General features: G+C 36.7%; 7 protein-coding genes and 1 pseudogene across 9 annotated transcripts; 2 read left to right on the top strand and 6 right to left on the bottom strand.

Moving 5' to 3' along the window:
• Positions 1-10,866: 10,866 nt before the first annotated feature.
• Positions 10,867-46,893, bottom strand: LOC104120611 (TMV resistance protein N-like; annotated as a pseudogene).
• On the bottom strand, positions 41,273-44,669 carry LOC104088612 (peptidyl-prolyl cis-trans isomerase PASTICCINO1-like). Its single transcript, XM_070175410.1, has 6 exons — positions 44,325-44,669; positions 44,097-44,208; positions 43,219-43,303; positions 43,012-43,081; positions 42,285-42,382; positions 41,273-41,629 (listed from the first exon to the last, which is right to left on the bottom strand). Exons 2-6 carry the CDS (start codon positions 44,168-44,170, stop codon positions 41,528-41,530), a joined length of 429 nt encoding a protein of 142 aa, XP_070031511.1. The 5' UTR covers positions 44,171-44,208; positions 44,325-44,669; the 3' UTR covers positions 41,273-41,527.
• Positions 46,894-48,956: 2,063 nt separating the features above from the next.
• On the bottom strand, positions 48,957-49,588 carry LOC138893198 (uncharacterized). Its single transcript, XM_070176975.1, has 2 exons — positions 49,108-49,588; positions 48,957-48,994 (listed from the first exon to the last, which is right to left on the bottom strand). The coding sequence occupies exons 1-2, from the start codon at positions 49,586-49,588 to the stop codon at positions 48,957-48,959; spliced, it is 519 nt and encodes a 172-aa protein (XP_070033076.1).
• Positions 49,589-53,159: 3,571 nt separating this feature from the next.
• LOC104088613 (TMV resistance protein N-like) lies at positions 53,160-59,231 on the bottom strand. 2 transcript variants are annotated; one of them, XM_070175409.1, is made up of 5 exons: positions 58,638-59,231; positions 56,825-57,911; positions 53,993-55,681; positions 53,784-53,853; positions 53,160-53,470 (listed from the first exon to the last, which is right to left on the bottom strand). In XM_070175409.1, exons 1-3 carry the CDS (start codon positions 59,138-59,140, stop codon positions 54,161-54,163), a joined length of 3,111 nt encoding a protein of 1,036 aa, XP_070031510.1. In that variant the 5' UTR covers positions 59,141-59,231; the 3' UTR covers positions 53,160-53,470; positions 53,784-53,853; positions 53,993-54,160. The 2 variants fall into 2 exon arrangements, with proteins under 2 accessions (XP_070031510.1, XP_070031509.1); XM_070175408.1 differs by having other exon boundaries at positions 53,784-53,857.
• A 10,268-nt stretch (positions 59,232-69,499) lies between these two features.
• LOC138893199 (uncharacterized) lies at positions 69,500-72,649 on the bottom strand. Its single transcript, XM_070176976.1, has 3 exons — positions 72,143-72,649; positions 70,963-71,884; positions 69,500-69,903 (listed from the first exon to the last, which is right to left on the bottom strand). The coding sequence occupies exons 1-3, from the start codon at positions 72,647-72,649 to the stop codon at positions 69,500-69,502; spliced, it is 1,833 nt and encodes a 610-aa protein (XP_070033077.1).
• Positions 72,650-129,090: 56,441 nt separating this feature from the next.
• Positions 129,091-132,810, top strand: LOC138893200 (uncharacterized). The gene is made up of 12 exons (XM_070176977.1): positions 129,091-129,819; positions 129,932-130,135; positions 130,625-130,690; positions 130,773-130,937; positions 131,334-131,408; positions 131,510-131,655; positions 131,928-132,063; positions 132,157-132,226; positions 132,305-132,435; positions 132,514-132,570; positions 132,682-132,748; positions 132,800-132,810. Exons 1-12 carry the CDS (start codon positions 129,091-129,093, stop codon positions 132,808-132,810), a joined length of 1,857 nt encoding a protein of 618 aa, XP_070033078.1.
• Positions 132,811-132,833: 23 nt separating this feature from the next.
• On the top strand, positions 132,834-133,940 carry LOC138891683 (uncharacterized). The gene is made up of 4 exons (XM_070175413.1): positions 132,834-132,966; positions 133,160-133,251; positions 133,343-133,409; positions 133,586-133,940. Exons 1-4 carry the CDS (start codon positions 132,856-132,858, stop codon positions 133,751-133,753), a joined length of 438 nt encoding a protein of 145 aa, XP_070031514.1. The 5' UTR covers positions 132,834-132,855; the 3' UTR covers positions 133,754-133,940.
• Positions 133,941-134,845: 905 nt separating this feature from the next.
• On the bottom strand, positions 134,846-137,367 carry LOC104091827 (uncharacterized). Of its 2 annotated transcripts, none has more exons than XM_070175412.1 (3): positions 137,245-137,367; positions 135,339-136,725; positions 134,846-135,307 (listed from the first exon to the last, which is right to left on the bottom strand). In XM_070175412.1, exons 2-3 carry the CDS (start codon positions 136,722-136,724, stop codon positions 135,158-135,160), a joined length of 1,536 nt encoding a protein of 511 aa, XP_070031513.1. In that variant the 5' UTR covers position 136,725; positions 137,245-137,367; the 3' UTR covers positions 134,846-135,157. The 2 variants fall into 2 exon arrangements, with proteins under 2 accessions (XP_070031513.1, XP_070031512.1); XM_070175411.1 differs by having other exon boundaries at positions 134,846-135,276; positions 135,308-136,725.
• Positions 137,368-144,179: the final 6,812 nt, after the last annotated feature.

Raw genomic sequence — 144,179 nt, forward strand, 5'->3', positions numbered from 1 at the left:
AACAGTACACAATGCGCAACAGGAAGGGGATAAGAAGGAACAGTCAGGAAAGAATTTATTCAAAGATAGACTGGTTTTTTGTTAATAGGAGTTGGCTGGAAAACATGCCATCTTATATAGCTAATTTCTTACCAGAAGGTATCGGTGATCACATTCCAGTGAGTATTTCTTTGTTAAATTTGAGGAACAATAGACAAAAGGCATTTAAATACTGTAATACTTGGTCACAACATCCACAATTTCTGGTCAAAGTAGAGGAGGTGTGGAAGTAGCTAGTGGAAGGGCATATGACATACCAAATAATAAGCAAAATGAGGAGTTTAAATAAAGAGACATAAAGATTTGAATAAGCAATATTTAAGGAATATAGTTACATATGCTAATGAAGACAGGGATGCACTAAAACAAGTACATGAAGCATTACAGCAGCACCCAGGGGATAAGAAACTATAACAACTTGAAAAGGAGAAGTATCAGCAATTTAGAAAGAGTTCATATCTTGCTGAAATTTTCCTACAACAAAGAAGTAAGGCAACGTGTATTAGTCTAGGTGATGATAACACGAGATATTTTTTCCCGGTGATAAAGCATAAGAAATTGCAACAAGCAATCACACAACTATAAGACAAGAATGGAATTATATGCGCTGATTCAGAGGATATTGCACAGATATTGGTGGATTTCTATCAAGCTTTACTTGGTAAAAAGTCTTTGAAAAGGGTAAGAGCTTTCAAGAGTTTCTTACACAATGGTCCTAAATTAACACTTGGGCAACAAGTTGCCTTAGTTCAGCCCTATAGAAGTGAAGGTGTGAAAAAGGCTATATTCAACATTGACAAGAACAAGAGTCCAGGTCCCGATGGGTATGGAAGTGACTTTTTCAAAGCATCCTGGGGGGGTTATAGGTAATGATATAACTCAAGCAGTGCTGGAATTGTTTAGCAATGGGAACCTGTTGAAGCAACTGAATGCAACAATTATCTCATTAATTCCTAAAGTTTCAGTATCTCAAAATGCAGAGCAGTTCCGACCTATATCATGTTGCAATGTCTTGTATAAGGTTATATCAAAGATGATGTGTGGGAGACTTAGAGAGGCAGTTGGATGTATAGTTGCGGAGAATCAAGCAGTCTTTGTCAAGGGAAGAACCTTAGTGCATAATGTGTTGATATGCCATGATATCCTTAGGCACTACAATAGGAAAACATCGCCTAGGTGTATGATGAAGATAGATCTAAAGAAGGCATATGACATGGTTAGTTATGAATTTCTTAAGGAGGTTAAACATCGCCTGGGTATGGCTTTCCAGAAGCATTTACTAATCTGGTCATGGTATGTGTTACTTCCACAAAATTTTCAATCAAGGTTAATGGAGAATGATATGGATACTTTGAAGGGAAAAGAGGGTTGAGGCAAGGAGATCCAATGTTACCAATGTTATTTGTGATAGGCATGGAGTATTTGTCAAGGATTTTGAAAAAGATGGGGGAACTGCGTGACTTTAAGTTCCATCCAATGTTTAAGAATACTAAGCTGACTCACTTAGTGTTTGGTAATGATTTAATGTTATTCTGTAAGGGAGACCTAAAGTCTATTGCGAGGATGATAGAGGCATTAAATCATTTCAGTAATATAACAGGATTGGAAGCTAACATGGACAAATCTAGTATCTTTATAGCAGGGGTTGAGAATAACCTAAGAGATCAAATGGTAGAGATGATTGGGTTCTCACTTGGTACTTTGCCAATAAGATACCTGGGTTTTCCTCTCCCTCTTCAAAAAAATGGAGCAAAGTGGAGTGTTATCAGCTAGTAGAGAGAATAACTCCAAAATAACAAGTGCATACTCTAAAATCTTATCCTATGTAGGAAATCTGGATTCACACTCCACCTGTTGACAGCAGCTGGTACTGGAGGAAGCTTAATTCCATTAAAGCAGCTATGACAAATTGGCACAATAATGGCACCTACTATTTAACAATAAATGGTGCATATTCTGTCAGTAAAAGCTATATTAGCTTACTTGGAAGCATGAAGAAAATGTTAGAAGCTGATTTAGTATGGAACAACATTATGCTACCTAGACATAGGTTTATAGTATGGTTGGCTAATCAAGAGAAGTTGTTAACAAAAGAGAGGTTGATCCGACTCCATATACAAGTAGATGATAGAATGTGCTGCTTATGTGATGAAAACATGGCTGAAAGCCAGTTACACCTCTTTACTGAGTGTAGTTGGACAGTGAAATTGCAAGATGAACTGGAAATGTGGTCGGGTATCAGAATACAGAGGAAAGGGATAACTCAATTCATGAAATGGATCAAAACCAGACATTGGAAGCAGTTCAAGAAGGAATTAGCAACAGCAATATGGGGTGCAAAGCTCTACCACAAATGGAAGGCTCAAAATTGGAAACGTTTCAGAGGGATAAATGTAAATACTGAGGTTGTATTTATGCAGATAAAGAAAGAGATTGTAGAGAGGGTAAAACACTTAAAATACTCTAGGAAAGCAAGTAGATGTAGTTATTTGAGGTAATAGCTATGTAATTAGTTGAGTGATGTTTTTCTTTGTTCGAAGCTTTTGAGATCTCTCTAAAGTGCTCATTAGGTGTAAACATTTTGTTGTCAATGGTAATACTTCACTGTTTTACCAAAAAAAGTAATAATATGGGATGAAGCGCTTTTAGCTAAGTGTCATACGATCGAAACCATCGCCAGAGTTTTAGAGATATATTGGATATCGATGAACCATTTGGTGAAAAAGTAATAGTTTATCAAGTACGATCAGTAGTTCCAAAATTGACTAAAGCAGAAACTGTAAAAGCTAGCTTGCCAAAATTATATCTATGACCTCAAATGAAAAATATTCAAATGACAAGAAAAATAAAAGTAAAAACAAATCCAACATTCAGTGATTTCTTTCTTCCTGTCGGAAACGAAGAAGAGCATCTAATAAACGATGATTTGGTTCTTCTAAAATACTTGGTTATCAACCCCAATAGTAATAGTAGTGTATTTAATAAGAAAAATATTTGTGCAAATAACATGATAGAAATTAAAGATCTATCTTAGCTAGCAGAAATGAATATGTTGATCAACTAAATAAAAGGTTGATTGCTAAGTTTTATGGTAAAAACAAAATATTTTTTCGTGTTGACTCAGCAGAAGATGATACCAACAATTATTACCAAGAAGAATATTTAAATACTTTAATATCAAATGATCTTCTACCGTAAATGTTTGTTATCAAGTTCATTATTTCTTACGTATGTTAGTGTCACTATATATATAATAGACTAAGTTAAAATTCTTTCATTGCATATATGTTGATTTTGAAGAAAACTATGCCTCGTCATGCTACTGAAAATATAGATCCGCTAAATAGCTTATGTAATACTACACATATGGTATATAGAAGTTTTTACAATAACGTCATACATGCATAACTTTTGATACCTGTCAATGTGCTTCTAAGTATGTGTTTATCACCGAATTCAACTTTCATCTTCCGAAACTAAAGAATATCCTTTCAAATTTGTGTAAAAATAATTTTCAGTATGTTTATGTTTTGTAGTTATAATAAATAAAGCACAAGGACAAACATCCTAAATATTGGACTATATTTACCACAATATGTTTTCTTACACGAATAACTATGTGTTGTACTTTCAAGGGAGATATCAATATTGACAATAAGAGTTTTGGTTACGGCAGAGTAACCAAAGCATTATAAGGAAGCATATACAAAAGTAATATCGTCTATAAAAAAGTGTTTCCTAAGATACCATCATATTAGATACCTTTAAACTACAATACATAATTATCTACTTAACATGACTAAAATTGGTAATTTATATAAGTTATGATGATATCCTTTAATTTAAATTCATGTATTATGCTAATATAATAATATTTTTCGGCATTTAGATGATTGTTGTAGTATTATATATAAATTTTCTCTCATTAATTACTACCTCCATTCACTTTTACTTTTCCACTATTGACTTTCCACATCCCTTAAGAAATAATAAATAAAGTGCATAATTTATCATGATACCCATATTAATTGGTGTATAGTCTTAATGAATTTAGAAAATGATTTGAAATGAGTAATTAATGCTAAGGGCAAAGCAGGAAAAATGAATTATTTTTCTCTCGATATGCGAAAAGTGACAAGTAAAAATGAAAATTTATTTTTAGAATATTTGACAACTAAAAGTAAACGGTGGGAGTAAATTTTATTGTTCATTCATATAAAAAAATATTTCAATCATCATGTGTCATTATTAACGTGCAACGCACATTTATAGATACTAGTAGTTTACAATTTAGTTATGTATGTTGACCGTATAAATATTTTCTTACACTAGTTTTACATATTATAGAAGATTGTTTTCCATTTTTCAAAGCTTACCCATTAATGTTTCCATAGAGCACCATATGTTGTTGCATTAAATTTTTCCTTTCACTAAGAATATTTCGACCTTCTATATATAAAAGATTGTTTTCCATTCTTTTTCCTGCAAGCCCTAATGGGGTCTTACAAGACACGAAATTAAATAGTTGGACCCAATAGGGTTCTAATTTCGAATGATTAAATTAAAAGGAAGTGCATTTGAAAAAAGAAGAAGGAAACTAGGTAAAAAAGAAGTGCCAACTTAAGGTTAATTGAGCTTCTTCGCTAATTAATGATGTTCCTTGCGATATTATTAATTAAGGAGTTTGACTTGCCCATGCGTGAACTACTAGTATTTTACAATATATTTTGACCTTTTATAGAAGATTGTTTTCCATTTTAATATTACCAATTAAAGTTTGTACGCATTAATAAGAATTTGCTTATATATAGTATCAGTAGATTTTGACCTATTAAATTAATTTTTAATTTTATAATGTTACCAATTAATGATGGTCCGTGCATAGACACTATAAATATCCCCAATGCTCTAATAGTTTCGTACCCTCAAACCTAAGATTTTTTCTTTCTTCTTATTTGCAGTTTCACTTTGAAGAATTCAACTAAATGACAATGAGGAGCATTAATGTTGAACGATGCCTTTTCATGGTTTATGTGATTTTCACCTCTCTTCTTTGGAACCATTTTTAATATCATGTTATAGTATATGTTATCTATAACGACACTTCACATACTGGAACAACCGAGACTGTTATAGAGAAACTGTATATACCCTAGCTTCTAGTAGGTTATTTTCTATAATAGCACTTCACTATATAAGCTATCTTTTTTCCCTTCTCCCTTTTATTAAAATTTTGCAACGTCCATAATATTAAAATTATGAGTTTTTTTATTAATTTTTTTATCGTCGTATTCAAATATTTGTGTACTTATACAATGTGATTGGTAATACTTAATGTTAAGCACTCACGAACCTAAAATCCTGGATCCGCTACTCAGTCTATATATACCGTAGCTTCTAGCATGATCTTCTTTTGCTTAACTTTTTATGAATTTTTCCCTTAAAAAAGGACTGACTTGAATTCCGTGTATTCAAAGTTCAAACCCCTCCAAAACCACCATTTAACGAAAAACCGAACACCAAAAACCATTACCCAACTGCTCTAATTCTCAAACTCTTCGAAATGATTCAACGTAACCCTTTATCGTTCACAGGTATTCGCTGTTATAATCTTCTTCGCGATCTTCTGCCTTCTCTTTGGCTCCGTCTTCCTCCATTTACGCGTAAAGACTTAAAATATGGCTTAAACTATCATTTATGGCTTGAAAAGGATTATGAAACGCCTAAAGCTTGTGTTTCTTGCGTATCAAGTTTAGCCGGTTTGTTATTTCCTAAAAATGAATGGGATAATCTGTTTTACTTCATGTTTCGATACTTGGGTTCGAGTTCTTTGTATAGAAAATTGGGTGCTTTGTTATAATGGAATGATTTGATTCCTATTTGTCCTGAGGTTTTTATGTCTTATATTGATTTCTTGATACTGTAATAGAACATCATCGGTGTGGTGTTGCTGCTGCTAAGGCATCTGTAAAATTGGTTTTGTATTTGGGAAACACCGCGAATTATAGCAAGTTTTATGATCTTATGGGGTATGTAATGATGACTTTGTTTATGGCATTAGGTGAGGAAGTTCTTGTGTGTAGTCTTCTTGAGGATTTGATAATTTTGGCCGGGGCAGAAACTGAGTTTTTTAAGGTTCAGATTGATGTTGTAATAGATTCTATGGTGAAAGTAGTAGAGAATTTGGAGTTAAAAGAGAGGACAAGGCAACTTGCTATAGAGTTTGTTTTAACAGTTGCTGAGGATGTTGTTTCTAAGTTGCTTAGTCAGCTAATTGTGATGTTAGTACATATTGAAGATGATCCTAATTGGGAAAATGCAATTGATCTGATTTCTGAGGGTTGCTCGAAGGTAATACTCTCTTCATTCCATTTTATGTAGCGCTTTTTCCTTTTTAGCAAGTATGTTCTGAAAAGAATGTTATATTTCTGTATTAGGAAACCCTTTAACTTCAACTTTCTGTCTTACCCTTAGTAGCATGTTCTTATTGTCGTTGAAAGGTTATACTAGCATGTTTAGACTACAAGGTCTAAGGGTATTTTTTGGTATGTGTCAAAAGTAAAATACCGTCAAATAAAATAAAACAGAGGGAGTAGTTCAACGTTAATTGTTTAGAAGGCTATTGAGAGGCGAAAAATGGGCTTAATATAGTTTTTGTATGTGATTTATGGTGTGGAAATTCCAGGCATTGTTGCAGGAGATGAGGCAGCTTGTAGAGACTATTGTGATGCTAATTCATGATACGCATCCCCGAGTGCGCTGGGCAACAATTCATGCAATTGGTCAGATTCCTATTTGTCCTGAGGTTTTTATGCCTTATATTGATTTCTTGATTGAGGGTTTTAAAGATCTTATGCCTACTGTAATAGAACATCATCGGTGTGGTGTTGCTGCTGCTAAGGCATCTGTAAAATTAGTTTTGTATTTGGGAAACACCGCGAATTATAGCAAGTTTTATGATCTTATGGGGTATGTAATGTTGACTTTGTTTATGGCATTAGGTGAGGAAGTTCTTGTGTGTAGTCTTCTTGAGGATTTGATAATTTTGGCCGGGGCAGAAACTGAGTTTTTTACGGTTCAGATTGATGTTATAATATCTTCAATGGTGAAAGTAGTAGAGAATTTGGAGTTAAAAGAGAGGACATGGCAACTTGCTATAGAGTTTGTTTTAATAGTTGCTGAGGATGTTGTTTCTAAGTTGCTTAGTCAGCTAATTGTGATGTTAGTACATATTGAAGATGATCCTAATTGGGGAAATGCAATTAGTGATGATGAAAATGCAGGGGAGTTGAGTATGTGTAGTTATGCTATGGAAAGTTTGGGTAGGTTAGCAATTGGATTGGGAGGAAATGTGATTTTGCCTAGTTGCCTTGAGTATTTGTTCAGCTTCTTGTATGATGAAAACTGGAGAATTCGTCATGCTGGTGTTACTGCAATTGGTCTGATTTTCAAGGGTTGCTCAAAGGTATTACTCTCTCCGTTTCATTTTGTGTAGCAGTCTTTCCTTTTTAGTGAGTATGTTCTGAAAAATGGGCATAATTAGTTTTTGTATGTGATTTATGGTGTGGAAATTCCAGGCATTGTTGCAGGAGATGTGGCAGCTTGTAGAGACTGTTGTGATGCTAATTCATGACACGCATCCCCGAGTGCGCTGGGCAACAATTCATGCAATTGGTCAGCTTTCAAAGTATCTGAGCCCACATTTTCAAGAGCAATATCATCAACAGATCCTCTCTGCTTTGCGAGAAGTTTTAGATGATTTTGACAATCCTAGGTTGCAGGTACTTCACATCTTTTTCTCTGTATCCTTTACCTTTTTCTTACTTCACATCTTTTTCTCTGTATCCTTTACCTTAAGTTTCATAACTACTATAAATGTTTATAATATTATATAGTTAGTAATTTTATATCTTCTAAATAAAGGGTCGCTACAAGATTAATTTGGAGGAGTACACTCAGAGCTTGCCACGGAATGAGCAAGGCGATCGCCCGCCCATTTTAGACAAAGAAGCGCAGAGGATATGGTTGGATGTTGTCGATGGTCCTAAAAAGGGGATAGCATACGGCCTTCTAGATAAATCATTTCGGCGCTACAAGGCTGGATTGCAAGGTATAGGGACTTCCGCCCAAGGCGAGGCGATTGATAGGTCGACTATATCGTCTATGGAACATAAGATCGCGAAGCTGACAGCAGAGCTTGAAGAGACAAAGGCTAGAGAAAAAACGAGAGATAAACAATTTGGTACCCTTTAAGTTCAACTAGAAAGGAGGGACGAACAATTTAATCTCCTTCAAGGTCAGCTGGCTAATCTTCTTGCTAGTGGTGCTTTTCCCATTCTCCGGTCTCGTGATCCTTCCCCATGTGCCGACGATGAAGGTTCTAGGAGTGAAGATAGAGATGATGCTAGATAAAAAAAAACTCATTGAATGGTGAGTATTGCTAAACAAAGTATTGAACTTGTCAATATTTAGTTGAGAGTAATTTTGAATGATGATTATATTGTTATTTTGTTATTGAACATTTTAGTAGTTGTTGTTGTGGTTGTTATTAGTTGTTGTTAGATAATGGTTGTTAGTGTAAGTTAATAGTTTTTGTTAGTTAATTGTTGTTGTTATTGTTGTTATTAGTATATTCATTGTTGTTGATTAATTATGGTTGAATGGCAGCAATGTAATGCTGCCATTATAGGATGGATATTAGTTGTAATTGGTAGGTGGTGTAGCTCAAAAATAGGTATTTTATGTCCAGGTTTTACCCAGATATCCGACCGAATTCGGTCGGAAATTAATTTTTTTGCCCAGAAATTCATAATTTCCGACCGAATTCGGTCGGAAATTTCAAATAAATTCTCCAGTTTATGGAAATTTCCGACCGAATTCGGTCGGAAATTATGAATATTTATTTATTTATTAAAATAAATTAATAATTTATTACAATTTACAACTAATTATTTAATTAAATAAATTATTATTTTTTAAAATTTCCGACCGAATTTGGTCGGAAAATAAAAAATTAAAAAAAAATATTAATAGTTTCCGACTGATTTCGATCGAAAATTTGAAAATAAAAAAAATAAAAAATTAATAGTTTTCGACCGATTTCGGTCGGAAATTTGAAAATTAAAAAAAAAATATTTAATTGTTTTCGACCGATTTCGGTCGGAAATTAAAGTTTGATAGTCAGTCAATGCGTTGATGTTTTCGACCGATTTCGGTCAGTACACGTTTGCGACCATCGTTTTCCCGACCAATTAAAATCTGTCGGAATTCGGTTGGAAATAGCGGACGAAATTATACTGTTTTTTAGTAGTGCCCACTGTATACAATCTAGGATGAAATTCATATGAATCTAATCTTACTATAAGAAATAATTGAATGAGTTCTTAAATTGAGCCTCTTAGTTAAAATAATGATGAGAAGATTTGGAAAAAAAAGGACATAAAAGATCGTACAATAATACTGAGAGAAACCCCAAATAAAGTAAAATACAATAATTTCTTTTGAGATGGAAATAATTTGAGCTTATTAATTAACACTTCCTCTGGATCATAATAAGTGACATTTTGGCCATTGGCACACCCCTTAAGAAAATACTAACTCCTAGAAAAAAGGTATTATGACTAAATTACCTTTAATTAAAATTAGCATATTGTTAACTTGACATATTGAGATTTGTAAACAAAGGCAAAGTTTGGAAAAACAAAATTAATTCCTTCTTGATTATGTAAAAAGTCTCTTATTTGGGACCAAAATAAAAAGGCAAAAAAGTCACTTATAATGAACCCGAGGGAGTAACTTCTGTCCATTTAAAGACATGCATCATAATTCTAGCTAAAAAGGGGAAGCACCTCGAATAATACATGACAAAAGCAATAATATTTGTTCATTATCACTAAATTAAAAGACAAAGATAGTTAGAGAGAAAAATAAATGACAATAAAATAGAACTCAACTATTGTACCTTTGTTTCCATCCATAAATAACGCAGTGAACTGCCCCGGAGTTCAAGGTGAACAAGCATGTTGGGTTCAAATGTAGATGGCAATGACTTCCAAGGATAGCCATCCAAGACAAACCAACACAAGTTGTTGGGCAGATACTCAATGGAAACATCACAGTTCCACAACGTCTTTATGTTAAATATCCTAAGCCGTTTCCTATTTAATTTCATGGTCTTTTTGCTAAAGTGTAATGTACCAGAATTGAAATCAGAAAGAAAGTATGTTTCCATTACCATGTCCATGGCCGACTTTATGTTAAATATCCTAAGCCTTTTCATACTTTTCATGGCCTCCTTACTAAAGCGTAGTGTACTAGAAGAAACCCAGATTGCTTCCATTATCATGGTCCCCTGGTAAGAAGATCATTAGTCTACAAAGTATAATTTCAAATGTCCGTATAAAATTCGCTTACTAATATGGCTATTTTCTCACTCCTTACAATGCCAAAGTTTAAGATACAATATTAATTAGATGTTTTTTAAGAAATACTGATGTTACTTCAGAAAAATACTTTTTGCAATTAATTCTATAGCTTTATTTTCTATTATTACATTTTTCATAGAAGTTCATTAGAGTCAAGTCTATAAGATTTTCATGTTGTGAAAGAAAGTAATTGTAATTGAAACAATACAAATAAATTGTAACTTTTTATTAAAAAATAATGGTAAAGTGAATCAATGATTGAGTTATTATGTAATAAGATATCATAAACTTTTCAAGTTAATCCAAAGAATGACATTGGATCAAATAGATTAATTGGCTACTAGACTAATCCATCGCTAAAAAATATAAGAAAAACAAATTAGGCAACGTAAATTAAAGAGGCTACTTAACGAATTAGGCAATTAATGTCTTTTTTTACTAATTAGGCAATTAATATTACTTTTGCTGCTTCTACTAGCTAAAGTAAACAACTAAATGACGTACTGCAAGATGAACAAATAATTGGAATTGACTGCCCTATGTATTTTTGGAATATAAACATTAGAAATTAAATATTATTGCATTGTTTAGCCTACTTACTGTATTCTTGCTCATCACTTCCTCGACTTCCTCGGCGAGCCATAGTCTGCTACGTTCTCCGGGATCTTTTTGAAAATTCACTATATATTTACCCATATCTTTTATAAAGTCATGCATTTGAATCTCATCGTTTTCAGATATGGACACAAGAGATTTGTCAATTAAGACACGCAATTTGTATTCAGCTCCAGAATGACAACTTTCAAGAATTTGCATGACGTAATATGTTTTTTTTCCCTCGCAAGAAGCATGATATATCTAGAAACATCTCTTGTTGGATGGGCTCTAATCCATCATACCTGATTTTGAGCTTTTCAACAATTTCCGAACTAGAATTAATTTCCATTTGCTCTATTGCACTTTTCCATTCAGTTAAGCCTAGGTTATGCAGCAAAGAACCCCACACTTTGAGGGCTAAAGGAAGGCCTTTAGCATAATTTACTACCTTCAATGAAAGCTCCTTAAAACACTCATCTGGAACCTCTTTTTTGAAAGCATGCTGATAGAACAACTGAATGGATTCATGATCAGGTATTGCATCATTCTTCCCTATCAAATGCTTGTTTCTAGTTGTTACAACAATCCTACTGCCATTACCAAACCAACCAATATCACCTGCTAAATACTCTAAATGATCTTTGTGATCTATATCATCAAGCACAATTAGCACCTTCTTAGAGCAAAGTCTGTCCTGAATTATCCACTTCCCATCATGCTTATTATTGACGTAATCATCTTTTCTTCTTAACAATTCAGAGAGAAGGGTGTTTTGCAAAGAATGCAGTTGATGTCTTTTTTCATTTTCTTTAATATCCACAAGGAAACAAGCAGCTTCATATTGATGAGATAAAGTGTCAAAAATGGCTCTTGCTATTGTCGTCTTCCCTAGACCGCCCATGCCCCAGATCCCCAATATGATCCGAACATCATTGATTCCTACCTTAAGTATGGACTTTAATTTCTCCAAATGAGTATCTATTCCCACAATATCTCGCAAAGAAGACAAAGTAGCACTATTGCACAATTTGGAAATTTGGTCGACAATCTGCTGAATATTCTCTGCTTCAGTCCTACAAAAAGAAAAAGATTAATTGTGGATAAATGTAAAAGAGTCAAGTATTAGTAAGCATTTCATAACTAGTATTTTTTATTATATAGGGGTAGGGGAAAGGGAGAGAAGATTGCAAGGTGAGGAATCGAACTCTCATCAACTAGGTAATAAATAGCCAACAAACTTAGCTACTAAATATTGTTAATTTACATAGAGATGATTAAAAATCTATGCACATAAAACAAACGCTTGAAGGAGCAATCAAAATATTATACGTGCAAGAATGTTATTGAGGAATTGTAGTGATAGAAACTATAGTGTCTTCTGGGTAATAGCAAAACGTGAATAGTTTAAGATGTTTTTTTTATTTATTCTCTCTAATTATATTGATAGGAACAATACCTTCTTGCTGATTGAAACACATATAACAACCATCATTCCTTTTTTTCAGGAAAATAAAAACATTTTTGACGTCTAAATGACAATCTAATTTCAAGAACAAAATAAATTGATTAAGTTTCCACCTTTTAATTTTTATTTTGTAAATATGATAAATGTATTTTGTGTCTATTCTGTTTAACTCATTTTTGATGTACAGATTCTTTTTCTATAGTAAAATATGTAGTACTTCTTCACATAAGCAACCACATTTGAATGAAAATTATTCCTTTTGAGCTCCTCACTTTGCTCCTATGGTAACTCAAATACCACAAAATTATTCTTTGTTGTATTCCATTTTTTTTCATTATAAGAAATTACTATGTGTTTTAACTCACCCATCACGAATATCATATCCTTTTAGATTTGCGGCTCTAGTTAGAGCAATCCTCCATCTTTGGAGCTTCTGCATTCCTTCATCATCATCCTTATAGCTTGTTTCATGTTTGTCAAAGGCTTCAGCAAAGCTCTCCCTCTGGTACCGAACATGTGATGGATCCACTTCATAGAAGATCGGCATGACAGTCTGTCCACATTGATCCTTGCATTCCATGATCTTCACTAGCTCTTCTAAGCACCACCTCGATGTTGCATAATTCTTTGAGAAAACGACGATAGCAACTTGAGACTGTTCGATAGCTTTTAAGAGTTCATCTGATATTGATGAGCCATGCTCTAGCCTTTTATCATCTTGAAACGTGAATATTCCACTGTTTTCCAAGCCTTTGAAGAGGTGACCTGTAAATGTTCTTCGAGTATCTTCACCTCTAAAACTTAGAAAGACTTTGTATTTCCATCGAGAAAACTGTGAAGTATGCGCAGAAGCAGAAGATGATGTCATTGATTCAGTTAATTATCTGAAAAGAAAAAAACATGTATATGGATAAATTGTAGTTGTAGTAAGTGATCATGTAATGATAATAGGAGAGAATAAATAAACTACTAGCTACTGGCACTTCAAATAAAAAAAGTTTGTATGAGATGGGCTCTACTCCATAGAATTATTGGTAATGGGTTTTCTTTGAACTTTAATAGAAGGAAATTCAGTCAAAGACCACCCCCTGTATCAATACTCCACTGTGTATACACAATGGACAGCTAAAAGTACAAGTAGATGAAGCTACAAAGAAAGAGTCTACCTATCCCAATTGAATTGCTCCAAAGCACAAACATAGCTTTTTCCCTTAACAGTTCAAATAGAAGAATAAATTGTAGACTTAGTAGAAACTTCTTAGCTGTAAAAGCATATGCGTCTAAGAACAAAAAGACATTACTGTCACATACACTTGAGAAAAACTTCACAGCTGTAAAAGCACACACTTATTAAAAAGAGAAGCGTTTCCTATGAATATTTTTTCGTACTCTTGAATGCAAAATTTCTGATTAAAGACGGAGGAACCATATTCATCTCACCGTAATCTTTTATAGTTAAAAAAGAATATAATTACTATCACATCATTAAATATCTTTGTTCTTGATTCTTTAGCAACATCACTTCTCAGCTAGAAGAGGACCTTATTCTTTTCTTCTTGTTATAATTGACCAAACATTTTGAAAAAGAAATTCTTTCCTTCTTTGAGGTCGATTTTTTTTTTTTTTTTTTTTTTACTATTAGTGATCCTTTGATAAAGGAGTGTATTTTACTTTGGAAAATAGGAGAATTGAAAGTGACAAATTTTAGACGTTTGGTATCTTTTTACCGTACGTGCCAAGAAAAGTACAATCTCAATAGTTTTACTATTAACAGTTAAGACTTGAAATTTAAATAATTTGTATATATTAACCTACATGTGAACAAGGATATGAAATATTTTAACAATATTTTACCTTTTCTAATCGATCTCATGCTACTTTTATAATTTGCATGTTATTAACTACAAAACGACATTCTTATTGTGCCAAACTAAAAATGAATGATAGGAGTAATAGTTCACACTAGATTATAAAATTGTATGTAATTAGTATCTTTTATGTTTATTTTGTACTTTTTATTTTTTTTATAATAGTTGACTCTTAACCAATGTTTTGCTAGTTTACTTATTTTAGAAAGGTACTCAAAAAAGAATAGCTGGCTCCTATTAGCATACAATTAAATTAAAATAACAATCAAAACTTAGACAATCTTTTGTTATTTTGTTTTGAAAATGTCAAAAGAAATGAATAAAGCATCACGAGACTTAAATTTGGAGGAGCAAGGGATTAGCTGGTATCAAACCTAAACGATAAATGCAAACCAAATCTATTTATCTATATCTATATCTATCTATCTATACTATATTAAAAGTACGAAAATCCTTAGCTAAATGTTGTTCGCCTTTTTTACCCTTTAAACATAGAGTTTTACACCGGATAAAATAGTCATTTAATAATTTTTTCCTAATATTTAGGATATTAAAAATAACTAAAATCATAATTACTAAATCCTTCCTTATTTGAACTATGTAAAAAAAATTCCTACAATTTAGGACTTTAAAATTAATTAAAATTTTAATTTATAAATATTCTTTCCTTATTTAAAGTATGTTATTACAAACTATATTTACGAATCCTTGTATTAAGACTTTGAAGTCAATTAAGATACTTATTCAAAAGAAGCTTTATCTATCATATATTTATATTTTTCAATATTAGGAATACAATTATATTCCTTAACAAAATAATATCTTGACATACAATATTCTAGAGCAAAACTTAAGATCCAAAAAATTCATATGAAATCTAAAAGGACTAACATAATCTGAAAGTATTCCTATATCACGACCCAAAATCCCACCATAGGCGTCGTGATGGCACCTAGTCTCTAAGACTAGGTAAGCCGATTTCAATTACATTTTGAAGCCATTTTTTTTTAAAAGTAATCAAAACTAATAGCGAAAATAATTACGATATACAACCTCCCAAGACTGGTAGTACTGAGTCACGAACTCTAACTGGATACATAGAATGATCACGAGGATCGAATATATAATACTGTTTGATTACAAGTTAACAGTACAATGAAATAAAAAGACTCCAAGGGACTGCGACGACCAAGCAGCTCTACCTTGAATCCTCACGATCCCGCTTTAACTCCGCTCAAGTCTGTTATCTTCAATACCTGGCTCTGCACAAAAATTTGCAGAAGTGTAGTATGAGTACGCCATGGTCGGTACCCAATAAGTATCAAGACTAACCTCAATGGAGTAGAGACGAGGTACACTCAAGACACTCACTAGCCTAATAATCTGTGCAATATAATATACGAAATAATAGGAAACAAATAATAATAAGGGCAGGATAAAGCAACCAGTTATATGCACAACAGACAACAAGAATACCATTAATATCACTCAACAATTAATAAACACAATTACACCCAATTAAATCAAGTCTTTCAAATAAATGTCTTTCACATATAATTATTCCAGATAACTCTCTTTTAAATATATTTTTCTGAAATAATTATATTTCAAATCTAATTCTTTCAATAAATCTTTTCAAATATAATTTCCTCGAATAAATATCTTTCAAATACAATTCTTTCATATAATACTTTCTAAGTAAAATTTCTTCCGAATAAATATTTTGAATATAATACTTTCAATTAAAAAGTCACCATGTGACACCTCATTTCATAATCATAAAAATACGGGTCTCAGCCCATTTTCATATTTTTCGTAAACACGGGTCTCAGCCCATTTTCATATTTCCACGGCACCTCGTGCCCATAATTAAATCATCATATTTTCCAGGCCTCGTGCCCTCATTTCATCTCACAACTGTACGGACAATTCACGTGCCAAATATCATTACCATTTCATCACATCACCTCGTGCCCATATTTCATATCATTATTTACTCACGGCATCTCGTGCCCACATTTTAATTTATAATCCGCCTGGCAATAGCCACGGGTTCTCAATTTCAACATAAAATAGATTGTTATCATTTACTATCAACAAGACCAATTGCACAAGGCATAAAAATAAACACAAGAAAAATCACAACATCACATAAAAATCATCAACACCACAACCCCACATCATCACATATCGTCCCTGACAATAGCCACCCTTATCACTCCTATAGCCACCCTTATCGCTCTGCCCAGACAATATCAATATCCACCCTTATCGCTCCTATAGCCACCCTTATCGCTCCGCCCAGACAATATTCCAACACATACAACAACAGTGAAATGCCTCTTCTTAAGCTCATTTAATTAATTGTTTGCAGAGGAAAAAATCCAAAATTAAATTAAATTCCAATAATTATCAAACCAGGAAATTCACGAAATTTCATAAATAATCAAATAACAATCACATCACATTGTCATATAACAACAGAGTCAACAACAAGGATTTAGGCACGACAAGCAGATGATTAAATATATGCCAAGAATTATCCAATTTACTACACAATATGCTCAAGACTTTAACTCAATAAAATTTACGGCCTTTATAATTCAATACTAAATTTTCAATAACATGAACTGACAAGTAATTCATCCAGGAACAACACTTCTTTTAAATCACAACTTCAGGAAATAAATCGATTTATTCATCTTATTAACTAAATTTTCCATTTAAATTATCTATAGGTAAAATCAATAATGAAAGTAATTTTCATAAAAAATGGCAACTCAAACAAACACAGAGTTCACATAAAAGTCAAGTGGCAATCACACCAAATTATCATATAAAAATAACCCCGACAAACAAGGAACGAGACATGACAATAATGGATTTAATAAGTTACAACAATTTTCCAACTTAATACTTAAGAAGGACGTCTACAAATTTCAACCGATATAATTTTCACATATAAACCAAGTACGTACTCGTCACCTCACGTACATGGTTTTCAATTATACAATTTTCACATAAGACTCAATGCCTAAGGAATAATTCTCCCACTCAAAGTTAGGCAAGATACTTACCACGACGAAACTAAATCAATGCTTTAAATGATCTTCGCGAGTGAAGCCACCTCTAGACAGCTCAAATCTGAAATTGGCCCCTTAATAATACTATGATGGTCCACCACACTAAACAAATTTCAATCTACAACAATGAAACACAATTGCACCAATATTAATAACAAATTTCCAGATTTTTGGTTATTTAGGTATTTTATCAAACACCTAGAGTACATAGCATTTTACTACCTCTATTAATGGTGTTTCTTCATCCAACAATCACCTTCCACACGAATGATTGATCTCAAAATCATCTCTAGGTCATCCACAACTTCCCTTAGCACATACATGCCCAATAATTCACTTTCAACCCACAAATCTTGTCAATTAATTCATTTTACAATCTCTACAATACCAACACACCTAGGTTGGGAACTTATTTCTTCCAATCACCATCCCATAAGTCCTAACACATATTTCATACATAAATAATCACCATAGATTAGTTATAGATGGTACACATATCTCTTATAGTGAAACTCTTGAGAATCCCAACTTGTAGTGTTCTTGACCAATTTGGGGATTTAAATGGAAATCTATGGATCTTCAAGATTAATCCTTGTTAATACAAGTATTTAGGAGTAGTAATCAACTAAAAATTACTCCAAAAACATTACCTTGGATCATGAGAGGGAGGTGTTGGACGGATTCCCTTTGATATGCAAGCCCTAGCTTAAAGAAATGACTTACCTCTCACTCTACCCAGCCTTGGGGTATTTAAATGGGTTCGTACGTGCGCGGCCACGGATCTGGCTGTGGATTGGCCGCGGATTGGAGGCAGAAACTCTCAAATATGCGCGGCCGCGGATTTGGCCGCGCATCTGGCCGCGCATATGACACAGGTCCAGTAATATGGCCATAACGTTCTGTATACATATCCAAATGACGAACGGTTTGATGCATTGGAAACTAGACGCAAAGAGATTTAATTTGATAGGTAGATAACCACATAAGTCATTATATTGAGTGAGTTCTATTCATTTGAAGTTGGGTCTTGTGCCAATTGAAACATCCTTTCTACTTAATGTGTCCAACTTGTTCCACACAAGTTCTTGTCATTACCAAAACTCCTTAGTATGTTCCAACACACCTTAAACATACATTATCAATTCAACATGATGTGGCTCTATCCCATAGGTCTCCTTTAATACTCAAATACATTATTGCCAGATACCGTTGGCGCACTTTAAAAACTTAAATCATTAGGGAATTTTTACGGGGTCTTACATTCTCCCCCACTTAGGATCATTCGTCCTCGAATGTTTTACAAGTCATTATTAGGCACAATATTATCCTCCTTTCACCTTAACCACCATCTTTAATCGTTCTTGACTTCACATAGGTCTTAGATATTCTTCCAACATTTCAACTTCTTTAAGGCCCCAAAATTTGGCTAACTCCCAAATGTTTTAGAAATTTTGGCAGAGTGTCCTCTGCAATTGGACCTAACCACCTGCCAGAGAATCACCAAAACCAGTCCTAACAACATATACGTGAACCAGCGACGCAATATAACATTAAGACAATGCCAACCGTGACCTCACGAGCAGTATACTACCAAAAAGGAACATCTTCAACATCAGCTATACGGTTGATACATAATTCATAGAAGGTAACTTTTAGCATTTTCGTATAACACAATTTATAAATACATAACTATTCAAACAAATGAGGGTACTTCTTCTTCATTTCTTACTCGACTTCCCAAATGGTCTATTCAACCTGCTGGTTTTGCCATAACACTTTCACGGAGGAAATTTCTTTATTTCTCAACTTTCGGACTTGCCGATCAATATTAGAAATTGGAATATCTTCATAAGCCAAGTTCTCATTAACCTCAATAGTCTCAACCAGAACAATGAGTGTCAGGTCTCCAACTACTTTCTTCAACATAGACACATGAAACACCGAATACATGAAGGACAATAATAGGGAAACATCCTACTCATAGTTTGGCCTATTTCCTTCAGATTTCATAAGGCCTAATTTCCTATATTAACACACTGTGTTAGTCTCAAGTAGCAATTTTATGCCTACACACACATTATATGTATGCCCATAATCACATCTCTGGTCATAATAATTGTTCATAATTAATTCCAGCATCCTCAATTAATCTTATATTAACCAAAATCTCATTTCAAATTGTTCACAACATTGACAGCAACACGCGAGGCATGAAGACCTCATAATTATTCACCTGAATTAACGAGTCACATTTAACGCCACTTGGGCACTCATCTTGTAGGCTAAAACTTAATATTTACAGAACGAATATGGCTAAATATTCACAGAAAATACATACAAAATTATCAAATAAGCCTAACTGGCATGACTCCCTATTAATACTATAGTACAAATTTAATTTCACAAAGGGAGAATTTAAACTCATAAATATTTTTCACCACAAGGACCTCGTCCTTATATAACTTTCACCGCGGCTTGTAGCCCAATTTAAATATTTCACATCATATAAAAATGTGAGGATCTCGTCCTCAACTCCGAATCACATGTATTTTGCACATTGTGCCAACTGAGATTTTTTCCATTCTTTCTTTTCTTTAATAAATTTCGTAAACAGTTTTCATAACACATAATGAACCCTCGTCTCGGTAGGGCATATAATTCATAAAATTGAAATCAATTATTCTGAAATCACATCAAAACCCACTGTAGTGAATAATAAAATTACTTTTGGACTTATAGCCTCAATGGTGCACAAAATAAAAAAATGATAGACACGGGCTAACATCATCAAATCTCCCCAACAAGGATAACATATAAGTGTGTCACAAAGTTACGAAGCTCATCCATAAGCGGAGCATAATAGGAGGACTCGCCTCAAAATTCAGAACCGAATCAAATTAAGGAATATATCATTTTATAACAGATCAGGATCATACCTGTAGCGACACCACCTGGTGTAGTGGCTTCAGCCACACCAGAACAACTCTATCAACGAGTTGTGTCTCCCCCTCTAGGGCACCCTCTACCCGCCTGTCCTTCACCCCTAACTGGTTGTGCATGTGGGGTAGTAACTGGAATAGAACTTGTGCCTGAGTATTCTGTTGAAATCTGCCTCTCTCAAGTCTGGGACAATGTCCCATGATGTGCCTAGTATCACCACACTGATAACAAACCCTCTGCAGGTTTGGCTGCTCATACTGAGTCTATGCTAGATAACTGGAATAACCATTATAGGAACCCTGTGTCGGTGGTGCATTAAAAGAACTTACTGGAGCACTCCGAGTATTCTGAAATTATTTTCGTGACCCTACTGATACTGAAGTGTAGAATTATTAAGAACGTGGGAATACTGCAAGTCCTAAAACCATTTCATACAAATCTCAGCTCTTAATTATATACAAGTTTTGGAGACCCTTTCAATGCCACGTGTATACATCTTAGGCCAAAACTGATATAACACATGACCCCGCAATCTGATCGTTGATAATGGACTTCCCTCACTTGGCGCGAAGCCATACGACACAGTCTGATGATCCACAATACTAACCTTCATCGCTTGTTCAACACCAATCATAAGACACATCAAGCCATTTATTGGGCGCATGTCATCCTCGTGACAGATAAAATTGCTTCCTCGATTGCCTTGGCTGCTAGTATGTACCCTTCGCTAAATAGAAATCATGTACGAACTACATAGTCTCTAATACCACCAACTATCTTCAGATCTACATCTACCTCGTGAACCTACCACGATTGTGACAATTAGGCAATTAATTAAACCTTCTCAAGATCATACTTATCAACCAGATGTCAGAATCTGTTGCACCCTCATGTGCACAACTGAATGATCTCTCAATACTTCCGCATCCTCGATCTCGACGACATGTTATAACAATGGTTGAGCAACCCTGTCTCCCTTATAATCCCTATGTAATATCACGAACCGTTAGCGCATAGCTGATACCGAGTGCCCAATTTCATACACGGGTAGATGCAAAAGAACATAAGACATATGATTCAAGTTGAATAAACACCGCACAATAAGGAATGAAAGAAGCGGAGATTTTTCCTACTAGCTCTGTAGCCTCTCGAAGATAAGTACAGACGTTTCCGTACCGATCCGCAAGACTCTACTAAACTCGTTCGTGACTCGTAGTACCTATGAACCTAGAGCTCTGATACCAACTTGTCACGACCCAAAATCCCACCACAGGCGTCGTGATGGCACCTAGCCTCTAAGACTAGGTAAGTTGATTTCAATTACGTTTTGAAGCCATTATTTTTAAAAGTAATCAAAACTAACAGCGAAAAAAATTATGATATACAGCCTCCCAAGACTGGTATTACTGAGTCACGAACTCTAACTTGATGCATAGAATGATCACGAGGACTGAATATACAATACTGTTTGATTACAAGTTAACAGTACAATGAAATAAAAAGACTCCAAGGGACTCTGACGACCAAACAGCGCTACCTTAAATCCTTACGATCCCTCTTTAACTCCGCTCAAGTCTGTTATCTTCAATACCTGGCTCTGCACAATAATGTGCAGAAGTGTAGTATGAGTACACCACGGTCGGTACCCAGTAAGTATCAAGACTAACCTCAATGGAGTAGAGACGAGGTACACTCAAGACACTTACTAGCCTAATAATCTGTGCAATATAATATACGAAATAATAGGAAATAAATAATAATAAGGGCAGGATAAAGCAACCAGTTATATGCACAACAGACAACAAGAATACCATTAATATCACTCAACAATTAATAAACACAATTACACTCAATTAAATCAAGTCTTTCACATATAATTCTTCCAGATAACTCTCTTTTAAATATAATTTTCTGAAATAATTATTTTTCAAATATAATTCTTTCAGTAAAGCTTTTCAAATATAATTTCCTCGAATAAATATCTTTCAAATACAATTCTTTCATATAATACTTTCTAAGTAAAAATCCTTCCAAATAAATATTTTGAATATAATTCTTTCAATTAAAAAGTCACCATGTGACACCTCATTTCATAATCATAAAAATATGGGTCTCAGCCCATTTTCATATTTTTCGTAAACACGTGTCTCAGTCCATTTTCATATTTTCACGGCACCTCGTGCCCATAATTAAATCATCATATTTTCCCGACACCTCGTGCCCTCATTTCATATGACAACTGCGCGGACAATTCACGTGCCAAATATCATTACCATTTCATCACATCACCTTGTACCCATATTTTATATCATTATTTACTCACGGTATCTCGTGCCCACATTTTAATTTATAATCCGCATGGAAATAGCCACAGGTTCTCAATTTCAACATAAAACAGATTGTTATCAATTTACTATCAACAAGAGCAATTGCACAAGGCATAAAAATAAACACAAGAAAAATCACAACATCACATAAAAATCATCAACACCACAACCCCACATCATCACATATCGTCCCTGACAATAGCCACCCTTATCGCTCCTATTGCCACCCTTATCACTCCTATAGCTACCCTTATCGCTCCGCCCAGATAATATCAACTTCAGGAAATAAATCGATTTATTCATCTTATTAACTAAATTTTCCATTTAAATTATCTATAGATAAAATCAATAATGAAAGTAATTTCCATAAAAAATGGCAACTCAAACAAACACAGAGTTCACATAAAAGTCAAGTGGCAATCACACCAAATTATCATATAAAAACAATCCCGACAAACAAGGAACGAGACATGACAATAATAGATTTAATAAGTTACAACAATTTTCCAACTTAATACTTAAGAAGGACGTCTACAAATTTCAACCGATATAATTTGCACATATAAACCAAGTACGTAATCGTCACCTCACGTACATGGTTTTCAATTGCACAATTTCCACATAAGACTCAATGCCTAAGGAATAATTCCCCCACTCGAGGTTAGGCAAGATACTTACCACGACGAAACTAAATCAATGCTTTAAATGATCTTCGCGAGTGAAGCCACCTCCGGACAGCTCAAATCTGAAATTGGCCCCTTAATAATACTACGATGGTCCACCACACTAAACAAATTTCAATCTACAACAATGAAACACAATTGCACCAATATTAATAATAAATTTCCAGATTTTTGATTATTTAGGAATTTTATCAAACACCTAGAGTACATAGCATTTTACTACCTCTATTAATGGTGTTTCTTCATCCAACAATCACCTTCCACACAAATGATTAATCTCACAATCATCTCTAGGTCATCCACAACTTTCCTTAGCACATACATGCCCAATAATTCACTCCCAACTCACAAATCTTATCAATTAGTTCATTTTACAATCTCTACAATACCAACACACCTAGGTTGGGCACTTATTTCTTCCAATCACCATCCCATAAGTCCTAACACATATTTCGTACATAAATAATCACCATAGATTAGTTATAGATGGTAGACATACCTCTTATAGTGAAACTCTTGAGAATCCCAACTTGTAGTGTTCTTGACCAATTCGGGAATTTAAATGAAAATCTATGTATCTTCAAAATTAATCCTTGTTAATACAAGTATTTAGGAGTAGTAATCAACTCAAAATTATTCCAAAAACATTACCTTGGATCATGGGAGGGAGGTGTTGGACGGATTCCCTTTGAAATGCAAGCCCTAACTCAAAGAAATGACTTACCTCTCACTCTACCCGGCCTTGGGGTATTTAAATGGGTTCCTACGTGTGCGGCCGCGGATTGGAGGCAGAAACTCTCAAATATGCGCGGCCGTAGATTTGGCCGCGCATATGACACAGGTCAAGTAAAATGGCCATAACATTCTGTATACATATCCAAATGATGAGAGGTTTAATGCATTGGAAACTAGACGCAAAGAGCTTTAATTTGATAGGTATATCACCACCTAAGTTATTATATTGAGGGAGTTATATTCATTTGAATTTGGGTCTTCTGCCAATTAAAACATCCTTTTCACTTAATGTGTCCAACTTATTCCACACAAGTTCTTGCCATTCCCAAAACTCCTTAGTATGTTCCAACACACCTTAAACATACATTATCAATTCAACATTATGTGGCTCTATCCCATAGGTCTCCTTTAATACTCAAATACTTTATTGCCAGATACCGTTGGCGCACTTTAAAAACTTAAATCATTAGGGAATTTTTACGGGGTCTTATATCCTACTCAATTATATTCCTACTCAATTATATTCCTACTCAATCTTCTTTTAAGAACTTTTTTTGTTTTATAATTATGCAAATCCTAGATAAATTTATATATATATATATATATATATATATATATATATATATATATATATATATTTGGTACATTTTTGGTTGTGCAAAATAGTAAATACTTACAGTTTAATTTTTTCAAAATATAAAGTTGCCATATGACAAAAAATGAAAAAGAAGAAGAGAATAAGTGGAAACTCCTTCAATAACTTGTGATGACCCAAAAGGTCATCTTATGTTTTAGAACTCGAATCTACACTTTTAAGACTTAAAAATCTCATTTTTACCCTCCTCGATTTGCGTGCACAGTCCGGCAGGTTTCCGGAAAGCTTTTATGTTGAAAACTAATGAAAATAAGAAGTTTTGTCTTAAAAGTTGATTTTAGTTGATTTTGGTTAATATTTTTGGTAAACGGGCCCGGATCCATGCTTTGATGGTCCCGGTAGGTCTGTATCGAATTATGGGACTTGGGCGTATGCCTAGAATCGAATTTGGAGGTCCCTAGCTTGAGTTATGAATTTTTGATGAAAATTAAAAGTTTGAAAATTATTTGTTTTTAAGAATTGATTGATATTTGACATTGTTAGTATCGGGTCTGTATTTTAGTTCCGGAGCTCGGTACAGGTTCATTATGATATTTAAGACATGTCTGTAAAATTTGGTGAGAAATGGAGTTGATTTGACGTGATTTGGACGTCCAGTTGAGAAATTAGAAGTTTTAAAGTGTTCTTGAGAATTTTATTTGATTTGGTGCTTAAATTTAGAGTTCTAGGTATTATTTTGGCGATTTGTTCGCGCGATCAAGTTCGTATAATATTTTTAGACTTGTGTGCATGTTTGGTTTGGAACCCCGAAAATCTGGTTTTCTGTAGATTCTGGTGTCTGTCATATCCTTCTTCGCGTTCGCGAAGGTCCTCTCGCGAACGCGAAGAATAATATGATGAGGCTGAGACTTCTTCTTTGCGAACGCGAAGGCCTGGTCGCGAACGCGAAGTGATAGGGGATTTACCCTTCACGAACGCGACCGGCTCAATGCGAACGCGAAGCACGTGGGGACCTGGGGGGGCCTTGGTCGTTCCTTCATCATGAACGCGAGCAACGTCTCGCGAACACGAAGGCCAGGGGGAGTAACCATCGCGAACGCGAGCTGCGTCTTGCGAACGCGAAGGCTTGGTAGGCAGAACCGTTCGCGAACGCGACAGTGGCCCCGCGAACGCGATGCACATTGTCGCCCAACACTTAACAGAATCCAAAATGGGATTTTTTCCAAAAAACTCATTTTTCTCAAAAACCAAACGGTGAGGGATGATTTTTCAAGAGTCATTCCTTCCCCAAATTGTTTTTAAATGATTCTAAACCATTTTCTTTCAATTACCCATTACATTTCTTGAAATTTCAACCTAAAATCTAGAGTTTTCATGGTAGAATTAGGGATTTCGGAAATTTGGGGATTTAGACCTCAATTTGAGGTCGAATTCCAAAACTAATTATATATTCGGGCTCAGGGGTGAATGGGTAAAAGGATTTTGGTCTGAACCTCGGGTTTTGGCCAAGCGGACCCGGGGTCGATTTTTCGACTTTTTGGAGGAAAATTTGGAAAATTTAATTTGTGCAATATAATTGATTCCTTTAGAAAAATTTGATATTATTTAGTCATTTTTGAATAGATACGAGTGGTTTGGAGGTGAATTCGAAAGGAAAAGCTGTGATTGAGAATTAAGTGGCCTTCGGAGCGAGGTAAGTGTTGTGTCTAACCCTGACTTGAGAGAATTAGGAACCTTAGATTAAATGCTAAATAAAATTCATGTGAGCGGTGTTATATGTCAGGTGACGAGTACCTATGCGCCGCTAATTTATCTGTTTTTCCAGGTTTCTCTGTTTTTCTCATATTGTCTCATTCCTATGCCAAATTGCTACGTGTTATACTAGTGTTGTTCAAATTATCGTTCTTATCATGTTTACGGAATTTTCTGGTGATAATTGAGTTTTTATTTCAAGTTGAGATTGATATTATGGAACCAAATATTGAAGTAAGGTTTGTACTTGTTATTCTATCTCCCTGTTATTATTTATGCATTGCATTATGGTAAGGGAGAGTGTTAATGCACAAAGGGTGATGTCGTGCCATATTGTGAGTATTAATGCACAAACGGTGATGTCGTTCCATATTGTGAGTGTTAATGCACGAAGGGTGATGTCGTGCCATGATATGAGAGTAAAAGCACGAAGGGTGATGCCATGCCGTTTCTATTAATTTTATGGTTAGATCGAGAGTAAAAGCACGAAGGGTGATGTCGTACATTTTTCTTTACTGTATTCACTATTCATGTTGATTCATGGTATATTGACTGCTCCGGTGATTATTCTATTGTAGTTCTTTATCTTGTATTCCCCTCAGTATGTCTCCCCTCCCTACATTTCCTGTTTAGTTCTTCATTCCTATTATTTGCGTATACACTGTTAAATTGTACAGGTTGATTATAGGTGCCTTGCCTTAGCCTCGTCACTACTTCGTCGATGTTAGGCTCGATACTTACCAGTACATGGGGTCGGTTGTACTGATGTTGCACTCTGCACTTTCTGTGCAGATTTTGATACTGGCTTAGGTTGATCCAGATTTGCTATTGGTCCGCTGTCCGGAGACTCAAGGTAGATCTGTCGGCGTTCATACACCTTGTAGTCCCCGTTTATCTTTTTATGTCCTACTGTTTTCTTTCATTTAGACAGTTATATTTCTTTCAGATTATTACTTGTAATAAATTCTAGAATGCTCGTGAATTGTGACTCCAGATCCGGGTGGTAGTAGTTAATACAGTTTTATGATATTCCGCACTTATTATATTTTATTTTAGTTAATTATTGTTATTTACTGAATGGAAATAAGGAATTGGTTTAATGATTCTCCAACGTTGGCTTGCCTGGCAAGTGAACTATTATGCGCCATCACGGTCCCGTCGATGGGAAATTTTGGGTCGTGACAGTTGGTATCAGAGCACTAGGTTGCCTAAGTCTCACGATTCACGAGCAAGCTTAGTAGAGTCTGGAAGATCGTTACGGAGACTTCTGTGCTTATCTTCCAGAGGCTATGAAGTTTAGGAACAAGTTTCACTTTTATTCTTCTCTTTCGTGTGATTTTGCTTTCTCAATACTGATTGAACTCTTCTACTCTTATTCTCTCCCAGATGGCGAGAACACGTACCACTTTCTCAGTTGAGCAGCAGCCAGAGCCTCCAGTGCCAGCTCCTACGCGGGGCAGAGGTTGAGGTCGAGGCCATGCCGGAGGCAGAGGTAGGGGTAGGGCTCACCCTAGGGTCCGAGCAGCAGCCCTAGTAGTGGAGCCTTAGATAGAGATTGACGAGGAGGTTCCAGCCCAGACTGTTCCTGTCGGACCAGCTCAGGTTCCAGAGGGGTACATTGCTACCCTAGTACTTCAGGGCGCTTTAGTCCGTTTGGTGGGCCTTATGGAGAGTGTGGCCCAGACTAGCGCATTTCCCATGGCACCAGCAGTCTCTCAGTATGGAGGAGGAGCCCAGACTCCTACCACTCCCGCTTCGAAGCAGATAGCTCCCCAGTATCAGGCTCCAGCAGCTCAGCCAATCGAATTAGTTCAGCTGGTTATTGCGGCACAGGTCGGAGATGGGCCAGCTATGTCTTCTAAGGCTTTATGGATATTGGACAGGTTTACCAAGCTCTTTCCTGTTCACTTCAGTGGTGCTCCTTCAGAGGACCCCCAGGAGTATCTTGACAGTTGTCACGAGGTTTTACGGAACATGGGTATAGTGGAGACCAATGAGGTCGATTTTGCTTCATTTCAGATGACTGGTTCCGCCAAGAAATGGTGGAGAGATTACTTGTTGACCAGACCAGCTGGGTCGCCTACTCTTACTTGGGACCAGTTCTCTCAGCTCTTCATAGAGAAGTTTCTGCCTATCACATTGAGAGAGGAGCGTCGCCATCAGTTTGAGCATCTCCAGCAGGGCGGTATGACGGTTACTTAGTATAAGACCCGTGTTGTGGATTTGGCCCATCATGCTATTCTTATGCTTCCCATCGAGAGAGAGAGGGTGATGAGGTTTATTGATGGACTTGCTCAGCCTATCAGATTGCAGATGGCTAAGGAGACTGGGAGTGAGATTTCTTTTCAGGCAGCTACAAATGTTGCCAGACGAGTCGAGATGGTTCTTACTCAAGGAGGTCAGGGGTCTGACAAGAGGCCTCGTCATTCTGGTGAGTTCAGTGGTGCCTCATCTAGAGGCAGGAGTACTTTTAGTAGAGGCCATCCTCCTAGGCCGTTTCATTCAGCGCTCCAGGCATCCCACGGTGCCTTAGGTTGTCGTGGACCTCAGATGCATTATTTCGACTAGCTAGCCTATAGTGCACCACCAGCTCCTATTAGTGCACCTCCACTCCAGAGTTATCAGGGTGGTTATCCAGGTCGACATGGTCAGTTTCAGGGTCAGCAGTCACAGCAGCCGAGGTTATGTTATACTTGTGGTGATCCGAGGCACATTGCCAGATTTTGCCCTCGGGCAACGGGCAGCTCACAGCATCAGAGTTCTCGTGCCATGGTTTCGGCACCAGTTGCTGCACCACCTGCTCAGCCAGCCAGAGGCAGGGGTCAGGCAGCCAGAGGTAGGGGCTAGACAGTTAGAGGTGGAGGTCAGGCCGTTAGAGGTGAAGACCAGCCAGCTAGAGGTCGTCCCAGGGACGTAGTTCAGGGTGGTGGGGCCCAGCCCCGGTGTTATGCTTTCCCAGCCAGGCCTGAGGCTGAGTCATCTGACGTTGTTATCACAGGTACTATTTCAGTTTGTAGTAGAGATGCTTCAGTTCTATTTGATCCGGGATCTACTTACTCCTATGTGTTATCCTATTTTGCTTCCTATTTGGTTATGCCTCGTGATTCTTTGAGTGCTCCTGTGTATGTGTCCATACCAGTGGGAGATGCTATTATTGTAGATCGTGTTTATCGTTCGTGTGTGGTCACCATTGGAAGTCTTGAGACTCGTGTAGATCTTCTACTTCTCGACATGGTTGATTTTGATATCATACTGGGTATGGATTGGCTGTCACCTTATCATGCTATATTAGATTGTCACGCCAAGACGGTGACCTTAGCCTTGCAGGGGTTTCCTCGAATAGAGTGGAGAGGGAATCTTGGCCATTCTGCTAGCAGGTTTATCTCTTATGTGAAGGCTCAGCATATGGTCGAGAAGGGGTGTCTAGCTTATTTGGCTTATGTTTGCAATTTCAGTGCGGAGGTTCCTTCCATAGATTCGGTGCCGGTTGTTCGTGAGTTTCCAGAGGTGTTTCCTGCAGACTTACCGGGGATGCCACCCGATAGGAATATTGATTTCTACATTGATTTGGCTCCGGGAACTCAGCCTATTTCCATTCCGCCATATCGCATGACCTCGCCAGAGTTGAAAGAATTGAAGGAGCAGTTGCAAGATTTGCTGGATAAGGGCTTCATTAGACCTAGTGTCTCGCCCTGGGGTGCACATGTGTTATTACTGAAGAAGAAATATGGATCGATGAGGATGTGTATAGATTATCGACAGTTGAACAAAGTCACCATCAAGAATAAATATCCATTGTTGAGGATTGATGATTTATTTGATCAGCTTCAGGGTGCCAAGGGATTTTCAAAGATTGATTTGAGATCTGGCTACCATCAGTTGAGGATTAGGGCATCCGATGTTCCTAAGACAGCTTTTCGGACTCGATAAGGGTATTATGAGTTTCTAGTGATGTCATTTGGGCTGACAAATGCCCCAGCAGCATTCATGGATTTGATGAACCGGGTGTTCAAACCCTACTTGGATTCCTTTGTGGTTGTGTTTATTGATGATATCTTGATCTACTCCCACAGTCGAGAGGAGCATGAGCAGCACCTTCGGATCGTTCTTCAGACTCTGAAAGACAGCTAGTTATATGCTAAGTTCTCAAAATGCGAGTTTTGGTTAGTTCAGTTACTTTCTTGGGTCACATTGTATCAGTAGAGGGTATTCAGGTGGATCCTAAGAAGATTCAGGCAGTCCAGAACTGGCCTAGACCTACATCGGCTACAAAGATCCGTAGTTTTTTGGGTTTGGCGGGCTATTACCGTCGATTTGTAGAGGGGTTTTCATCCATAGCAGCCTCGTTGACCAGATTGACCAAGAAGGGTGCCCCGTTCAGGTGGTCAGACGAGTGTGAAGCGAGCTTTCAGAAGCTCAAGACAGCTTTGACTATGGCACCAGTATTGGTGTTACCCACAGTTTCAGGATCTTATACAGTATATTGTAACGCATCTCATATTGGCCTGGGTGCGGTATTGATGCAGGGTGGCAAGGTTATTGCATATGCTTCACGGCAGCTGAAGGTTCACGAGAAGAATTACCCTGTTCATGATCTAGAGCTGGCAGCCATTTTTCACGCGCTGAAAATTTGGAGGCACTATCTTTACGGCGTGCCATATGAGGTATTTACTGATCATCGGAGCTTGCAGTATTTGTTCAAGCAGAAGGAACTCAATTTGAGGAAGAGGAGGTGGCTGGAGCTATTGAAAGACTATGATATCACCATATTGTATCATCCAGGGAAGGCCAATGTGGTGGCCGATGCTTTAAGTAGAAAGTCAGTCAGTATGGGTAGCCTTGGATATATTCCAGTTGGTGAGAGACCGCTTGCATTGGATGTTCAGGCCTTGGCCAGCCAGTTCGTGAGGTTAGATGTTTCTGAGCCCAGCCGTGTTCGAGCTTGTACAGTCACTCGGTCTTCCTTGTTTGAGTGCATCAGAGATCGGAAGGATGACGATCCTCATTTATTTGTCCTAAGAGACACAGTGTGGCACGGTGGTGCCAAGCAGGTTACTGTTGGAAATGACGGAGTTTTGAGGATGCAGGGTCGTATTTGTGTGCCTAATGTGGATGGACTTCGTGAGTTGATCCTTGAGAAGTCCCACAGTTCCCGGTATTCTATTCATCCGAGCACCACTAAGATGTATCAGGACTTGAGGCAGCATTATTGGTGGAGGCGAATGAAGAAGGACATAGTTGCCTATGTAGCTCGGTGCCTAAATTGCCAGCAGATAAAGTGTGAGCATCAGACACCTGGTGGTTAACTTCAGAGGTTAGATATCCCTGAGTGTAAGTGGGAGCGTATCACTATGGACTTTGTTGTTGGACTCCCATGGACTCAGAGGAAGTTCGATGCAGTTTGGGTCATTGTGGACAGGCTGACTAAGTCAGCACATTTCATTCCTGTGGCAGTTACCTATTCCTCGGAGCGGTTGGCAGAGATTTATATTCGTGAGATCATCCGTCTTCACGGTGTGCCTGTGTCTATCATTTCTAATCGAGGTACACAGTTTACCTCACACTTTTGGAGGGCAGTTCAGTGTGAGTTGGGTACGCGGGTTGAGTTGAGCACAACATTTCATCCTCAGACGGATGGGCAGTCCGAGCTACTATTCAGATCTTTGAGGATATGCCCGCGCCTGTGTTATTGACTTTGGAGGTTCTTGGGATCAGTTTTTGCCGTTAGCGGAGTTTGCCTACAATAACATCTACCAGTCGAGCATTTAGATGGCTCCCTATGAGGCATTATATGGTAGACGGTGTAGGTCGCCAGTTGGGTGGTTCGAGCTGGGGGAGGCTCGGTTATTAGGTACAGATTTAGTTCAGGAGGCCTTGGACAAGGTCAAGATTATACAGGATCGACTTCGTACAGCTCAGTCCAGGCAAAAGAGTTATGCTGACCGTAAAGTTTGTGATATTGCAATCATGGTTGGAGAAAGAATATTGCTTTTGGTATCGCCCATGAAGGGTGTTATGAGATTTGGGAAGAAGGGAAAGTTGAGCCCTAGGTATATCAGGCCATTTGAGATCCTCGAGAAAGTGGGGGAGGTAGCTTATCGACTTGCGTTGCCTCCAGGTTTATCCTCAGTTCATCCGGTATTCCATGTGTCTATGCTCCGGAAATATCATGGTGACCCGTCCCACGTGTTAGATTTCAGCTCTGTCCAGTTGGACAAGGATTTGACTTACGAGGAGGACCCGGTGGCCATTCTAGACCGGCAGGTTCGTCAATTGAGGTCAAAGAGTTACCCTTCAGTTCGAGTGTAGTGGAGAGGTCAGCCTATTGAGGCAGCTACTTGGGAGTCCGAGTCCGATATGCGGAGTAGATATCCCCACCTTTTCACCAGCCCAGGTATTTTTCTATGTCCGTTCGAAGACGAACAATTATTTTAGAGGTGGACAATGTGATGACCCAAAAGCTCATATTATATATTCGAACTCGAATCTGCACTCTTAAGCCTTAAAAATATCATTTTACCCTTCTCGATTTACGTGCGCAGTCCAGGCAGGTTTCCGAAAAGTTTTTATGTTGAAAACTAATGAAAATAAGAATTTTTGCCTTAAAAGTTGATTTTAATTGACTTCGGTCAATATTTTTGGTAAACGGGCCCGGATCCGTGCTTTGACAGTCCCGGTAGGTCTGTATCGAATTATGGGACTTGGGTGTATGCCCGGAATCGAATTTGGATGTCCCTAGCTTGAGTTATGAATTTTTGATGAAAATTAAAAGTTTGAAAATTATTTATTTTTAACAATTGATTGATATTTGGCATTATTAGTATCGGGACCGTATTTTAGTTTCGGAGCACGGTACAGGTTCATTATGATATTTAAGACATGTCTGTGAAATTTGGTGAGAAATGGAGTTGATTTGATGTGATTCGGACGTCCATTTGAGAAATTAGAAGTTTTAAAGTGTTCTTGAGAATTTTATTTGATTTGGTGCTTAAATTTAGAGTTTTAGGTGTTATTTTGGTAATTTGATCGCGCGAGCAAGTTCGTATGAAATTTTTGGACTTGTGTGCATGTTTGGTTTGGAACCCCGAGGGCTCGGGTGAGTTTCGGATAGGCCACAGGATGTTTTGAACTTGGAAAAATCTGATTTTCTGCAGATTTTGGTGTCTGTCATATCCTTCTTCGCGTTCGCGAAGGTCCTCCCGCGAACGCGAAGAGTAATCGGATGAGGCTGAGACTTCTTCTTCGTGAACGTGAAGGCCTGGTCGCGAACGCGAAGTGATGGGGGATTTACCCTTCGCGAACGCGACCGGCTCAACGCGAACGCGAAGCATGTGGGGACCTGGGGGGCCTTGGTCGTTCCTTCATCACGAACACGAGCAACGTCTCGCGGACGCGAAGGTCAGGGGGAGTAACCATCGCGAACGCGAGCTAGGTCTCGCGAACACGAAGGCTTGGCAGTCAGAACCGTTCGCGAACGCGACAGTGGCCTCGCGAACGCGATGCACACTGTCGCCCAGCACTTAACATAATCCAAAACGTGATTTTTTTCAAAAAACTCATTTTTCTCAAAAACCAAACGGTGAGGGGCAATTTTTCAAGAGTCATTCCTTCCCCAAATTGTTGGTAAATGATTCTAAATCATTTTCTTTCAATTACCCATTACATTTCTTTAATTTTTAACCTAAAATCTAGAGTTTTTATGGTAGAATTAGGGGTTAGGGTAGAAAATAGGGATTTCGGAAATTTGTGAATTTAGACCTCAATTTGAGGTCGGTTCCAAAACTAATTATATATTCGGGCTCGGGGGTGAATGAGTAAAAGGATTTTGGTCCGAACCTCGGGTTTTGACCAAGCGGGCCCGGGGTCAATTTTTTTTTACTTTTTGGAGGAAAATTTAGAAAATTTAATTTATGTAATATAATTGATTCATTTAGCAATATTTAATATTATTGAGTCATTTTTGAATAGATACGAGTGGTTTGGAGGTGAATTCCAAAGAAAAAGTTGTGATTGAGAATTAAGTGGCCTTCGGAACGAGGTAAGTGTTGTGTCTAACCCTTACTTGAGGGAATTAGGAATCTTAGATTATTTGCTAAGTGAAATTCATGTGAGCGGCGTATATATGAGGTGACGAGTACCTATGCACCGCCAATTTACCTATTTTTCTATGTTTCTCTATTTTTCTAATATTGTCTCATTCCAATGCCAAATTGCTACGTGTTATACTAGTGTTGTTCAAATTATCGTTCTTATCATGTTTACGGAATTTTCTGGTGATAATTGAGTTTTTATTTCAAGTTGAGATTGATATTATGGAACCAAATATTGAAGTAAGGTTTGTACTTGTTATTCTATCTCCCTGTTGTTATTTATGCATTGCATTATGGTAATGGAGAGTGTTAATGCATGAAGGGTGATGCCGTGCCATATTGTGAGTGTTAATGCACGAAGGGTGATGTCGTGCCATATTGTAAGTATTAATGCATGAAGGGTGATGCTGTGCCATATTATGTGTGTTAATGCACGAAGGGTGATGCCGTGCCATATTGTCAGTGTTATTGCACGAAGGGTGATGTCGTGCCATGATATGAGAGTAAAAGCACGAAGGGTGATGTCGTGTTGTTTCTATTAATTTTATGGTGAGATTGAGAGTAAAAGCACGAAGGGTGATGCCGTGCATTTTTCTTTACTGTATTCACTATTCTTGTTGATTCATGGTATATTGACTGCCCCGGTGATCATTCTGTTGTAGTTCTTTATCTTGTATTCCCTTCAGTTTGTCTCTGCTCCCTACATTTCCTGTTTAGTTCTTCATTTTTGTTATTTGCGTATACACTGTTAAATTATACAGGTTGATTGTAGGTACCTTGTCTTAGCCTCGTCACTACTTCATCGAGGTTAGGCTCGACACTTACCAGTACATGGGGTCGGTTGTACTGATGCTGCACTCAGCACTTTCTGTGCAGATTTTGATACCGGCTCAGGTTGATCGAGATTTGCTATTGGTCCGCTGTCCGGAGACTCAAGGTAGATCTGTCGGCGTTCACAGACCTTGTAGTCCCCGTCTATCTTTTTATGTCCTACTGTTTTCTTTCATTCAGACAGTTGTATTTCTTTCAGACTATTACTTGTAGTAAATTTTAGAATGCTCGTGAATTGTGACTCCAGATCCGGGTGGTAGTAATTAATACAGTTTTATGATATTTTGCACTTATTATATTTTATTTTAGTTAATTATTATTATTTACTGAATGGAAATAAGGGATTGGTTTAATGATTCTCTAACATTGGCTTGCCTGGCAAGTGAAATGTTTAGCGCCATCACGATCCCGTCGGTGAAAAATTTCGGGTCGTAACATAACTATATCCCTAACAAAGAGCGATTGCCGTTGGTTTAAAAAGGGGAAAGAATAGTTAATATCCCTGTTAAGGAAATTCAAAATTGTCTTAGGTTCAAAAGGAAAAAAGAATAAAAGAACAAGAAGAAAACTTAAATGCAATATATTTATAAAATATCTTTATACGAAACCGTTAGTTTATATCTCACTTTTTAATTTGATCTCTATGGACATTAAGGTTTAGTTTTCTTGTTGGTCAATGTATTCATCAACTTAATTTTATTTTTAGTGAACTTCTTAAATTAGGATTTTAAAAATATTATCTGCTGAAATTGCGAAGGAAGAATGATACTTTTTGAATTTTAAGTGATGAAATTATAAAATTTGAACAACTTTTTGACTGAACACATTGACGAATTATTGAGAACTTCTATGGAGCAGTTTCTTCTTTTATTGAGTTAAGTACATAGGATCAACATTTATCATTTTTAGAAAAATAAAAGTTTATTTTATAGCTTAGACACAATATTTCAATATAATATCTATACGACTTTTTAGAATTCTTTTATGCATTGAGATAGTGTACATGCGCAATGCGCGTACCGTAAGACTAATATTATTATAAAAGCACGAATGTTAGAATATTAAATGTTGATCGACAAAAATATCCCCGAAATATTGACGGACCTTTATGCCCTTGCAAAATTAAATCATTCGTACAAAGACCTAATTTCATTTGGATAGAACAGGTAATATTGAAATTTTAAAATCAACTAAGGTTTTATCTCTATGAAGACTTTTTCGATGTGGACTCTAAATTAGAGTGGTGTTTTGGTTATACATTGTCAATTTGAAGAGAAATACATTACGTTATCTATGCTACAACTTTTTGTGCTTTATATTGTTAGCCTATGGTGTGGCTGCTGGAGAAGAAACCTCTTAGAATGAATATTTCTTATAGTATTCTTTTCTACTATCTAACTTTTACATATGCTATCCTGTAGTTATTGTGATTAGTATTCTTGAAAGAAATTTCAAAAGTTTGACTCTTAGTTAACAAGGTAATTTTAATCTCTTTGCATTTATTTTCTTCACTTCTACGATGTTTAATAATTTCATCTGATAAGTACTATTTGCTTATACATGTTCATGTATTGTTAGATTTATACATGATACAATATTTTTCGTTGGTTTAGATATGTAATTATATTTTGCATATCGATATGTGATACTATGTGTAAATAGAGATTAAGATTTTGTCGTGATTTTCTTAGATTTATTTTGTGTGTTTCTTCAATATGTTTCATTCGTTCCACATTAAATATATTTATTTTGACTGAATTAATTTTATGTCTCCTAATACAGACTTTAGTTTAGGCATCTTCTACACCTATGACACCAAGTTCTAAACATCCTTTGATCAGTCACACTTTATACATTATTTTTATGAGTTAGAGAATATAATATATAGATTTTTAAGGTTAGTCTTAGATATCGTCTATAATTGATCAAAGGGAAAATAATGAGAAAAGAATATATTGGGATTTTTTATAAGGTGTGGAATGTTTAAACCGTGAAATTTTGATCAATAAAATATTCATGAAAGTTAATGATTACAAGTTCCTAATGCTATCGTCATTGTTTTTTTCAATTGTTGATTTTGCAGCGTCTTCTTTTAAAAGTAAAACTATAATTCAATCACTATGCTTAAAAAGACATATAAATATCAAAGAAATAGGTTTTTATTTTAGACTCAAACCCAAGCAAAGAAAAAAAGAAACAACGAAAAATTCAGAGCACATTTTTAAACTTTTGATCTCTTTTGTTATAAAAGTAGCTTAATTTTATTTTTTTAACATATAATATTTATTTTAGAATCTTGATAAATTAAAATTAGATTTTATCATTTTATTCTCCAGAAAAATAAAAAACGGACTGATTCGCGTAATAATTCACATAAAAATTAATAGTGGGGTCTGGGGAGGGTAGTTTGTACGCAGATCTTACCCATACCCTAGGGTAGAGAGGCTATTTCTAATAGAAACTCAGCTCCCTCCCTCCAAGAATTCCCCACCCCACCTTGCTCTTGGGGTGACTTGAACTCACAACCTCTTGGTTGAAAGTGGAGGGTGCTCACCACTAGAGCAACTCACTCTTGTCGTTATATCTACCGAAAGAGTGTGCAATAAAAAAAATTGTATAGTAATATTATGAATATAAAGTTTTTAAAGAGATATTAGGTGAGATACAATAACATAATATATTTGTATTTTTATAATAAAATATCTATTAACCACAAAAATTTATACAACTAATTTAGCTAAATACATTATCTTTGTATGTTCATAAGATATTAAATTCACAATTATTGTGTCAATTTAATAATTCTTATTTTTATGATATAAATTAATATTTGACTTATCAATCGTTATTTTCAACATTCTTGTATACATCTGTATTGATTAACGTGATGCACAAGTGGAGCTAGTGTAAATATAGAGAAGCCAACGGCAGATAAAGAAAAATGAAATGAAATTTAAGAGGAAACAGCTAGCTATAGCTATAAAGATAAAAGAAATAGGGTTTAGGTTCAAAGTTGTCCCATTACTTTGGTTCAGTAGTATGGCTGTCCAGCGGGGCGGGGTGGGACGAGACGACATTTAGCCGGGACAGTAGCAGGACGGGACAAATGGGACGAAACGGTAGGCCCATCCCGTCCCGCTAACAAACGGGACGAGATGGGATGGGACGGGACGGGACGGACGGTAGGCCCATCCCGTCCCGCTAACAAACGAGATGGGATGGAACGGGACGGGTTCGCGGGCCTTAAGTGTCGTTTTAAAAAAAAAATTATTTAAGCATTGAGTTTGGCAACGACTATTCTTTTGACAATAACTAAGTTTTTAAAATTTACAACAACTAGTGTTTTGACTTATTTAATAAACTTAAAAATTAAATGGAAATTAGGAAACTAAGTAAAGAATTATAAAATATTAAAAAAAAAACTTGTAATGAAATATTCTAGTAATTATAAAGTTATAATAGAGTTATAATTTATTTATTATAATTTCAAGCCATTAAGTAACTAAGTAAGAGTGTAAGACAATTCATAAAAATAATTCAACGCTTAGAGCCTTTTATTTTATTAATAGAACTTTCAAATCTCACATACAAATATAATTCTTTTGAAGAGCACCTAATCTACGCAGCCATCTTCTAGGAAGGGTTCTGTTTGAACTAGGCTTCTTATTAGTCAATTACAAATTATCATACTAATATTTGTAAGCTCCTATATAACTTCGTTGTAACTTATCTATAATTTCTCTCGTACATTGTTCTGGAATTGGCAATGTTAATTGATATTCCATGAGTTCCATGCCGTCATAGCTCCCAGTGCTAAGTATCTCATTGTATTCTTCTTCTTCCCTAGTTTCACCACCTGTTGTTTCCATAGATTTATATTTATCAAACATTGATCTAACATAAGAATATATGTTAGCTTGGCAGTCTTCGAGAGATGGTTGTTCATTTTCTTGAATTGCTAAATTCTCATAAATTTTACGAACAAGTCCATTTGCACCTCTTAATTTTAAAGATGGGTTACTGAAGATATTCGGTTTGGAATTTAAAAATATCATTTCTAACTGTGGTCTTAGGAAAACTTGAAAAGCGGGATTATAAGTTTCTTGTATATAATGCACACACAAAAAAATAGGACGCGGGACGGGATAGAAGAGACATGCGGGACGGGACGGGACGGGACAAACGGGACGAAATGGCCATCCCGTCCCATCCGTGTCCCGTTTAACATGGGCCCATCCCGTTTAGAATTAAGTGGGACGGGACGGGCCCCGTCCCGTCCTGTTGGACAGCCTTATTCAGTAGTAAGAACGTATCGCATGATGTGTGCGCTAAATGCGAGACGCACATCATAAGTTCGAACTTTGCCGCACGCAAAAACCTAGTTTTAAGTCGAGAAAGATGGACACAAGAATTTACTATCCATTAAGTTAAGAACTGTATACCACTGACCATCGAAGGTTTCTCAATTATAAGAAGAAAAAAAGGGGGAGAAAGAGATCGTCTTCAAAGTAGTCCCATGACTTTTGTTCAGCAGTAAGAAGGTATATCATGATGTATGCATTAAACGCAATCATAAGTTCGAAGTCTAGTTTTAACTCAAGAAAGATGGACCTCAAAAAAACTCTTATCAATGAGGTTAATGTGGAAATCATGAATGCGGAAGGTCAACAACAAAAACAACAACCCAGTATAATCTCACTAATGGGGTCTAGGAAGAGTAGTGTGTACGCAGACCTTACTCCTACCCTGGGGTAGAGAGGCTGTTTCCGGTAGACCTTCGGCTCCCTCCCTCCAAGAACTCCCCTCCTTGCTCTTGGAGTGACTCGAACTCACAACATCTTGGTTGGAAGTGGAGGATGTTCACCACTAGAGCAACCCACTCTTGTCATGTAGAAGTATTTTCACAAAAGATGGAATATGAAACCATCCCAGCATCTTACTGCTCTCATTGCAAGATACAGGGTCACACCACGATATTATGTAGGGTGCTTCATCCCGAGCTGAAAACGTGGGAGGAATCACTGACAACAGCAAGGCCGGAACCGGTAATAGGACATGCTAGTGACTACAATGCTCAACAAAAGAACAAAGTTGAAACAAAGCAGAAAGTGTTCAGGAAGACCAAGAGTTTTTCCTCCAGAGTATACATTCCAACAGGTGTCTCCTTAGGGAACCGGTGTCTCCTTAGGGAATGAAGAACTCCTTCAACAACAAGTCTATATCCAAAGCACACCACTGTTTGGATTGGAACCAATGTTATATGGTAAGAGTCCAGGTAGAGTGGACAAAGAATGTGAACAATTAGAGCAGTAAGGGGTCCGGGGAAGGGCCGCACTCCAAGGGGTGTGATATAGGCAGCCTACCCTGATGCAAGCATCATTGGTTGATTCCACGGCTTGAACTTGTGACCTATAGGTCACACGGAGACAACTTTACCGTTACTCCAAGGCTCCCCTTGGAGAGAAAAAGTAAGAATTCAAAGGTCTGAGAGAAAAGCTTTTGACAACTTTGGTCTATTACTGATCTGGAAAGGAAAGAAAATAACAAAAAACAAATAATAAAAGACAAGAAAAAAAGGAAAGAAACCAAAATGATAGAAACTTCCTTAATTGATTGCTAGCAGTTTCTTCTACGCTCCTTTAAATCTTTAATCCTTGTCTCAATCTTATCCAAAAGTGAAAAGTGAAGAAAGATCAACAAATCTAAATCGTCAACCATAGGTGTACTCCAAGCTGTCCATACTTTGTATATAAAATGTACAACCCTTGTATTCATTTGTTTTTAACGTATTTCTCCTCACATCTTCTTTCGAAAGTTGCAGTGCATGGATAGTCTGTTCCTACTCACAAAATTGGATTTCTTTTCCAGATACAGTAATAAAAATAGGGCTACCGTCCTTGTGATACTTAAAGTTATACAACAGAAAACTTAGGAGCAAAAGAAAATTATATCAACAGGTGTCATAGTCGAGAATGACAGAGAGAACAAGGAGCTAGAGGGAGAAGATTGATCTTGATTGCAACATTCATTGTCATTATTCTTTAACACTAAATAGGATGTACGAGCATTCTTGCCTTCACTTTGGAGAATTCAATCAGCTAAATCTCAAAATGAAGCTCAGAATCCTTAGGAAAGTTATCTGGAACTGCAACTGGACAATCCTCCTCTCCATAGTGCATTATTTCAGGTTTCATTTTGAACTGCGATAACACGAGCCACACTTAAAGTGAGTTAGGAATATGATTATTCATATCATCCATGCAAAGGTGTAAAAACAAAGAGAAAATGACTTCACAAGCTCATATTAAGGGGCATATATAAAGCAGGTTGAGTTGGCAACTACATTTAACTTATCTGAATGATCGGAGATTATTTTATCAACTTTATCCCCTTTAACGGTATCCAAAATATTACTTGAATAAAAAAAATGTATGCAAAATATTGGAGATGTATCATATTCTGAAGAGGTTACTAAACAAGTAGATTTAACCGCTGCTATAGTGCTGTCAACAGAAAAATAAGGTTCGACTGATTCACTACATCTTGTTTGAGGAGATTAATTTACCATTGAAGTGTTTTGCACTTATACTTCTGTCCGGATAGTATCACTAAATATTCGTTCTGGTTTTTTATTTTTATTTATTTGGGGGGGTTGGAGCAGAGAAAGAGAAAGAACAGTTGAAACTATGCACTTGTCATGATAAGCAAATTAGTCGAGAAGATAAAGGAATTATCAACAATTTCAAGATTACTTAGCTGAAAAAAGTAGAATGTTATGATTTGTTTACTTTTAACAGACTTTAAATAGACAGATTTGCATCGTAATAACTAAATTTGAGGTTCAAAATGATCTACCATTGCAACTTCGCCCTTCAACATTGTCGGAATCCCCTCTAGCAATCCCAAAATCAACTTGCTCTTTACCAAAACATGCCTTATTGGGGTACCCTTGCCTGTGTAACGAAAATGTAAAACAGAAGAGATTGCAAGGCAATATGAGTTGGCATATTTCAAATTAGACAGTTCATGTTGAGTAGAGGCAAGAGTGAGTGAAGCAAAAAGAGTAGTATAATCAGGGGCGGATGTAGTATTCTAGTGACGGGTTCATTTGAACCCATAACTTTCGAAGTGGAGTATAAATTTATGTAAAAATATTCACTAACATTTCAAAAATAGTAGATATGAACTCATAACTTTAAACTTTAAAAATATAATGAGTCCAATATTAAAAACCTTAAAGTTGAACCCATAGAGTTTATATCTTGGATCCGTCTCTGTATAATCATTCAAAGAAACAGAGTTAAAACAATTCTATGTCGCATGAAATAATAGCAAACAAGCGTGAAGTCCTATTGCATCCATGGAAATAAAACTGTATTAACTTATATGACAAAATCAAAATATAGAGGTGGGGTATATTTAATTTGTAAATCCTGTCATCATATAGTTATTTGTAGACTAAAGTATAACTCGGTATTCCTTATTCCAAGCAAGAACAGTGAATTACATCCATAATCCTTCTGCATAAGTTGTTTGACAGTAAACCTATAGCTTCTCAAAAGTTCAATTAAATTAATCCTACCTCCGAATTCTGACCGTGTTGATTCAACTGTAACTCCATCCAGTGTTCTAACTGTGCAATGATATATAACCTGTTCAAAAATTCATTGAAAAACAAAATAAGCTACCAACATTTTCCCAACCTAACACTCACAAAAACTGACGTATCCATCAACACGAATCATCATCACAAGCACATAATTCAGAAAATAAAATACAAAAGTACTACCTGTTCACCCTCAGCAGGTCTTGATTCACCACCACCAGGCCTCACCACAGCTTTCATCAAACTTCCAGGAACAATCTTTTTCCTTCTGCATACAACTTATCATTGAATAAAATGTGAATAACAGCTAAATACTCCATTACTCCATTAGAGACATTCTTTTTTATGACGGTGGTGTCCGGGCAGCTTGCGCGTACCTCAACTATTCCACCGTGGCTTAGATAGATACATTCAAACACTTTTCTTTTCATAAATTCATGAATAAAGTGAACTGGGGTAAGTTCTTAACGAAAGAAACATTTGACCTTTTCATTCTAAGTCTCTGGTTTGTTGAAAAAAATTGACTAACAACTAAAAAACACTTTTCTTTTCATAATTTCATAATAAAGTAGGGCAGCCCGGTGTACTAAGCTCTTGCTATGCGCGGGGTCCGGGGAAGGGCCGAACCACAAGAGTCTATCGTACGCTGCCTTACCCTGCATTTCTGCAAGGCTGTTTCCACGGCTCAAACCCGTGACCTCCTGGTCACATGACAGCAGCTTTACCAGTTACGCCAAGGCTCCCCTTCAATTTCATAATAAAGTGAACTCTCTAAATTCTTAACATAACAAAGATTAGACCTTTGTCACCCTCAGTCTCTGGTTTCTTGAAAAAAAAGTGATTAACAGCTAAAAACTTCATTAAAACACCTTTCTTTTCACAAATTTATGAATTAAGTGAACATGGTCAATTCTTAAAAAAAAATAAAGATTACAGCTTTTGTAATCCTCAGTCTCTGGTTTCTTGAAAAAAAATGATTAACAGCTAAAAAAACACTTTCATTTTCATAAATACATGAAAAAATTGAACTGGGTAAATTCTTAACATAATAAAGATTTGACCTTTTATTCATCCTCAGACTCTGGCTTCTTCTTTTCTTGTGGTGGATTAACTTGTTGCTCATGATCATCATCATCTACTACTGCCATTTTTCCTTTAGCTACTGCAAAAGTCCTAATACATTCCAAGAACAAATTTTTATATTCGGAACTCCAATTAATATCAAATAATGAATAAAAACATATAACCCCACTTAATAAAAAAATATTCAAGAATTTGAAGGATTTTACCTTAATGGATATGTAAAAATCGGAACTGCAAAGTGTAACAATACATAGCAAGAACAAATTATTATATTAAGTAACTCCAATTAAGATCAAATAATGAATAAAAACACATAACCTCACTTAATAAAAACACAAAAAAATTAAGAATTTGAAGGATTTTACTTAAATGGGTATGTAAAATTGGACTTAAAGGTTGAAGCTTTTTATTAAAAAATGGCTAGAAGTTAAATGGGTATTTTGGTCTGCTGATGGATTTTTTGATGTTTGATATTCTTGTTCACCAACTACTCACTGACAAACAATAAAATTCCAACTTTTGGCTCTTGACTCTGAGAAGTGACCAAATTTAGAGCCCGTTTGGATTAGCCGTAAAAAAGCAGCTTTAAGGGCCGAAACTTGTTTTATAAATAAACAGTTATCTGTTTGGATAAAAGTGCTGAAACTTAAAAAAAAGTTGTTAAAGTGTTTGATAAACAGGTGTTATTAAGTATTTTTTTCTGTTAAAAAGACAGAAATATCTTGAAAGTTGTTAACATTATAAAGAAGTTGATTACTACAATATATTTAATTCATAATTAATGTAAATAAAAAAAATATTTTAATTTAATTGATTACTTAAGATAATTTTTATAAATATAATTCTTGAAAGTTCATTTTTCGCCACTTTCAATCAAGTAAACTTTCATAAAAATAAAACGAGCTCATTGTCCTCTATAAATAAGAAAAAGAAATACTACAAATTTCCAGAACACTAATTTCTCAAAAGCAAAAAGAAGAAAGACAAAAGGAATCTCTGTTGGATATAAAGCATATCAAAGAAAAGATCATTTCTTTAGGTGTTTGCTTTGATGCTCCGTGAGAAATGAGGCCAATACCCTGTTTATATGGCTTAAATAAGAACTGAAGTTGGAAAAGTTATGGAAGAAGAGGAAGAAGAAAGCAGAGGCTGCATTGCTGCAACAACAATGGAGAAAAGAAAAAGACAATATATTTTAAGATTTTCTACCGAGGGGTAATTTCAGGATTAAGAAAATTTATAAGGGATATGAATGTAATATCCTTGGTCAAAGCAATATGGCTTTTAAGCCAATTTCGAAAAAATTGGGTTTACCCAACTTATTGATTTTGGCTTTTTTTAAAGCGAATTTTAACTTTTTTTAAGCCATTTTTTTGGTTGCCAAACACTTTCACAACTTAAAAAGTGCTTAAAAGTTAGTTTGACCAGCTTTTAAGCCTATCCAAACAGGCCATTAGCGGAAAATTGAACAAGATTGGGATGGACTTGGAGCCAGGGATTAATGGGCTGCTACGGATTGATAGCCTGTTTGGCCCAGCTGGAAGTTTTTTTTGATAGTCTACTTGTTTGAAAAGTGTTTTTTTCTAATTTGTGTTTGGCTAATTAATCTAAAAAGTATTTTGAAGAATAATTTGTGTTTAGACTAATTTTTCAAAAAGTAATTTTAAGTATCGAATTACGAATAATATTTAATAGTTAATATTATATGAATAAATAAATAATCTCAAATATTTATTATTAAAAATAATAATTAAGTTTTTTTATTTTATTTAAGTAAAACATGAAAATAAAATTTAAGAGTACTTTAATTCTTTCAAGATGATTTAAATATATCAAAAAATTATTTAACAAATATAAAAGAATTCATCTCAAAAGTCACCATATATTAAAAAGATATCCTAAAATTAAAAAAAAATATTTATATGAGAGTTCAATAATATAAACTCTAATTCTAAGTATTAAGTTTAAAATAAGTAAGGTTAAACATTTAATCCTTTGTCATCCGCAGTCTCTGGTTTCTTGGAAGAAAAAAAAGTGATAAACAGCGAAAAACTTCATTAAAACACTTTTCTTTTCACAAATTTATGAATTAAGTGAACAGGGTCAATTCTTAAAAAACAAAGATTACACCTTTTGACATCCTCAGTCCCTGATTTCTTGAAAAAAAGTGATTAACAGCTAAAAAACACTTTTTCATAAATTCATGAAAAAAGTGAACTGATAACAAAAAAAAAGATTTGACCTTTTATCATCCTCAGACTCTGGTTTCTTCTTTTCTTGTGGTGGCTTAACTTGTTGCTCATGATCATCATCATCAACTACTGCCATTTTTCCTTTAGCTACTGCAAACTGTTCAATACATAGCAAGAGCAAATTTTTATATTAAGTAATTCCAATTAAAGATCAAATAATGAATAGAAACACATAACCCCACTTAATAAAAACACAAAAAAATAAAGAATTTGAAGGATTTTACCTTAATGGGTATGTAAAAATTGGAGTTAAAGATTGCAGCTTTTCCACTAGCTACTCCAAAGTGTAACAATACATAGCAAGAACAAATGTTTATAATAAGTAACTCCAATTAAGATCAAATAATGAATAAAAACACACAAAAATCAAGAATTGGAAGAATTTTACCTTAATGGGTATGTAAAAATTGGAGTTGGTTGAAGCTTTTTATCAAAAACAATGGCTAGAAGTTAAATGGGTATCAGCCGATGGGTTTTTTTGCTGTTTGATATTCGTGTTCACCAACTAATCACTGACAGACAATCAAAGGTCTAACTTTTGGCTCTGCCTTACAAAATTTAGCTGAAAATTTCAGAAAATTTTAACTCATGTAGCAAATCTTTACATCTTATTTATTATAAATAAAAACTCTTTTAAAATATTATTTTCTATACCTACCTTTTAATTTTTATAGCAAAATATGTATTTATGGTTTTACTTAACCTTTTTTGTTTTTTTGAATACATGAATATTTTTTTTGTCTTTAAGATGTTAATGAAGGAATACATAGCAGCCTTTAAGTTATGCTGTTAATTGATATATTATGTTATATTCACTATATTAAGTGTATTCACTTTATCTCAAACATCAATGTGTTTCACTAAATTATCTAGCAATATGTATTCAGCAGTATGTATTCAGTGTTTTTCCCTATGTATTCATGCATTTTTTTTTAATTACTATTAGCTATGTATTCAGATATATTTTTAATTAATAGCAGTTAAGTTATTCCCATATATGTTCAGCAGTAAATTTGTATTACAAGTCATGTATTCACTTTATGCACTGTATTCATTGTAATTAGTGTTTTCTCTGTTTTCAATGTATTCATTGTATTTTCACTGTACTCAACCTTTTTTGTTTTTTGAATACATGAATGTCTTTTTTGCCTTTAAGATGTTATTAAAGGGATACATAACATCCATTAAGTTATGCTATTAATTGATATATTATGTTATATTCACTATATTTGGTGTATTCACTTTATCTCAAGGTTCATTGTGTTTCACTGAATTATCCAGCAATATGTATTCAGCAGTATGTATTCAATGTTTTTTAGTATGTATTCATATATTTTTTTTAAATTACTATTAGCTATGTATTCAGAAGAATTTTTAATTAATAGCAATTAAGTTATTCCCATATATGTTCAGCAGTAAATTTGTATTACAAGTCATGTATTCACTTTATGCATTGTATTTAGTGTTTTCTCTGTTTTCAATGTATTCACTGTATTCCCATATATGTTCAGCAGTAATTTTGTGTAGGCAAATGAAAATATTGTATGTATGTAGCCAAATCAGTTGTAGGATCTGTTTATATTTTATATCCATACATAACCAATCGTATGTATAACGCAGATGTATTTGCAGTTATACATTGTTATGTATTTTCAGAGGATTGTGAATGGAGATTTAAGGCTTCTAGTATTAACAAATCATAAATGTTCAAAGTGAGGGAGTTCAATGATAAGCATACATATCCGTTGAAGGATAAGGTGTATGAGCAACGTCAAGCAACTAGTAGGTTGATTGGTGGTATGATTAGGTCTAAGTTTACTAATCATAAGAGGAAATACACACCAAAGGATATAATTGATGATGTGAAATCAGACTTTGGCGTAGATGTTAGTTACATGTTGGCGTGGTGCGCTAAAGAAAAGGCAGTGAATTTTTTGAGAGGCGAACCAGCTGATTCATACAATAAATTACCAGGGTACTTGTATACACTGGATATGGCATATCTTGGTTCGCATATTAGAATGGTACAATCACTGAAAAAATGAGTTCATGTATTTTATATATCGTTATGTGCTTTTATAAAGGGGTTCGATTACTGTAGACCCATCATGGTTGTGGATGGTAACCACCTAAAATCGGCATATATAAGGAGTCGTATATTGGCAATTCTCTTGTTGATACAAGTGCGGAATTGATTGACTCAGCAATATTTGACGTTATAGTCCATCCCCGGTTAACAGGTGCATACAACCTAGCCCACTTTTCATATCCAGCTAATTTCAAGTATTCTTTCACCCGAATATCTACCTTATTCACCTTTTTTATTAGACTATCAAATTCATCCTGAGTGTATGCTTTTGCCATAGAGAAGTATACTTCGCTCAACTTTGCATGACTCTTTTTGAATTTCTTATATACGTTGTTCCATAGATGTCATATACAAGTAAAATGGGGTACCATATGATACACTCTCGATACAGATTTGATGATGCTCTCATTCCTATCTGAAATGATGCACATGTTTTCCCGTTCACCATAAGCTACCTTGAATTGCTCAAAAAATCACAACCAAACAGCATCGTTCTCTTAATCAACAACACCATATGCTAGTGGCAATATATGCCCTGTAAATATAATTGCATACATATAAAAAAAAAATTCATTCAACTTGTATTAAGAAGTCAAATTATAATATTTTATGTTAATCCGTATATATTTTATTTTTTAACTGACTCACTTGCACCATCCAACGTGCTAGCCGAGATGAATGTCCCTGTGTATGCCGATTTTAGGTGGCTACCATCCACAACCACGATGGGTCTACAGTAATCGAACACCTTTATAAAAGCATACAACGATATATACAAATACATGAACTCATTTTTCGATGATTTTACCATTCTAATATGCGAAGCAAGATATGCCATATCTAGTGTATACAAGTACCCTGGTAATTTATTATATGAATCACTTGGTTCACCTCTCAAAAAATTTATTGCCTTTTCTTTAGCGCACCACGCCAACATGTAACTAACACCTACACCAAAGTCTGATTTCACATTATCAATTATATCCTTTGGTGTGTATTTCCTCTTATGATTAGTAAACTTGGACCTAATCATACCACCAATCAACCTACTAGTTGCTTGACGTTGCTCATACACCTTATCCTTCAACGGACATGCATGCTTATTATTGAACTCCCTCACTTTGAACATTTGTGATTTGTTAATACTAGAAGCCTTAAATCTCAATTCACAATCCTCTGAAATACATAACAATGTATAGTTGCAAATATATTTGCGTTATACATATAATTGGTTATGTATGGATATAAAATATAAACAGATCCTACAACTGATTTGGCTAAATACACACAACATTTTTATTTGCCAACAAATTTTTGTATATAAAAACATACAACCGAATACAATGTATGTTTATTGAATATACTATAATTTTTTTTGAATACATTGCATAAATAAATATTTAAACATACATTAATATAAATAGTTAAGTTCTCGTATAAATGTTTCAGAACACTCAATTACAAAAATACTGATACATAAACATAGCATGAAGGAAGGCATATATTATGGATACAACATTATACATGCTGTATTTTTAAAAATTCTACCATAAATACATTATACAACTGAATACACCAGTTGAATACAACATACTAGTGAAAAGGTTGTAAGTAAGAACACTGAAACCTGATAGCATTAGACCTATCAACTCGGAATTAAAATCTTTCAGCAATTGCATATTGCTCCATCACCGCCTTCAGTGTGGCCTTATCCTTATATACTTGTCCAGACATGACCTCTCTTCGATTAGTTTTTGAAATAATCAAATCCCTTTCCAGTTCGAAAACCTCAATTGGTTCACCTGAGTTTACTGACTCAAGAGCAAGTGTATCAATTGTATCAAATTTACTCACCCCATCTGTTTCGTCTAGTTGCATTGGGTTGCCTTGAATTAAACTTCCTCCAACTACAATTTCTTATCCATTATTGTTATACATAATGGATAAATCCCAAATTCTCTGTTCTCCTTTTTCAACTCTACATACACCCTATAACCCATGTCGTTGTGTATTTCCATTAGCGTGCAATTTTCCTCCATTTTGTATTCAATTTTAATTGACTTTTAGCTCAAATCTATGGCAAGTTGCTTCAAAATTGAAGCAACCAAATCATTGTACGACGCATACTCCTTTATCAGTATCTCATCAATCGAATAATCGACATAGTTATTCTCAATGTTCCACTTGCCAGAATGACGCAATAGCACGTTTAAATTTGCCATCTGGAAAATCGAATTTCAGTCTATTTCTATAGATACTTGTATGAATTCCTAGCAAAACCTCGAACAATATCAGCGGGATAAAAATTCCTCGAACGATATCACGAAAAAAGGATGGACTGAATCTCTGAAGATTGCTATATTTTTTGGGTTTTTTCGTCTGAGAAATCTTTTCATTAACTGGATTAATAATTTTGCGTGTTTTAATTGAGTTTGTTGAGTTATATTAGGAGTCTATCACGTTAATTGGTTCACTTTCCGTTTTTAAACAGTTGGCGAGACCTATTTTTACGTAAATTACCGTTACTGTATTCTTGAATATAGCTCGCGAATACATATGAATATAACGGATGATAGTTGATTGCCCTATTTTTTCGCCGAGTTTTGCTACTGTATTCATGAATATAGTAGCTTGAATACATCGAATACATTCCATAACAACTGAAAAGATAGCTATAGGAAGTAATTAAGTAAATGATAGCTATAGCAAGTTAATAGCCACTAAACAATATTTATTTCTGAAAATTTCTCTTTATTGAACAAGAATACAAGATTTGGCATTTGGGCTGGATCCAAGGATTAATGGGCTGCTACAGTTTAATCACCTCATTAAAAACAAAATTATCCACTAAATTTAGCTTCTGAATAAAGAATGTCACTGATATTACGTTTTTTCCAATAAATTATCCTAATTTTAATTTTAAGATAAAAATAATTTTCCCTCTTTCCAAAAAATGTTTGGAGCACGAGGGTTAACTAACTTTAATATCATTTTCTATGATATTTAGAAAATATGTAAAACTTTTATCATTTCTTAAGCCGAAGGTCTATCGGAAATAACCTCTCTACTCTACCTTTATAGGGTAGGGGTAAGGCTGCGTACACACTACTCTCCCGGACCCCACATATGAGATTAAGCTAAGTTTGTTATTGTTGTTGTTGTAGTTACAAAAATTGTTTATCTCTCCAAATAGTAAGAATGTCAAGCAAATTCAGAAAAATAGAGTTTCATTTTAATGATAAAATACATTTATTATTATTTTTTAACATTGATTTTCTTACTAATTTTACAAATATTTTCCTCCTGTTTCAATATAATAGTCCTAATTTAAAATTAATTTATTTATAGATATAAAAAATATTTAAATTTACTATTAGTCCTTTATGTCGTCTTTTTCTTTTGAAATGATAATAGTGAAATGTCATAAAGTTTATAAAGTATAAGTTTGATTGATCTTTTGATATGAACATCGAGTGTGGATAATATTTTTCTTATTTTCATAACAATGGTAACATAATTACTATAATTTGTTAAAATTGTTGAAACTTCAAAGTAACTCTTACTTGTTTTGTTCTACTTATTATTTTAGTCGTAGATATGAATTCCACGGGGTCTAACTTTCACAATTTCCAAGTTAGAATTCTTTTATATGGGTTCCAATTGATTTATTTTCATTTCTTTGGCAAAAATAAGACCTGAATCGAATTATCATTTATGAAATGGAAGTTGGGTTTATGTAGTGTAATCAAGAACATTTATACAGATTTTGAGTAAATTCCACCATGTGTTGGTAGAAAATGTTATAAAAAACATGGCATTAATGATACCTATGAATGAATATTGTTATGGGTGCAATAAAAAAAAAGTAATAGTATTACGAAAAATGTTATAGTATTACGGGAATTGTGAATTTAATAGTTAAAACAGAGAAAAACATAATTGCTTGTAAAGAAATATAAGTTTACCTTGCTTTTAAAATAAAGAAATTATACAAATTACCCTTTGAAGATTGGAATGGTGACATTTCTATTTTTTACTTTATCTGAAATTTTATTTTATTTCACGGGAAAAAAAAAGGAGAAATGGATATTGTCACGCAAACAAACACATATCATGGCCGGCTATAGGGTAAAGCTTCTAAAGCATTTGCTTGAGGCCCCCAAATTTTGGGGGGGGGGGGGGGCATTTTTTTAATACCAAAATAGGTTTATAGTTGTCTTTCTTGCTTTTTTCGGGTTTAAGTCTGATAACTTAGTAGGAGTAGTATTATTCGAAACTCACATAGCTTAAAAGTACTATTGATATCATATATCGTGCATTTTTTTTTATTTTTTCTGAAGTTTCAAGCATTTTGTGTTATCGAAGGAGCAAAAAAATATCTTGAAATCAAGTCATCATTTTTCTTGAATTAAATTCTATTATTATAACTTTCAAGTGTTATTATCATCTCATTTTATTCTTACTTCATAGTTATATACTATCTTTTATTCATTTATTAGAATTTAAATATGCCACGAAAAATATGAATCAAGTTGTTCGAAGCTAAAATAAAAGAGTTAAAAACTATTTTAATATTGTCTAAAACATTTTTAGGAGAGATCGATTATAAAAAGTTATTAATAATTTTGTATCTCAAAATATTAGAAAAATAGAATTCAAATATATATATATATCACGTACGTGTGTGTGATTTGTTTTTAAAAAAAAAATAAAGTTTAGGGCTTCTTACCAACATTGGCTTTAGGCCACAAATATTGTTAAGCCGCCACTAATACATATTGTATGAATTTTTTTTTTTGGTACACCTAAAAAGACAAAAGATTTAAAATCGTTCATAAGCTACTTGACTTAAAGCTATTAGGAGAAGAAAGTCCATATCCTTGATCGTGTCTTCTCAAATTAGCAAATCCTATTCATCTAAGTGCAGAAATAAAGCCTCTTTGACCTTCTCACTGATTTGATCTTGATGGGACTTCCAATCCTTCATATGCTACTTCGTTCCCATTTGAAACTGCAAAAAAATCCAAAAGCAAAAGAGTGAACTTATTAAAACCGCTTATAATTAATAGAAATATAGATATTATTACTTTATCAAAATCCATTTTAACAAGTAACAACAGACGTTAAGAGAAAAAAAGATTGCATATTCCTAATTTGAAACGACCATATTAGATGAATTAGTGCACACAGTCTTGAGAGGAACGGGCTTCATCTGGTATTAGTATTATGTTATTCATATGGTGTAACACAAAGCCATCATTGCTTATTTTCACTTTTTCCATAAAAACCATAAAAGAACAGAGAGATCATAAGGGAGAACGAACCTCAACTTCATCTCGTACTCAAGTTTCTCCACAATACCAGGATTTAATTTGGCACAGCTTTCTTGAAAGTCTACCTGTCAGCAAAGGCGAAGATGTGATATCATTTGACAACACTACTATTCTGGTCTAAGATAGGTGTCACGTCACCTTTACTAATAAGACCAATATATAGATATATGTAGATTTAAAAATAATGGATTATTGCATACCCAAGTAAGTTCTCTCGCGAATCTCTTTCTCAGACCAAGAGTCTAGTTGTTCCGCTACAAACAAAGGAAACATATGCTCTTCATAGGCAATGCCACCGGCTTTAGAGCAAAGGGCTACCACACTTGCAACTTACTTTCATTAGAATGTGACCTTTGTTTCTAATGTTATTAGAGTATGCGACAGGAACTAGCTGCATCGGTCACGGTGTCATGGTGTTCATCTTTATACAACAAACGAAGTCCATACTTCTTTATTACTCCAGAAAAAGATAGCCTAATAATCCCATAGTCATTTGGTGTTTTTCCTTTTGCCTTAGATGTATCCCATAAGACAGCAAAAGGTACAAAGAAAAAATGTATATAATATTTTGAATCAGATTCTGAAGGGTTGGATAAGCCAAGTTCCTGGGTCATCCACGACATCCTGTCATTACATACGGGAATCAATTGAGTTTTGGTGTCAACTAATCTGCCAGAGTAACATACAGCAAATCCCAAGAATTTATGAGGTATATACCAATTTCCAGGCAAATTGACTGATACACTACTATCCGTTCCCTGATAGAGGAACCAACTTGGGATCTTCTTCTCAATATGCACAATGGTAAACACACTTTCGGACAAGGAATCTGAAGCAGAGATGTCATGCCTCAAGGAAAAGATATTCTGAAACAGGGCATGTGCAAACAAATTATATATAGTATCATTGTGTGCATCATCCTTATAATACAATGGTTTGAATATCACCCTCTGTTGTTTCTTCCTCTTTGTTACTAAATCATGGATAAATTTCAGAGCCATATGATAATCTACATGCAATATATTTAATTCAGGGGGAAGTTCTGGTAGCTGTGTAAGCCTCTGACAATATGATAAGTCTAAGGATCGAAGAGCACCAAGTTGGGCTATGCTTCGAGGCAAATTCTCAAAATTATTTCCATGGAGATTCAATTCTTTCAAAGAGGATAAGGATCCAATGTCTTCCGGAAGTCCTCCATCTATTAGATTGCAGTACCTGAGATTCAGAATTTCCAATGAGCGTAATCCTTCAGCCACCGGAGGGAACTCAAAGTGCACTCTATCCCGTACGAATCCAAAATCCAAGACTTTAAGTTTGTTCAAGCGTGCGATGGAAGACGGAGGTCGTGAAATTAGGGTACAACTGGCATCAAGCTTCTCCAAGTTGTCTAAATCCCCTATCTCTTCTGGCAAGCTTTCCAGTTTTGAGCACTCCGACACATCTAAAATAACCAAACTTTTCAACCTACAGATGTTGCTTGGAAGAGCTACAAGGTTATTCATACGCCTCAAATCTAGCTCGGTAATATGAGTTTGGTACTGAAAAATAGAGGATGGTAGTTCCCTTATCCCAGAGCTTCGCATGTCAATCTGTATCTCCGGCTTCATCCTCCCGTGGATTTCTGGAAATTTCTCTAACCTATAGCAATATTTTAAACCCAGATATTCAAGAGATTCCACGTTAACACATGGAAACCTCTTAAGGCTATCACAAAAACTCAAATTTAACTGAATGAGTTTGCTGCAACATCCCAGGGAATGGTGAACTTCTTCAAGATTATAACAACAAAACAGATTCAAATACTCCAAATTCGGCATCCCCGTGAAATCTGGTGTTCGCATCAGTCTTTTAGACCCGCTGAGATCTATCCTCCGTAGAGACGGCAAATGCTGTTCAGAACACAAATAGAATGAGAACCTATTTTAGTTTTGTTTTTTCATTTGTATGTGTGGGCATCAAATGACCTCTGTTGCTACCGTTCCTAAAAAGTACTCCATTTATTAATCCCTCGACAACAAATGAATGATAGCATTTGAATTATGAGGGCCAACACATTATTTTGTGCGAAATTAGAAAATTATTTATTTTATATATGGAAGTAACTTGTTTAGAAACTGAATAAAATTATTCAAAAAACCTGTAGCAAAGAGAAATAAAGTGCTTTAAAGAAGTGAAATATAAAATGGGGAAACCCAAATGTTAAATCCGGAAGCAATGTATGAAAGCGTATATGTCATTCTAGAAAATAGTTGTGCAGAATGAACTCTTTTTGTTTTACTAATAAGTATTCCTTCCATCACACTATATACAATCTAGGATGAAATTCATATGAATCTAATCTTACTATGAGAAATAATTGAATGAGTTCTTAATTTGAGCTTCTTAGTTAAAATGATGATGGGAAGACTTGAAAAATAAAAGGACATAAAGATCTTACAATAATAATACTGAGAACAACCCCAAATAATGTAAAATACAATAATTTCTTTTGAGATGGAAATACATTAATTTGAGCTTATTAATTAATACTCTCTCCGGTCCATAATAAGTGACACTTTGGTCATTGGCACACCTCTTAAGAAAGAAACTGCAATTGAAACAATACCAATAGATTGTAGTAGTAACTTTTTAAAATTAAAAAAAATAAACAATGGTAAAGTGAATCTCTGATTGAGTCATTATGTAATAACATGTCATAAAATTTTCAAGTTAATCCAAAGAATGATATTGGATCAAACAGATTAAATGGCTACTAGACTAATCCAACACTTAAAAATATAAGAAAAACGAATTAGGCAACGTAAATTAAAGAGGCTACTTAAGGAATTAGGCAATTCATGTCTTTTTTTTTTTTACTAATTAGGCAATTAATATTACTTTTGCTTCTCCTACTAGCTAAAGTAAACAACTAAAATGACGTACTTGCAAGAGTATGAAGCAAGATGAACAAATAATTGGAATTGACTGCCCTATATGTCTTTGGAATATGAAAATTAGAAATCAAATACTCTTGCATTATTTAGCCTACTTACTGCATTGTTGGTCATCACTGCTTCGAAATCACTGGGGAGCCATAATCTGCTGCGTTCTCCCGGATTCTTTTGCAAGTTCACTATATATTTACCCATATCTTCTATAAAGTCATGCATTTGAATCTCATCATTTTCAGAGATGAACACAAGTGATTTGTCAATTAAAATATGCAATCCGTATTCAGCTCCAATATGACAACTCTCAAGAACTTGCATGGCATAATCTTTTTCTTCCCCTCGCAAGATGCATGCTATATCTAGAAACATCTCTTGTTGGATGGGCTCCAATCCAACATAACTGATTTTGAGCTTTTCAACAATTTCCGAATTAGAATTAATTTTCATGTGCTCTATTGCACTTTTCCATTCAGTTAAGCCTAGGTTATGCAGTAAAGAACCCCACACTTTGAGGGCTAAAGGAAGGCCTTTAGCATAATTTACTACTTTCAATGAAATCTCCTTAAAATGCTCATCTGGAAATTCTTTTCGGAAAGCATGCTGATTGAACAATTGCATGGATTCATGATTAGGTAGTGCAGTCACTTCATATATTACATCATTCTTCTCTATCAAATGCTTGTCTCTAGTTGTTACAATAATTCTACTGCCATCACCAAACCAATCAAGATCACCTGCTAAATACTCTAAATGATCTTTATGATCTATATCATCAAGCACAATTAATACCTTCTTAGAGCGAAGTTTGTCCGGAATCATCCGCTTCCCATCATGCTTATTAGTGACGTAATCATCTTTTCTTCTTAACAATTCAGAGAGAAGGGTGTTTTGCAAAGAATGCAGTTGATGTCTTTTTTCATTTTCTTTAATATCCGTAAGGAAACAAGCAGCTTCAAATTGATGAGATAAAGTATCAAAAATGGCTCTTGCTATTGTCGTCTTCCCTAGACCGCCCATGCCCCAGATCCCCAATATGATCCGAACATCATTGATTCCTACCTTAAGTAGGGACTTTAATTTCTCCAATTGAGTATCTATTCCCACAACATCTCGCAAAGAAGACAAAGTAGCACTATTGCACAATTTGGAAATTTGGTCGACAATCTGCTGAATATTCTCTGCTTCAATCCTACGAAAATAAGAAGATTAATTGTGGATAATAGTCAAGTATTAGTAAGCATTTAATAATTAATTTTTTATTTATTACATAGGGGTAGGGGAAAGGGAGAGAATATTGCAAGGTGAGGAATCGAACTCTTATCAACTAGGTAAATAGCTGACACATTGATCTACTAAATATTGTTAATTTGCATACAGATGATTAAAAGACTACGCACATAAAACAAACGCTTGAAGGAACAATCAAAATATTAAGATGTTTTTATTTATTCTCTCTAATTATATTGATAGGAACAATACCTTCTTACTGATAGAAACATATATAACAACCATCATTCCTTTTTTTCAAGAAAAAATAAAATAAAAATATTTTTAACGTCTAAATGACAATCAATGAAATTAGATTGTGTAACCAATATTCTTAGCAAAATAAATTGATTAAGTTTCAACCTTTTAATTTTTATTTTGTAAATATGATAAATTTATTTAGTGTCTATTCTGTTTAACTCATTTTTGAGGTACAGATTCTTTTTTCTATAGTAGATTATTTAGTCTTCACATAAGCAACCATAATTGAATGAAAATTATTCCTTTTGAGCTCCTCACTTTGCTCCTATGGTAACTCGAACCCGCAACTCAAAGTTTGGAGTTGGGTGCTTAGCACTTGAGCAACTCTCTCTTTATATTATTCTATTTATTTTTCATTATAAGAAATTACTATGTGTTTTTAACTCACCCGTCACGGACATCATAGCCTTTTAGATTTGCGGCAACAGTTAGAGCATTCCTCCATCTTTGGAGCTTCTGCATTCCTTCATCATCATCCTTATAGCTTGTTTCATGTCTGTCAAAGGCTTCAGCAAAGCTCTCCCTTTGTTTCCGAACATGTGATGGATCCACATCATAGAAGACTGGTATGACAGTTTGTCCGTATTGATCCTTGCATTCCATGATCTTTACTAACTCATCTAAGCACCACCTCGATGTTGCATAATTCTTTGAGAAAATGACAAGGGCAACTTGAGACTGTTCGATAGCTTTCAAGAGTTCATATGATATTGATGCGCCATGCTCTAGCCTTTTATCATCTTGAAACGTGAATATTCCACTGTTTTCCAAGCCTCTGAAGAGGTGACCTGTAAATGTTCTTCGAGTATCTTCACCTCTAAAATTTAGAAAGACTTTGTAGTTCCACCGAGAATACTGTGAAGTACTCGCAGAAGCAGAAGATGATGCCATTGATTCAGTTAATTATCTGAAAAGAAAAAACCTATTTGTGAATTAAATTATAGTTGTGGTAAGAGAGCAACTGTTGGTAATAGGAGAGAAAGAAATATACAACTAGCTACTAGCACTTCAAATAACAAAAGTTTGTGTGAGATGGGCTCTACTCGAATTATTGGTATTGGACCTAGTCAACTGATGCATGCTGTAACATTTAATGTGGTAGGAAATTATTGTGAAGCTTCTTCTTAATGCTTTACACCAGTTGATTTGAATTGGAAATTCCTTCAATACTCCACTGTATATACAGAACGGTCAGCTAAAAGTACAAGTGGATGCATTGAATTGAATTATTGCTCCAAAGCACAAACACAAACGTCCCTCTCTCTCTTCTATGCCAAAGAAAAAGGATCCCATTGATTGAATTTCGTTTTCTATTTTAATTTTCTACGGAGGTTGACAAAATCTTCGTCCAGCAAAATATTTCTCAGCTTGTTTTGGGTAATGAACACAAAATTAAATGACTTTACGTAAAAAAAAAAAAAAAAAAACTTTTGGGTAATAAACACTAAATTGAATGACCACAAATAAAATTTAGTCACATATTTGTTCCCAATTTATTAAGGTTAAGAAAGTTATAGTAAAGTTTAGACAAAATTGTACAATATATTGTGGAACATATCATTCTGCAAAAAAAGAAAAAAGAATTATCTGGTCGACTTTTCAATATAATAATTACCGAGATTGAAGATGTAGATTATGATATGTAAATAAGTGATGCTAACTTTTAACAAAGAAAGAGTCTACCCAGAGGCGGCTGAACCCCAAGGCAGGTAAGGCAAAGGCTTTAGGCCCCATAAATTTGAAGGCCCTACTTTTTAGTAGTTTTAGGTTTATGTATTTATTTTCCTTTTAAAAAATTTAAGTATTTAATGTGAACAGCTATAATTTTGCTGTCGAAAAGGAAAATAAAAGTTTACTTTTAACGTTATTGCATATTGGGGATATGAGTTGTTACTTTTTACCGTTCTTGCCTTTTTGGGATTGACTTCTTTTTATTTTTTTCATATTTATTTACAACTACAAAGTTGAAACCTTCTTGCCTTCTTCTTTTCTACGTTAACTTCTTAAAAGCTTTATGATAATTCTTACTCCTTCCCGTCAAAAGAACTACAAGACTCTTGTGATCCTTATTTGTGGGATGAAATATAAAGTTGGTAAGTACGAAATGTTTTTCAATAATAAATCTTTTCTTTCTGTCCAAGCATTTCTATTTCTACATCTTGTACTTGGGACTGATTTTCTACAAGAATGATTTTACAGGTTTTCAAGCACAAAAGTATTAAAAAGTTATTTGGGATCAACTTATCAATTGAATCAGGTTCTATTGTTCTAACCTTTGGCTATTTATTTAATCTAAATTCTGTCATTTTTTATATTTTTACTTTATAGATATACTGTAATTTTTTGTTATTTACTAGAGTTTAAATATGTCTACTAAAAAATATGAATCCGGTTATGCATAACTTCAAAAAAAGAGAAGAATTGCAACTTTAAATTAACTTAATGAATTCGCTAGAAAAATAGACTTTAAATAAAATACATATAATTTGTTTAAAGGAACTTAAGGCCCCTCATTACAATTTGACTTTAGGCCCCTAACTGTGTTGAACCGCCTCTGTGTCTACCTATCCCAATTGAATTGGATTATTGCTCCAAAGCACAAACACAAACACAAACGTCCCCATCTCGCTCTCTCTCTCTCTCTCTCTGCCAAAGAAAAATGTCACGATCCAAAATCCCACCTCAGGCGTCGTGATGACACCTAGTCTCTAAGGACCCGTTTGGCCATAGGTTTTGCCAAAATAAACTTGGATTTTATTTGGCAAACACATATTTGGCCATAGATTTTGCCTATATTTTGGCCAAACCCCAAGTCCCAAATCCCAAAACCAGCTCAATGGGCCAAAATATCGCTATTATATTTTTTAAAATTTTTTCCAAACTTTTGTATTTTATAAAAGAACCTACCATTTATTATTTTGTAACGATATTGCTTCGTCTTCTCGGTCATCTGATAGTGTATCATGTAGTTCATTATAAAAATGATAATTTTGTATCAAATTTATTTATGTTAAAGACTATGGTTTGCGATAATATAATGAATGTTATTGATAATGGTACTGTAGGGTATTTGTGATAGTTTTTAGAACTTGTGGGTATAAGTCATGTTTCATGTTTTTCCAAACCAAACTTCACCCAAAACAGATGTCCAAACATATTTTCATCTTCAAACCAAACTTCACCCAAATCATATTTTTCAGAATAAATTTGAGAATCTATGGCCAAACGCTAGCTAAGACTAGGTAAACCGATTTTAATTTTATTTCAAGCTATTTTTTTTATATAGACAAGTATCAAAACCAAAAGCAGAAACAAATATAACAACCTCCCAAGATTGTTAATACTGCAATGTCCCAACCAGCCATTTTGATTTGTAGAACCCCGTTCCCTAAAATAAAACTTCATGTATGTGCTTTTATTGATTTATGACTTGCGGGGATGGTTGGTTCGGGATTTGAAAGTGTTTGGGTTGAAATCGGAACACTTGGTTGCTTAAGTTAGTCTTAAAATGCCAAGTTTGACTTCGGTCAACATTTTGAGAAAACGATCCCAGAATCGGGACAGTTCCAATAGGTTCGAATGATGATTTCGGACTTGGACGTATGTTCGAATCGGGTTTTGGATAACCCGGGAGCGTTTTGGCGCTTAATAGTGAAAATTAACTATTTGAAGGTTTAATGTTCTTTAAATTTGGTTTGGAGTAGGGTTTTGAGTAATTGAGGTCCGTTTGGAATTTTGAGTTTTGGAATAGTTTCGTATAGTAATTTAAGACATGCACGCAAAATTTCGTGTCATTCCGAGTAGTCTGAGTATGTTTCGGCGCATTGGAAGTAAATTGAACAACTTGAAATTTTAAGTTTGAATCAATTTGGTTTAGGATATGATTCTTAGATTTGATGTTGTTTTACGCGTTCTGAGAGTTCGAGCGAGTCCGTTTTATGATTTCAAACCTGTTAGTATGTTCCGGAGGGGCCCCGGGGGTCCCGAGTGTTAACCAGACGAGGCTCGGACCAATTTTGGGAAATTGAGCAAGGACTGAAGCTCCCAGCTACTATCATAATCGCTTGGACAGCCGTAGGTGCGAGCTCGCAGGTGTGAACGAGAGGAGCCTGCCCAACCATCGCTGATGCGAAGCATTTGGCGCACCTGCGAACGCGCAGGTGCGAAGGCCCTGTGCGCAGAAGCGGAGGAATGCACAGGTGCGAAGGAATGGGCGCACCTGCGCTTGCGCAGAAGCGAGCAGCTCGTCCGCAGGTGTGGAGCCAGTCCAAGAGGAAAAATCTCGCACCTGCGAGGCTTTTCCGCAGGTGCGAAAGCCGCAGGTGCGAATACCTTCCGCAAGTGCGAAAAATATGCCTGGGCAGAACATTATAATGAACGAAGCTCAGTCCATTTTTGTTCATTTATCCTCCATGTTTGCGCGATTTCAGAGCTCTTTGTGAGGCGTTTTCAACTAATAACTTGGAGGTAAGTTAATTCTATACCCTTTGAGTTAAATACATAGATTATGGGTAGATTATAACTAGTAAATCTTATAAATCAAGGGTTTAGGTGAAAAACCTAAATTTTTATAAAAATGAGATTTTAGCTACGAAAATGGTTATGGAATTGGATAGAAATTATATATTTGAGTTCTTGAGATTATGGGTAACGTTTCCATCCGAAAATTTCCGGAATCCGTGCACGTGGGGCCGGGGTGAATTTTAGGAACTTTACCATTTTGGATAGAATAATTTAGTTAATAGATGAATTTCGAATTATTAAGCATATATTAATTATTTTGTATAATATTTGGATAGTTTCGAATTTTTCGGCGTCGAATCGAGAATGTTACACGACGCAGTAATCAGAAAGTGGACTTTGAGACAAGGTAAGTCTCTTGTCTAATCTTGTGAGAGGGAAATTGCCCCATAGGGATTAAATTAATTAATTATTGCTAATTGCGGGGGCTACGTACGCACGAGGTGACGAGAGTCCGTGCGTAGCTACTATTAATGCTAAAGTCCGGGTAGTTTAGGACCAAAGCATGAATTACTTGTGTAAATTATATTCTTTATTAATTAAATTATTTGATGTATACACTGTGAATTGTTATGAAAGGTAGTAAAAGATGAAATTTTCATATGCTTAAATTTTTGTTTAAATTAATTAATTATTGAAATAAATTATTTATCCTCTCGAATAAATCTTGCAATAAATACTCTCATTCCGGAGGTACATAAGAAAATGTCCTCATTTCTTGTGGATCGAGCCGAACGCCTCAGCAGGATAGATGCATCTATGGATCGTTCCGCACGTCCCTCGGCAGTTTACACGACACTCTAGATCGGGCCGTACGTCCTCGACAGAAATTGTGCTTAATAATAATAATAAATACACGATACTTTGATAGTTTGTTACAACTTGTGAAGCTAATTGATAAAATAGAAATTATTGGACTTGAAGGAATTTAATTAATACATAAAATATTTGTTGCATTTGGAAGAATTTAATTATTTCTGTTGATTTAGGAAAATTATTGTTAATTCTGTAAGACATGCTGAATTAAATAAATTCTATTTCATCTTATTTATTATTTTGGACCCTTAGTAAGTGTCAAAGTCGATTATCTCGTCTTGTTATCCGGAGGCATAGTGGTGAGCTGCCTTTCTGACCCGTTCTGCAGCTACTAGTGACTCTCTATGTATTTTTCATTCTGTCTATTTTCATTCAAACAGTATTTTGGAGTTTTGTATAATCTACTAGATGCTCATACGCTTGTGACACCAGGTATTGGCATACACATTGATAGAATTTGATGTTTTATTATTTTTCTTGGATTTAAAAGTTTAGTCAATATATGCTAAATTTATTATTTGGATTGACTAGCTGTATTGTTGGGAGCCATCACGACCTTTAGGTGAAATTGGATCGTGACAAATACTGAATCACGAACTTTAACTGGATACATGTAATGATCTCAAGGATCAAATATACAATACTGTTCGAATAAGAGTTGACAATACTGTCAAAGTCGACTATCTCGTCTCTATCACTTTGAGATTAGGCTTGATACATACTGGGTACACGCTGTTTACGTACTCATACTACACTTGCTGCACTTTTTGTGCAGGATCTGAGACAGGTACTTGTGGATGACCTATCATCGCACATCCTCGTTATCCGGAGGCATAGTGGTGAGCTGCCTTTCTGACCCGTTCTGTAGCTACCAGTGATTCTCCCTGTATTTTTCATTCTATCTATTTTCATTCAGACAGTATTTTGGAGTTTTGTATCATCTACTAGATGCTCATATGCTTGTGTCACCAGGTCTTGGCACACACATTGGTAGAATTTGATGTTTTATTATTTTTCTTGGATTTAAAAGTTTAGTCAATATATGTTAAATTTATTAGTTGGCTTGCATAGCTGTAGTATTGGGTGCTATCACGACCTTTAGGTGAAATTGGGTCGTGACAACATAATATCAGAGCACTAGGTTCACGTAGGTCTCACAAGTTATGAGCACGCCTAATAGAATCTTGTGGATCGGTACGGAGACGTCTGTACTTATCTTCGAGAGGCTATAGGGTGTTAGGAAACTACCTTTCTTCATATTCCATCATGCAATTAATGTACTACTAAATATCCTTCTCTTATTCTCTCACAGATGGTGAGAACGCGCTCAAATGAGGTTCCAGACCAGGGAAGAGCTACTTACCCAGTTGCTAGAGGCCGAGGGAGGGCTCCAGCCCGTGGTAGAGGGCGAGGACATCCCATGACTGTTCCAGTTATGCCGCCAGTGGGTCCAACAGAGAATCCCATTGTTGAGGAACAGGTTGAGATGCCTGTGGCAGAGCCGGCTCCGGTGGATTTCACATTTGCACCGGGACTCCAGGATATTACGGGTCGTATGTTGCGGTTCATGGACAATATGACTCAGGCCGATTTATTTCCGGCAGACCCAACCACATCTCAAGCGGGCGGGAGAGCACAGACCCCTACCGCACATGCTCATGGACAGGCAACTGCTATATATCAGACCGAGGGTGCACTACCCATGGGTGGAGTCCAGCCAGTGGCAGTAGCTACACCTGAGCCCAGACCAGTTGTAGCTGCTGATCCTCAAAAATTATTGGACATATGGACTAGACTACATCCTCTTGTCTTTGGGGGTGAGCGACATGAGGATCCCCAGGATTTCATTGATCGGTGCAAGGATAGATTGTACAACATGAGGATATTAGAGTCTCATGGGGTAGACTTTGCTACTTTTCAGCTAGAGGTCAGAGCCCGTATGTCACGCCCCAAACTAGGGGAGGCACGACTGGCACTCGATACTGTATTCGATCGAGTTAGCCACTAAACATACTAGCTAACTAGACTGGGGGCCCAACAGATCGGGCAGCACAACATCTGAAATACTAAGCCTGGACCGTAAGGTTATGACATGAATAACAATAAGCCATATAAACATAGGTAGACAAGCCAAAATAATAAAATACTAGCTGGCCGACGAGGCCGCGACTGAAGACATACATGCCTACACACCTATATATACATGCCAAGCCTATGGGGTGGAGACTAAAAGTAGCAAAAAGAAACCCAGAATACTGTGTCCACAATAGCCTCTAAGAGTGTCATAAGCACTATCGGGATAAGGCCCCAACTATACCTAAACTGTACAACAAAAGTAACCATCCTATGAAAGCTCCAGGAAGAGGTGGAGCTTACCAACTCACAACTAAACCCCGAAATCCTAGCGGAGGGCTCGATCAGAGTCCCTACCTGGACCTGCACGCACGAAACAAAAATGCAGATTCCCCAGGCAACGGGACATCAGTACGAATAAAAATGTACTGGTATGTAAGGCAGAAAGTAGAATCATACATAGCTGATGTAAAAAGGTAATAAAGATACCACCTGACACTGAAACTCTGATAGCCTCCATGGCCGACATCCGACCTCATAGTAATAAAATATGCATGGTATGCTCGTGTAATCATATGTCGTGAATACATATATATATTGATGCAAATGCATGACATACCCAACCAAATGCTAGCAATGGCGGTCTCTTTCGGTAGCTAACCGGTATCATATTGCCAACCTGTGGCCATCTGTACAATATATATAGTCTTTCGGGCAAATAGGTCCCTTACCTCCGATTATAGCTCGAAGTCCATGCATAATAAGTCATGCATGATATGAACTTTGAATGCACATAATAGGCCATAACAAGAGCTTAGCCAACCTTGGCTTATTGGTACTCTTATTCTCATAATCTCATAATCACCTTCGTATCGCATACAAGTGTCTCGTGGAACCTCATATCTTTTTTTAATAAGTTGAAAACTTAACTCGACTTTTAAAAAGATAACTTAACTCTGAATATGTTCATAAAAAACTTAAGGTGCTTCACTTAGTCCTTATACCTGATTTCTTAATAATTAGTAAAAGAAAATATTTCAAAAAAATCAAATGTTTTAGTAGTTTAAACATAAAAATTATATTTGAGAATTTTCAAAATCGACGTGTCACTTTAGAGATTTTAAAATACACTTTAACAAGGAAGAAGGACTGATCGCAAATACTAAATGCCTTTATTTTTAAGTCACACAACCCAAAGACGAATAAGAATTCATATATATGGACATATATTTAAGAAAGCCGACAAAATGACATATATAGATGTCAAATACCCTTTTTAACCGAACGAGTGGAATATCAACCTAATAGCATCATGAAAATACTTCAGCTATGATACCAATGCCTTTCACAGAAGGTCTTTCTAGCAACAGAATAGTAAAATATCACATTTGGCGTCTAAGGAATTTCCCAAAATTCGTGCTAAAAGGAAGGACGAAGCTTAGCCTTAACATACCTCTCCAACGAACGTCCGAATGCCTGTAGTTCCTTCACGAAAGTTATTCCTTACGTCCTAAGCTTCGAAACCACTATATATATGCAGCTTATACGCACATATAAACAGTTCATAAATGAGTTTAAATCGGCAGATTTGCCATATGACCCTAACTTGACGAAACGCCCGTAGAACTTTGTAAAAACGATCATAAAAGAGTCCCAAGATGATTACCTTGGCAAACTAAGTATAAATCCTGAAGAACCAGCAAGAACAACAATTTCCTATCTTCCAAAAATAGCTCCAAACACAGCTAATAGAAGGGGAAAATGATTGCAAAGCGTAGAGATTGCGCTTCTAGGCACGGGGGCAAACTTTAACGATAGAAATCATTAAAAACGCACATTAATCACTCAAGAAAACCATGAAACCCTCTCTTAATAACTCTTTATATATTGGGAGAAATGATCTGATACATTTGACCCAAAGTTTAGAAAATTTATTAGAGAAATTTACGATAACTTTTGCCGACCTTTATTTCACAACTTGCTTGACTCCAAAACTTAACATGTGACTAGTGTGATATTATAATACCTCATAACACATTATTCTTAGCATATTATACACTCTTATTCTTATCTCACATGTGCAAGTTAACTTAAACCTTCCGAACGCGCGGGGTGCTACCCGAGCCATTTCTTTAACCATGAACCTTTGTTTAAGGGATTCCTTTGACTTAAAGCTTTAGTTTAGTTCCTTGATATTACCACACATTTTCAGTCTTATTCTCCCAATGTGCTATACCCAATCATATTTACCTAATATAACCACGCCACGTTACATATATTACGTAAGAGAAAAAAAAATACCTGGGGTCTCACAGTCTCCCCCCTTTAAGAACATTCGTCCGCGAATGGGTCAAGTCAATTCCTTGGTTTCATTTCTTGTCCGCTAATACGTTATTTGCGAGGCTATATTTGTTACATTTGCAAAGCATAAATCAAATTCTGAAGATTCCAACTACTAGGCTTCGTATAGCTATCTCGCAGTAAGAAATTTAAATTGCACTTTCAAGTCATTTAAAATCCAATTAAGTTGCTGTAAAGAAATAATTGGCAATTATTTAAATGCGACTCACCTTAAGTCGTAAATAGGTGGGGGTACTTCTTCCTCATTTCCTCCTCAGCTTCCCAGGTCATTTCCTCCTCAGCTTCCCAGGTCATTTCCTCGATGTTGTTATTTTGCCATAACACTTTCACGGAAGCCACTTCTTTAGTTCGAAGCTTCATTACCTGCCGATCTAAAATAACTACCGGTACCTCTGCATAAGATAAGTCTTCAGCAATGTGAATATCCTCAATGGGCGTAATACGTGAAGGATCTCCAATGCACTTCCGCAACATAGATACATGAAACACAGGATGGACTGCTTCCAATTCTAAAGGCAAATCAAGCTCATACGCCACCCTACCAATCCTCCGAATAATCTTATACGGTCCAACATACCTGGGGCTGAGCTTCCCCTTCTTTCCAAATCGCATGACGCCCTTCATAGGCGATACTTTCAGGAAAACCCAATCTTCTACATCAAACTCTAAGTCTCGTCGTCGAACATCTTCATAAGACTTTTGCTGACTTTGTGCTGTACGCAGCCAGTCTCTAATAAGTTTTACCTTTTCCATTGCTTGCTGGACTAAGTTAGGACCTAGCAACTCTGCTTCCCCGACCTCGAACCAACCGATCGGTGACCTACACTTCCGCCCGTATAGTGCTTCGTAAGGAGCCATCTGAATACTAGCTTGGAAGCTGTTATTATAAGCGAACTCAATAAGAGGTAGATGATCATCCCAACTTCCTTTAAAATCTAGCACGCAGGCACGTAACATATCCTCAACTGTCTGAATAGTACGCTCTGCCTGTCCATCAGTTTGCGGATGAAAAGCGGTGCTAAGATTTACCTGCATGCCTAGACCTTTCTGAAAAGATTTCCAAAAATATGTTGTAAATTGAGCCCCTCGATCAGAGATAATAGATAATGGCACTCCGTGAAGGAGAACAATCTCTCGAATGTAAAGCTTGGCATAATCCTCGGTTGAATATGTCGTCCTGACTGACAGAAAATGAGCAGATTTTGTAAGCCTATCAATAATTACCCAAATAGAATCATACCTCCGTGGAGTGCGAGGCAAACCAGTGATGAAGTCCATATTTATCATGTCCCATTTCCATAATGGAAGCTCAATACACTGAGTTAGGCCTCCAGGCCTCTGATGTTCGGCTTTAACTTGCTGGCAGTTGGGACATTGGGCTACCATCTCCGCGATATCTTTTTTCATTCCATTCCACCAATAGATCTGTCGAAGGTCCCGATACATCTTTGTCGCTCCGGGATGAACAACATATCTAGATTAATGGGCCTCCAAAAGAATCTTGGCACGAAGCTCTCCTACTGACGGTACACATAAGCGGCCCTGGTATCTAAGGACTCTATCTCCAGTTAGCTCAAATAAAGCTTGTCGCTGCTGTGGAATACTTTCCCTCAATTTTACAAGCTCAGGGTCCTCGTGTTGTCGCTCTTTCACTTCAGTAACAAAAGAAGATTTTGCCGTATTCTGAACGAGAATGCGTCCACCCTCTGCATCTACCAAACGCACCTGCAAACTAGCAAGCTGGCATAGATATTTGGTCATCTTGACCTTATCAGCTTCAACATGGCTTAGACTGCCCATGGACTTCCGGCTAAGGGCATCAGCAATAATATTAGCTTTGCCGGGATGATATAAAATATCAACATCATAGTCCTTTAGTAATTCTAGCCATCATCTTTGTCGTAGGTTCAGATCCCTCTGTTTAAATAAATACTGAAGGCTCTGGTGGTCGGTGAAAACATCAATATGAACCCCATATAGATAATGTCGCCAAATCTTTAGGGCAAATACAACTGCGGCTAACTCAAGATCGTGCGTAGGATAGTTCTGTTCATGTTTTCACAACTGCCTGGAGGCGTACGCGATAACCTTACCATGTTGCATAAGAACACAACCTAGGCCAATTCTCGAGGCATCACAATATACAACATAACCCTCGGTGCCATCCGGAAGATTCAAGACAGGTGCCGTAGTAAGCCTTTTCTTTAGTTCCTGAAAACTTTGTTCACATGCCTCAGTCCACTGAAACTTAGCTCCCTTATGTGTCAGTTTCGTCAATGGTGCAGAGATAGAGGAAAATCCCTCCACAAACCTTCGGTAATACCCTGCCAAGCCTAAAAAGCTACGAACCTCTGTCGGATTCAAGGGCCTCGGCCAAGTCATCACAGCTTCAATCTTTTGGCCATCAACCTTGATACCATCGCCGGTAATAACATGACCAAGAAAAGCTACAGAAGTTAGCCAAAATTTACATTTAGAGAATTTAGCATATAACCTGTAGTCCTGGAGAGTCTGCAATACAGTTCGCAAGTGGTCCGCATGCTCAGCTTCCGATCGTGAATATATCAGGATGTCGTCAATAAACACAATCACAAATTCATCCAAGAATGGTTTGAATACCCGGTTCATAAGATCCATAAAGGCTGCTGGGGCATTTGTAAGCCCGAAATACATGACAAGGAATTCAAAATGGCCATACCTCGTCCTAAATGCTGTTTTTGGGATATCAATATCCCTGACTCGTAGCTGATGATAACCGGATCGCAAGTCGATCTTCAAAAAGCATTTGGCACCTTGTAATTGGTCGAACAAGTCATCAATCCGTGGAAGAGGATACTTATTCTTGATAGTGACTTTATTTAGTTGCCTGTAGTCAATGCACATCCGCAAGGACCCATCTTTCTTTCGAACAAAGAGCACCGGAGCACCCCATGGGGATGTACTTGGCTTAATAAAGCCTTTATCGAGCAAGTCCTTCAGTTGTTCCTTCAATTCCCTTAGCTTTGCAGGAGCCATTCTGTAGGGAGGAATGGATATAGGCTGCGCATCAGGAAGAAAATCTATAGCGAAATCGATTTCCCTTTCGGGAGGAATTCCTGGAAGCTCGTCAGGGAATACCGTCGGGAATTCATTCACAATAGGAACCGACTGAAGAGTCGTTGGCTCCTTATCTATATCCCTAACATGAACCAGATGGTATATACAACCTTTAGCAATAAACTTCCAAGCCCTAAGGTAAGAAATAAACTTACCCTTGGGCGTGGCTGCATTACCTTTCCATTCAAGGACAGGCTCACCAGGAAAATGAAATCGGACCAACTTTGCACGACAATCAATATTAGCATAACAAGCTGCCAACCAATCCATACCCATAATGACATCGAAGTCTAGCATAACCAATTCAACTAAATCAACAGAGGTTGGACGGTCATTAATTAACACTGTACAATCTCGATAGACATGATTAGCTACAATAGAGTCGCCAACTGGCGTAGACACCTCAACTGGCTGTGGCAACAACTCAGATCTCATGTCAAGCTTACCAGCAATAAATGGAGTAATATATGAAAATGTAGAGCCGGGATCCATCAATGCATAAATGGCATGAGAATGTATTATCAATATACCTGTGACAACATCTGGGGATGCCTCTGAATCCTGTCGGCCTATGAGTGCATAAAAGCGGTTCTGGCCACCACTAGAACCTGAGGTGTCTCCTCCACCTCTCCCCCTACCACGACCCTGAGTAGACTGTGGACCTGGTCGGGGAGCACGGACTGAGGGCGAAGAGGCTGCTATGAATCCTGAAGGCTGAGCTGGTGTACCTCTGCCTAACCCCGGGCACCGGCTAATATAATGTCCTGTCTGCCCACAATGAAAACATGCACTCAAACCCTATTTACATTGCCCGGTGTGTAGCTTACCGCACTGAGTACATGGAGGAGTAAGCTGTCTCATCTGTGCAGAACGCTCCTGTCGACGGCCCTCAGGCTGGCCTGAGCTCTGCCCCGGTCCTGACTGAATATAACGATCAAACCGCTGGCCCTACATCTGTGGTGGGAAACTACCTACTGACCGAGGTGGATATCGATGGAGTGGAGGCCTAAAATCAACTCGTGGCACCCTATAAGACCCCATAGTACGAGCCCTCTTACTCTGCTCCCTATCCCTGCGAGTATCACGAATCCGACGGGAAAGGTCCTCTGTAGTCTGAGCGAAAGCCTGTATGCGGGAAATATCTACATCATCCGATAGGGATGAAACCCTATAGTCTCTAATCAGATGATACCCCAAACCATCCACATAATGATGAACTCTAGCCCTCATGGTACGTACGATATCTGGTGCATACCTTGCCAAAGAATTAAACTTATGGCTATAATCCCTCACACTCATATCCCTCTGCTTTAGGCTAAGAAACTGGTCAAGACGGGCCTCCCGAACCTCCCGTGGCAAATAATGGGCTAAAAAAGCCTCAGAGAAGTCCTCCCACTCTACTGGCGGAGCATCAGGTCCTCTAGATCTCTCCCATGCCTCATACCATAGGATGGCTACATCACGTAGTCGAAAAGAAGCCAACTCCACAGCCTCAGTGACGGAGGCATGCATCACCCTCAATACTCTATACATGTGGTCTATAAAGTCCTGGGATCCTCAGTGGAACTGGATCCTATAAATAATGGAGGGGCCAAGTGAAGAAACTCTCGTACCGTCGAGCTTCCTATCCGATCTCTCCGGGCATCTGCTCCTGACTCTAGCTGTCGCTCATGAATAGAAACCATCCTAGTCAGCAACTGAACAACCTCCCTCATCCCCTGCTCCCCAGTCTCTGATGGGGGAACAATAGGTGCTGGAGGTCCTGTGTCTCTAGCTGCCTCAGGTACTAATGGAACTGGTGAGGCTGGGGGTACTGCATCTCCCTGGGCTCTAACAAGTGCTGGGGAAGCTGAAACTAGGGGTACTGGAGACTCACTGTGAGCCTCTAAGGGAAATCTATCCCTCTGACCTGGTGGGGAATGACTGGTACCTTCTCTCGGATCCATACCTATCTCTCGTTGTGCCATCTCCTGAGCGTAGGTAGCCTGTTAGATAGGAAACACAAAGCACGATTTAGATTTCATATGTTCTTATAACTTCGCTCTATAGCACGATCTATTAATTGAAAGAAATGTAACCATTCCTAAATGCCTCATAGCCTCCTGATTATAAGTGTGGTGTACAACACACCCATAAGCAAGACTCTACTAGACACGGCTTGTGGACTCCCTGGGATACGACCTACTCTGATACCAAGTTTGTCACGCCCCAAACTAGGGGAGGCACGACTGTCACTCGATACTGTATTCGATCGAGTTAGCCACTAAACATACTAGCTAACTAGACTGGGGGCCCAACAGATCGGGCAGCACAACATCTGAAATACTAAGCCTGGACCGTAAGGTTATGACATGAATAACAATAAGCCATATAAACATAGGTAGACAAGCCAAAATAATAAAATACTAGCTGGCTAACGAGGCCGCGACTGAAGACATACATGCCTACACACCTATATATACATGCCAAGCCTATGGGCTGGAGACTGAAAGCAGCAAAAAGAAACCCAGAATACTGTGTCCACAATAGCCTCTAAGAGTGTCATAAGCACTGTCGGGATAAGGCCCCAACTATACCCAAACTGTACAACAAAAGTAACCATCCTATGAAAGCTCCAGGAAGAGGTGGAGCTTACCAACTCACAACTGAACCCCAAAATACTAGCGGAGGGGTCGATCAGAGTCCCTACCTGGACCTGTACGCATGAAACAAAAATGCAGTGTCCCCAGGCAACGGGACATCAGTACGAATAAAAATGTACTGGTATGTAAGGCAGAAAGTAGAATCATACATAGCTGATGTAAAAAGGTAATAAAGATACCACCTGACACTGAAACTCTGATGGCCTCCATGGCCGACATCCGACCTCATAGTAATAAAATATGCATGGTATGCTCGTGTAATCATATGTCGTGAATACATATATATATTGATGCAAATGCATGACATACCCAACCAAATGCTAGCAATGGCGGTCTCTTCCGGTAGCTAACCGGTATCATATTGCCAACCTGTGGCCATCTGTACAATATATATAGTCTTTCGGGCAAATAGGCCCCTTACCTCCGATTATAGCTCTCCATGCATAATATGTCATGCATGATATGAACTTTAAATGCACATAATAGGCCATAACAAGAACTTAGCCAACCTTGGCTCATTGGTACTCTTATTCTCATAATCTCATAATCACCTTCGTATCGCATACAAATGTCTCGTGGAACCTCATATCTTTTTTTAATAAGTTTGAAAACTTAACTCGACTTTTAGAAAGATAACTTAACTCTGAATATATTCATAAAAAACTTAAGGGGCTTCACTTAGTCCTTATACCTGATTTCTTGATAATTAGTAAAAGAAAGTATTTCAAAAAAATTAAATGTTTTAGTAGTTTAAACATAAAAATTATATTTGAGAATTTTGAAATCGACGTGTCACTTTAGAGATTTTAAAATACACTTTAACAAGGAAGAAGGACTGATCGCAAATACTAAATGCCTTTATTTTTAAGTCACACAACCCAAAGACGAATAAGAATTCATATATATGGACATATATTTAAGAAAGCCGACAAAATGACATATATAGATGTCGAATACCCTTTTTAACCGAACGAGTGGAATATCAACCTAATAGCATCATGAAAATACTTCAGCTACGATACCAATGCCTTTCACAGAAGGTCTTTCTAGCAACAGAATAGTAAAATATCACATTTGGCGTCTTAGGAATTTCCCAAAATTCGTGCTAAAAGGAAGGACGAAGCTTAGTCTTAACATACCTCTCCAACGAACGTCCGAATGCCTGTAGTTCCTTCACGAAAGTTGTTCCTTACATCCTAAGCTTCGAAACCACTATATATATGCAGCTTATACGCACCTATAAATAGTTCATAAATGAGTTTAAATCGGCAGATTTGCCATATGACCCTAACTTGACGAAACGCCCGTAGAACTTTGTAAAAACGATCATAAAAGAGTCCCAAGATGATTACCTTGGCAAACCAAGTATAAATACTGAAGAACCAGCAAGAACAACAATTTCCTATCTTCCAAAAATAGCTCCAAACACAGCTAATAGAAGGGGAAAACGATTGCAAAGCGTAGAGATTACGCTTCTAGGTACAGGGGCAAACTTTAACGATAGAAATCATTAAAAATGCACCTTAATCACTCAAGAACATCATGAAACCCTCTCTTAAGCTTTCGCACTGTTTTGGGATGAAGATGAAATGTTTTGGGATCTTAAAAGTCGGATTTTCCGACTTATACCACTTGTTTGACCCGACCCGGTTCGCGACCCGATTTCAGCCCGGTCAGTCCGCGGTAAAACAGTCATAACTTTTTACTCCAATGTCGGTTTGATGTGAGATTTCTTTGGTTGCAAACTAGACTTGTAGACCTTCGATTTGGTAGGTTTTGGGTCCCATAACTCTTTATATATTGGGAGAAATGATCTGATACACCTGACCCAACGTTTAGAAAATTTATTAGAGAAATTTACGATAACTTTTGCCGACCTTTATTTCACAACTTGCTTGACTCCAAAACTTAACATGTGACCAGTGTGATATTATAATACCTCATAACACATTATTCTTAGCATATTATACACTCTTAGTCTTATCCCACAGGTACAAGTTAACTTAAACCTTCCGAACGCGCGGGGTGCTACCCGAGCCATTTCTTTAACCATGAACCTTTGTTTAAGGGATTCCTTTGACTTAAAGCTTTAGTTTAGTTCCTTGATATTACCATACATTTTCAGTCTTATTCTCCCAATGTGCTATACCCAATCATATTTACCTAATATAACCACGCCACGTTACGTATATTACGTAAGAGAAAAAACAAAAACACATGGGGTCTCACACCGTAGATGGTGGCAGTCTTATGTTCTTGGCAGACAAGCAGATTCTCTTCCCATGACTTGGGACAGGTTCACTCGTATTTTCTTGGACAAGTATATTCCACCCTCTCAAAGGGAAGAGTTGCGGTTTCAGTTTGAGCAGCTCCAGCAGGGTCAAATGTCAGTGACCGATTATGAGGCGAGGTTTTCTGAGTTATCTCGCCATGCACTTATGATACTCCCTACTGAGGCGGAGAGAGTGCAGAGGTTTGTTGCGGGTTTACATACTGGCATTCAGGCCACTATGGCTTGAGAGGTTGAGATGGGTACTTCTTATGAGATAGTTGTGGAGATAGCCCGGAGGATTGAGGGTGTGCGTCAGCGGAGCTGAGAGAAAATTACGAGAGATAAGCAGTTCAGGTACTCTGGAGAGTTCAGAGGTGCTCCATCTGGGGGCAGAGGTCAGTTCGCGAGGGGGCAGTCCAGCAGGCCCCCATATCCAACACCACCGCCTCCTTGAAGTGCTCCAGTGTGACCTTTTCTCAGTGTTATACCAGAGAGTTCTTACAACCCACCAGCTATTCAGGGTTCTTCCAGTGGGTATTCAGGCCCCCACGGCCAGACTCTTAGTCAGCAGCCCATCGCACCGAAGAGTTGTTACGAGTGTGGGGATCCTAGTCACATGCGGAGAATTTGCCCCAGGCTTCGGGGTAGACTAGTACAGCAGGGTCAGCAGTCTATGCTTACCGGACCAGTTGCTCCACCAGTAGTTCGACCACCAAGAGGTGGAGGACAGGTGGGTAGGGGCCGTCCTAGAGGTGGAGGTCTTGCGACAAGGATGCCTCAGTATTATTTGATCCAGGATCCACATATTCATATGTGTCATCTCTATTTTCTCCATTCCTGGGTGTTTCTCGTGAGTCCTTGAGTACTCATATTTATGTGTCCACTCCTCTGGGCGATTCTGTTATTATGAACTAGATTTACCGATCCTGTATTATTACATTCCGTGGTTATGAAACTAGAGCAGATCTCCTATTGCTTGAGATAGCCAATTTTGAAATTATTCTGAGCATGGACTGGTTATCTCCATATCATGTTATTCTAGATTGTTATGCCAAGACTATTACCTTGGCTATTCCAGCATTGCCTAAGCTAGAGTAGAAGGGTTCATCTGTTAGTTCATTTAATCGAGTTATTTCTTTTATAAAGGCTCAACACATGGTTGAGAAGGGTTGTTTGGCTTATCTAGCCTATGTTCGAGATACTACCAGAGAGACTCCAACTATTGATTTAGTGCCTATAGTTCGAGAGTTCTCAGATGTATTTCCTTCAAATCTTCCAGGTATGCCACCTGATCGTGATATTGATTTCTCTATTGACTTGGCTCCAGATACCCAGCCTATATCTATCCCATCGTATCTCATGACTCCGAAAGATTTGAAAGAATTAAAAGAACAACTTGAGGAGTTACTAGCCAAAGGGTTCGTCAGACCGAGTGTATCGCCTTGGGGTGCACCGATATTATTTGTGAAGAAGAAGGATGGCACAATGCGAATGCATATTGATTATCGCCAATTGAACAAAGTTACTACCAAGAACAAGTACCCGTTGCCGCGTATTGATGACCTATTTGATCAGTTGCAGGGTGCTAGGGTGTTCTCTAAGATTGACTTGAGGTCGGGTTATCATCAGTTGAAGATTCGAGATTCGGATGTTCCAAAAACTGATTTCCGTACTAGATATGGTCATTATGAGTTTTTGGTAATGCCTTTCAGTTTAACTAATGCCCCGACAATGTTTATGGATTTGATGAACAGGGTATTCAGGCCATATATTGATTCATTCGTCATTGTCTTCATTGATGACATTTTGATCTACTCGCGCAGTAAGGAGGAGCACGAGCAACATATGAGAGTAGTGCTTCATACATTGCGGGAACAAAAGCTATATGCTAAGTTCTCCAAATGTGATTTCTGGCTAGAGTCTGTAGCATTTTTGGGGCCTATTGTATCAGGTGAGGTTATTAAGGTTGATCTCAAAAAGATTGAGACAGTTCAGAATTGGCATCGTCCCACTTCGGTGACTGAGATCAGGAGTTTTCTGGGTTTAGCAGGTTATTATCGTCGATTCGTGGAAGGTTTTTCATCTATTATAGCGCCTTTGACCAAATTAACCCAGAAGGGTGCTCTGTTCCGATGGTCCGATGATTGTGAGGTGAGCTTTCAGAAGCTCAAGACAACATTGACTACAATACCAGTGTTAGTGTTGCCTTCCAGTTAGGGGATATATACAGTGTATTGTGACGTTTCACGTGTTGGTTTGGGTTGTGTATTAATACAGGAAAAGCGAGTTATTGCATATGCTTCACGTCAGCTGAAGCCCCACGAGAAGAATTATCCAGTACATGATTTGGAGTTAGCTGCAATTGTTCACACTCTTAAGATTTGGAGGCATTATCTTTATGGGGTGTCCTATGAAGTTTATACTGATCATCGCAGTTTGCAGCATTTGTTCAAGTAGAGGGACCTAAATTTGAGGCAGCGCAGATGGGTGGAATTACTAAAAGATTATGATATTACTATCCTATATCATCCGGGTAAAGCAAATATGGTTGCAGATGCCTTGAGTAGAAAGGCGGAGAGTATGGGTAGTTTGGCTTTCATTTCAGCAGCGGAAAGGCCATTAGCTTGGGATATTCAGTCCTTGGCTAACATGATTGTACGACTGGATATTTCAGAGCCCACCAGAGTTCTTGCATGTGTTGTGGCTCAATCCTCACTATTTGAGCAGATCAAGACTCGCCAGTTTGATGATCCACACTTGATGGTTCTTTGAGAAACGGTACTACAAGGTGGTGCCAAGAAAGTTACTATTGGCACGGATGGTGTTCTGCGACTTCAGGATCGTCTGTGTGTTCCTAATGTGGATGGACTGAGGAAAAAGATTCTAGAAGAAGCACACAGTTCTCGGTATTCTATTCATCCAGGTGCTACGAAGATGTATCCTGATTTGAGGCAGCATTATTGGTGGAGACGAATGAAAAAAGACATAGTTGAGTATGTAGCCAGGTGTCTAAATTGCCAGCAAGTTAAATATGAGCACCAGAGGCCAGGTGGCCTACTTCAGCAGATGACCATACCGGCGTGGAAATGGGAACGCATTACTATGGAATTTGTAGTTGGGTTGCCGCGGACCTTGAGGAAGTTTGATGCAGTTTGGGTCATTGTCGACAAGTTGACCAAGTCGGCACACTTCATTCCGGTTGTGACTACGTATACTTCAGAGAGGTTGGCCCAGATTTATATTTAGGAGATAGTTCGGTTGCATGGTGTGCCAATTTCTATAATATCAGATAAAGGCCCTTAGTTTACTTCACATTTCTGGAGAGCAGTACAGAATGAATTGGGGACCTGTGTCGAGCTCAACACAGCCTTTCATCCGCAGACCGATGGGCAGTCAGAGCGGACAATTCAGATTTTGGAGGATATGCTCAGGGCATGTGTGATTGACTTTGGAGGTCAGTGGGTTCGTTTCTTGCCTTTGGCCGAGTTTGCTTATAATAACAGTTACCAATCCAGCATTAAGATGGCTCCATTTGAGGCTTTATATGGTAGGCGATGTCGTTCGCCCATCAGATGGTTTGAGCATGGTGAGGCTAAGTTATATGGTACTGATTTGGTGAAAGATGCCTTGGAAAAGGTAAAGTTGATTTAGGAGCGACTTCATACAGCACAGTCTAGACAAAAAAGCTACGCAGATCAGAAAGCGCGTGATTTATCATTTATGGTAGGTGAAAAGGTTCTCTTGAAAGTTTCACCGATGAAGGGAATTATGAGATTTGGGAAGAAGGGCAAGTTGAGCCCAAGATTTATAGGACCATTTGAGGTGTTGAGATGAGTTGGGGAGGTTGCTTATGAGCTTGCATTGCCTCCAAGTGTATCGGGAGTTCATCCGGTTTTCAATGTATCTATGCTCCATAAGTATCATGCCGACCTGTCACATGTGTTGGACTTCAGCACAGTTCAGCTAGATAAGAATTTGAGTTATGAAGAGGAGCCAGTTGCCATTGTTGATAAACAAGTTCGCCAGTTGAGGTCCAAGAGGATTTCTACAGTAAAAGTCCAGTGGAGGGGCCAACTAGTCTTGGAAGTGACTTGGGAGGCCGAGGAAGACATGCGGAGTAGATATCCACACTTATTCAGCACTCCAGGCATAATTCTAAACCTGTTCGAGGACGAACGTTTGTTTAAGAGGTGGAGAATGTAATGACCCAACCGGTCATTTTGACTTTTAGAACCCCGTTCCCTAAAATAAAACTTCCCGTATGTGCTTTTATTGATTTATGTCTTACGGGGATGGTTGGTTCGGGATTTGGAAGTGTTTGGGTTGAAATCGGAACACTTGGTTCCTTAAGTTAGCCTTAAAAGGCCAAGTTTGTCTTTGGCCAACATTTTGATTAAACGACCCCGGAATCGGGATTTGATGGTTCCAATAGGTTCGTATGATAATTTCGGACTTGGGCGTATGTTCGAATCGGGTTTTGGATAACCCGGGAGCGTTTTGGCGCTTAATAGTGAGAATCAACTATTTGAAGGTTTAAAGTTCTTTAAATTTGGTTTGGAGTAGGTTTTTAAGTAATTGAAGTCCGTTTGGAATTCTAAGTTTGGGAATAGTTCCGTATAGTGATTTAAGACTTGCACGCAAAATTTTGTGTCATTCCGAGTAGTTTGAGTATGTTTCGGCGCATTGGAAGTAAATTGAACAACTTGAAATTTTAAGTTTGAATCAATTTGGTTTAGGATATGATTCTTAGATTTGATGTTGTTTTACGCATTCCGAGAGTTTGAGCGAGTCCGTTTTATGATTTCAAACCTGTTGGTATATTCGGGCGGGGCCCCGGGGGTCCCGAGTGTTAACCGGACGAGGCTCAGACCAATTTTGGGAAATTGAGCAAGGATTGAAGCTCCCAGCTACTGTCATAATCGCACCTGCGCTTCGACAGCCGCAGGTGCGAGCTCGTAGGTGCGAGCCACCAATCCCAAGTGCGAACGAGAGGAGCCTGCCCAGCCATCGCAGATGCGAAGCATTTGGTATACCTGCAAATGCGCAGGTGCGAAGGCCCTAGGCACAGAAATGGAGGAATGCGCAGGTGCAAAGGCCCTGAGCGCAGAAGCGGAGGAATGCACAGGTGTGAAGGAATGGGCGCACCTACGCTTGCGCAGAAGCGAGCAGCTCGTCCGCAGGTGCGGAGACAGTCCAAGAGGAAAAATCTCGCACCTGCAAGGCTTTTTCGCAGGTGCGAAAGCCGCAGGTGCGAAAAATCTGCCTGGACAGAACCTTAAAATGGACGAATCTCAGTCCATTTTTGTTCATTTTTCCTCCATGTTTGCGCGATTTCAGAGCTCTTTTTGAGGAGTTTTTAACTAACAACTTGGAGGTAAGTTAACTCTACACCATTTGAGTTAAATACATAGATTTTGGGTAGATTATAACTAGTAAATCTTAGAATCAAGGGTTTAGGTGAAAAACCTAGATTTTTATAAAAATGAGATTTTAACCACAAAAATGATTTTGGAATTGGATAGAAATTATATAATTGAGTTCTTGAGATTATGGGTAACATTTTCATATGAAAATTTCCAAAATTCGGGCACGTGGGCCCAGGGTGAATTTTAGGAATTTTACCATTTTGGATAGGATAATTTAGTTAATAGATGAATTTCGAATTATTGAGCATATATTAATTAAGTTGTATAATATTTGGATAGTTTTGGATTTTTTTGGCGTCGAATCGAGAATTCTACGCGACGCAGTAATCGAAAAGTGGACTTTGAGACAAGGTAAGTCTCTTGTCTAATCTTGTGAGAGAGAAATTATCCCATAGGGATTAAATTAATTAATTATTGCTAATTGCGGGTGCTACGTACGCACGAGGTGACGAGAGTCCATGCGTAGCTACTATTAATGCTAAAGTCCGGTAGTTTAGGACTCAAAGCATGAATTACTTGTGTAAACTGTACTCTTTATTAATTAAATTATTTGATGTATACAATATGAATTGTTATGAAAGGTAGTAAAAGATGAAATTTTCATATGCTTAAATTTTTGTTTAAATTAATTTATTCTTGAAATAAATTGTTTATCCTCTCGAATAAATCTTGCAATAAATACTCTCATTTCGGAGGTACATAAAAAAATGTCCTTCTTTCTTGTGGATCGGGCCGAACCCCTCAGCAGGATAGATGCATCTATGGATCGTGCCGCACGTCCCTCGATAATGTACACGACACTCTGGATCGGCCATACGTCCTCGGCAGAAATCGTGCTTAATAATAATAATAATAATAATAATAATAATAATAATAAATACACGATACTTTGATAGTTTGTTACAGCTTGTGTAGCTTATTGATAAATTGGAAATTTTTGGACTTGAAGGAATTTAATTAATACATTGAAAATTTGTTGCATTTGGAAGAATTTAATTTTTTCTGCTGATTTAGAAAAAATATTGTTAATTCTGTGTGACATGCTGAATTAAATAAATTCTATTTCAGCTTATTTATTACTTTGGACCCTTAGTAAGTGTCAAAGTCGACTATCTCGTCTCGTTATCCGGAGGCATAGTGTGAGCTGCCTTTCTGACCCGTTCTGCAGCTACCAATGACTCTCCCTGTATTTTTCATTCTTTCTATTTTTATTCAGACAGTATTTTGGAGTTTTGTATAATCTACTAGATGCTCATACGCTTGTGACACCAGGTCTTGGCACACACATTGGTAGAATTTGATGTTTTATTATCTTTCTTGAATTTAAAAGTGTAGTCAATATATGTTAAATTTATTATTTGGCTTGACTAGCTATAGTGTTGGGAGCCATCACGACCTTTAGGTGGAATTGGGTCGTGACAAATACTGAGTCACGAACTCTAACTGGATACATGTAATGATCTCTATGATCGAATATACAATACTGTTCGAATAAGAGTTGACAATACAATAAAATAGAAAGACTCCAAGGGACTGCGACGACCAAGCAACTCTATCTTGAATCCTTGCGATCAACATACTAATTCTGTCCGAGTCCGATATCTTCAATACCTCGCTCTGCACAAAAATATGTAGAAGTATAGTATGAGTACACCACGGTCGGTACCAAGTAGGTATCAAGACTAACCTCGGTGGAGTAGTGACGAGGTACAGTCAAGACACTCACTAGTCAAATAACCAGTGCAATATAGCAGTATACAATAGTACTGAAAAACAACTACTACATCCGTTCCAGTTTATGTGAACGTATTTTCTTTTTGGTCCGTTCCAAAAAGAATGACCCCTTTTTAAATTTAGAAATAATTTTGCTTAAACTTACAATTCTACCCTTAATGAGAAGCTTTTATAACCACACAAATACTCTGGGCCCCTTTTTGAATTATTTAGGACCACAAATTTGAATCCATGGCATTATCTTCTTCTTCTGCAAATGTAAAAGGCTCTTTTTATTACTATTTATTACTACAACACTTTTTAGAAATTTAAATAGAAAAAATTTATAATAAAACTTCAAAGTGGGAAACGATACATTCCGTGTTATTTCTAAGACCACTTTTGTTTTCACGGTATGCACAAAGAAAATGTAAGGTGGTGCTTTTGATTGGTTATTATCTTCAACTATGATGAAGTCAAGTGGTCCTGCATTGTTAGTGACTAATAAATAACACGAATATTACTTTGCTTTTAGGTTATCTTTATTAATCGAGTATGTTGAAGACTCATGATGTGTGTCTAATGGTCAATAAAGTAAGATAAAGACTATGAAATTTTATGTTCAAATTACACTAGAGGCAAAAATCATTAGTTGATTAAATTTTTTCTACCTAAATATACAATAAAATAGTTGAGATGGAACGAGCTAACTCGAAAATATAATCATATAAAAAAACTGAGAAATATTTTGCTGGACGAAGACTTTGTCAAATTCCATAGAAAATTAAAATAGAAAAATAAATTCAATTGATGGGGGTCCTTTTTTGTAACACCCCGAAAATTTTTGAAGTATTTAAAGACCATTAAGAAGATTGGCGGGTGCTAATTATATAAATTCGGGTATGAACAAGACTAATAATTTAAATGATATCAATTGATCATGCTACTATATGTATGAGGTGCATTAAGAATGGTTTATGGTCTAAGAAGAGCCCTAAGGCTAAGTCAAGTTGAAAATTATATGATGAGATAAAGTTTCAAGTGAGTTCGCACAAGACCTATCTTCCAATGCGCATAAATCTCAAGATATGAAGCGTTATATGGTTTATAACCTATCACATTAAATCCCTTTGAGTCTAGTTTCCAACACATTAAACTGTTTATCATTTGGATATGTATACAGAAAGTTATGGCCATTTTATGGGGCATGTGTCATATGCGTGCCTAGATACGAGGCCGCGCATATTTGAGAGTTTCTGCCTCAGGTGCGCGGCCACTGCCCAGGTGCGCCGCTGCGCACGTAGGAGCCCATTAAATAACTCCAAGGATGGGTAGAGAGAGGGGCTAAGTCATTTCTTCAATACTGGGGCTTTCTCTCCATCACCCATCCGGCCAAGGCTTCCAATACACACCTAAGGTGAGTTTTTAAGTGTATTTTTATGATGATTTTACTTCTCAATCACTAGTTACAACAAGGTTTTGATTGGATTTCATAGGATTTCTTCAAAATTTCAAGAACACCCCAAAATTTGTCTTTCAAGATTCGGTCTACAATAGGTATGTCTACTACCTCTAACTAATTCATGGTGATTATTTATGTACAAAATATGTTTTAGGACTTATGAGATGGTGATTGGAAGCAATAAGTGCCCAACCTAGTTGTGTTGGTATTGTAGATATTATAAAATAAATTAATTGATAAGATTTGTGGGTTGGGAGTGAATTATTGGGCATGCATGTGCTAAGGGAAGTTGTGGATGACCTAGAGACGATTGTGAGATCAATCACTTGTGTGGAAGGTGATTACTAGATGAAGAAATTTCATTGAAGGAGGTTGTAGAAAAATATGCACATTAAATGTTTGATAAAATGCCTAAATGACTTAAAGTATAGAAATCTTGCTAATATTGGCACAATTGTGTTGCATTGTTGTAGATTGAAATTTGTTTAGTGTGGTGGACCATCATAGTATTATGAAGGGGTGAATTTCAGATTTGAGTCGCCCGGGGGTGGCTTCACTCGCGAAGATCATTTAAAGTATCGGTTTAGTTTCGTCGAGGTAAGTATCTTGCCTAACCTTGAGTGGAAAAATTACCCCTTAGGCATTGAGTCTTATGTGAAAATTGTGTAATTGAAAATCATGTACGCGAGGTGACGAGTACGTACTTGGTTTATATGTATAAATTATATCGGTTGAAATTCGTACATGCCCTTTTGTATTAAATTGAAAAATTATTGGAACTTAGTAAATACTTGATTTGTTATTCATTATTCCTTGTTTGTCGAGTTTGTATTTTATATGATAATTTGATGTGATTTCCACTTGAATTTTTATGTGAATTTTGTGTGTTTGTTGATTTGATATTTCTTGGAAATAATCACATTATGGATTTTTTTATCTGCAAATAATTAATTAATTAAGTTTAAATTGAGGCATTTATATATTTATCTAAAATTTGAATTAAAGAAGGCGATATCCTATGATGAGTTATTTTCCCATCCTTGTAGTTGTTTTTGAGATTTTATATACATTGTGTTGAGCCGTAGACTATCCGTTGTGAAATTAATTGACTTTGTTGTACCTTTGGAATGGTTGTGGCCTACGGAAAATTTGTAAATACTAGTTAATGATGTTGTGATAATATTCTGTGTGAACTATTGTGTGATATGGATTACTGTTAAGCGGCGTATAAGGGTGGCATTTCATTGTTGACATTATGTGGGCATAATGGTAGCATTTCACTATTGTTATGTGTGCTGGGATATTGTCTGGATGGACTGATAAGGGAGGCTATTATAGGAGCGATAAGGGTGACTATACGATCGATAAGGGTGGCTATTGATATTGTCAGAGCGGAGGGATAATGGAGGCTATTATAGGAGTGATAAGGGTGGCTATAGGAGAGATAATGATGGTTATTGTCAGGGATAATATGCGATGATGTGGGGTTATTATGTTGATAATTTTTATATGATGATGTGGGATTATTGTGTTTATGATTTTTATGTAATGTTGCGATTCTCCTTGGTTTTATTTTTATATCTTGTGCAACTTGTCTTATTGTTTCGGTAAACTTGATAATAGTCTGATCCATGTTGCGATTGTGAGCATGTGGCTATTGCTGGGCGGATTATATTATTGGCATATGATTTGTCCGTGCAGATGTGATATGAAATGTGGGCACGAGGTGCCGCAAAAATATGATGATTATGATATTGGCACGTGAACTGTCCATGTATTTGTGATATCAGATGTGGGCACGAGGTGCGTGAGTAAATAATAATTGTATTATTGACACGTGAGTTGTCCATGCAGTTATGATAGAAATATGGGTACGAGGTGCCGTGAAAATGTGAAAGTGGGCTGAGACCCGTGTTTTATGATTATGAAATGTGGTGTTATATAGTGACTTTTATTTGAAAAAATTATATTCGAAAGATATTTATTTAAAAAAAAGTATATTCGAAAGACATTTGTTTGAAAGAAGTATATTCGAACGATATTTATTTGAAAGAATTAGATTCGGAAGGTATTCATTCGAAAGAAATATATGTGAAAGATTTACATTTGAAGGACATGTTTAATTGGTCGTACTTGTGTTCCTTATTCATTTGCGTGATAATTATGGTGTTCTTGTTACCTTGTTGTTCATATCCCTGGTTGATTTTGTAGCTAATCGACTTTATGGGACCATTTGTGAGTTCATGTGGGAACACTTCTATTCTTGTTGCTGTGGATTATGTTTTCAAATGGGTTGAAGTTGTGGCTTTGCCCAACAATGAGGCATGGAGTGTGGTGGCTTTCTTAAAGAAAAATATCTTCACAAGGTTCGGCACCCTAAGGGCTATCATTAGTGATGTGGATTCTCATTTTTGCAACAAAGCCTTTGACACTTTACTTTCCAAGTATGGTGTCAATCATAAGGTGTCAACCCCCTATCATCCCCAGGCAAGTGGACAGGTTGAAGTCTCCAACAGGGAGATCAAGAGCATTCTATCCAAATCTATCAATGTAAACTGGACTGATTGGTCAAGGAAACTTGACGATGCTTTATAGGCCTATAGAACATCTGAAGTAGCGCCAATTCTAGATTTATGAATCACGATCCCAGTGTTTTGGTTGGGATCCTTTCGCCCTTGGGCCATGACCATGTTCTTCTGGCCCGGCCCTGGACGTCTGGCGTGGATGTCGCAGTCCTGGAGTACGGTTGCGGCATTGCCAAAGATGAAATCGACTGTGCCTGAAATGAAACATTGAACGAAGAATTGATGATTGAAGTGGACGTAGAGAGTGTCTTGGTAGCCTAACATGTCACATTTGTAGAAGGCGGATAAATCGGCACCTACGCGAAGTGCAATTGCTTGGTGCTTTTCGTGCCCTGCTGTGTTTTCGAATGTTATGTCTCTGGCTAAGAACCCTTCTCCCACTGCGGCTGCAAAGTTAGAACAACAAATTAATATTAATACGTAGTGAAAGGTATACGTAGTGACGTGAACGGCTGGTTTTTCCCTTTTTGGGCAATTTTAGAGTAGATTTACCTTCAAACTTTAGATTTTCATCTTGTACTTTAATAGTATGGCTTATATTTCATCTTTATCTTTGATTTCTGCTGTTATTATGAGTAGCTAGACCCCATAGCTAGGGTTGTGATCCTACCCTAGTATGGGTATTTAATGGGTCTTGAATTTTAGGGTTTAATTGTTTATGGGTTAGTGATATTTAGCCTAATTCATGCTAAAATTATAGAATTAGTGGTTGCAAACACTAATTCATGCCTTTATGACTTAGGATCTTCTTGAGAAAGAGGGACTAAGCCTAGGAAAATTAGGCTAACAAGGAATTGGGGTGAACTCAAGAGATTAATAGCCCCAATTAAAGGGTTAAACCTAGAGATAGTAATACCCGACTTGAGCCAATTTCACTTGTATTGTATGAACACCCATTTGGGCTTGAGAAAGCCAAATCAGGCAAAGTCACTCAAACTACCGAGAGGTATAGAGTGAGCGCTTTTGTGTGATGGTTATATCACGACCCCAATCACAACAAACTTGTCCTAGATTCTTGATACCCATTAGATACTCACCTAGGCGGAAGTCACTTCCCTAGTGCCTTTTAACACTTGAAAACTTTCACCAAAAATATTGTACTTAGCTTACACTCAGCGTACAATAGTATAAAATTAGAATAGAATCAATCGCAACAATGTTTGGAAGTGCAATTAGGAACAACATGCATATCTAGATTAGTTAGATACCCAACTCCAAACCAAATTAACTCCCTGTGGAAATCGATCCCGACCTCGTTGGGTAAAACTGCATCGACCGTCCTCGCTACTCTATAGTGGTGTAGGTTTGGACCCGATCAATGATCATGTGGATAATATGTTGTGGCTCTTCTTGTTCGTTTTGTCTATTGAACTCTCTGTTTTTGAAATGATTCTTGGCCCGGTCACATAAAAACTCTCGAAGGTGCCCTTCATTGAATAACTGGGCTACTTCTTCTCTCAACTGCCTGCAATCTTCCGTTCTGTAGCTACGGGTTCCATGATACTTGCACATTTGATTGGGATTTCTCTAGGCTGGATCGGTCTGGAGAGGTCGAGGACATTTAGTATCTTTGATGCGTCCGATAGCCGATACGATGGCCGATGCATCGATGTTGAAGTTATACGCTAACAATCGTGGTGCTTCCTTAGGTCTGGTATGTATGTCGAAACCATTCTTGCTCATCAGTCCTCGAGACCCTTGGCCTCGATCACTTCTCCTTTCGCCTAGTACGGAGTTGTGCCCTGGTCTGCTGCCCCTATGATCTCTATTATATGGATAATATCGGTCCCTGTTCAACCTCGGTTCTCGGTCGATGTCCCTTTTGGAAACGGATCCCAACTGGTCGTCTTCGACTCTAATCTTCGATTGATATCGATTATGTACATCGGCCCAGGTAATAGCCGGGTACTCAATCAAGTTCTGCTTCAACTAATGTGAAGCCACTGAGCTTCGTTCGTTTAGTCCTTGGGTGAAAGCTTGAATGGCCCAATCGTCCGTGACCGGTGGTAGATCCATTCGTTCCATTTGGAAATGAGATACAAACTCTCTTACCATCTCGTTATCTTTTTGCCTTACCTTGAAAAGGTCCGACTTCCTGGTCTCGACCTTATGGCTCCGGCGTGTGCTTTTACAAAAGAATCTGCAAGCATGGCAAAAGAATCGATAGAGTTAGGTGGTAAATTGTGATACCATATCATTGCTCCCTTTGACAGGGTTTCCCCGAATTTTTTTAATAATACGGATTCGATCTCGTCATCTTCTAGATAGTTTCCTTTACTGGCATACGTGTAAGAGGTGACATGTTCATTGGGGTCGGTCGTTCCATTATGTTTAGGAATCTCGGGCATGCGGAACTTCTTGGGGATCGGTCTGGGAGCTGCGCTCGGGGGGAAAGTCTTTTGTACGTACGTTTTAGAATCCAAACCTTTCAATATTGGTGGTTCCCCCGGGATATGATCAACCCTGGAGTTATAAGTTTCTACTTTCTTGTCATTTGCTTCAATCCTCTTTTCTCCTGACTCTATCCGTTTTGTCAGTTCCTCGAGCATCTTTATAATTTTGGGGTTAGTCCTCGATTCTTATTCATTTGACCTTACTACAACTGGCCCCGTTCTGTGGGTGACTTCTTGGGGTGGATCGGGCTCAGGCCTGCTCAGTGCATGGGTTTGGCTCTGCAACCGAGCTATCATTGCATGTTGACCTTGCAACATTTCAAAAATCATACGCAGGTTGATCCCGTCCTCTCCAATATTTTGGGTATTTTGAACTGCAAATCGAGTTCCACCGTGAATGCCATTTTCTGGGCCAGAATGTTGGTCTGCTTTGCTGGCCACATGCGAATTAATGTCAATTGGATCCACGGCCCGATTCCCAACGGGGTCAACGGGTGGCCTTTCATCCCCGGGCGTCACGTTGTTATTCTCATCTTGATGGCCAGATTCGTTATCGATAGGTAGGGCCATTAACTGAGAGTTCGTCATTTTCAGCCTGAAATAAAAGACACTTCCAAGAGCAAGTGTAAAATAATGTGTATTTTACAGAGATTTGTATCAAATAACCACTATTATCCTTAGCCCCACGGTGGGCGCCAGACTGTTTACCCGAAATACGGATAGCAATTGAATTAATACGTAATTCTAAGGATACGTGGTATGACTTGGTACAAATTGAATAAATAAGTAAATGTATATCGAAATTAACTGTAAAAGAAATGAATGCAAACCCAAATTGAATGGAGAGTGTTTGATAAGAGAACAATATGAATCAATATCAAAGCCCTAAAAAGGATAGTATTTGCTTGATGTTCTGTAAATTTTAGTGAATCTGATTCCTTCTACAAATGATCACAACCCTTAATATAGTGGGAAAATCTTATTTTGGATATAATTAAAAATACATAGTGGGGATCCCATGATAGATTAATTAATTAGTTTCTCTTTGATTTGTGCCGTGATTTTCGCCGAGATTCTCCCCCTAATAGCGGCTATAACAGCCTTTTTGTTTCTTGGCTCGATCTAGATCTTGGCCGATCTCGATCTTGATCGGTCTCTGGGTCTCGACCTCGATTTTGGTCGATCTCGATCTTGATCGGTCTCTTGGTTCGATCTCAATCTTGGCTGATCTCGATCTTGATCGGTCTATGGGGCTGGAGCTCGACAACCTAACTTCGCACCATGGCTCGATATTACAATGATGGGCCTCTGACTATCATGTTACAATCTCGATTAATCATACGAAGGGCAAACTCGGTTTTGACCGTATACAAACTTGTACAACAAAACTAATATTCAGCCTAGTGATGGTGAGATACAGTAATTTCCCAATGAGCTTCTGATAGGAAGTAATATCTATAAGAATAAGATCTGTGATTTTGTTTAACGGAAATTATTTAAAAGGACAAAAATGGAAAGTTTCGATTGGCATGATGTGCATATTACTTGTGATTCAAAATTGAGGATGAGATCCTCGCATTTTAATATAAATTGATATGTGTTAAACCGGGCTACAAGCTGCGGTGAAAGATATATAAGGACGAGATCCTTGAGATAAAAATTCTTGTGTTTAAGTTCTCCCCAACAGCATTTATGGATTTGATGAATCGGGTGTTCAAGCCCTATTTGGATTCTTTTGTGGTTCTATTCATTGATGATATCATGATTTACTCCAGCAGTCGAGAGGAGCATGAGTAGCATCTTCGGAGTGTGCTTCAGACTTTGAAGAATAATCAGTTATATGCTAAATTGATGATATCATGATTTACTCCAGCAGTCAATAGGAGCATGAGCAGCATCTTTGGAGTGTGCTTCAGACTTTGAAGAATAATAAGTTATATGCTAAATTTTCAAAATGCGAGTTTTGGTTAAACTCAGTTTCCTTTTTGGGGCATGTTATATCGGCAGAAGGCATAAAAGTGGATCTTAAGAAGATTGAGGTTGTTCAGAATTGGCCTAGACCTACTTCAGTTACAAAGATCCGGAGTTTCCTGGGTTTGGCAGGTTATTATCGTCGGTTCGTGGAGGGGTTTTCATCTATAGCAAGCCCATTGACTAGACTGACCCAGAAAGGTGTTCCATTCGGATGGTCAGACGAGTGTGAGTTGAGCTTTCAGAAGCTCAAGATTACTTTGACTATGGCGCCAGTGTTGGTATTACCCACAGGTTCAGGATCTTATACGGCGTATTGTGATGCATCTGGCATTGGGCTTGGTGAAGTATTGATGCAAGATGGCAGGGTGATTGCATATGCGTCGCGGCAGTTGAAAGTTCACGAGAAGAATTATCTTGTTCATGACTTAGAATTGGCAGCCATTGTTCATGCGCTGAAGATTTGGAGGCACTATCTTTACGACATATCGTGTGAGGTATTCACGGATCATAGGAGCTTGCAGTACTTGTTCAAATAGAAGGAGCTCAATTTGCGGCAGAGGAGGTGGTTGGAGCTATTGAAAGATTATGATATCACTATTTTGTATCACCCCGGAAAGGCCAAAGTGGTGGCTGATGCTTTGAGTAGAAAGGCTGTGAGTATGGGCAATCTTGCGTATATTCCGGTTGGTGAGAGGCCGTTAGCTACAAATGTTTAGATTTTGGCTAATCAGTTTTTGAGGTTAGATATTTCAGAACCCAGGCGGGTTCTAGCTTGCACAGTCGCTCAGTCTTCTTTATATTAGTGCATCAGAGAGCGGCAGTATGATGATCCTCATTTACTTGTCTTTAAGGACACGGTGCTGCACGGTGATGCCAAACAGGTTGTTGTGGGGGAAGATGGAGTTCTGCGAATGCAGGGTCATATTTGTGTGCCTAATATGGATGGGCTTCGTGAATTAATTCTGGAAGAGGCCCACAGTTCAAGGTATTCTATTCATCCAGGTGTCGCCAAAATGTATCAAGATTTGCGGCAACATTATTAGTATAGGAGAATGAAGAAGGATATAGTTGCATATGTAGCTCGGTGTCTGAATTGTCAGCAAGTTAAGTACGAGCATTAGAGGCCTCGTGGTTTGCTTCAGAAGTTAGAAATTCCTGAGTAGAAGTGGGAGCGTTTTACTATGGATTTTGTTGTTGGGCTTCCACGGACTCAGAGAAAATTCGACGCAGTCTGGGTCATTATGGACAGGTTGACCAAGTCAACACATTTCATTCCAGTGGTAGTTACCTATTCTTCATAGCGGTTAGCTGAAATTTACATTCATGAGATTGTCCGCCTTCACGGTGTGCCCGTGTCTATTATTTCAGATCGAGGTAGCGGTTTACCTCACACTTCTGGAGGGCTATACAGCTTGAGTTAGGTACGCGGGTTGAGTTGAGTACAACATTTCATCCACAGACAGACAAACAGTCATAGCGCACTATTCAGATATTGGAAGATATGCTTCGCGCTTGTGTTATAGACTTTGGAGGTTCTTGGGATCAGTTCTTGCCACTTGCGGAGTTTACCTATAATAATAACTACCACTCGAGAATTCAGATGGCTCCATATGAAGCATTGTACGGGAGGCGATGTCGTTCGCCAATAGACTGGTTTTAACCAGGAGAGGCTCGGTTGTTGGGTACTGATTTGGTACAGGATGCCTTAGATAAGGTCAAGGTTATTCAGGATCGACTTCGCACAGCTCAGTCTAGACAAAAGAGTTATGCCGACCGTAAGTTCGTGATATTGCATTCATGGTTGGAGAAAGAGTATTGCTCCGAGTTTCACCTATGAAAGGTGTAATCAGGTTTGGAAAGAAGGGCAAGTTGATCTCTAGTTATATAGGACCCTTCGAAATTCTTGAAAGGGTGGGCAGAGTAGCCTACAGGCTTGCATTACCACCTAGTTTATCAGCAGTTCATTCGGTGTTCCATGTGTCTATGCTCCGAAAATATCATGGTGATCCATACCATGTATTAGATTGCAGCTCGGTCCAATTGGACAAAGATTTGACTTATGAAGAGGAATCGGTAGCTATTCTAGCCCGGCAGGTCCGACAGTTGAGGTCTAAGAGTTATCCATCAGTTTGAGTGCAATGGAGAGGTCAATCAATTGAGACGGCTACCTAGGAGCCCGAGTCGGACATGCGGAGTAAATATCCACACCTTTTTACCAGCTCAGGTACTTTTCTAATTCCGTTCGAGGACAAACGTTTGTTTTAGAGGTGGAGAATGTGACGACCCAAAAGGTCATCTTTAAATTTAATAATTAATTCTATGTTCTAAGACCTCAAAAAGAACTATTTATCATCCTCCACTTACGTGCACAGTCCGTATAATTTTTCGAAAGTTGTTATGTGAAAAAGTAATTAAAATGTGAAATATAGCCTTAAAACTCAATTAAGTTGACTTTGGTCAATATTTTTAGCAAACGGACCCGGATCAGTATTTTTGATAGTTCCGATAGGTTTGTCTCGTGATTTGGGACTTGGGCGTATGCCCGGAATTTAATTTGGAGGTCTCTGGCTCAAGTTACGGCCATTTAACGGAAACTAGAAATTTAAAGACTAAAGATTTCCAAAATTTGACCACGGATTTGACTTTTTGATATCGGGGCCGGAGTCCGATTCTGGAAATTGGAATAGCTTCATTATATCATTTATGACTTGTGTGCCAAATTTAAAGTCATTCCCGATTCATTTAACATGTTTCGGCACAAGATTTGTAAATTTACTAATTTGAAACTCAAAAGTTCGAATCGAGGTGTGAATTGTAATTTTAGCGATGTTTGATGTGATTTGAGATCTCGACTAAGTTCGTATGATGTTTTAGAACTTGTTGGTATATTTGGTTGAGGTCCCGGGGTCCTCGGGTGGATTCTGGATGGTTAACAGATCAAAATTTGGACATAAGAAAAAATCTGAAATTTTGGCCTTCTGGTGTAATCGCACCTGCGAATTTTAGACCGCAAATGCGGTCAAGTTTCTGCAGAAGGGGAAACCGCAAATGCAGTCAAATTTCCGCAGAAGCGGAAATGCTGGACGTAACACATAAAAATCGGGAGTTAGCCATCTTTACTCATTTTTGAGTTTTGAGTCTCGGATTTAGGCGATTCCAAAGCGATTTTTTACGACTTTGAATTGGGTAAGTGTTCTATAACTAAAAATGATTATATTTCATAAATTCATATCTATATTCATCATTTATTTCGGATTTAGATGGAAGAAATTGAAATTTTTGTAAAACTTTCCAAAAATAAAAATTTAAGATTTGAAGGTCCATTTGACATCGGAATTGGATAATTTTTGTATGGTTGGACTCGTATCGGAATGGGTGTTCGGATTTCGTAAGTTTTTTCGAGATTCGATGTCACGACCCAAAATTCCACCACAGGCATCGTGATGGCACTTAGTCTCTAAGACTAGGTAAGCCGATTTTAATTACAATTCAAGCCTTTTTTTTAAACATATAATTTTATACAACTGTCGAAACCAAAAGCAGAAACAAATATAAAAACCTCCCAAGACTGGTAATACTGAGTCACGAACTCTAACTGAATATATGAAATTATCTCAGGGATCGAATACTCAATATTGTTTGAATAATGATTAACAGTACAATAAAATAGAAAGACTCCAAGGGACTGTGGCGACTAAGCAGCTCTACCTTGAATCCTTGCAATCCCACTCTAACTCTGTCCGAGTCCGATATCTCAAATACATGGCTCTGCACAAAAATGTACAGAAGTGTAGTATGAGTACACCACAGTCGGTACCCAGTAAGTATCAAGACTAACCTCGGTGGAGTAGTGACGAGGTACACTCAAGACACTCACTAGTCTAATAACCTGTGCAATATAGTATACAAAATAATAGAAAAATAAATAGTAGTGATAGCAACAATAATCAACTAGTGATGTAAACAACAAGGCAACAAAAACTCCATAAATATTGCTCAAACACGTAATGAACACAAGTACAATCAATAATCAAGTCCTTCAAAATATACATCTTTCACCTATAAGTTTTTCAAATAAAATTTTTAGAATACAATTCTTTCCAATAAATATATTTCGAATATACTTCCTTCAAATAAATATCTTTCCAATATAATTCTTTCGAATAAATATCTTTCTAATATAATTCTTCCAAATAAATATCTTTCGAATATAATTTTTTCAAATAAATATCTTTCGAATATAATTCTATCAAATAAAAGTCACCCTGTGACACCTCATTTCATAATTATAAAATACGGGTCTCAACCCACTTTCATATTTTCACGGCACCTCGTGCCAATATCTCTATCACAATCGCACGGACAACTCACGTGCCAATATCATCATCATATTTTCCCCGGCACCTCGTGCCCACATTTCATATCTGTTGTGGCGTGCAACCCGATCCCATATAACATTAATCATACCTGTTGCGGCGTGCAACCCGATCCCATATAACATAATTCGCCCGGCAATAGCCACAGGCTCCCAATTTCAACATAGATCAGACTATTATCAAGTTTACCGAAACAACAAGACAAGTTGCATAAGATATAAAAATAAACACAAGGAAAATCACAATATCACATGAAAATTACCAACACAATAACCCCACATCATCACATAAAAATTACTAACACAATAACTCCACATAATCACATATCATCCCTAACAATAGCCACCATAATCTCTCCTATAGCCACCCTTATCACTCCTATAATAGCCTCCCTTATCCCTCTGCCCCGACATCCCTCTGCCCCGACAATATCAATAGCCACCCTTATCGCTCCGTATAATAGCCACCCTTATCACTATCCCAACACACATAACCACGGTGAAATGCCGCCCTTATACCCACATAATATCAATAGTGAAATGCCACCCTTATATCCTTACAATAATAACTCAAATCACACAACAATTTACACGGAATATTATCACAACAACACAACACAATCAATTCCTATCACAATTTGCCCAACAACCACAACCAATTCCAATGATATAGTAAAATTAATAAATTTCTCAAAAATAGTCCAAGGCTCCACACGATGTATATAAAACCTCAAAACAACAACAAGGACGGAAAATTAACTCAGCGTGACACAACACCTTCTTTAGTCCAAATTTTTGAAAAATATATTAGTACCTCAATTTAAACTTATTTAATAAATTATTTGCATACGAAAAAATCCATAATATAATTATTTCCAGGAAATATCAAATCAACAAACACACGAAATTCTCATAAAATTCCAAGTCGCAATCACACTAAATTATCATAAAAATACAAACTCAACAAACAAAGAATGAGGTATGACAAATCAAGGATTTACTAAATTTTGACTATTTTCCAATTTAATACATAAGGGTGTCTACAAATCTTTAACCGATATAGTTTGCACATATAAACCAAGTACGTACTCGTCACCTCACGTACATGGTTTTCCAATCACACAATTTCCACATAAGACTCAATGCCTCGGAAAAATTCCCTCACACAAGATTAGGCAAGATACTTACCTTTCTGAAGTTAGGCCGATATTCCAAAATTGCCTTCTTGCTTGAATTGACCTCTGGATAGCTCAAATCTATCCAAATTAATTCAATTCAGTCAATACTAATTATAGGAATTAATTCCATATGAAAATATTAATTTTCCAAAAAAATCCGAAATTTAACTCAAAAATTGCCTGGGGGCCCACATATCGGAATCCGACGAAACTCACAAAATCCGATAACCCATTCAATTACGAGTCCACCCATAATAATTTTATCAAATTTCGATAAAAACTCGGCCTCCAAATCTAAAATTTTCGTTCTTGAAAAGTTTTGCAAAAATCTTGATTTCTTCCATTTAAATCCGAAATAAATGATGAATATAACCATGGATTTATGAAATATAATCACTTTTGGATATAGGACACTTACCCAAGTCGAAGTCGTGAAGAAATCCTCAAAATCGCCCAAGAACCGCGCTCCAAAAATCCAAAACAAAATGAAGGAAATGACCATTTTTGGTCCTTAAGTTTCTGCTCATCCCTTACTAAAAGTCCATTTTTCGTCATTAAAAGTCCACACCAGAACCTGCCTGCACCAGCAGTTATTGTTTTTCACTAAAAAGGCTCTAACTCCTTCATACGAACTCGGAATTCAACGATTCTTATTCCTATGAGTGACAAATAATAATACGAACCTAGTCTTTAAATCGAAACTCAATTTGGAGCTCATTTGCTCAATGTGATATCAATTTCTCTCGTTAAACAATTAACTCATGTTTCGCGCTAAAAACCCAATCGGACTTGATGAAATTAGACCAAACTTTCCAGATCACTCCTATAATTCATTATCAAAATCTAGGAAGTCTCGAAATTGAATTTCGATCTCTAGAACTAAAAATGGACCATTGGATCATTACATGCTTGTGTTAAAAACATCTAACTCTTCCAAAACTCTTCCCCGATAGTCTGTAGTGTATCAACCATAACTTCTTGTACTCAACCCCAACTGCCAAACGGTTTACATTTCTGCAAACCCAATACAAAGGGCTACAACTTTTATGTTTCATTCATCGCCCAACTCCTTATAGATTGCGAGATATAAGCTCCCAAAGTCATCCCTGTGCAACAGAAATTTCTGGCTATGCACACTGCTGTAGCCAAAATCTGCAGTACCAACTTCAGCCAATCGACCATAACTTTTTTTACAAATGTCCTAATAATGAATGGCTTATCATTATAGAAACTGAAAATCAAAGGGCTACAACTTTGATGTTTTGATAATTTTCAGATTCCTTATAGGTTTCGAGATATAAGCTTCCAAAATCAGCTCTGCGCATCAGAAATTTCGCACATTGCTGTCCAAAAACCAGCAGTTAAAAATGATCCGAAACCACTCCAAAACTCACCCGAGGCCCTCGGGACCTCAACCCAATACACCAACAAGTCCTAAAATATCATACGAACTTAGTTGAAACCTCAAATCACATAAAACAACGCTAAAACTATGAATCATACCCCAATTCAAAGTTAAGGAACTTAAGAATTTTCAACTTCTACATTCGATGCCGAAACCTATCAAATCAATTTCGATTGACTTCAAATTTTGCACACAAGTCATAAATGATATAACGGATCGACAAAATATTTCAAAACTAGATTCCGACTCTGATATCAAAATGTCAACTCCCTGGTCAAACTTCCCAAAAATTTAACTTTCGCCATTTCAAGCAAAATTTATTTCACTACGGACTTCCAAAAAATTTTCCGGACACGCTCCTAAGTCCAAAATCAGCATACGGAGCTATTGGAATCATCAAAACTCCATGTTAGGGTCGTTTATACATAATTCATCATCCGGTCAATTATTTCAACTTAAGCTTCCAAAACAAGAATTGTTCTTTCAATTAAATCCTAAATCATCCGAAAACAAAACTTGACCACCCTCGCAAGTCATAATATACATTTCAAAGCTTCTCGAGACCTTAATCCACCGAACGGAACGTAAATTCTTAAAACGACAAGTCGGGTCGTTACATTCGAAACGTGGGCCCCACTGTCGATTTTTGAGATGAATTTCGGATTTTAATCCGGAAAATTAGTAAATTCTTATGGAATTAATTCCTAGGATTTGTATTGAGTATATCAAATTGTTTATGACTAGATTTAAGGATTTCGGACACGAATTCGCGAGGCAAAGGTTTATTGGATTCTTGAACTTGGTTGCAAAACGAGGTAAGTGTCGTGGTTGACCTTGACTTGAGGGAATAGAACCTCTGAATTATTTGCTATGTGTATTTCATGTGCAACGATGTATAGGCAAGGTGACGAGTGCCTATACTTTGTCAATGTAATTGTTTGCTTAATTATTTAAACATCTTATATTATTTTAAGAGGCGAATTAATTGTTATAATAATTGTTTCTATCTTATTCCTTGTCAAATATTAATTCTTGAATTCCTGTAATAATTGTCACATGCTTATTTGATTTATGTATCTTAATTGCTACTTGTCATTGTTTGTTTCATAAATGAATTATAATTATTGTATGCCTTGATGCTTAATAGTTTCTTATTGAGTGTGGTATTTATAGGAGTATTTTTATTATATTTAAGAGTTAAATATATTGGGGGATCGAGTTGCACGCCGCAACAAAGTTGTTTAAAATTTATATTGAAGGATCGGGTTGCACGCGGCAACAGATTTATTTAAAGTTTATATTGTTGGAGCGGGTTGCACGCCGTAACGGAAATTTATTGAGGAATTATATTGTTGGGGCGGGTTGCACGCCGCAACAGAATTAATTGAAATGAATATATTGGAGGATCGGGTTGCACGCCGCAACAGAGTTGAATGTGAATATATTATGGGATCGGGTTGCACGCCGCAACGGAAACTGATTGAAATAATAATTGGTTATGACTGCCGAGTTGGCTTCAATTATTGAAAAGAGATACCTGTTTTATTTCTATTATTATTCATATTATTATTATTGCGTACAGGTTAATGTAAGTGACCTGCCTTAGCCTCGTTACTACTTCGTCGAGGTTAGGCTCGGCACTTATCAGTACATGGGATAGGTTGTACTGATACTACACTCTGCACTTCTTGTGCAGATTTCGGAGTTGGTCCCAGCGGCGTACTGTAGATCTGCCCTGATACAGCTATCAGTGGAGACTTGAGGTATAACCGCACAGCATTCGCAGTTCTGAACCACTTCTATCTTATCTCGGCTGTATATTATATTTCAAACAACGTGAATTTTATTCAGACATTTATTTGTATATAAAACCTCATAACAACAACAAGGAAGGATAATTAACTCAGCATGACACAACACCTTCTTTAGTCCAAATTTTTGAAAAATATATTAGTACCTCAATTTAAACTTATTTAATAAATTATTTGCATACGAAAAAATTCGTAATATAATTATTTCCATGAAATATCAAATCAACAAACACACGAAATTCTCATAAAATTCCAAGTAGCAATCACACTAAATTATCGTAAAAATAAAAACTCAACAAACAAAGAATGAGGTATGACAAATCAAGGATTTACTAAATTTCCACAATTTTCCAATTTAATACATAAGTGTGTCTACAAATTTTTAACCGATATAGTTTGTACATATAAACCAAGTACGTACTCGTCACCTCGCGTACATAGTTCTCCAATCACACAATTTTCACATAAGACTCAATGCCTAGGGGAAATTCCCTCACACAAGGTTAGGCAAGACACTTACCTTTTTGAAGTTAGGCCGATATTCCAAAATTGCCTTCTTGCTTGAATTGACCTCCGGACAGCTCAAATCTATCCAAATTAATTCAATTCAGTCAATACTAATTATAGGAATTAATTCTATATGAAAATACTAATTTTCCAACAAAATCTAAAATTTAACTCAAAAATCGCTTGGGGGGCCACATATCGGAATCTGACGAAACTCACAAAATCCGATAACCCATTCAATTACGAGTCCACCCATAAAATATTTATCAAATTTCGATAACAACTCGGCCTCCAAATCTAAAAATTTTCGTTCTTGTAAAGTTTTGCAAAAAACTTGATTTCTTCCAATTAAATCCGAAATAAATGGTGAATATAACCATGGATTTATGAAATATAATCACTTTTGGATATAGGACACTTACCCAAGTCGAAGTCGTGAAGCTATCCTCAAAATCGCCCAAGAACCGTGCTCCAAAAATCCAAAATGAAATGAAGGAAATGACCTTTTTTGGTCCTTAAGTTTCTGCTAATCCCTTACTAAAAGTCTATTTTTCGTCACTAAAAGTCCACACCAGAACTTGCTTGCACCAACAGTTATTGTTTTTCACTAAAAAGGCTCTAACTCCATCATACGAACTCGAAATTCGACGATTCTTATTCCTATGAGTGACAAGTAATAATACGAACCTAGTCTTTCAATCGAAACTCAATTCGGAGCTCATTTGCTCAATGTGATATCAATTTCGCTCGTTAAATAATTAACTCATGTTTTGCGCTAAAAACCCAAACGCGACTTGATGAAATTAGACCAAACTTTCCAGATCACTCCTATAATTAATTATCAAAATCTATGAAGTCTCGAAATTGAATTTCGATCTCTAGAACTAAAAATGGACCTTTGGATCATTACATGCTTATGTTGAAAACATCAAACTCTTCCAAAACTCTTCCCCGACAGTCTGTAGTGTATCAACCATAACTTCTTGTACTCAACCTCAACTTCCAAACTGTTTACATTTCTGCAAACCTGATACAAAGGGCTACAATTTTTATGTTTCACTCATTGCCCAACTCCTTATAGATTGCGAGATATAAGCTCCCAAAGTCAGCCTTGTGCAGCAGAAATTTCTGGCTATGCACACTGCTATAGCCAAAATCTGCAGTACCAACTTCAGTCAATCGATCATAACTTTTTTTACAAATGTCCTAATAATGAATGATTTATCATTATAGAAATTAGTATCAGAGGGCTACAACTTTGGTGTTTTGATAATTTCCAGATTCCTTATAGGTTTCGAGATATAAGCTTCCAATTCAGCTCTGCGCATCAAAAATTTCGCACATTGCTGTAAAGAAACCAGCAGTTAAAAATGATCTGAAACCACTCCGAAACTCACCCGAGGCCCTCGGGACCTCAACCCAATACACCAACAAGTCCTAAAACATTATACGAACTTAGTTGAAATCTCAAATCACATAAAACAACGCTAAAATTATGAATCATACCCCAATTCAAAGTTAAGGAACTTAAGAATTTTCAACTTCTACATTCGATGCCGAAACCTATCAAATCAATTCCGATTGACTTCAAATTTTGCCAACAAGTCATAAATGATATAACGGATCGATGAAAATTTTCAAAATTAGATTCCGACTCCGATATCAAAATGTCAACTCCCGGGTCAAACTTCCCAAAAATTTAACTTTCGCCATTTCAAACAAAATTTCACTATGGACTTCCAAAACATTTTCCGGACACGCTCCTAAGTCCAAAATCAGCATACGGAGCTATTGGAATCATCAAAACTCCATGTTAGGGTCGTTTATACATAATTCATCATCCGGTCAATTATTTCAACTTAAGCTTCCAAAACTAGAATTGTTCTTTCAATTAAATCCTAAATCATCCGAAAACAAAACTTGACCACCCTCGCAAGTCATAATATACATTTCAAAACTTCTCGAGACCTTAAGCCACCGAATGGAACGTAAATTCTTAAAACGACAAGTCGGGTCGTTACATTCAAAATGTGGGCCCCACTGTCGATTTTTGAGATGAATTTCGGATTTTAATCCGGAAAATTAGTAAATTCTTATGAAATTAATTCCTACGATTTGTATTGAGTATATCAAATTATTTATGACTAGATTTGAGAATTTCGGACACGAATTTGCGAGGCAAAGGTTTATTGGATTCTTCAACTTGGTTGCAAAACGAGGTAAGTGTCGTGGTTAACCTTGACTTGAGGGAATAGAACCTCTGAATTATTTGCTATCTGTATTTCATGTGCAACGATGTATAGGCAAGGTGACGAGTGCCTATACTTTGTCAATTTAATTGTTTGCTTAATTATTTAAACATCTTATATTATATTAAAAGGCGAATTAATTGTTATAATAATTGTTTCTCTCATATTCCTTGTCAAATATTAATTCTTGAATTCCTGTAATAATTGTCACATGCTTATTTGATTTATGTGTCTTAATTGCTACTTGTCATTGTTTGTTTCATAAATGAATTATAATTATTGTATTGCTTGTTGCTTAATAGTTTCTTATTGAACGTGGTATTTATTGGAGTATTTTTATTATATTTAAGAGTTGTTATATATATTGGGGGATCGGGTTGCACGCCGCAACAAAGTTGTTTAAAGTTTATATTGAAGGATCGGGTTGCACGCCGCAACAGATTTATTTAAAGTTTATATTGTTGGAGCGGGTTACACGCCGCAACGGAAATTTATTGAGGAATTATATTGTTGGGGCGGGTTGCACGCCGCAACAGAATTAATTAAAATGAATATATTGGAGGATCGGGTTGCACGCCGCAACAAAGTTGAATGTGAATATATTATGGGATCAGGTTGCACGCCGCAACGGAAACTGATTGAAATAATAATTGGTTATGAATGCCGAGTTGGCTTCAATTATTGAAAAGAGATACCTGTTTTATTTCTATTATTATTGTTATTATTATTATTATTGCGTAAAGGCTAATGTAAGTGACTTGCCTTAGCCTCGTCACTACTTCGTCGAGGTTAGGCTCGGCACTTATTAGTACATGGGGTCGGTTGTACTGATACTACACTCTGCACTTCTTGTGCAGATTTAGGAGTTGGTCCCAGCGGCGTACTGTAGATCTTCCCTGATACAGCTACCAGTGAAAACTTGAGGTATAACCGCACAGCATTCGCTGTTCTGAACCACTTCTATCTTATCTCGGCTGTGTATTATATTTCAAACAACGTGAATTTTATTCAGACTTTTATTTGTATATAAAACCTCAAAACAACAACAAGGAAGGACAATTAACTCAGAATGACACAACACCTTCTTTAGTCCAAATTTTTGAAAAATATATTAGTACCTCAATTTAAACTTATTTAATAAATTATTTGCATACGAAAAAATTTATAATATAATTATTTTCATGAAATATCAAATCAACAAACACACGAAATTCTCATAAAATTACAAGTCGCAATCACACTAAATTATCATAAAAATACAAATTCAACAAACAAAGAATAAGGTATGACAAATCAAGGATTTACTAAATTTCCACAATTTTCCAATTTAATACATAAGGGTGTCTACAAATCTTTAACCGATATAGTTTGCACATATAAACCAAGTACGTACTCGTCATCTCCCGTACATGATTTTCCAATCACACAATTTCCACATAAGACTCAATGCCTAGGGGTAATTCCCTCACATAAGGTTAGGCAAGACACTTACCTTATTGAAGTTAGCCCGATATTCTAAAATTGCCTTCATGCTTGAATTGACCTCCGGACAGCTCAAATCTATCCAAATTAATTCAATTCAGTCAATACTAATTATAGAAATTAATTCCATATGAAAATACTAATTTTTCAACAAAATCTGAAATTTAACTCAAAAATCGCATGGGGACCAACATATCGGAATCCGACGAAACTCACAAAATCCGATAACCCATTCAATTACGAGTCCACCCATAACAATTTTATCAAATTTCGATAACAACTCGGCCTCCAAATCTAAAATTTTCGTTCTTAAAAAGATTTACAAAAATCTTGATTTCTTCCATTTAAATCCGAAATAAATGATGAATATAAGCATGAATTTACGAAATATAATCACTTTTGGATATAGGACACTTACCCAAGTCGAAGTCGTGAAGAAATCCTCAAAATCGCCCAAGAACCGTGCTCCAAAAATCCAAAACGAGATGAAGGAAATGACCGTTTTTGGTCCTTAAGTTTCTGCTCATCCCTTACTAAAAGTCCATTTTTCGTCACTAAAAGTCCACACCAGAACTTACTTGCACCAGCATTTATTGTTTTTCACAAAAAAGGCTCTAACTCTATCATACAAAACTCGAAATTCGATGATTCTTATTCCTATGAGTGACAAATAATAATACGAACCTAGTCTTTCAATCGAAACTCAATTCGGAGCTCATTTGCTCAATGTGATATCAATTTCGCTCGTTAAACAATTAACTCATGTTTCGCGCTAAAAACCCAATCGCGACTTGATGAAATTAGACAAAACTTTTCAGATCACTCCTATAATTCATTATCAAAATCTAGGAAGTCTTGAAATTGAATTTCGATCTCTAGAACTAAAAATGGACCTTTGGATCATTACATGCTTATGTTGAAAACGTCAAACTCTTCCAAAACTCTTCCCCGACAATCTGTAGTTTATTAACCATAACTTCTTGTACTCAACCCCAACTACCAAATGGTTTACAATTCTGTAAACCAAATACAAAGGGCTACAACTTTTATGTTTCACTCATCGCCCAACTCCTTATAGATTGCGAGATATAAGCTCCCAAAGTCAGCCCTGTGCAGCAGAAATTTCTGGCGATGCACACTGCTGTAGCCAAAATCTGCAGTACCAACTTCAATCAATCGATCATAACGTTTTTTACAAGTGTCCTAATAATGAATGGTTTATCATTATAGAAACTAGTATCAAAGGGCTACAACTTTGATGTTTTGATAATTTCCAGATTCCTTATAGGTTTCAAGATATAAGCTTCCAAAATCAGCTATGCGCATTAGAAATTTCGCACATTGCTGTCAAAAAACCAACAATTAAAAATGATCCGAAACCACTCTGAAACTCACCCGAGGCCCTCGGGACCTCAACCCAATACACCAACAAGTCCTAAAATATCATACGAACATAGTTGAAACCTCAAATCACATAAAACAATGCTAAAACTACGAATCATACCCCAATTCAAAGTTGAGGAACTTAAGAATTTCCAACTTCTACATTCGATACCGAAACCTATCAAATCAATTCCGATTGACTTTAAATTTTGCACAAAAGTCATAAATAATATAACGGATCGATAAAAAATTTCAGAACTGGATTCCGACTCCGATATCAAAATGTCAACTCCCTGGTCAAACTCCATTTCAAGCAAAATGTTACTACGGACTTTCAAAAACTTTTTCGGATACGCTCCTAATTCCAAAATCAGCATACGGAGCTACTGGAATCATCAAAACTCCATGGTAGGGTCGTTTATACATAATTCATCATCCGGTCAATTATTTCAACTTAAGCTTCCAAAACAAGAATTGTTGTTTCAATTAAATCCTAAATCATCCGAAAACAAAACTTGACCACCCTCGCAAGTCATAATATACATTTCAAAGCTTCTCGAGACCTTAAGCCACCGAACGGAACGTAAATTCTTAAAACGATAAATCGGGTCGTTACATTCGAAACGTGGGCCCCACTGTCGATTTTTTAGATGAATTTCAGATTTTAAACCGGAAAATTAGTAAATTCTTATGGAATTAATTCCTACGATTTGTATTGAGTATATCAAATTGTTTATGACTAGATTTGAAGATTTCGGATACGAATTCGCGAGGCAAAGGTTTATTGGATTCTTGAACTTGGTTGCAAAACGAGGTAAGTGTCGTGGTTAACCTTGACTTGAGGAAATAGAACCTCTGAATTATTTGCTATGTGTATTTCATGTGCAACGATGTATAGGCAAGGTGACGAGTGCCTATACTTTGTCAATTATTTAAACATCTTATATTATTTTAAGAGGCGAATTAATTGTTATAATAATTGTTTCTCTCATATTCCTTGTCAAATATTAATTCTTGAATTCCTGTAATAATTGACACATGCTTATTTGATTTATGTGTCTTAATTGCTACTTTTCATTGTTTATTTCATAAATGAATTATAATTATTGTATTGCTTGTTTCTTAATAGTTTCTTATTGAACGTGGTATTTATTGGAGTATTTTTATTATATTTAAGAGTTGTTAAATATATTGGGGGATCGGGTTACACGCCGCAACAGATTTATTTAAAGTTTATATTGTTAGAGCGGGTTGCACGCCGCAACAAAAATTTATTGAGGAATTATATTGTTGGGGCGGGTTGCACGCCGCAACAGAATTAATTGAAATGAATATATTGGAGGATCGGGTTGCACGCCACAACAAAGTTGAATGTGAATATATTATGGGATCGGGTTGCACGCCGCAACGGAAACTGATTGAAATAATAATTGGTTATGAATGCCGAGTTGGCTTCAATTATTGAAAAGAGATACCTGTTTTATTTCTATTATTGTTGTTATTATTATTATTGCGTACAGGCTAATGTAAGTGACCTGCCTTAGCCTCGTCACTACTTCGTCGAGGTTAGGCTCGGCACTTATCAGTACATGGGGTCGGTTGTACTAATACTACACTCTGCACTTCTTGTGCAGATTTAGGAGTTGGTCCCAACGGCGTACTGTAGATCTGTTTTGATACAGCTATCAGTGGAGACTTGAGGTATAACCGCACAGCGTTCGCAGTTCTGAACCCCTTCTATCTTATCTCAGCTGTGTATTATATTTCAAACAGCGTGAATTTTATTCAGACCTTTATTTGTATTATTCTAGAAGCTCGTGCACTTGTGATTCCAGTTCTGGGATGGTATTTAGATATCGCGATTATTATCGAATACTTACTTTATTTCAGACTTTATATCCGCATTGTTTCCTTGATATTAAATAAATTTAAAATTTTGTTAAAATGGTTAGTTATATTCTAACGTTGGCTTGCCTAGCAAGTGAAATATTAGGCGCCATCTCGGTCCCGAAGGTGGGAATTTCGGGTCGTGACATATATATACATACATGCATACATACATACATACATACATACATATATATATATATATATATATATATATATATATATATATATATATATATATAAATCAAATATAGAACTATAATAAAAAATAAAAAGGATTTCAAATGCCCAAAAAAGGAACGAAGAAAAACATTTACCATTCAAATGAAAATAAAAGAATATTAACAATATTTACAATTACTATTTAATAATATTAGTATTAAAATTGTTAGATAGACCCGAACTTATTTGGAACTGACGCGTTGTTGTTGATGCTTCGATATATTCAAGGCCACTTACTTTCGCTTCTTTGCGCTGCTTGCCTTCTAAAATATTTGCAGAGGAGAGCAGGTAGATGTTGCTATTTTGGAAGTTGGATTAGGAGGCGAATATGATGCAACAAATGTGGTCCTTTTTTTTTTTTTTGGTTTCCCTCTCGGTGTCCGGTTCCCGCATTGGAGCCCGACTATATACGAATTCGCATCGGGTAGGGCCCCATTCGGGAGGAAGCGCTCCCTGCCAAGAATTTTTCCATACCCAAGGCTCGAACCCCAGCTTTCATGCACTAAGATAGAAGTTCAAGATTAATTTTTCATGTACATTAACTGCATTTTCAAGTGTATTTTTGCTAACGTCACCAAAGCATATAGTATGCTTTTCTGAAAATTGTTCAATTACAATTGTCATATTTCTACCAAGTACTCCTTTTTTGCATGAGAAACCTTTTCAAGGACTAGGAGTACGTAACTTTTTTTCATATGATGTGAACAGAACTACATATTTCTGTTTCACAAAAACAATAATGTTGATTTTTCTCTTTTTTGGCTCGCCCATGCATGAACTTACTCATCAATAAATGATTGAAACTTCAAGTCTCTATATCTATATCTATATCTATATATATCTATCTATTTATCTATATTATTATAAAAGCATGAATATAATGGTAGATAAAATTATAATTACGGTTAAATATTCAAACAATAGATGAACTAATATTAAGAATCTAAATCAACAGAAAATAAATTATATTTTATGTTAACACCAAATAATCAAATCTTTCAATTAATTATTTAGTAAGAGAGTCCAATTAAATTATTTTTTAAATTTATCATATGAGTAAAATTATTTTCAAGTTCAAAACAAATCTTAGGATACATTAATTTATTCCATAAAAAGAATGTTAGAGATTAAAAAAATAGACCACAGAGTAAAAAGGATTAATATAATATTAAGAAGGCCATATACGTGTTTGAGTAAGTACAATCAAAGCTAAATCCTGAACAAGAATAAGCTTTCAAAACTATATTATAAAAAGTCAACTCTGATATAACGAGATTATCCTTTGTAGATGCCTCCGGCGAAATCGAAATAATATTCATATGTCATGCATTACTTGAAAATGTCAGATCACGAGCCATGATATTGTTAGTAATAAGAACAACTAGTGTACCGGTAACGATTTTATTATGAGGTCGTATAACTCACTTTAGATTTGATATACCTCTTCAAATAATTGAAGTAACCATCACAAATATATCAAAGCAGAGTAATAGTGAGAAATTTATAAACAAAGAAAAAGTTATAATAAAAATTACAAATGGCGCATAAATAACATATCACACCTAACTTGAAAAGTTAAACGGGACTAGGGCACGATTCTCTCTCGGTGCACGTTAACTAATGTGCACCAGCAATGGCAGGGAAACGAGTTCGTGTTCCATCCCAGAAGGCATTGATGGCTCAGGCAACGGAATCGAGAGGTAATAATCAACAGATGGAGGTAAATACAACCAATGTTTCGCCTATGACTGAGGTAGTGATACCTACAACTAGCCAAGTAACGTGGAGTAAAGTAGCTCAAAAAGGAAGCAGTAGCTCAAAATTATCATGGGCAGAGGAAGTGGAATTGATGGAGGAAGAGCAGAGTAAGCCATCGGTTTGGGATAATTGCGATATCGGAAAACTAACTAATGCAGGATTTAAGCTCGAATTTGTGTCTCCAGTGAAGCAAGGAGAAGCGACTATATATGAGATAGAGATGGATGATATAAGTATAGAAATAGACTACTGGAAGAATGCACTTGTTTGCTATGTACTAGGTGCTCCCCCCCCCCCCCTCCCTCTTCTCAGTAAGCATGGTATCAATAAAATCTCCATGTTGAAGAATGGGATAGTCTTAGTAAGGTTTGATTCAGAACAGGGGAAGAATGAAGTAATCCAAGGGAGAATTTACCACTTTGACAATAAAGCATTTATAGTCAATATGGGTGAAGTTTCCAGGATTAGAATTCAAATACTAGAGCCAAAAAGGGCTTAGCAAGATTGGAAGTTTGGTGGGAAAGCCTCTCATGGTGGATCAACTCACAGAAAAGAAGATAGGTTTGAGTTTTGCACGTCTATTGATTGAAGTTGAGATGGATGCAGAACTTCCGAAGAAAATATGGTTCAGAAATGAGAAAGGGATGTTAATTGAGCAAAAAGTATTATATGACTAGAAACGTTCATTGTGCAAATATTATAACAAATATGGGCATTATGAAGGTGACTGTAGAAAGAAGAAAGGGAATACACAAGGTAGAAAACAGACACAATAAGCAACAGTACACAATGCGCAACAGGAAGGGGATAAGAAGGAACAGTCAGGAAAGAATTTTGTCACGGCCCAAAATTTTCACCTTCGGACCGTGATGGCGCCTAATATTTCACTTGCTAGGCAAGCCAACGTTAGAATAATATTATCCATTTTTAAAATAATTTTAAATTTATTAATAACAAGGAAACAAATGCAGAAGCAAAGTTTGAAATATATTGAAATAATCCATCAAACAACGGTGTCTAAATACCATCCCAGCATTGGTGTTACAAGTGCACAAGCTTCTAGAATAAATACAAATAAAGGTCTGAATAATATAAAGCTGTCTGAAAATAAACACACAACTAAAGTACAATAGACGGGGACTTCAGAACTGTGGACGCCATGCAGTTATACCTCAAGTCTCCTCTGATAGCTGAAATCCGAGCAAGTCTATGGTACGCCACTGGGACCAACTCCAAAATCTGCACAAGAAGTGCAGAGTGTAGTATCAGTACAACCAACTCCATGTACTGGTAAGTGCTGAGCCTAACCTCGACGAAGTTGTGACGAGTCTAAGGCGGTTCACTTACATTAACTTGTACGCAATATTAGTAATAACAACAATAATAGGAATAAATCAGGTAATTCATTTATAATAATTGAAGGCAACTCAGCAGTCATAACCAATTATCATTTCCATTATTTCTGTTACAGCGTGCAACCCGCTCTCACAATATATCCACATTCAGTTCTGTTGTGGCGTGCAACCCGCTCCTTTAACATATTCAATTTAATCTAGTCTGTTGCGGCATGCAACCCGATCCTCCAATATTAACTTTTAATAAGTTTGTTGCGGCGTGCAACCCGATCCTCCAATATTAACTTTTAATAAGTCTGTTGCGACGTGCAACCCGATCTTCCAATATATTCATTATAATCAATCATGTTGCGGCGTGCAACCCGCTCCTCCAACATTTTCATTTACCAATTCTTATAGAAGATATTTTTCCCAATTAATATAACAATTAATATAAAATTACGAGACAACAAGTATACAATAATTATGGTTTAATTATAAAACAAACAATGACAAATAGCAAATTACTATGGAAATCAGGGAGCAAATAGGCAGTTTAATATTTATTATGCTAAATGTCAAATAACAATTAAGGAACATAATTCAAATGGCATATAACAATTAATGCAGAAATTCAAGAATATATATTTGCAAAGAATAAGAGAGAAACAATTATTATAATAATTAATTTATGATTAAAAATAATTTATGATTTTTCAAGTAAGCATGCAAACAATTAATTTGATGACGTATAGACACTCATCACCTCGCCTATACGTCGTTTACATGCAATTCACATAACAAACAATTTAAGGGTTCTATTCCCTCAAGTCAAGGTTAACCCCGACACTTACCTCGCTTTGCAAATTCCAATCAATTATTCAACCACAGCTTTTCCTTTTAAATTTGCCTTCGAAAGCTTCAAATATATTCACAAACAATTCAATATATTCAATACTAATCATAGGAATTAATTCCATATGAATTTATAATTTTTCCGGATAATAATCCAAAATTCATTAAAATATTCGGCAGTGGGACCCACATCTCAAATCCCGAAAAAACTCATGAAATCCGAACACCCGTTCCGATACGAGTTCAACCATACCAAATTTGTCCAATTCCGATATCAAATGGACCTTCAAATCTAAATTTTTTGTTTTTGGAAAGTTTTACAAAAATTCCAATTTCTTCCATCTAAATCCGAAATAAATGATGAATATAGACATGGATTTGTGAAATATAATCACTTTATGATAAAGAACACTTACCCAGTTCAAAGTCGTGAAAATCCCCCTTGAAATCGCCCAAATTCGAGACTTAAAATTCAAAAATGAGTAAAAATGGCTAATACCCGATTTTATGTATTCTGCCCAGCATTTTCGCATTTGCGGGCTATAATTTCGCACCTGTGGTCTCGCATTTGCGAGACAAAGCTCGCATTTGCGAAGTGGGGCTGCCAGGCGAGGTTCCGCACCTACGGACAAAATGTCGCACCTGCGACGTCCGCTTCTGCGCAAAAGGGCCGCACCTGCAAAGACCGCATCTGCGATAGAAGTCTCGCTTCTGCGAGCTCGCACCTGCGGTCAAAATTCCGCAGGTGCGATTACACCAGAACTCAAAATTTTAGATTTTTCTTAAGTCTAATTCTTGTTCCGATTTCAATCCGTTTTACTCTCGGGGTACACGGGACCCTGCTCGAATATACCAACAAGTCCCGTAACATAATATGAACTGACTCGGGGTCTAAAATCACGTCAAACAACACTGAAATTACAATTCACACCCCATTTCGAACTTTGAGTTTTAACCTTTTAAATTTGCAAATCTGGTTCCAAAACATATTAAATGAATCCGGAATGACTTCAAATTTGGCACATAAGTCATAAATGACATAACGGAGCAGTTCAAATTTTCAGAATCGGATTCCGGCTCCGATATCAAAAAGTCAACCCCGTGGTCAAACTTGGAACATTTAGCCTTTAAATTGCTAGTTCCGTTAAATGGTCATAACTTGAGTTAGGGACCTCCAAATTAAATTTCGGGCGTACCTACCCCCAAGTCCCAAATCACGATACTGAGTTATCGGAACTGTCAAAATACCGATCCGGTCCGTTTGCTAAACATCTTGACTAAGGTCAACTCACTTGAATTTTAAAGCTCTATTTCCCATTTTAATCTATTTCACATAAAACCTTTTCGGAAAATTTTTCGGACTGCGCACGCAAGTCGAGGAATGATAAATGGTGCTTTTCGAGGTCTTAGAACACAGAATTACTTATTAAATTTAAAGATAATATTTTGGGTCATCATATTCTCCACCTCTAAAACAAACGTTCGTCCTCGAACGGAGTTAGAAAAAGTACCTGAGCTGAGAAAAGGTGTGGATATTTACACCGCATGTCCGACTCGGACTCCCACGTAGATGCCTCTACCGGTTGACCTCTCCATTGCACCCGAACTGAAGGATAACTCTTTGACCTCAACTGTCGGACCTACCGAGCTAGAATAGCCACCGGTTCCTCCTCGTAAGTCAAATCCTTGTCCAATTGGACTGAGTTAAAATCTAACACATGGGATGGATCACCATGATATTTCCGGAGCATAGACACATGGAACACCGGATGAACCGCTGATAAACTAGGTGGTAATGCAAGCATGTAGGCTACTTCACCCACCCTTTCAAGAATTTCAAAGGGTTCGATATACCTAGGGCTCAATTTGCCCTTCTTTCCGAACCTCATTACACCTTTCACAGGTGAAACCCAGAGCAATATTCGTTCTCTAACCATGAATGCAATATCACGAACTTTATGGTCGGCATAACTCTTTTGCCTAGACTGAGCTGTGCGAAGTCGATCATGAATAATCTTGACCTTATCCAAGGCATCCTGTACCAAATCGGTACCCAACAACCGAGCCTCTCCCGGTTCAAACCAACCAACTGGCGATCGGCATCGCCTTACGTATAATGCCTCATATGGAGCCATCTGAATGCTCGACTGGTAGCTATTATTATAAGCAAACTCCGCAAGTGTTAAGAAATGATCCCAAGAACCTCCAAAGTCTATAACACAAACGCGAAGCATATCTTCCAATATCTGAATAGTGCGCTCTGACTATCTGTCTGTCTGTGGATGAAATGTTATACTCAACTCCACCCACGTGCCTAACTCACGCTGTACAGCCCTCCAAAACTGTGAGGTAAACTGCATACCTCGATCTGAAATAATAGACAAGGGCACACCGTAAAGGCGGACAATCTCACGAATGTAAATTTCAGCTAACCTCTCTGAAGAATAGGTAACTGCCATTGGAATGAAATGGGCTGACTTGGTCAACCTGTCCACAATGACCCAAACTGCATCAAATTTTCGATGAGTCCGTGGGAGCCCAACAACAAAATCTATTGTGATACGCTCCCACTTCCACTCAGGAATTTCTAACTTTTGAAACAAACCACCAGGTCTCTGATGCTCGTACTTAACTTGCTGACAATTCAGACACCGAGCTACATGTGCAACTATATCCTTTTTCATTCTCCTCCACCAATAATGTTTCCGCAAATCTTGATACATTTTTGTGGTACCTGAATGAATAGAATAGCTGGAACTGTGTGCCTCTTCAAGAATTAATTCACGAAGCCCATCCACATTAGGCACACAAATACGGCCTTGCATTTGCAGAACACCATCTTCCCCTACAGCAACCTGTTTGGCATCACCGTGCCGCACCGTGTCCTTAAGGACAAGTAAATGAGGATCATCATACTGCCTCTCTCTGATGCGCTCATATAAAGAAGACCGAGCGACTATGCAAGCTAGAACCTGGCTGGGTTCTGAAACATCCAACCTCATGAACTGATTAGCCAAAGTCTGAACATCTGCAGCTAACGGTCTCTCACCAACCGGAATATACGCAAGATTACCCATACTCACAACCTTTCTACTCAAAGAATCGGCCACCACATTGGCCTTTCCGGGGTGATACAAAATGGTGATATCATAGTCTTTCAACAACTCCAACCATCTTCTCTGCCTCAAATTAAGATCTTTTTGTTTGAACAGATACTGAAGGCTACGATGATCAGTAAATACCTCACACGAGACACCATAAAGGTAATGCCTCCAAATCTTCAGTGCATGAACAATGGCTGCCAATTCTAAGTCATGAACAGGATAATTCTTCTCGTGAACTTTAACTGTCGCGACGCATATGCAGTTACCTTGCCATCTTGCATTAATACTGCACCAAGCCCAATGTGAGATGCGTCACAATATACCGTATACAATCCTGAACCTGTGGGTAATACCAATACTAGCGCCGTAGTCAAAGCGGTCTTGAGCTTCTGAAAGCTCAACTCATACTCGCCTGACCATCTGAATGGAACACCCTTCTGGGTTAGTCTGGTCAAGGTGCTTGCTATAGATGAAAACCCTTCCACGAACCGACGATAATAACCTGCCAAACCCAGGAAACTCCGGATCTCTGTAATCGAAGTAGGTCTAGGCCAATTCTGAATAGCCTCAATCTTCTTAGGATCCACCTTTATGCCTTATGCCGATACAACATGTCCCAAAAAGGCAACTGAGTCTAACCAAAACTCACATTTTGAAAATTTGGCAGATAACTGATTATTCTTCAAAGTGTGAAGCACACTTCGAAGATGCTGCTCATGCTCCTCCCGACTGCTGGAGTAAATCAAGATATCATCAATGAATACAACCACAAAAGAATCCAAATAAGGCTTGAACACCCGATTCATCAAATTCATAAATGCTGCTGGAGCATTTGTCAACCCAAATGACATCACTAGGATCTCGTAATGCCCATACCGAGTCTGAAAAGCTGTCTTAGGGACATCAGACGCTCTAATCTTCAACTGATGGTAACCAGATCTTAAATCAATCTTCGAAAATACCTTGGCACCCTGAAGCTGATCAAATAAGTCATCAATTCTTGGCAGCGGATATTTGTTTTTGATAGTGGCCTTGTTCAACTGCCGATAATCTATACACATCCGCATCGAGCCATCTTTCTTCTTTACAAATAATACTGGTGCACCCCAGGGCGAGACACTGGGTCTAATGAATCCCTGATCAAGCAAGGCTTGTAACTGCTCTTTCAATTCTTTCAACTCTGGCGGGGCCATACGGTATGGTGGAATAGAAATGGGCTGAGTGCCCGAAGCCAAATCAATACAGAAGTCAATATCTCTATCGGGTGGCATCCTTGGCAAATCTGCAGGAAATACTTCTGAAAATTCACGAACAATTGGTACTGAGTCCATAGAAGGGACATCTGCACTGGGATCACAAATATAATCCAAATAGGCTAGACACCCTTTCTCTACCATACGCCGAGCTTTCATATAGGAAATAACCTTGCTGGCAGAATGGCTAGAAGTTCCTTTCCACTCTAATCGAGGTAACCCCGGCATAGCTAGGGTCACTGTCTTGGCATGACAGTCCAATATAGCATGATAAGGAGACAACCAATCCATACCCAAGATGACATCAAAATCTACCATATCAAGAAATAGAAGATCCACACTAGTTTCAAGATTACCAATAGCAACCACACACAAACGGTAGACATGATCTACCACCACAGAGTCTCCCACCGGTGTAGATACACACACAGAAGCACTCAGAGAATCACAAGGCACAACCAAATATGAAGCAAAATAGGAGGACATATAGGAATAAGTAGATCCTGGATCAAATAGCACTGAAGCATCTCTATGGCAAACTGGAATAATACTTGTGATCACAGCATCAGATGACTCGGCCTCAGGCCTAGCTAGAAAAGCATAAAATCGGGGCTGGGCCCCACCACTTTGAACTGCATCTCTGGGACAGCCTCTAACTGGCTGGCCTCCACCTCTAACGGCCTGACCTCCACCTCTAATGGCCTGACCTCCACCTCTAACTGCCTGACCCCTACCTCTAGCTGGCTGAGCATGCGGTGAAGCAACCGGTGCCGATATGATGGCATGAGAATCTTGCCGAGATCTGTTACTCGCCAATCTAGCGCAATACCTCCTGATGTGAACAATGTTCCCACACTCATAACACCCATCCTGATATCGTGGTTGCTGAAGTTGAAGCTGACCCAGATAGGCCGGATAACCACTGTAGTAACTATGGAGTGGTGGTGCACTGATAGGAGCTGAATGTGCACTGAATAATGGCTGCCCAGAGTAAGGCATAATAGGACCGTGACTCCCTGAAGCACCGGGAGATACATGAAGTGCTGAATGAAACGGTCTGGAAGGATGACCCCTACCAAAATTACCCCTGCCTCCAGACGAGGCACCACTGTAACCACCAAATTGACGAGGCCTCTTATCGGACCTCTGCCCTCTTTCCTGTGTAAGAACCATCTCGATCCTCCTTGCGACATTAGCAGCCGCCTGAAAATAAATCTCACCTCCGGTCTCCTTGGCTATCTGAAGTCTGATAGGGTGTGTGAGTCCCTCAATGAACCTCCTCACTCTCTCTCCCTCCGTAGGTAGTAAAAGGAGAGCATGGCGGCCAAATCCACAAAACGTGACTCATATTGAGTAACAGTCATACTGCCCCGCTGTAGATGCTCAAATTGCTTGCGGAATTCCTCTCTCAGTGTGATAGGGAGGAACTTCTCCAGAAATAGCTGAGAGAACTGCTCCCAGGTAAGTGCAAGTGATCCGACTGGTTGGGTCAATGTGTAATCTCTCCATCACCTCTTGGCGGAACCCATCATCTGGAATACAGCAAAATCAACCCCATTGGTCTCAACTTACCCATGTTCCGCAGCACCTCATGGCAGCGTTCAAGATAATCATGTGGGTCCTCAGAAGGTGTACCACTGAAATGAACTGGAAAGAGATTGGTAAATTTATCCAGTCTCAATAAGGCCTCAAAAGACATGGCGGGCCTATCATCGGTCTGTGCCGCAACAACTGGCTGAACTACCCCAACTGGCGGGGCAGCTGGAGCCTAATTTTGGGGAGCCATCTGCTCCGAGGCGGGAGTAGTGGGAGTTTGTGCTCCTCCCACAGCCTGTGAGACAGTTGGTGCCACTGGAAATGTACCATTCTGGGCCACACCCTCCATAAGACTCACCAATCGGACTAGAGCGTCCTGAAGCACTGGAGTGGCTATGAATCCTTCCGGGACTTGAACTGGTCCAACTGGTACATTCTGAACTGGGACCTCCTCCTGAAGGTCTATCTGAGGTTATTCAATAGGTGCAGCTGCTCGAGCTCTGGACTAAGCTCTACCTCGGCCTCTAGCACGACCTCGGCCTCGACCTCTACCCCTGGCCATAGTTGTCACCGGGGTTCTGGTTCCTGTCCATCGGTAGAGGTATTACGTGTTCTCACCATCTGCGAGAGAATAAGAGTAGAATGGTTCAATCATCAATGATAGAATAAAATCGCACGACAGAATAAGAAAGAAGTGATATTATTCCTAAAGTTCGTAGCCTCTGAGAGATAAGTACAGACGTCTCCGTACCGATCTTTCAGACTCTACTAAGCTTGCTCGTGACTCGTGAGACCTATGTAACCTAGTGCTCTGATACCAACTGTCACGACCCGAAATTCCCACCTTCGGACCGTGATGGCGCCTAATATTTCACTTGCTAGGAAAGCCAACGTTAGAATAATATTATCCATTTTAAAAATAATTTTAAATTTATTAATAACAAGAAAACAAATGCGAAAGCAAAGATTTAAATATAGTGAAATAATCCATCAAACAAAGGTGTCTAAATACCATCCCAGAATTAGTGTCACAAGTGCACGAGCTTCTAGAATAAATACAAATAAAAGTCTGAATAATATAAAGCTGTCTGGAAATAAACACACAACTAAAGTATAATAGACGGGGACTTCAGAACTGCGGACGCTATGCAGTTATACCTCAAGTCTCCTCTGATAGCTGAAATCCGAGCAAGTCTATGGTACGCCACTGGGACCAACTCCAAAATCTGTACAAGAAGTGCAGAGTGTAGTATCAGTACAACCGACCTCATATACTGGTAAGTGCTGAGCCTAACCTCGACGAAGTAGTGACGAGGCTAAGACGGTTCACTTACATTAACCTGTACGCAATAATAGTAACAACAACAATAATAGGAATAAATCAGGTAATTCATTTATAATAATTGAAGGCAACTCAGCAGTCATAACCAATTATCATTTCCATTATTTCTGTTGCAGCGTGCAACCCGCTCTCACAATATATCCACATTCAGTTCTGTTGCGGCGCGCAACCCGCTCCTCCAACATATTCATTTTAAACTAGTCTGTTGCGGCATACAACCCGATCCTCCAATATTAACTTTTTAACAAGTCTGTTGCGGCGTGCAACCTGATCCTCCAATATTAACTTTTAATAAGTCTGTTGCGGCGTGCAATCCGATCCTCCAATATTAACTTTTAATAAGTCTGTTGTGGCGTGCAACCCGATCCTCCAATATATTCATTATAATCAATCATGTTGCGGCGTACAACCCGCTCCTCCAACATTTTCATTTACCAATTTTTATAGAAGAAATTTTTTCCAATGATTGTAACAATTAATATAAAATTACGAGACAACAAGCATACAATAATTATGGTTTAACTATGAAGCAAACAATGACAAATAGTAAATTATTATAAAAATCAGGGAGCAAATAGGCAGTTTAATATTTATTATGCTAAATGTCAAATAACAATTAAGGCACATAATTCAAATAGCATGTAACAATTAATGCAGGAATTCAAGAATTTATATTTGCAAAGAATAAGAGAGAAATAATTATTATAATAATTAATTTATGATTAAAAACAATTTATGATTTTTCAAGTAAGTAGGCAAACAATTAATTTGATGACGTATAGACACTCGTCACCTCGCCTATACGTCGTTTACATGCAATTCACATAACAAACAATTTAAGGGTTCTATTCCCTCAAGTCAAGGTTAACCCCGACACTTACCTCGCTTTGCAAATTCCAATCAATTATTCAACCACAACTTTTTCTTTTAAATTTGCCTCCGAAAGCTTCAAATATATTCACAAACAATTCAATATATTCAAAACTAATCATAGGAATTAATTCCATATGAATTTATAATTTTTCCGGATAATAATCTAAAATTCATTAAAATATTCGGCAGTGGGACCCACATCTCAAATCCTGGAAAAACTCACGAAATCCGAACATCCATTCCGATACGAGTTCAACCATACCAAATTTGTCCAATTCCGATATCAAATGGACCTTCAAATCTAAATTTTTGTTTTTGAAAAGTTTTACAAAAATTCTAATTTCTTCCATCTAAATCCGAAATAAATGATGAATATAGACATGGATTTGTGAAATATAATCACTTTATGATAAAGAACACTTACCCAGTTTAAAGTCGTGAAAATTCCCCTTGAAATCGCCCAAATCCGAGACTTAAAACTCAAAAAAGAGTAAAAATGGCTAAGACCCGATTGCCCAATATTTTCGCATTTGCGGGCTATATTTTCGCACCTGCGGTCTCACATTTGCGAGACAAAGCTCGCATTTGCAAAGTGGGGCTGCCAGGCGAGGTTCCGCACCTGCAGACAAAATATCGCACCTGCGACGTCCGCTTCTGCGCAAAAGGGCCGCACCTGCAAAGACCGCATCTGCAATAGAAGTCTCGCTTCTGCGAGCTCGCACCTGCGGTCAAAATTCCGCAGGTGCGATTACACCAGAACTCAAAATTTTAGATTTTGCTTAAGTCCAATTCTTGTTCCGATTTCAATCTGTTTTACTCTCGGGGTACTCGGGACCCCGCTCAAATATACCAACAAGTCCCGTAACATAATACGAACTAACTTGGGGTCTAAAATCACGTCAAAGAACACTGAAATTACAATTCACACCCCGATTCGAACTTTGAGTTTTAAACTTTTAAATTTGCAAATATCGTGCCAAACATATTAAATGAATCCGGAATGACTTCAAATTTGGCACACAAGTCATAAATGACATAACGGAGCAGTTCAAATTTCCAGAATCGGATTCCGGCTCCGATATCAAAAAGTCAACCTCGTGGTCAAACTTGAAACAATTAGCCTTTAAATTGCTAGTTTCGTTAAACGGTCATAACTTGAGCTAGGGACCTCCAAATTAAATTTCGGGCATACGCCTAAGTCCCAAATCATGATACGGAGTTACCGAAACTGTCAAAACACCGATCTGGGTCCGTTTGCTAAAAATGTTGACTAAGGTCAACTCACTTAAATTTTAAAGCTCTATTTCCCATTTTAATCCATTTTTCACATAAAAACTTTCCAAAAAATTTTTCGGACTGCGCACGCAAGTCGAGAAATGATAAATGGTTCTTTTCGAGGTCTTAGAATATAGAATTGCTTATTAAATTTAAAGATGACATTTTGGGTCATCACAAATTTATTCAAAGTTAGACTGGGGTTTTGTTAATATGAGTTGGCTGGATAACATGCCATCTTATATAGCTAATTTCTTACCAGAAGGGATTGGTGATCACATTTCAGTGAGTATTTCTTTGTTAAATTTGAAGAACAATAGACAAAAGGCATTTAAATACGGTAATACTTGGTCACAACATCCACAATTTCTGGTCAAAGTAGAGGAGGTGTGGAAGCAGCCAGTGGAAGGGTATATGACATACCAAGTAATAACCAAAATGAGGAATTTAAATAAGAGACATAAAGATTTGAATAAGCAATATTTTAGGAATATAGTTATAGATGCTAATGAAGATAGGGATGCACTAAAACAAGTACAGGAAGCATTACAGCAGCACCCAGGGGATAAGAAACTATAACAACTTGAAAAAGAGAAGTATCAGCAATTTAGAAAGAGTTCATATCTTGCTGAAATGTTCCTACAACAAAGAAGTAAGGCAGCGTGTATTAGGCTAGGTGATGATAACACAAGATATTTTTTCTCGGTGATAAAGCATAAGAAATTGCAACAAGCAATCACACAACTGTAAGACAAGAATGGAATCATATGCACTGATTCAGAGGATATTGCACAGATATTGGTGGATTTCTATCAAGCTTTACTTGGTAAAAAGTCTTTGAAAAGGGTAAGAGCTTTCAAGAGTTTCTTACACAATGGTCCTAAATTAACACTTGGGCAACAAGTTGCCTTAGTTCAGCCCTATAGAAGTGAAGATGTGAAAAAGGCTATATTCAACATTGACAAGAACAAGAGTCCAGGCCCCGATGGGTATGGAAGTGACTTTTTCAAAGCAACTTGGGGGGTTATAGGTAATGATATAACTCAAGCAGTGCTGGAATTATTTAGCAATGGGAACTTGTTGAAGCAACTGAATGCAACAATTATCTCATTAATTCCTAAAGTTTCAGTATCTCAAAATGTAGGGCAGTTCCGACCTATATCATGTTGCAATGTCTTGTATAAGGTTATATCAAAGACGATGTGTGGGAGGCTTAGAGAGGCAGTTAGATGTATAGTTGCAGAGAATCAAGCAGTCTTTGTCAGGGGAAGAACCTTAGTGCATAATATGTTGATATGCCATAATATCCTTAGGCACTACAATAGGAAAACATCGCCTAGGTGTATGATGAAGATAGATCTAAGGAAGGCATATGACATGGTTAGTTGTGAATTTTTTAAGGAGGCATTGATTGGGTATGGCTTTCCAGAAGCATTTACTAATCTGGTCATGGTATGTATTACTTCCACAAAATTTTCAATCAAGGTTAATGGGGAATGATATGGATACTTTGAAGGGAAAAGAGGGTTGAGGCAAGGAGATCCAATGTTACCAATGTTATTTGTGATAGTCATGGAGTATTTGTCAAGGATTTTGAAAAAGATGGGGGAACTGCCTGACTTTAAGTTCCATCCAATGTGTAAGAATACTAAGCCGACTCACTTAGTGTTTGGTGATGATTTAATATTATTCTGTAAGGGAGACCTAAAGTCTATTGCGAGGATGATAGAGGCATTAAATCCTTTTAGTAATATAACAGGATTGGAAGCTAACATGGACAAATCTAGTATCTTTATAGCATGGGTTGAGAATAACCTAAGAGATCAAATGGTACAGATGATTGGGTTCTCACTTGGTACTTTGCCAATAAGATACCCGGGTTTTCCTCTCCCTCTTAAAAAAAATGGAGCAAGGTGGAGTGTTATCAGCTGGTAGAGAGAATAACTTCCAGAATAACAAGTGCATACTCTAAAATCTTGTCCTACGCAGGAAATCTGGATTCACACTCCACCTGTTGACAGCAGCTGATACTGGAGGAAGCTTAATTCCATTAAAGCAGCTATGACAAATTGGTACAATAATGGCACCTACTGTTTAACAATAAATGGTGCATATTCTGTCAGTAAAAGCTATATTAGCTTACTAGGAAGCATGGAGAAAATGTTAGAAGCTGATTTAGTATGGAACGACATTATGCTACCTAGACATAGGTTTATAGTATGGTTGGCTAATCAAGAGAAGTTGTTAACAAAAGAGAGGTTGATCCGACTCCATATACCAGTAGATGATGGAATGTGCTGCTTATGTGATGAAAACATGGCTGAAAGCCAGTTACACCTCTTTACTGAGTGTAGTTGGACAGTGAAATTGCAAGATGAACTGAAAATGTGGTCGAGTATCAGAATACAGAGGAAAGGGACAACTCAATGCATGAAATGGATCTAAACCAGACATTGGAAGCAGTTCAAGAAGGAATTAGCAGCAGCAATATGGGGTGCAAAGCTCTACCACAAATGGAAGGCTCAAAATAGGAAAATTTTAGAGGAATAAATGTAAATACTGAGGTTGTGTTTATGCAGATAAAGAAAGAGATTGTAGAGAGGGTAAAACACTTGAAATACTCTATGAAAGCAAGTAGATATAGTTATTTGAGGTAATAGCTATGTAAGTAGTTGAGTGAGTGATGTTTTTCTTTGTTCGAAGCTTTGGAGATCTCTCTGAAGTGCTCATTAGGTGTAAATATTTGGTTGTCAATGGTAATACTTCACTATTTTACCAAAAAAAAGTGATAATATGGGATAAAGCGCTTTTAGCTAAGTGTCAAACAATCGAAACCATCGCCAGAGTTTTAGAGATATATTGGATATCGATGAACTATTTGGCGGAAAAGTAATAGTTTGGGAGGTGATTTGTGTCAAGTACGATCAGTAGTTCCAAAATTGACTAAAGCAGAAATTGTAAAAGTTAGCTTGTCAAAATTATATTTATGACCTCAAATGAAAAATATTCAAATGACAAGAAAAATAAAAGTAAGAACAAATCCAACATTCAGTGATTTCTTGCTTCCTGTCGGAAACGAAGAAGAGCATCTAATAAACGATGATTTGGTTCTTCTAAAACATTTGGTTATCAACCCCAATACTAATAGTAGTGTATTTAATAAGAAAAATATTTGTGCAAATTACATGATAGAAATTAAAGATCTATCTTAGCTAGCAGAAATGAATATGTTGATCAACTAAATAAAAGGTTGATTGCTAAGTTTTATGGTAAAAATAAAATATTTTTTAGTGTTGACTCAGCAGAAGATGATACCAACAATTACTACTAAGAAGAATATTTAAATACTTTAATACCAAATGATCTTCTACCGTACATATTTGTTATCAAGTTCATTATTTCTTACGTATGTTAGTGTCACTATATATATAATAGACTAAGTTAAAATTGATCTTTCATTGCATAAATGTTGATTTTGAAGAAAAATATGCCCCGTCATGCTACTGAAAATATAGATCCGCTGAATAGCTTATGTAATACTACACATATGGTATATAGAAGTTTTTACAATAACATCATACATGCATAACTTATGATACCGGTCAATGTGCTTCTAAGTATGTGTTTATCACCGAATTCAACTTTCATCTTCCGAAACTAAAGAATATCCTTTCAAATTTGTGTAAAAATAATTTTCAGTATGTTTATGTTTTGTAGTTATAATAAATAAAGCACAAGGACAAACATCCTAAATATTGAACTATATTTACCACAATATATTTTCTTACACGAATAACTATGTGTTGCACTTTCAAGAGAGATATCAATATTGACAATAAGAGTTTTGGTTACGGCAGAGTAACCAAAGCATTATAAGGAAACATATACAAAAAAAATATCGTCTATAAAGAAGTGTTCCCTAAGATACCATCATATTAGATACCTTTAAACTACAATACATAATTATCTACTTAACATGACTAAAATTGATAATTTATGTAAGTTATGATGATGTCCTTTCATTTAAATTCATGTATTATGCTAATATAACAATATTTTTCGACATTTAGATGATTGTTGTAGTATTATATATAAATTTTTTCTCATTAATTACTACCTCCGTTCACTTTTACATGTCCACTATTGACTTTTCATATCCCTTAAGAAATAATAAATAAAGTGCATAATTTACCATGATACCCATATTAATTGGTGTATAGTCTTAATGAATTTAGAAAATGATTTGAAATGAGTAATTAATGCTAAGGGCAAAGCAGAAAAAATAAATTATTTTTCTTTCGATATGAGAAAAGTGACAAGTAAAAATAAAAATTTAATTTTAGAATATTTGACAACTAAAAGTAAACGGTGGGAGTAAATTTTATTGTTCATTCATATAAATAAATATTTCAATCACCATGTGTCATTATTAACGTGCAACGCACGTTTATAGATACTAGTAGTTTACAATTTAGTTATGTATGTTTACTGTATAAAGATTTTCTTACACTAGTTTTACATATTATAGAAGATTGTTTTCCATTTTTCAAAGCTTACCCATTAATGTTTCTATAGAGCACCATATGTAGTTGCATTAAATTTTTCCTCACACTAAGAATATTTCGACCTTCTATATATAAAAGATTGTTTTCCATTCTTTTTCCTGCAAGCCCTAATGGGGTCTTACAAGACACGAAACTAAATAGTTGGACCAAATAGGGTTCTAATTTCGAATGATTAAATAAAAAAGAAGTGCATTCGAAAAAAGAAGAAGGAAACTAGGTAAAAAAGAAGTACCAACTCAAGGTTAATTAAGGAGTTTGACTCGCCCATGCGTGAACTACTAGTATTTTACAATATATTTTGACCTTTTATAGAAGATTGTTTTCCATTTTAATATTACCAATTAAAGTTTGTACGCATTAATAAGAATTTGCTTATATATAGTATCAGTAGATTTTGACCTATTAAAATAATTTCCAATTTTATAATGTTACCAATTAATGTTGGTCCGTGCATAGACACTATAAATATCCCCAATGCTCTAATAGTTTCGTACCCTCAAACCTAAGGTTTTTTCTTTCTTCTTATTTGCAGTTTCACTTTGAAGAATTCAACTAAATGACAATGAGGAGCATTAATGTTGAACAATGCCTTTTCATGATTTTTTCTTTCTTGCTTGTTTCATTCTCGGGTATATATATCACCTCTCTTCTTTCCCTTCTCCTTTACTTTTTCTTGTTTAATTTATTTTTGTATTATTTGCCAGAAAAAAAAAACTGAAGTTGAAAACTCTAAACGTTTATGCATGTACTATATATATTATATACATATACCTCTTCACTATAACAACCAAGTTTTTTTTGGAATTATTTTTAATATTATGTTACTATAATATTAGAACTAACGATACTGTTATAAAACGATTTGACTGTACGTATATACCCTAGCCTCTAGCATGATCTCTTTTGGTTAACTTTTTATGAATTTTTCCCTTAAAAAAGGATTGACTTGAATGTTCAATGTCAACTTGAATTCCGTCTGTTCAAAGTTCAAACCCCGCCAAAAACCCCATTTGACCAAAAACGAACTTCACTTCACTTCATTACACACAGTTCCTTTCCAAAGCTCTCTTCAATGGCGTCACCCGAATCCGCAAAAAAACTTTTCGTCTCCGACCCGTACCCAATGATCAACCTTCTATTACATCTCCATTGCAACGACGATCATCTTTATCAACCAGCAAAAACTCTGTTCAATTACACCAAAAACCATTACCCAACTGCTCTAATTCTCAAACTCTTCGAAATGATTCAACGTAACCCTTTTTCGATCACAGGTATTCGCTGTTATAATCTTCTTCGCGATCTTCTGCCTTCTCTTTGGCTCCGTCTTCCTCCATTTACGCGTAAAGACTTAAAAAATGGCTTAAACTATCGTTTATGGCTTGAAAAGGATTATGAAACGCTTAAAGCTTGTGTTTCTTGCGTATCAAGTTTAGCCGGTTTGTTATTTCCTAAAAATGAATGGGATAATCTGTTTTACTTCATGTTTCGATACTTGGGTTCAAGTTCTTTGTATAGAAAATTGGGTGCTTTGTTATAATGGAATGATTTGATTCCTATTTGTCCTGAGGTTTTTATGCCTTATATTGATTTCTTGATTGAGGGTTTTAAAGATCTTATGCCTACTGTAACAGAAGATCAACGGTGTGGTATTGCTGCTGTTAAGGCATCTGTAAAATTGGTTTTGTATTTGGGAAACACCGCGAATTATAGCAAGTTTTATGATATTATGGGGTATGTAATGATGACTTTGTTTATGGCATTAGGTGAGGAAGTTCTTGTGTGTAGTCTTCTTGAGGATTTGATAATTTTGGCCGGGGCGGACACTGAGTTTTTTAAGGCTCAGATTGATGTTGTAATAGATTCTATGGTGAAAGTAGTAGAGAATTTGGAGTTAAAAGAGAGGACAAGGCAACTTGCTATAGAGTTTGTTTTAACAGTTGCTGAGGATGTTGTTTCTAAGTTGCTTAGTCAGCTAATTGTGATGTTAGTACATATTGAAGATGATCCTAATTGGGGAAATGCAATTAGTGATGATGAAAATGCAGGGGAGTTGAGTATGTGTAGTTATGCTATGGAAAGTTTGGGTAGGTTAGCAATTGCATTGGGAGGAAATGTGATTTTGCCTAGTTGCCTTGAGTATTTGTTCAGCTTCTTGTATGATGAAAACTGGAGAATTCGTCATGCTGGTGTTACTGCAATTGGTCTGATTTCCGAGGGTTGCTCAAAGGTATTACTCTCTCCGTTTCATTTTGTGTAGCACTCTTTCCTTTTTAGTGAGTATGTTCTGAAAAATGGGCATTCCCGAGTGCGCTGGGCAACAATTCATGCAATCGGTCAGCTTTCAAAGTGTTTGATGACTGTGTTGCCACATTCATCTGGCAGCGGTGTACGTGTATGTAAGAGTAATGACATAAGTTTTTAACAGTCATATCTCTGATATGATTTGGACTAACAAGTGACTTGCTGAATTGCAGAGAGGAATGACGATGATGAAGGAAGCGGCTCTGGCAACTTTAGCTTTTTTAGCTATTTCATCACAGGTACTTTTGTTTTCAGAGGTTCAAAAAGAACTTCCCTTTCGATGTTCTGGTGTTCTAAACTTCTTTTGCCTGGGATATTGTAGGAGGACTCTGCGTACATATATGATTCAATAATGCCATATCTGAAAGTTATCTTAGTAACTGCTACTAAAGATACAAGTTACATGCTCCTTACCAAATCATTGGAATGTATTACCATGATCGCAATGGCTGTCGGGAATCTTGCAATCCTTGATTATGTTGAGAAGGTGAATACAGTTTATATCTGTCCATTCCTTTATAGCAGGCATATTATAAAAGTTGACTGTGTTTCTTGGAACTGTAAAATAAACTAATATAATGAACTTTTTAGACTTAAATTAGAACCACATAGCGGTAAGCGATATTTAAACCATTAGATTCAGGGCAACTTCATTCCTACAGCAACATCTTGTAGATACAGTTCTTATAGAGAAAACTGAAAAAAAAAAAAAAAAAAACTACCAACATCAGTTAAGATCCAAAACTGCATTTACTAATGATGTGTCATTTTAGGTCATTTTTGTGCTCATTTCACTGCAAGAAACTCACATGGAGGTAGAAGATCCAATGAGGAGCCTTTTGTTATTATGGAATGATTTGATTCCTGTTTGTCCTGAGGTTTTTATGCCTTATATTGATTTCTTGATTGAGGGTTTTAAAGATTTTATGCCTACTGTATCACAAGATCATCGGTGTGGTGTTGCTGCTGCTAAGGCATCTGTAAAATTGGTTTTGTATTTGGGAAACACCGCAAATTATAGCAAGTTTTATGATCTTATGGGGTATGTAATGATGACTTTGTTTATGGCATTAGGTGAGGAAGTTCTTGTGTGTAGTCTTCTTGAGGATTTGATAATTTTGGCCGGGGCAGAAACTGAGTTTTTTACGGTTCAGATTGATGTTATAATAGCTTCAATGGTGAAAGTAGTAGAGAATTTGGAGTTAAAAGAGAGGACATGGCAACTTGCTATAGAGTTTGTTTTAATAGTTGCTGAGGATGTTGCTTCTAAGTTGCTTAGTCAGCTAATTGTGATGTTAGTACATATTGAAGATGATCCTAATTGGGGAAATGCAATTAGTGATGATGAAAATGCAGGGGAGTTGAGTATGTGTAGTTATGCTATGGAAAGTTTGGGTAGGTTAGCAATTGCATTGGGAGGAAATGTGATTTTGCCTAGTTGCCTTGAGTATTTGTTCAGCTTCTTGTATGATGAAAACTGGAGAATTCGTCATGCTGGTGTTACTGCAATTGGTCTGATTTCCGAGGGTTGCTCAAAGGTATTACTCTCTCCGTTTCATTTTGTGTAGCACTCTTTCCTTTTTAGTGAGTATGTTCTGAAAAATGGGCTTAATTAGTTTTTGTATGTGATTTATGGTGTGGAAATTCCAGGCATTGTTGCAGGAGATGGGGCAGCTTGTAGAGACTGTTGTGATGCTAATCCATGACACGCATCCCCGAGTGCACTGGGCAACAATTCATGCAATTGGTCAGCTTTCAAAGTATCTGAGCCCACATTTTCAAGAGCAATATCATCAACAGATCCTCCCTGCTTTGCGAGAAGTTTTAGATGATTTTGACAATCCTAGGTTGCAGGTACTTCGCATCTTTTTCTCTGTATCCTTTACCTTATGCAGAAAGCTATGCTAGTTGAGAATTTACAAGACTTACCTTAAAACTGCTTCAGGATAAAATGTTTACTGTCATCTGGCCAATGTACTAACTCTTTGTTATCTAATAGAGAAATTATTTAGCTACCACCTTTTCAGGTTGGCCTAATTTTACAGATAGTATAATTTACATTCAGCCTTTTGAGCACCTGAACTCTTAACTTTTCACACTTGTCCATTGCAAATACATACCATTGCATACTAATACTATCTCATTTGTACAGATATTAGTGTACAAATGAGATATATAGTGTTTACGTCTGTAAGAGTAATGATGTAATATTAGTGTCTGATGACTGTGTGTTGCCACATTCATCTGGCAGCGGGATACATGTATTTAAGAGTAACGACATAGGTTTTTAACAGTCATATCTCTGATATGATTTGGACTAACAAGTGACTCGCTGAATTCCAGAGAGGAATGACGATGATGAAGGAAGCCGCTCTGGCAACTTTAGCTTCTTTAGCTATTTCATCACAGGTACTTTTGTTTTCAGGGTTCCAACTGTTGTTTTCTTTCAATGTTCCGGTTTTCTAAACTTAGTTTGCCTGGGATATTTTAGGAGGATGCTGCATGCATATATGATTCTATAATGCCTTATCTGAAAGTTATCTTGCTAACTGCTACTAAAGATACAAGTCGCATGCACCTTACCAAATCCTTGGAATGCTTGACTATGATCGCAATGGCTGTTGGAAATCTAGCAATCCTTGATTATGTTGAAAAGGTGAATATAGTTTATATCTGTCCATTCCTTTGTAGCAGGCATATTTTAAAAGTTGAATGTGTTTCCTGGAACTGTCAAATAAACCAATACAATGAACATTTTAGATTTAAAGTTAGAACCACATAGCGGTAAAGCAATATTTAATCCATTAGATTCAGGGCAATGAAGTCATATTTGATTAGGAAATGTGGAAAGTAGTAATAAGTATTTGAATTTACCAGAGGAATAGGTGTGCGCTGTTGTAAACTCGAGCATGGACCAACTTCATTCCTTCAGCAACATCTTGTAGATTCAGTTCTTATAGAGAAAACTGGAAAAAAAAAACATTTATACTAATTGAAACTATCAACATCAGTTAAGTTCGGAATCTGCTTTACCAACAACGTGTCATTTTAGGTCACTTCTGCGCTCATTTCACTGCAAGAAACTCACATGGAGGTAGAAGATCCAATGAGGAGCCTTTTGTTACAAGTATGTTGATACACTTAGAATTTTCTGCAACTTCTCTTTCCTATTTTTGGCTAATTTACACCATAAACATTATGGTTTTCATATACTTGATTCGGTTACAGGCACGGGGTAGACTATGCAAATGCTTCGGGACAGATTTCCTTCCTTATCTGAGTGTTTCCATGCTCGTTGTACTAAAATCTGCTCAGCTAAAGAATTATTTGAGTGTTTCCAACAATTCAGACACAGAGGATTCTGATGATGAAAGGTTGGATCTTCCTAAAACACTCGGACGAAATTTCACTTATAATGCATGGAAAATGTATTAGTACTAGCTGTGCATGTAGATGGTTGTGCATTTCACTTAAGTTGCTTATTTTAGTGACTGAGACAATGGTCCGAACAATGTGTCACAAAGATAGTTTGAGAAATGTCGATTTCAGCAAGTAATAAAGAGAAACAAAGTCACTAAAATAAGCAACTTATTTGGCATAAATCTATTGAGGATGTCTTCATCTGACATATAAATATGTTCTGTAGCATGATTAAAGTCACTTCTGGGAATAAAAAGATCGGGATAAGAAGCGCACTTCTGGAAGGAAAAGCCTTGGCCTGTCATATACTATGCTGCTTTGCAGCTGAGTTAAAGGAAGGGCAGCATTTATGGGTTAATGAGGTATGTCTTGAATAATTACAATTTACAAGGATTAAACTTGTGGTTTCTATCACATGAAGATGAAGATTTCTATCTAACTTGTGGTTTATACAGGTTGTTAGTGGTTTAGTTCCAAATCTTACCTTTAAATTCAGCCAAGAAGTAAGAATGGGCGCCATTTCTGGTAAGTTTCTACATATTCCTTTCGGGCATTCTGAACTTTATCTGATGTTTTGCTAAATTGGATTTACACCTTTTGTAGTAATGGCATTACTGTTGCATTCAGCTGATTTTGCTGTGAGGAAAGGGCTTCCTGTAACAGGATGCGGCAAGCCCCCAGTTCAAAAGCTATTTGACAGCATAATCCCTGCTTTGCTTGATGCATTACAGAAGGTAATTAACCTAGAGTTGCAGCAAAAGTTTAATCAAATATCATATTGATACGATCTTTTAACGCTACTTTCCCTTTAGGAGTCAAAGGTACAAATTCAAGCAAGACTATTGGACGCATTCAACGAAAGCATTCAGGTCAGCATACTATTTTCTCTTCTGTATACTATTCTTCACATGTTTTGCCCTTGAGCTTTATTTGACTGTGCACTAAAAAGTACTTCAAATCTGACATTCTATATTTTTCAGCTAGTGGCAACTGCAGTTGGTATTTGTGCTAAATTCGGAGGCGATATCCTCAAGCCTCATACTATAGGTAATTTGTGCATTATAATATGCTTAAGATATTTATTTTCTCCACTAGCAGGACTGACTTAAATTTCAAATGTTGTTTCAGTAATATTCAATCATTTAAAATCTGTAATGGAGCATCCTAATGCAAAACGACCAGATAACATCATGGCTTATGAGGCTGCCATTTCTACCTGTGGGAAGTTAAGCCAGTTTGTCTGGGAAGGCATTTACACCTATAAGGTTTCTCTCTTACTACTACTTCCCTATATCATTATTATAAATAACACACATTCAGTTTGTACTAAAAGAAAACTTCATACACTAGAACACACAAACACTCAACACAAATTTACGACTTCTCTTGATAAATTTGTGGTTTATTGGATGACATATTATAAACTTTCTTGATTTATGAAACTATTTTACGTGGCAGTTTATCTTGCTTTGGCTAAGCCACTTACCAATAAGGTGTAACTTGGATGAGGCTAAAGTCAGTCACGAACTGCTTTGTTCGATGATGGAAACGTAAGTTTTTTCAGTTGAGCAACAAGCAATAAATGATTAAAAACCTTCAACATTTCTTATGTGTTTCTGGCGTTGTGCCTTGTTCTTTCAGGTCAGAGAAGAAAATTATTGGCCCTCAAGGATCTTATATACCGAAAATAATAGCAGATTTTGCTGAGGTAGTATTTCCTTTTCCTGTACCCTTTATCCTAAATATTGCCACACTATTAGTTAACATACCCGGTCAATATAGGCTTTATGAAAGGCGGTTACAGTTAACTTAACCTATTACAAAGAATGTACAGTTCCAAATATCTACTAAGGTATCCTCCATTTCATATATTCTCTTTTTTAGGTTTTATGGGCAGGGAAAAATTTAGCAACAGAAGAAACTATCAGGCGAATGATCAATCTATTGAACAAGTTCCAAAGGGAACATCAGCCTTCTGTCCTGTCCAACATATATGCAACATTACCTTTACCACATCAAAGCATGTTGCGCACTGTCTTGTCAACCATATAATTTGTTTGTGTATTCGTTTAGTAGATACATGTATAGAACACAGAAGTAGCTAACAGGAAAAGTAGCAGACTCAAAACTTGTATAGACAGAGGAAGGTTCCTCCTATTACTGTAAAGAGCGCGATTGTATACAACGGATGAAGTAGGAGATTTTTGTATTTGAAAGGAATTTACAATTCTTTCTGCTCTATCTTGTGTTATATTTGAGGTGATTTTCTGTCATGTATTAACTTTGGATTGCAATTTAGATTGACCTCCTTTATTTAATCATTCATGGTAAGAAGCCAAGTTGACCCTATAAGTCCTTTGTTTTTAGTTTCCATTCTTAGTTTCACTATCCATTAATTTTGGCAAAAGCTAGAAAAATTCTAAAGTGAAAAGGAACAAAAGATGTGATCTGTGAAGTGCATAAGAGGTGGATTTCTGTGGATTTGGGGACATTAGACATTGCTATTTATTATCATGTCAAATTTGAAACACACACACACACACACACACTAGGTTTTCTTCTCCATGAGACAAAAAAATGGAAAAAGTCATCCCATGGGAGACTTTCGATAAAATTGGAACGAAAAAAGAAAAAGCAAAAGTTAAGACAGAAATGTGAAATTGCATAAATCCAACTTCAATGAGCTTATTTTTCTTCAAATTACCTGTTGATCATGTGGCACTGAGGTCGCGTCCACCGTTGTAGCTTGTGTGTACTTGTTTGGAAAGAGAGCATCTCTTGTTTCAGAAGAACAAGAAACTTCCAGTTTCTGCTTCAGTTCTTTTCCTTTCCGCATAAGGCATTCATCTCCCAATTCTCAATTCATTGTGAAGTACATAGAAAAATCACTCTCATATCAACCAACTAAAGAATAGAAATTCAGTTGCCCAACTGCATCAAATACGGCTGTAACCATAGTAGAAGCATACGATATCAAATCATCTCAAGTATTTTTTGGGTCTTTATTCCTCAACTTTGTTGGCACATATGGAGTATGAACTGTCATACTGAACAAGGTACAGATAATGAGAAAACACTCCCAAAATTCAATACTGAGGCTATTGTTTCCTCGGATTTGGTTTTTAAGAGAATTGGTCTATAAAATTGGAGTAACCATAATTTGTTCGCATAATATAATACAGCTAAATCACATGAAGCCAACTGAAATAAAACAGGCATTTAGAGGTAGTGAGGCTCCATAACAGACACGAACATTAGTAAGGCAACGTTCAGAGGGAACAAACAAATGGCGTAAGATAGAAATAGCCATCAGATCATCATTATATTGAAATAACAAGAACTAGTTGTCCTAGTACTAGAACCCAAAATTTATGAAGCCACTGACTTGCACGACGTAAATAAGACGAGCTTCAGGATCAAACTTCAAGTTCCGCTTCCAATTCACGAGTCTGCATTTCACTCCAGTATGCAATCTTCTTCAACATCAATATCACTCAGATCAAGATCAGCAAGTAACTCCTCCAAAGGAATAGAAGGAACATCTTCCCCATCAACAATAGATGTGACTTCCGACCGTTGATATTCTTTATTACGATACAATGATATGTTGATATTCTTTATTACGATACAATGATATGTTGAACCTCAGATCAGGATTCTCCTCTAAATCTCTCAAGAATTGTTCATATTCTGAGTTCAACTTTTGTTCCTGATCTCTTCCCTTGCCAGAGTTATCGACTTCCATATTAAGAGACTTAAGCTTCCAAGATCGAGGCTTCCCACGTTTCTTTTGGCGCTTCTCTTCATAGCTTTTCTTAATTAATATCACCTCCGGAAGGACAAGACCTTTGTATTTGTCTAGCTCAATATCATTACTATTGGCTCCATATAAATCATAACCGAGGGCGTAGTATCCGGAATTTAGAAGATGGCCTAGATGTGTTCTTACAGAGAACATAGTATCATTTTTCCCAAAATCAGATACACGAGCCACTTGAGTATCAGCTAAAACATACGTCGAGCCCCCAATATTAACTTCTTCAGAAACCACATCGACGTCTAAAACTACATACTCAACAAGCTGTCTACTAGACAACAAAGGCTTAAACGACGCCCTCCAGTACTGATCAGCATCCAAGAAACAATGCCTCAGAGTAAACGGGTCTAATAAAGCGATATTGTTGCTCACTTTGGTGCAGATCACAAGAGGACCGATATTTCCCAAACTAGCTGCTACCTTTGGAGGGAGACATATCAAATCCTCACGACAAATCGGGCTGATTTCTACAGAGAATGTATACTTATAATTGAAGTTATTGCTCTTGTGATCATGAGATACAAGTTGATTGTCATTTCGGCTCCTAACAGGTACCACCCTACTCACAAAGTCCACAAACTTTAAAGCATGACTTCTATGTGCAAAGAAGAAATCAATTCCCTGAACCAACTGTTGAATTTTTATGGCACGATTAGCAGCCTCGTGCTTTAGAATGAGCTGCTCCAAATAGAAGAAAGTTCTTCGATGAGAAACGTGCTGTCTAAGCTGCACAGCCGCCACCCATTGATCAGGGTTAGCTTGCACCTTTGAACAAGATTCACACATTTGGTCTTGAACAACATACTCAACGGCATATGTTTGTTCGAGAACTGCTCCATTTAGTACCTCTTTTTCGACTCTAAGCCTAACTTTGATCCTTTTGGAATGAGGTTCAGTCCAAATAAACTCGGCATTCATCAACTTAACTTTATTTAAATTCTTCAACCTCTTGATACAGAAGGTGAGTAACTCCTTCGATTCGAGCTGTGCTTTGATCCAACTCCTTGGAGGCTGCAAATAGCTATCGCATTCGGGGCAGTGGATAATCACAACATGTTTTTGTAAGCCTTCTGTTATATCAACCTCGGATCGCAAGCATTTAGCACACATATAGGCAGCATTTGGTTGCATCAAGATTCCGCATTTGCAACATAATACACTGCCTATTGTTTGTTGTACTGTAAACATACATGATACTTCTGCCATACTTATTAAAAAAAAAAGGATTGTTACACAAATAGCTGGCCAGAATTAATGTTTACTTTGTCTAGCCGGTATACATAATATATAATTATATATATTTTATACATCCGCCGGCGGCTATTTTTAGTTTAAGAGATTAGGTGAGTGGCTACTTGGGTTAGTTCTTTTTTTTTTTAAAAAGAATAAAAATACATTTTGCATACATAAAACAATCAACCAATTAGACATAGCTTTCCATGGCAGATAACAAGCAGTAAGTTACATATATTTTAATTTTCAATTATCCTTTGTTTGTAATAAACAAGAAACAAACTGAAACTGAATAATTTCTCCAAAATAACAAGCACTCCCTCTGTCTAAACAGTTTCTTAAAACAGAAAAAAAGAGCACCCTTTTCTTCCTTGTACCAAATGAACATGGATTGGATGATCGCAAACAAATAAAGGAATGAAATTGATTGAAAAAAAAGAAAATAGAAATAAAGCTTTTCAATTTGAGAAACTGAATTGAGAGATTAATATACCTGGAATTGGAGAAGAGAAAAAACTGAATGATAAAAAATTGAAGTTGGTAATATTAAGGAAGAAATATGTGGAGTTAATGTTTTTTTCTTGGCGTTTGTTATTATTTTGGACCTTAAAAATAAACGAATTTAACCGACTTTAGGAAGAGAGTGGCGTCACTGTTTACTACTTGGTCTTCCCCCGGTATTGAATCATCAATTCAATTATACATGTCAAATAAAGTAGTACATTCACAATTCTATTTAGCTCAACTACATAAATTTGACCCAAAAGTAATAAAATTGGGGCAAGTGCACGGATACTCATTCTTCTTATGAATGTTGTTTAGAGATTAGCAATTACTTATTTGTCCTGAAATTTTAAACTAAATATCTTAACTTCAAGACAATCCTGAAAAATTAAAATTCAGGACGCACTGGCTAATTCCTAAATATCATGCTTATAAAGTGGCTATCTGGTGTCATTTCTACATAAATTTGCAACGATAACTTATTTGGCTCGACCTGTAGATCCATTAACGTTAAGTGAGCAGTTGAGCCTGAACTGTCGAATCGAAGTCACTTTTGGAACAAATATTTCCTACAGCTAAAATGTGTACAATCCAGCGGGATCGTGCACCGCAAACCCGAGTGGTAAGTCCATGATTCGAAAGAGAATAAAATTGACAATGCTAATGTCTACATAATGAGTGCAACAACTTTAGCTTAACCCGAGTGCGTCCTGAATTTTAGTTTTTGAGTTTAAATTTTCGGGACAAAAATACCTTGAATTATCCTTTTTAGTTTAGAATTTTAGGATAAAATAAGTATTGGCTAATCTCTAAAGAAGTACGTTCACAATTCTATTTAGCATTGATGGCGTTGTGCTTGTTCTTTCAGGTCAGAGAAGAAAATTATTGGCCCTCAAGGATCTTATATACCGAAAATAATAGCAATTTTTGCTGAGGTAGTATTTCCTTTTCCTGTACCCTTTATTCTAAAATATTACCACACTATTAGTTAACTATACCCGGTTAATATAGGCTTTATGAAAGGCGGTTACAGTTAACTTAACTTATCACAAACAATGTACAGTTCCATATATCTACTAAGGTATCCTCCATTTCATATATTCTCTTTTTTTAAGATATCCCCCACTTGAAAATAAGTCAAATTAATGATCATTTTACAAATCTCCACCTTTACATAATTTTGGCTTATATATAGTAAATTTATTTCACCTTTTCCGCAAAAATCCCAATGGGCAGGCACAAAGTGCTTATCATCGAAAGCATTTTTTTAAGCACTTTTCAAAATAAGCTGATTTTAAAAGCTTAGCCGAACATGCTATAATTTTGGATTAAAATTGATAATTGTGCATACACATATGCCAGTCACGTGACGTAATTATAAAAATAAAATAAATAAATAAATAAACAAGACCTCCAAAAAAAGGCAAATAGCAAGACTTCCCAGGGTATGGTCTCCAAGCCTCAACTTTGTACAATATTAATTGTTGAGAATTGGATTTATATTTCGGTACGACATGAATAATTTTAAAAAAATGGAAATTTATAGGGGATAATATATTTTCTATTCAACATTTTAATTGAACCTTGTTACTGATCATTTCTCATGTTACATCATTAGTCTTTAAAATAATATGTTGTATAGAAGAGTTGATTATTAGCTAACTCTTTAATACCAAAGTAAAAATAATAACGAAAATTCGGGCAAATTTCTTCTCTTCTTGTGTTTTTATGTATCCAAATATTATTTTTTCAAGTGCTCTGCTCCACCACTCAGCCTACGCTTAACATCTCTAGTCTCTACCTCAGGTTTCTAGCTTCTCCTCTCTAATATGACTTAAGGAAATAATCCAAACTATTAAAATCCTTAATGCAAGTAAAAATACTCACAAAAATTAAAATTTTGGATATTTTCTGATGACTTTGTCTTCAGCATGTGTCTTGCTTATATCGTAGAGGTCTAATCCAGATTATGTTAAGTAGAATGTTTGTTTTTGAATTTAAATCATTATTGAAGAATTAGAGGGCCAACGGAGAGGTAGAGGTAGGCCAAAGAAGAGGTGGGGAGAAGTGATTAAGCAAGACATGGCACAACTTCAGCTGATCAAGGACATGACCCTTGATAGGAAGATATGGAGGCCGAGGATTAGGGTAGTAGAGTAGGTAGTCTAGAGTGTTCATAACAGTAGTATTGGCACACAGTCTCGCTTTTTGTTGGTAGTAGATTTTTATGACTAACCGTTGTTTTCTTTTATTGTTGATCACCTTACTGTCTTGTTGTTTTTATTCTGCTTTTATATGGCTTTTTGGTACTGTCCCTTCTTGTCTATATTTTCATTAATGTGGTGCTTATACTTTCCTGAGCCGAGAGTTTATTGGAAACAATCTCTCTATCCTCACAAGGCAGGGGTAAAGTCTGCGTGCACACTATCCTCCCCAGACCCCACAGTCAGGGGCGGATCTAGTCATTGAATTTGGGTGCTCGAGCACCCATTAATCTCGGCTCCGAGTATATATAATTGTATAGAAAATTTGAGGAAACGAATATAAAAGAGGAGAAAGCACCCAATAGACAAAAAGTTTAATGGGTGCTTTGGTTAAGGGAGGGTGCTAGAAGTTTACGAAAATTGAATGGGTGAGGGTTCCAATCCTTCTCCCAACAAGCCTTTTTTAAAACAGACAAATTATTCCCTTTTTTTCTCCTCATATTATCAAGCTACTTTCTCTTTTTTCATTCTTTTCAGTTTTCACCCGCCGTTGTTTTTATCCAATATTATTTTTTAGAATTCCTTTTTGCTGACTTTGTTTTATCTTTTCTTATTTTATAAAATATAATTCACTATAAAGAAAGAAAAAGAAAAAGCACTCCAAATTTCGGCCCTTCTGAATACGGGCAATTCCTCCCGAAGGGACAAAACCACCAATCTCTTTTCTTGTCAGCAACGTTATCCATCACAATTTTCCGGTATCCATAATATTAATACTATAAGTTTTCTCGTTAACTTTTTCATCACCGTGTTCAAATAGTCATGCATTTGTGTAATATGATTGCTAATAAATTTACGTTAAAAAAAGCTAAGCACCCACGAATTTAAATTTCTAGATCCGCCATTGCCCACAGTATAGGTATTACTGGGTATGTTGTTGTTGTTGTTGTTGTTGTTGTTGTTGTTATGTATATATATATATATAGAGAGAGAACTATAATAAAAAAATAAAAAAGATTTCAAGTGCCCAAAAAAGGAACGAAGAAAAATATTTACCATTCAAATGAAAATAAAAGAATATTAACAATATTTATAATTACTATTTAATAATATTAGTATTAGAATTGTTAGATAGATGCTTCGATATATTCAAGGAAAGAACCACTGATGAGGGTCCAATGGCCACTTACTTTTCGCTTCTTTGCGCTGCTTGCCTTTTAAAATATTTGCAGAGGAGAGCAGGTAGATGTTGCTATTTTGGAAGTTGGATTAGGAGGCGAATATGATGCAACAAATGTGTTCCTTTTTTTTTTTTTTTTGGTTTTCGCCCGGTGTCCGGTTCCTGCATTGGAGCCCGACTATATACGGATTCGCGTCGGGTAGGGCCCCATTCGGGAGGAAGCGCTCCCTACCAAGAATTTTTTCATACCCAGAGCTCGAACTCAAGACCTTTGATTAAAGGAGGAGCAGCCCCATCCGCTTCACCACATCCTTTGGTGATAATCATGTATTGAATTCAACTTCTTAGTTAGTTATACCAGTGTAATGACCTAACCGGTCATTTTTAATTTTTAAAAACTCGTTCCCTAAAATAAAACTCCTCGAACATACTTTTATTAATTTATGACTCGCGGAGATGGTTGGTTCGGGATTTAGAAGTGTGTGAGTTGAAATCGGAATACTTGGTTCCTTAAGTTAGCTTTAAATAGACAAGTTTGACTTCGGTCAACATTTCGAGAAAACGATACCGGAATCGGGATTTGACGGTTCCAATAGGTTCGTATGATGATTTTGGACTTGGTCATATGTCCGAATCAGATTTTGGATAACCTGAGAGCGTTTTGACGCTTAATAGTAAAAAATCAACTATTTGAAGGTTTAAAATTCTTTAAATTTGATTTGGGATAGGTTTTTGAGTAATTAAAATCCGTTTAGAATTCTGAGTTTGGGAATAGTTCCGTATAGCGATTTAAGACTTGCACGCTAATTTTCGTGTCATTCCGAGTAGTTTAAGTATATTTCGGCGCATTGGAAGTAAATTGAAGAAATTAAAATTCTTAAGTTTGAATCAATTTGATTTAGGGTATGATTCTTAGATTTGATGTTGTTTTACGCATTCCGAGAGTTCGAGCGAGTCCGTTTTATGATTTCAAACTTGTTGGTATGTTCGGGCGGAGTCCCGAGGGCCCCGAGTGTCAATCGGACGAGACTCGGACCAAGTTGGAAGTTGGGAGCCAAAACTGAAGCTCCCAACTACTGTCAGAATCGCACCTGCGCTTTGAGACATTCGCAGATGCGACAGAAGCTCGCAGGCACGGCACTCGCAGATTTCTTCGCAGAAGCGGAAAAGGAATGGGAGGCCTGCCATTGCAGGTGCGGAATATTGGGCGTACCTGCGAACGCGCAGATGCGAGAATTGGCCAGGCGAGTGGAACTCGCACCTGCGAGGATTTTCCGCACCGTTCCAACCTCCGCAGGTGTGAAAGACCTGTTTGGCAGAAAGCTTAAAAGAACGGGAATTTACCATTTTTGCCTGTTTTCTCTCAACATTTGGGCGATTTCAGAGCTTTTGAGAGGGGGGTTTCAACTAGAAATTTGAAGGTAAGTTAATTCTACACACTTTGAGTTAAATACATAGATTAAAGGTAGATTATATCTAGTAAATCTTAGAAATCAAAGATTTAGATGAAAAACCTAGATTTTTATAAAAGTGAGATTTTAACCACGAAAATAGTTATGGAATTGGGTAGAAATTATATATTTAAGTTCTTGAGATTATGGGTAACGTTTTCATCTAAAAAATTTCAGAATCCGAGCATGTGGGCCCGGGGTGAATTTTAAGAATTTTACCATTTTGGATAAGGTAATTTATTTAATAGATAAATTTCGAATTATTTAGCATATATTAATTATTTTGTATAATATTTGGATAGTTTCGGATTTTTCGGCGTCGAATCGAGAATTCAACGCGACATGGTAATTAGACATAGCTTGGATTAGTTCTTTTTTTTTAGTTTAAGAGATTAGGTGGGCGGCTACTTGGATTAGTTCTTTTTTTTTTTTTTTTAAAGAATAAAAATACATTTTGCATACATAAAAAAATCAACCAATTAGACATAGCTTTCCATGGCAGATAACAAGCAGTAAGTTACATATATTTTAATTTTCAATTATCCTTTGTTTGTACTAAACAAGAAACAAACTGAAACTGAATAATTTCTCCAAAATAACAAGCACTCACTCTGTCTAAACAGTTTCTTAAAACAGAAAAAAAGAGCACCCTTTTCTTCCTTGTACCAAATGAACATGGATTGGATGATCGCAAACAAATAAAGGCATGAAATTGATTGAAAAAAAAGAAAATAGAAATAAAGCTTTTCAATTTGAGAAACTGAATTGAGAGATTAATATACCTGGAATTGGAGAAGAGAAAAAACTGAATGATAAAAAATTGAAGTTGGTAATATTAAGGAAGAAATATGTGGAGTTAATGTTTTTTTCTTGGCGTTTGTTATTATTTTGGACCTTAAAAATAAACGAATTTAACCGACTTTAGGAAGAGAGTGGCGTCACTGTTTACTACTTGGTCTTCCCCCGGTATTGAATCATCAATTCAATTATACATGTCAAATAAAGTAGTACATTCACAATTCTATTTAGCTCAACTACATAAATTTGACCCAAAAGTAATAAAATTGGGGCAAGTGCACGGATACTCATTCTTCTTATAAATGTTGTTTAGAGATTAGCAACTACTTATTTGTCCTGAAATTTTAAACTAAATATCTTAACTTCAAGACAATCCTGAAAAATTGAAATTCAGGACGCACTGGCTAATTCCTAAATATCATGCTTATAAAGTGGCTATCGGGTGTCATTTCTACATAAAATTGCAACGATAACTTATTTGGCTCGACCTGTAGATCCATTAACGTTAAGTGAGCAGTTGAGCCTGAACTGTCGAATCGAAGTCACTTTTGGAACAAATATTTCCTACAACTAAAATGTGTCCAATCCAGCGGGATCGTGCACCGCAAACCCGAGTGGTAAGGCCATGATTCGAAAGAGAATAAAATTGACAATGCTAATGTCTACATAATGAGGAAATTTGAGGACTCAATTGGAAATTATTCTAAATATGCTTAGAATTTAACCATGAGTGCAACAACTTTAGCTTAACCCGAGTGCGTCCTGAATTTTAATTTTTGAGTTTAAATTTTCGGGACAAAAATACCTTGAATTTGAGTTTTCTCGTTAACTTTTTTCATCACGGTGTTCAAATAGTTATGCATTTATGAAATATGATTGCTAATAAATTTACGTTAAAAAAAGCTAAGCACCCACGAACTTAAATTCCTAGATCCGCCATTGTCCACAGTGTGAGTATTACTGGATATGTTGTTATTGTTGTTGTTGTGTGTGTGTATATATATATAGAACTATAATAAAAAATAAAAAAGATTTCAAGTGCCCAAAAAAGGAACGAAGAAAAACATTTACCATTCAAATGAAAATAAAAGAATATTAACAATATTTATAATTACTATTTAATAATATTAGTATTAGAATTGTTAGATAGATGCTTCGATATATTCAAGGAAAGAACCACTGATGAGGTTCCAATGGCCACTTACTTTTCGCTTCTTTGCGCTGCTTGCCTTTTAAAATATTTGCAGAGGAGAGCAGGTAGATGTTGCTATTTTGGAAGTTGGATTAGGAG

Source organism: Nicotiana tomentosiformis, chromosome 5 (genome assembly GCF_000390325.3).
Source record: "Nicotiana tomentosiformis chromosome 5, ASM39032v3, whole genome shotgun sequence".
NCBI classification, from domain to species: domain Eukaryota; kingdom Viridiplantae; phylum Streptophyta; class Magnoliopsida; order Solanales; family Solanaceae; genus Nicotiana; species Nicotiana tomentosiformis.

Coding starts and splice junctions, on each gene's coding strand:
- LOC104091827 (XM_070175412.1), bottom strand. CDS start 136,724: ATGGCAGAAGTATCATGTATGTTTACAGTACAACAAACAATAGGCAGT. Junction 135,308..135,338: donor ATCCTGATCTGAGGTTCAAC/ATATCATTGTAT, acceptor AAGAATATCAAC/ATATCATTGTATCGTAATAA.
- LOC138893198 (XM_070176975.1), bottom strand. CDS start 49,588: ATGTTCAAAGTGAGGGAGTTCAATAATAAGCATGCATGTCCGTTGAAG. Junction 48,995..49,107: donor TAGCACGTTGGATGGTGCAA/GTGAGTCAGTTA, acceptor TTATATTTACAG/GGCATATATTGCCACTAGCA.
- LOC138891683 (XM_070175413.1), top strand. CDS start 132,856: ATGGAGCATCCTAATGCAAAACGACCAGATAACATCATGGCTTATGAG. Junction 132,967..133,159: donor AAGGCATTTACACCTATAAG/GTTTCTCTCTTA, acceptor TTTACGTGGCAG/TTTATCTTGCTTTGGCTAAG. Junction 133,410..133,585: donor TAATAGCAGATTTTGCTGAG/GTAGTATTTCCT, acceptor TCTCTTTTTTAG/GTTTTATGGGCAGGGAAAAA.
- LOC104088613 (XM_070175409.1), bottom strand. CDS start 59,140: ATGGCATCATCTTCTGCTTCTGCGAGTACTTCACAGTATTCTCGGTGG. Junction 57,912..58,637: donor GGCTATGATGTCCGTGACGG/GTGAGTTAAAAA, acceptor TTATTTTCGTAG/GATTGAAGCAGAGAATATTC. Junction 55,682..56,824: donor CAGTGATGACCAACAATGCA/GTAAGTAGGCTA, acceptor TGTTCTGAACAG/CATTTGCCGTCTCTACGGAG.
- LOC138893200 (XM_070176977.1), top strand. CDS start 129,091: ATGGAGGTAGAAGATCCAATGAGGAGCCTTTTGTTATTATGGAATGAT. Junction 130,938..131,333: donor TCCTTGATTATGTTGAAAAG/GTGAATATAGTT, acceptor GTGTCATTTTAG/GTCACTTCTGCGCTCATTTC. Junction 132,436..132,513: donor TGCTTGATGCATTACAGAAG/GTAATTAACCTA, acceptor CTTTCCCTTTAG/GAGTCAAAGGTACAAATTCA.
- LOC138893199 (XM_070176976.1), bottom strand. CDS start 72,649: ATGTATAGAGTATTGAGGGTGATGCATGCCTCCGTCACTGAGGCTGTG. Junction 71,885..72,142: donor GTACTATGGGGTCTTATAGG/GTGCCACGAGTT, acceptor CATTGTGGGCAG/ACAGGACATTATATTAGCCG. Junction 69,904..70,962: donor TAAAGGCTTTATTAAGCCAA/GTACATCCCCAT, acceptor GATGATGGCTAG/AATTACTAAAGGACTATGAT.
- LOC104088612 (XM_070175410.1), bottom strand. CDS start 44,170: ATGATGATGATCATGAGCAACAAGTTAATCCACCACAAGAAAAGAAGA. Junction 43,082..43,218: donor GACCTGCTGAGGGTGAACAG/GTAGTACTTTTG, acceptor ATTTTTGAACAG/GTTATATATCATTGCACAGT. Junction 41,630..42,284: donor TGAAGGGCGAAGTTGCAATG/GTAGATCATTTT, acceptor GTGTTATCGCAG/TTCAAAATGAAACCTGAAAT.